General features: G+C 33.4%; 8 protein-coding genes across 9 annotated transcripts; 3 read left to right on the top strand and 5 right to left on the bottom strand.

Moving 5' to 3' along the window:
• The first annotated feature begins 13,837 nt into the window (after positions 1-13,837).
• On the top strand, positions 13,838-16,155 carry LOC130015062 (uncharacterized). Its single transcript, XM_056104528.1, has 6 exons — positions 13,838-14,191; positions 14,278-14,807; positions 14,877-15,194; positions 15,278-15,377; positions 15,452-15,752; positions 15,959-16,155. The coding sequence occupies exons 1-6, from the start codon at positions 13,838-13,840 to the stop codon at positions 16,153-16,155; spliced, it is 1,800 nt and encodes a 599-aa protein (XP_055960503.1).
• A 7,452-nt stretch (positions 16,156-23,607) lies between these two features.
• Positions 23,608-30,063, top strand: LOC126676261 (uncharacterized). The gene is made up of 9 exons (XM_050370458.2): positions 23,608-23,832; positions 24,011-24,148; positions 24,327-24,464; positions 26,837-27,440; positions 27,526-27,841; positions 27,922-28,047; positions 28,131-28,198; positions 28,433-28,566; positions 29,536-30,063. Exons 4-7 carry the CDS (start codon positions 26,839-26,841, stop codon positions 28,140-28,142), a joined length of 1,056 nt encoding a protein of 351 aa, XP_050226415.1. The 5' UTR covers positions 23,608-23,832; positions 24,011-24,148; positions 24,327-24,464; positions 26,837-26,838; the 3' UTR covers positions 28,143-28,198; positions 28,433-28,566; positions 29,536-30,063.
• Positions 30,064-30,524: 461 nt separating this feature from the next.
• Positions 30,525-34,085, bottom strand: LOC126686725 (uncharacterized). Of its 2 annotated transcripts, none has more exons than XM_050380946.2 (8): positions 34,019-34,085; positions 33,200-33,378; positions 33,056-33,118; positions 32,748-32,814; positions 32,488-32,588; positions 32,181-32,225; positions 31,496-31,966; positions 30,525-30,903 (listed from the first exon to the last, which is right to left on the bottom strand). In XM_050380946.2, the coding sequence occupies exons 2-8, from the start codon at positions 33,332-33,334 to the stop codon at positions 30,733-30,735; spliced, it is 1,053 nt and encodes a 350-aa protein (XP_050236903.1). In that variant the 5' UTR covers positions 33,335-33,378; positions 34,019-34,085; the 3' UTR covers positions 30,525-30,732. The 2 variants fall into 2 exon arrangements, with proteins under 2 accessions (XP_050236903.1, XP_050236893.1); XM_050380936.2 differs by lacking the exon at positions 34,019-34,085 and adding an exon at positions 33,856-34,004.
• A 5,360-nt stretch (positions 34,086-39,445) lies between these two features.
• On the bottom strand, positions 39,446-45,504 carry LOC126686720 (argininosuccinate synthase, chloroplastic). The gene is made up of 11 exons (XM_050380925.2): positions 45,265-45,504; positions 45,111-45,176; positions 44,983-45,023; positions 44,832-44,913; positions 43,874-44,015; positions 43,015-43,063; positions 42,702-42,884; positions 42,309-42,383; positions 42,035-42,220; positions 40,270-40,358; positions 39,446-40,166 (listed from the first exon to the last, which is right to left on the bottom strand). The coding sequence occupies exons 2-11, from the start codon at positions 45,172-45,174 to the stop codon at positions 39,614-39,616; spliced, it is 1,464 nt and encodes a 487-aa protein (XP_050236882.1). The 5' UTR covers positions 45,175-45,176; positions 45,265-45,504; the 3' UTR covers positions 39,446-39,613.
• Positions 45,505-51,710: 6,206 nt separating this feature from the next.
• Positions 51,711-53,715, bottom strand: LOC126664736 (uncharacterized). The gene is made up of 2 exons (XM_050357266.2): positions 53,327-53,715; positions 51,711-53,064 (listed from the first exon to the last, which is right to left on the bottom strand). The coding sequence occupies exon 2, from the start codon at positions 53,050-53,052 to the stop codon at positions 51,805-51,807; it is 1,248 nt and encodes a 415-aa protein (XP_050213223.1). The 5' UTR covers positions 53,053-53,064; positions 53,327-53,715; the 3' UTR covers positions 51,711-51,804.
• Positions 53,716-74,747: 21,032 nt separating this feature from the next.
• LOC126670781 (receptor-like protein 6) lies at positions 74,748-94,356 on the bottom strand. The gene is made up of 5 exons (XM_056104527.1): positions 94,333-94,356; positions 94,080-94,101; positions 93,801-93,968; positions 83,489-83,624; positions 74,748-77,568 (listed from the first exon to the last, which is right to left on the bottom strand). The coding sequence occupies exons 1-5, from the start codon at positions 94,354-94,356 to the stop codon at positions 74,748-74,750; spliced, it is 3,171 nt and encodes a 1,056-aa protein (XP_055960502.1).
• A 10,741-nt stretch (positions 94,357-105,097) lies between these two features.
• LOC126687105 (calcium-dependent protein kinase 24-like) lies at positions 105,098-108,826 on the top strand. Its single transcript, XM_050381486.2, has 8 exons — positions 105,098-105,813; positions 106,784-106,907; positions 107,130-107,273; positions 107,361-107,513; positions 107,611-107,726; positions 107,830-107,997; positions 108,084-108,317; positions 108,457-108,826. Exons 1-8 carry the CDS (start codon positions 105,295-105,297, stop codon positions 108,601-108,603), a joined length of 1,605 nt encoding a protein of 534 aa, XP_050237443.1. The 5' UTR covers positions 105,098-105,294; the 3' UTR covers positions 108,604-108,826.
• A 738-nt stretch (positions 108,827-109,564) lies between these two features.
• On the bottom strand, positions 109,565-120,269 carry LOC126687092 (probable E3 ubiquitin-protein ligase ARI7). The gene is made up of 15 exons (XM_050381465.1): positions 120,019-120,269; positions 119,216-119,340; positions 118,863-118,968; positions 118,678-118,768; positions 116,247-116,419; positions 115,920-116,024; positions 114,983-115,071; positions 113,823-113,930; positions 113,627-113,717; positions 113,419-113,508; positions 112,251-112,298; positions 111,798-111,869; positions 111,496-111,595; positions 111,146-111,272; positions 109,565-110,135 (listed from the first exon to the last, which is right to left on the bottom strand). The coding sequence occupies exons 1-15, from the start codon at positions 120,133-120,135 to the stop codon at positions 109,952-109,954; spliced, it is 1,626 nt and encodes a 541-aa protein (XP_050237422.1). The 5' UTR covers positions 120,136-120,269; the 3' UTR covers positions 109,565-109,951.
• Between the last annotated feature and the right edge of the window lie 23,910 nt (positions 120,270-144,179).

Raw genomic sequence — 144,179 nt, 5'->3', positions numbered from 1 at the left:
TACACAATCCAATATATCCATATTCACATTCAGAACGTAAAAATAATAGGTATACGTTCGATCCGATACGGTAACCATTTATAAACGTATATATATTCGAAATATATCGAAATATATTAAAATAAACGTTTAATACGGGATTAATACCTCGATTACTCGAGTAATCGTCGAAGAAACGGAGTTAGAATCGAGAAACGGGCGGATCGGCGCGAGACCTAATTCTCGCCTGCTTCTCAGAGAGCAAGCAGCTCTCTTATTTCTTTCAAATGAAAGAAATGGGCGCTGATGCCCTACTTTGGTGATGAAAGGTTATATATATAATAATGGTTAAAGTGCAGTTTGGTACTAGCTCAATCATGCACTTTAAACCAACTTCTAAACTAGTCGTCCGTAGCCTAAACGGAAACGACTTCCGAATTTCGTGAAAATTTACCCACAAATCTTATAAAACATAACAAAAATAAAAATATAATTTTTATTCTCATCCGACTTATATTTTATTTTTAATAAATCATTTTCGATTTATTAGGTCCGCATTGACCGCGCTTGATAAAATTTATACTTCCAAATTTTATCAAATTTTCACGATAACCTTTTTAAATTATCCCGAGAATATTGACACCAAAAATATTCACACGAGACTTATGAATTATTCTGCACCCAATTCATAAGTTTATATTATCCCCGTTAACTATATAAATATTCAAATTTAAACTTTTAAAATTTAAATTTGATATCCTATTGCCACAATATACTTTTAGGGACATTTGTAAACTAAATTTACCTATTCCCGTCTAATAAAATATTAGACACGTGGCAATATTTTATTCTTTAAAATTCCGGGTTATTACATTCTCTCCTCCTTATATAAATTCGTCCTCGAATTTAATTATACTTCTTCTTTTACTTATACAGTCAAATACTACTCTTTCTATTCCTTGTTCTATGCTTCTCACAGCATAAACACTAATGTCGCCGTCTATGGCATAATTGCTGCCATCTATGGCACAGTTGTTGTCGTCTATGACACAATTGCACATCATAAAAATTATTGCCGTCTATGGCATAGTTGCACAGCTGTGCATTAGTGTCAACCTACTACCTTTCATCTATCAACTTGTCTATCTCTACTTTACTCGTCCTTATGGACCGTATACTTTATCTACTAGTATACGAAGAGTGGGTATCTAAACCTTGCAGTTCTTCCCTAACTGCAGCTCATATTTTTCAATCGGTTTACATCTCATCTCACTGTACTTTCACTTATAGGTTTTTAACCTATAACCTTGACTTCTTTATCAGAAATCTAGGTATTTATTAACCTCGGGTTATTTCCTTATATTTCCTCTCTTCAAGTCTACTTTGGCTACCCGGATCGCTTATCATGAAGCGTCCGTTTACCAAATAAATTTGGTATTCTTATAGTCGGAAATGAGTTCTACAACTTCCGTTTAGACTTCGAGTTGAGATTCTTTCTCGAAGGTATCGGAAATTGACCTCAAAGTTGCCTCTTTGAGCTAATTTTGAAAGACTGTAAAACTGATGTCATGGCTGATATTGAAGCCAATGAACCAAGCATTTAAACCAGTCTTTTTCTAAATATTATTTCATATTCTTATATTTTGACACTCAATCTACAACTTCCGTGAAGAGTCGAACTCAATCCGACCTCTCTTCAGTTTCTGAAATCGTCCTTGAAGTTGGCTACTAGCCAAACTTGTATTCTTAATACATTTTATTACTTTTCCTTTTCGTTATACTTCTTTATAGACAGTACAAACTTTGAAATTTCTGGGATATCAGCTAGTTACTAAGTCTTATGATATCTCCTTTGAATTCACTTTCTTTTTATTCCTTGAACTTTCTAGTTCGCTGTTTATTATTGGCTGTACATTTTATTGTACCTTAATATAACTAAGATTTTTTAATCTTATTATCAAATTTTTCATATCTTTTAATCACTTTAGGGTAATGTTGGTTAAGTATTTTCAATCCCTAACCTTACCCTCTTCATCTGTTGGAACTCCCGTTCCATAAACAGACTATTCACCCATATCATCCTTTACACTTCCTTATGAATTCTATATCTTGTACAGAATGTCTTTTAACTCTTTATCAATCTATAGTAACTTACTGTTACAGATTGAATTAATGGGTTCCTCTCACACTAATGATGTGGTCATCTAGGTGTATGTGTAGGTTATAACCTAACTATCTCACCATAAAACACCTTCTAACTTACTTCATAATCACCATAAAACCATACATCTATTACTAGTTTTCGGTATTTTCAAGGTTATTTAGACTTCTTAACCTCTTTTCCACACGCATCTACTTCCTTGTTCACAGCTAACAGTTATCACAACTGTACTTTAGCTGTTACTATCGTATTTAATTAACTGATTATCAACTTTAGCTCTATTTTCAAAATATTTCACTTTGAAAACAAAATGTTTATTAAACATTTTTCCACTTTTAGTCGGCCGTACTTTACATATTTCTGGCCCGACATTTAAAACACATGTACATCACATGTATATTCCGTTACCAGCTAGCCTAGACCTCATAGTCATAAGGCTCGGTTCTCGGAATTTTCATCCTTTGAAACTACCGTCTCATCACAGTTTTCAAATTCATTTATATACATATATGGAGCTTATGTTGATAATTCCAAGTTAATTAAGGTTTACACTTCTCATCATTGTCACTTGCACTTTGGACTTACTGCCAAAATTCCACACAAGTTTTACAACAATGCCTTCATCGTCGAACATCGTCTAACTCTCCATTCGTCGATCGCAACGGCTAAAACATAGACAACCGTCTTGGGACTATCATATCCCAATATCAAATCGATTTAACGGTTCGATCGCAAGTTATTAGGGTTTTACTTTGCCCTGTTAGTTTCCAGACAACTTCTGAAAACTTACTCCTTCCATTCACTATTTCCATCTCATTTACACCTTGATAACATCTTTATTTTATGTTGGTTCAAGGTTTGATATACCTTTTAAGTGTATTACTTATTCGTTTTATGATTTAATAGTCATTTTCATTAATGAATATCTGTTAACACGACTTAACAACTCCGTTAGTCGTTAACATATTCATTGATCCTCTTTATCCATTTCAGAACTAGTAGCGTACCTACTCAGTTCTGAGAATACTCATACTTTCTTTGACCATCTTTCTTGTAGATGTTTCGTTGTTGTTTATTATTTAACTGCTGAGGTTACTCCTCTCAGACTTATGAATTTTGATTCTATCTAACCACTCGTATGGATTTAAGAGATATGTCCATTACTGACATCTGCTCTGTCTGTAGGACTAATCTCCAATCCGTTTAATTAAACACATGCGTATGACTTTGTTCACATATAGTTACTTGAAGTCAAACTAACCGAGTTGTGTTTAATTAGATCCTACTCTCTTATCTTAATCGCAACAATTTCTATCGTTTACTCTCGAACTTTTACTTACTATAAAAGTTCATCACTAGACTTGTATCAGTCTATTTCTGAGTAAGAATATAGATTCTCACTCTCTCTACTCTTCCCATTCTTTCATTAATCTCTAATGTCTCGGTATGAAACACTAGAATTTAGGTCTTTATTATTTATTCTTATAATACAATTGTTATTCTTTATCCCTTTTTCCCATCTAACTTGTCACTATCACAGAGTTTCTGTTTGAGAAAATACAGTTTTGTCTCGCGTACACTGACGCTTAACAAATACAAATCAATTTGTCAGACAAATACAATTGATCTCGTCTGAGATAATTATTATTCGTCCTGCCTGCGCAGGCCTTTTAAATCCCTCTTTTCAAACAAATTGTGAATTCTCAAATTCACAGTTCAAAACCTTTTTCTTACAATTGTGCTTCAGGGTGATGACATCTCTCATCCCCAAAGAGTTGCTATCTCAATTCACTTTCCTTTGATATACTGATATATCAAAATATATGATGCATGCCCTAATCAAAATCATTTTATGTATATATATGATATATATAAAATTCAGGTATGCTTCTTCTATAGTGATTTTCGCAACATGCACCTTTAATGCATCTGAGCACAATTATACGTTCAAACTGTAAAATAAAACTTTATCAAGTTTCTTTCAAACTACCTCTCTGTGTCATTTCAAGGTTTCCTAATCCTCACATTAGGATTTATTGTTCTTTATTTAACATTTATCTTTTATGTTATTTTTCATCGTCAGGCTATTTATTAACAATTATTGTTCATTTGTATGTGTATTTTTTGTTTAAGGATATTCTCTATCTGTACTTTATGTTTTCTAGTTTTAGTATCTCATACTAAAACACATAAATGTACTTACTTAAACGTAAGACACATATCTAATTGATACCTGAGGATGATTGTTGAGGCGGTAATGCCTCTCGAATCATCGGACTTTTTTTTCCCGTCCGTATCGGCGTATAAGCGTTCCTTTACCTTCCGCGTGAACATTCTCACATAGCGTCTCATTCTATTCAAACTTTGTTCCTCTTTCTCCTCATTAGCATACACATTCTCCCACCTTTGACTTGGGGAATAACTCATCCTTTGTTGAACTATCCTTAGATGGTTTATCTTTTCTAAATCCTCCCCAGCCTAAACCCTATATAGGCTGATATAACAGTAGATTCGGACACTGAATCAATACTGTCGTCAATAACATCTATGTCTCCTATTGATCTATCCAGATCCTCTAATTCGATAACATCATCGTCCGTATCCATCTCATCAACTGAAGCAAAATCTTCAGCCTCTAATGGATTATCAGGCACGATATACGGCTGAGCTCGACTAGGCCCAGACATGCTGAAACACATGTGGCCATAACGCAAGTAGCCGATATAACAGTTATAGAAAAATACATTTTCATATAACAGATAACACCTTATAAACACATATAAAATAAAACACATAGCAATCACACATATAGTTCAGAGAAAATCTAACTATTTTCTCGAACAAACGATTCTTCTGGAATCTTCGCCTTGTTCTGTATTCGAACAGAATCAACTTCCTTGAATACTGGTCAATTGATCTGACCATTGCGTACTACTCTAATAGAGCGTCTCGAACATAGGAACATCTCATATGTTCCCTCGTTAGTATCACGTTTCAAACACAAGAACATCTCATATGTTCCTGATCAAACATCACATATACACTACACAGGTATACGGGCTGCTACTTATAGCTGAATGTTTTCAACAACTGAAAACTGATCAAAGACATGACTCGAATCCTATGTTGCTGCAATAGTCTACTAGGAATTCTCACAATTCTTAACACATCTTACTTAACAGTATCAGCAACAGTACATCGGATGGTCGAGTACTTAAAATGTTGCTCTGATACCACGTTTGTCACGACCCGAATTCCACCCTAATCCAAGTCACGACCGGCGCTAGGGAATGGGAATGGTTGTTCCGAAACCCGTAGCAAGCCTAGAACCTCTAGAAATTTTTCGCAAATATTGTTACTGGAACGTACCTCGCGTACGATCCGTTTTCAGAAAACACCGTTAAAACCTTTCCCGTTTAACGCAAACACATTTCTGAAATATACATATAAGCGAAATATGGTTTCAGAAGTACTGGTTGGATAACCTCGTTATCTCAACCCTCGCTTCCTTCTGAAAACCTGGCGTGGTGATCATTGGAAACCAGGGACTTATCTTTTGCTTGCCTTAACACACAGACAGCCCTGTTCCCAGCCACACGCCACTGTTAATATGTTTAATAAAATAATGCAGACATCTTGCGTCTCGCAGCGGTGGTATTAAACATATTAAAATACACAGCGGACCGGTTACACATAGCCGGCGTATATAAAACATACTGTTTTTGACCCTCACAAAAACACACGAGGCCGACTCGGTAACTAAATACAATATGCCACTAAGCAGCCATCCAGAAGGTATACACATACACTAGATCCTATCAGAGTATCTAAACAGAGGACTAGTGGCACGGCTGCTAGCATATCACACTTATACCATTGCAGCATACTAAGAGTACAAAATCCTATGTACATTACCCAAGAAGAGCTTTCTTGAAGAAAGGATGTGGAAGCTCGACTAACCTCAAAGCTCGTTTCCTGAAAAATGGGATAACAACAACGGGGTCAGAAATATAAATATTTCTGAGTGAGTAAACAGTTTACAGGTAAATACCAAAATCGCATCATATATATAAAACAGTTATATATATAAAATATGTTACCAATATGTCGATCCATATGAAACCCTAGTCCACAATTGTCCTAACAGACATACTCATCTCACGAGCTTATAGACAACAGAATAAGGACCGTGACCCGAGTCACTGCCGTCCACTTCTGTATCTCTGGTACCTGGACCGTAATCATGAAACTGCCATCGCAGTTTTACCCGCGACCGTTACCGTATTACTGTCGTCTCAGGGTTTACCCGTGAAGTCAGGGCATCTACTTTCCCAATGACTTACACGACATGCATACCTCTATACCTCGACAGAAGTACATCTAAAAATCGGTGTTGGTGATCAACAAACCCTATTGTCGCCCAATAGGTAGCTCGTTCCAATGGACCTCTCTTGGCTAGTTTATACTATTGTGATTATGGATTTAAAACAGTTGAATACTGATATTTAAAAGTAAACACGTAAACTCACAGTGCTGCTAAGTTACTACTTAGCACCGTCGTAGGTGTGACAGACTCCCCTGAGTCCTGGTCTGACTGCTGGACAGCTAGTCGGATCAAACATACAAAACACACAAGCCAAACATCAATACTCATTTCTGGTATAAACATCTAGGTCCTGAAACCTAGGTTTGATCAAATCAATCAATTCACATAACACATAGCACGTATGGTCTCTTTCTCTTTAAAAACCATTTAAACCGTTTTCACCTAGAGAAAACGTTTAGACTTCACTCTAGAAGTCATTTTAGGTATAACAATACCTAATTAAAATCATTTACTAGCATCGACTTGATTGCCAAAGCCATTCACAGTCGACTACTAATTATTTAGCAACATCGTTTGCTAAATCTTTTAAACCGGTTAAACGTCGACTTTAACTCTTTTAAAGTCCTTTTTAAACGTTTAATTTTACTTTTAAAATCATATTTTAAAAGTCTTTAGCTTAGGTTTAAAAACTCTTTTCACTTTCTTTTAAAAGAAGTTATCGTTTTTAAACGTTTTAGTTCGACGAAACTACGTCAAACGGATAGGGCAAAAAGCCCCAAAAGAATTTCCCCCTTCGGCATCGGCCTGGTGCACGTCCGTGCACCTTGGGTGCACGTTCGTGCACCCCTGGCTAGTGCACGATCGTGCACCATTGTGCACGGTCGTGCACCCTGGATAGTGCACGTTCGTGCACCTTTGTGCACGTTCGTGCACCTCCAGATTGGTGCACGTTCGTGCACCATATGTGCACGTCCGTGCACCAACGTGCACAGCCCCGGGGAAACTCGATTCCCGGGGCATTCCGACGTGATTCAACCTCATTTTTCCGCTCCTAACACATATACACAATCCAATATATCCATATTCACATTCAGAACGTAAAAATAATAGGTATACGTTCGATCCGATACGGTAACCATTTATAAACGTATATATATTCGAAATATATCGAAATATATTAAAATAAACGTTTAATACGGGATTAATACCTCGATTACTCGAGTAATCGTCGAAGAAACGGAGTTAGAATCGAGAAACGGGCGGATCGGCGCGAGACCTAATTCTCGCCTGCTTCTCAGAGAGCAAGCAGCTCTCTTATTTCTTTCAAATGAAAGAAATGGGCGCTGATGCCCTACTTTGGTGATGAAAGGTTATATATATAATAATGGTTAAAGTGCAGTTTGGTACTAGCTCAATCATGCACTTTAAACCAACTTCTAAACTAGTCGTCCGTAGCCTAAACGGAAACGACTTCCGAATTTCGTGAAAATTTACCCACAAATCTTATAAAACATAACAAAAATAAAAATATAATTTTTATTCTCATCCGACTTATATTTTATTTTTAATAAATCATTTTCGATTTATTAGGTCCGCATTGACCGCGCTTGATAAAATTTATACTTCCAAATTTTATCAAATTTTCACGATAACCTTTTTAAATTATCCCGAGAATATTGACACCAAAAATATTCACACGAGACTTATGAATTATTCTGCACCCAATTCATAAGTTTATATTATCCCCGTTAACTATATAAATATTCAAATTTAAACTTTTAAAATTTAAATTTGATATCCTATTGCCACAATATACTTTTAGGGACATTTGTAAACTAAATTTACCTATTCCCGTCTAATAAAATATTAGACACGTGGCAATATTTTATTCTTTAAAATTCCGGGTTATTACACATTTTTAAAACAAATATGAATATATATATACACACTCATATTATTTATATGTATTAGTAATGTGTCTTTAAGGTGTATGTATAACATATTTTAAATTGAAGATATATGTATCATATACTTTAATTGAAATTAATGCATCAATAACATCTTCATTTGTTACTCAATATAAACATTTTTATATACATGATATATACACACAAAAAAGAACTAAAACAATATTATCCACTTCATCAAATTTATTAATATATATCTGAAAATTCATAATCAAAAATATAAATTTTTATAATTTTTTGTTTTACAAATGAAAATCAATTTCAAAAACAACTCTGATACATATTAGATACATTTCAAAAAAAACTTAATTACACTATTAGCCATCAATTATATAAAAAAATAGAAAAAAATTAGAAAATAATAACATGTTAATAGATATCATGTAATGCATACAAAATACACAAATGATATGTTTGACTCAGTTGGCTAACACTAAAAAATGGTCGGAAAGACTGTTGTTGACGAATTTGTACATCTCAGATACTTATCGATACATATGATACATCTTAAATATACTTGTTTAAAACATTAAATAAAAATTATGTGTATCTTTTATGTATATGGAAGATATTTCTATCATATTTTAAGTATTTCTTTTCATATATCTATCGAAATATATGACGTGTATTTGAAATGTATCTATGGTATATCATCTTAAAAAATATGTGTTAAATGATAGAAAAACATACAAATTATACATTAAGAAAGTATGTATGATGTATTATATATCAAAAATTGTATACATCAGATATCAATGATATATCTGTCAAATACACATTTAACACATCTTACACACGTCTCATAAATTAAATTATATGTGAACGAGAATGCATTTGAGCTATTTCTGATATGTATAAAATATGCATCTTATATGTATAGAATTTATATCTGAGCTGTATATTTAACGTATTGAATATTATATATATAATTTATGGGTACCTGAAATGTATCTATAACATATATTAAAATAACATATGTGTCACATGCTCTAAATGTGCCAATAGATATCATATAATGTATACAATATATATAAATAATATATTTTTGATACACTATTTATACATAATACATCTCAAGATACACAAATAATCTATGCTAAAATGTCGTACGATTCACTAGTATAAAAATCGATCGATGTATCAACGATGTATCTGTAATGTATTGCTGATGTATTAGTGATGTATTTATAATGTACCGGTGGTACATTTATGACATATCAGCCTATCAGGTGATGTTCTGAGTTGAAAAGATAAATGGAATTTGAGATCACCTTTACCCCAAAAGCTTCTTATTTCAATAAAAGTAATTAAAAGCAGTAGACAAAAACAATTATGAAGTAACATCACATTCCACGATTCAAACCCTGGTACAAAATTGTATATATCAATACTAAAAATTCACTATAAAAACCTTCACTACCAAAAAATATTTATAGTTTTAAAAAAATTTAGTCTGCAATGTATCATAAGAGGGGATGCTTTACTAGTGGTCTCATCTTCTAACACTCTCTCGCGTGTAATAATTAAATTGACTTGCGATCGAAGATGAAATCCCGTTAGCATATAACTATCACTTGTATGGGCTAGTTCACTAGTATAAAAATCGATCGATGTATCAACGATGTATCTGTGATGTATTATTAATGTATTTATGATATATCGGTAATGTATCTACAATGTAACAGTGGTACATCTATAATGTATTGCACTACTAGAAAACAATTGATTAGCGACGAAATTTGGCGACGGATGCCAACTCCGTCGCTAATGAGTTGTTTAGCGACGGATTTAGCAAGGGACAGTGTCCGTCGCTAAATCCACCATGTTCAGCGACCGATTAATTCAATTCGATCGCTAATTTTGGAGGGACCATGGCGGGAACAGAGGCGCCAATTTTTTTGGTAAATTTAGCGACCGATTAATTCAATTCGGTCGCTAATTTTGGAGGGAACATGGCGGGAACGGAGGCGCCAATGTTTTTGCTAAATTAGCGACGGATTATTTAAGTCCGTCGCTAATTCTGCAAAAGCAAATTTTTATTTAATACTGATTTTAACGGTTACCGACGGAACTCTATATCCGTCGGTAAATCATCCCTTAATGAAACGATGCGTTTCATTAAGGGTTATGGTTTTACCGATGGAATTACCGACGGACTGTTTCCGTCGGTAAAACCATAACCTAATTTACCCCACTTCCTTTTCTCTCGCACTCAGACTCTCTCTCTCTTTTTTTTCCGCCGCTCTCCCTCTCCTTCTCTCCTTTTCCGGCCTAATCCCTCTCCTTCTCCGGCGAATTCCCTCTCTTTTCCGGCGAAACCCCTCCCTCTCCTTCCCTCTCTTTTTTCTTCACCGACCGCCTCCTCTCCTCCCTCTCTTTTTTATCCGCCACTGCTCCTCTCTGGCGAAAACTGCTCCTCTCCGGCGAAAGCATTCCGACGCCATTTCTCTCCCTCTCTTTCCAGTGAGTTAATTTATATATTTTAATTGTTTTGTTATTTGTTTAATTATATAATAAAGTTGTATTTTTTTTAAGTAACTGCTGCCTGCCGCCCTCCGCTGCTGCCGACCTCCGGTCACCGGTCTTGTCCGCCGCTGCCGACCTCCGGTCACCGGTCTTGTCCGCCGCTGCCGACCTCCGGTACTGTGTAGGTTAGTGAGTTGAAGTTAGCTTTTGTTTTTTATTAATTATAATGTAATATTTAACTTAAAAAAAATAACAGCCGCTGCCTTCGTCCCCCGCTGCCGACGCCGCTGCCATCGTCCGCTGCTGCTGCCAACCTCCGATTACCTCTGCTGTCCGCTGGTGGAAGCTGCCTAGGTTAGTTTTTTGAACTTCAATTTTCAATTTTGATTATTATTAAGTTTAATTAGATTATAAATTAATTAGTTTTATAATTAAATTAGGTTATTCTAATTGTTTTAAATTAAATTACACTAGTTTATTTAGAGTAGTTAATTAAAGTAGAGATTAAATTATGTGTTTATTATAATTAAAAGAGATTAATTGAAATTATTAATATTTAATTTTGTTTAAAAAAATATTAGGTTAGATTTGTGAAAATTAGGTTAGTTTTGTCAAAATTAGGTTAGTTTTAGTAAAGAAGGTTAATTTTTTTAAATGGTTATATATTATTAGGCTAATTAAATTATTGAATGGTGGGTTGAATAAATTATTATTTAGGTTAAATATTTTTTTAGATTAATTAATTTGTTATAAAATTAAGTTAGTTTATAAAACTAGGGAATCTATAATTATTTTAATTTAGGTTAATGAATGATTTGTTGTTTATGTTGGAATCGAATATGTATTGTTTGCTTGCAGGATTTCCCTGAAAAATGGGTGATGCTCATTTTTAGAGGAAATGCTGCCGGATTTTCGTTAAAAATATTATATCACTTAGAAAATTAAAAAAAACGTATCTTGATAAAGTATTAATTTGTATTGTTATGATAATCTGATCCAAAACTATTAATGTAGGTTTGTTTCTGACGATTGCTGATAGCCGCCGATCATAGCCGTTGTTGTTTGTTTACATAGCTTATCTCCTATTTATTGCGGTTCTGCTCTTCAACAAGTAAGTGTTACTGCATTTTTGTATTTCATTTTAGTTTGTTAGAGTAAATTGAATAACTGTTAAATTTAATTAACAAAGATTTTATTCCCACCGAATAAAATCTTACCTAGCCGTAGAAACCCGTCCCGTGTGTTCAAGAGATTGAACGACACGGGATTGTACGTGTGTACAGTTCGTAAAACTACTGTCGTCTGCGTAATTTGATCACGAAAAAACATATATGTATGGATATGGTATAGGAATATTTGGTAGTTTTCTGGCGTATGTTCTCCGGGTGGCTATTTAATATAGGCTGTGTAACGCTTATTCCTTACGCAATATATAATTAGCGTTACACACCCTATATTATGTAATGCACCTGGGGAACGACGCCGGAAGGCTGCCGAATATTTTTTCCGTATTCATGCATATATCGTGATCGAATTATGGGGCGCCAGTTTTGCGAATGGGATAGGACCCTACCCTTTTAGCAGTCAATTACATTGACTTTGCTATGTTGAGCTTATGAACCAGTACCTAATTGTACGTCCTCCAGAAATGAATCCAGACCGAAGTTGGATGTATACGAGGCATGACAGAGGCTTCCTGCCGCCAGATTTTTTCCCTAATCTTGAAGAATTCGTGAATTTTGCTGTACAACATCCCGAGTGTATGAGTGGGGAAGAGATAAAATGCCCATGTTCTAGGACAAAATGTAGAAATACGAATTTTCGAGATGTCGAAGTTGTGAAACTACATGTCTTGCAGTCTGGGTTTGTTCCAGATTACTATGTCTGGATTCACCACGGTGAGGTGAATGTCCCTCTTGTAGTTCAGCAGCCGGCTAATGAATACGATTACCATAATGAGGGAGGGGGAGATTTAAACTCTGGTCAGAGAATGGTTATTGATGCTGCTGGTCCCGAAGTTTTTGAGGAAGAGACCCCGAATGACGAAGCTCAGAAGTTTTTTGATATGATGAGTGCGGCAGAAGATGAAATATGGCCCGGTAATAGCAGACACTCACCCCTGTCCGCATCTGTTGAAATTTTGGATATTAAGTGTCGACATCAGGGGTCCATATCGTTGATTGATGACACCTGCCGTTTATTACAAGAACTACTTCCAGAGAACAACAAAATGCCGAATTTTTTTGCTAATATCAAGAAGCTGGTGAAAGGTCTCGGGTTACCGGTCGAGGTTATTGATTGCTGTTTCCACAACTGTATGATTTACTGGGGGGCGGACGAGGATTTAACTCACTGCAAAGTTTGCACATTTCCTCGGTGGATACCTGTTACGAAAAGCAATTCGGCCAAAAGAAGGGCTAACGTTCCTTATAAAAAAATGTTTTATTTCCCTTTAACTCCGAGGCTGCAAAGGTTGTACGCTTCCAAAGCCACGGCTAAACATATGACATGGCACGCTGAACATGAAATGGAAGACGAGAAGATGTGTCATCCTTCTGACTCTCCAGCGTGGAAACGGTTCAGTGAGTTGCATCAGATTTTGCAGATGAAACAAGAAATATCAGGCTAGGATTATATACTGACGGGTTTCAACCATTTGGTAGTTTTGGGAAAAATTATTCTTCCTGGCCAGTTATTGTGACGCCGTATAATCTGCTTCCTGGCATGTGCATGAAGGATGAATTTATGTTTCTAACAATACTTGTCCCGGGACCCGGAAATCCAAAAAACCATATGGATATTTTCCTGCAGCCATTAATAGTAGAGTTAAATCAGCTGTGGGAATCTGGAATCCGGACGTATGACATTCAAAAACGGAAGAATTTTCAAATGAGGGCGGCGCTTATGTGGACAATTAATGACTTTCCCGCTTATTCAATGTTGTCTGGTTGGAGCACATCAGGAAGATTGGCATGTCCGTATTGTATGAAAAATACTGAGGCTTTCACGTTGCCCGAGAGTGGTAAACAATCCTGGTTTGATTGTCACAGAAAGTTTTTACCTACAGGACACCATTTCCGTCGGAACGTTACCGAATTCCGAAAAGGCAAACAAGTAAGGCATCAATTTGGAGGTGTGAGGACTGGAGATGAAGTGTTAGCAGAGGTGGACGGTCTGGGGTTTAAGAGGGCCTATGAGAATGATGCTAAGGCTACGAATGATGAACTATCTAAAGGCCGTGGTTGGAACCGAAAAAATATATTTTGGGATTTACCGTATTGGAGGACAAATGTGATCAGCATAATCTCGATGTCATGCATATTGAGAAAAATGTATTTGACAACGTTTTCAATACCGTGCTCAATGTACCTGGTAAGACGAAAGATACGGCAAAATCTCGGGCAGAGTTGAATAAAATTTGTGATCGTCCTGACCTGGCACAAGATGAGGAAACTGGTAGATATCCAAAGGCTTTGTATGCTTTGGACAGAGATTTAAAAAAGATTTTGTTAGAATGGATTCAAAAGTTAAAGTTTCCGGATGGTTACGTGTCCAACTTGTCTAGGTGCGTTGATTTAAACAGTTTAAAGATGATGGGCATGAAAAGTCATGATTGTCATGTCTTCATGCAACGACTTTTGCCAATTGCTCTTCGGGAGCTTCTTCCGGCAGAAGTGTGGGAGCCTTTAACAGAGTTGAGTATATTCTTCAGAGAGTTAACTGCCACATCGCTGAAAAAGACGGATCTTCAGAGATTAGAGCTTGATATCCCGAAGATACTGTGCAAGTTGGAACGTATATTTCCGCCGAGTTTTTTTGATTCGATGGAACATCTCCCCGTACACCTTCCGTACGAAGCTATGATGGCAGGACCTGTTCAGTATCGTTGGATGTATCCGTTTGAAAGGTGATATATTTAAAGCTCTATTTCGTCAACCGATAATTAGGTAAATGAACTAATTATATGATTATGCAGATACCTGAGAAAACTCAAAAATAAGGTTTCGAATAAAGGCAGAGTGGAAGGAAGCATTAGCAGCGAATATCTACTGGAGGAAACAGCAAAATTTGCATCTTTTTATTTCAAGGATGGTGATCTGATGGTACCATGTCGGGTGCAAAGAAATGAAGTTTGCGAAATGGACGTTGATGATGATTTCGACAGATTATCTATTTTCAAACCGAAAGGGCGACCTGTAGGTGCTTGTCGGAACAGATATATGGATGATGCTGAATATGTTGCTGCCCGAAGCTACATCTTTTTGAATTGCCCTGAAATCGAACCTTACAGAGAGTAAGTCTTAATATACAAATTTAAGTTCAGTATTGAAGAATTTGATACAAATTGTATTAATTCGCTCGTATTCTTGTAAAAAGAGTTTTTGAAGGCGAGTTGTATGAATTCAACCCCGAAATTACACAGACCGAAATTGTAGTCAAGTTGGAGAGGGAATTCGCCTTTTGGTTCGAGCAATATGTAAGTATTAATGTTGTTTTATCGTCGTAGTTGTATATATTATCGTGTTGATCCGTATAAGAATTGTGCTACAGGTGAAAGACCCAACTGTCTGTACCAATCCCTATATTCTAAGTCTTGCAAAAGGACCGCTTAGATCGGTCAAAACATTCAAGGGGTACTATGTGAACGGGTTTAAATTCAATACTGAAGAATATGTGGAGGATCGGGTTACAATGAATAGCGGAGTCTGTGTAAAAGGATCACTCTACGGCCCAGCTGAAAGCGACTTTTATGGAGTGTTGACTGACATTATTGAGTTAGAGTATCCAGCTCTACCAATAAAGAGGATGGTTTTATTTAAATGTAATTGGTTTGATCCTACAAAAACGGTTGGTATGTTAGTCCATCCTCGGTATAACATAGTCGATGTTAATCACAGAAAAAGATACAACAAATACGAACCTTTCATTTTAGCTGAACAGTCCGATCAAGTACATTACTTACCATATCCTAGCAAAAAGCGGGACAAGAAAGATTGGTGGGCAGTATGCAAGATAAAAGCTCGCTCTGAGCTAGACATGCCTGAACAACTGTTCCAGCTTTCCAAGATGATATTGCAGAACATCCGCTCGATGTCATAACGAATGACGACCCGACAAATTTAGTTGATCCGAATGGCGAGGCGGAGGAGGCTGCATTACACAACCCTCCAATAGTAGAGACAGAAGATGATTATCCACTATCCTCATCAGACGATGATGACATTGGAGCGGAAGATGAAATAGAAATTGTATGATTTGTTTTAATGTTATTTCTGTAGAATTTTGACTTTTATTTAGGTTTGTTGATGTAGTAACTTTATTTTGTTAAAAAATTATGTGTTATGGTTTTTATAATAGATGTGATTATTTTTTTCTTGTCGAATATTGTTTTGTAATTTGTTTTGCAGATATGAGAGGTTCAGGTTCTTCTTCTGCCGGCCGAGGCCGGGGTAGGGATACTGGTCAGGGACGTGGACATGGACGCGGCGACTCAGAGCAGGATCCACTTGAGAGCTCGGATCCAGGGGCTGAGCAGCAGGTGCTGGCGGGTAGACCCGCACCGCGGAGAGCGGCGAGACAGCCGCAGCCACAGGACCAGCCGCCAGCTACGGACGAGACTGGGAGGATTAGAGTTACACCTGATGCTGCAAGGTATGATTGACAACTTTTTTTTAGCAAATATTATTTCAAAAATGTGAAAACTAAGTTTTTTTGTAATGTACAGAGAAAGGTTACTAGATAGCAGGAACGACAGCAGGAACGCATCGAGGGCGATCTTGCCCATTTTCCGATCTAGCTGGTTCCCTGAGGGTTCCTCGTGGAAGAAGCTGACAACAGAGCATAAGGGCTTCTACTTCGAGGAGTTCAAGGTTGTTAAATTAAAATTTTAAATTTATGTTTTATTCTTTTCGATTTCTAATTGTTTTTATTAATTAATGGTTTGCAGAAGGGTTTTTATTGGGACTCCACCTACCCTGAGGACCTGATTAGAGGGGTCTTCTACCGACATGCGGCTAATCGGTACAAAGATACTCTCCACAACATGAAGCCAGATAAAAAAGAGGGAAGTGTTAGTGCTGATACTTGGGCGTCGTGGAAGCGAGACTGAGATACTACGGAGGCTAAGAAGAAGTCTGAGGTAGCACGAGCTAATCGGATGAGTGAGCCGTCCGGAGCTGGCACCGGACCGGTTGGACATACCGCAGGGTCGAGATCGGCTACGAGGCATAAGACAGTTATGGTATGTTTTTAATATTACTAATCATTATATATTCTGTTTATCTACTAATTAACTTTTTCATTTCATATGATAGACTGAGGAGCTCGGTCGAGAGCCCACTTTAGCTGAGTTGCATGTACAATAGCACCTGACCAAAGCTGATCGGACTGTCTTCGTTGACAAGAGATCAAAGGACAAAAATGTAAGTTCATTTTAACCTTAAGTGACTGCTTAATATGATATAAATATAACTTTATATAGTTAGTTGTTTATAGGACGTTTACGTGTTTGTTGTGGATGTTGTGATTGCTGTTTCGTATTGTTGAACAGAGTTGTCTGTAGTTTTTGCAGGATGTCCCTGAAAAATGGGTGATGATCAAATTTTAGAGAAAATGCTGCCGAATTTTAGTTAGAAATGTAGGTTTAAACTAATATTTGTGAAGTATTTTTATAAAGTTTCACTAAACTATAAATTTGTATTTTTAATCTCAGGACCGTTTCCAGGCAGAGCTTGCTGCAGCGACCCAGTCTCAGGCGGCTGGGGAAGGGAGTTCGTCGACTCCAGAGCCGATCGACGAGAACGAGCTGTTTTTGTCTCTCGAGGCAATCAAGAAGCAGCGAGTCTACGGTATTGGTTCGGCTTCAGCATCCTACATCGGCCAGAGCAGCCGATTGCGCCGCGGCGGATCATCCCAGTCACAGCAGCATGCGGTCGTCAGTGAGGAGATCGAGCAGCGCATTGCTAGAGAGGTTGAGGAGTGACTCGAGCAGCGGATGCGTACTGTGGAGGCGGGTTTTGAAGAGCGGGTCGAGCAGCGGATCCGTACTGTGGAGGCGGGTTTCGACGAGCGGATCCGTACTGAGCTTGCGCGACTGATGACTACACTCCCACTGGAGTTACGACCGCAGTTTCCCCCACCTCCACCTCCACCGGCTGACGACACTACTAGTTTGGAGTAGTATAGTATTTGGACTTGGACTTTTATACTACAGTTTGCATATCTTGACTTATTTAGTATTTATCGAATTGTATACTTTTTTACCGTTTATTTATATATATATAACGGTTTCGGTTTATGTTTATTTGTTGTTGTCTATCGTGTATGTCTGTGATTAGTTAACGGGTCTATTAAAAAACAGGGAAATTCAAAAAATGCCGAAAAACGGGAATTTTCTGCCGAAAAAATAAAAAATTAGCGACCACATATGAGCTTTTAGCGACGGATTTTCCGTCGCTATATTCCTCAAAAAAGACAAAATTGGACTAATTAGCGACGGACAGCCGTCGCTAATTAGTCCATTTTAGCGACCACACGTAGCGACGGATTATTCCGTCGCTAATTTAGCGACGGTATAATCCGTCGCTAATGTGTCGGTATTTGGTCGGCTAGCCCGACCAAAATACCGACTGAACCAGGTCATATTACCGACGGAAATTCCGTCGGTAATTTGGCGACAGTTCTCTTTTTTGGGTCGCTAAATGATTAGCGACCCAAAATGTACCGACAGATTTTTTCCGTCGGTAATCCGTCGCTAACCTTATATAGCGACGGATTTTAGCCAATTAGCGACGGAAATTTCCGTCGCTAATTGGCTGATTTCTTGTAGTGTTGGGTGATGTATCTAATATGTATATATATGATATATAAATAAAAAAGATGAACCAATAACAATATAATGCCGTCATAAAATTTATTACAAATTGAAGTTAATCTTTTAGTTTATATAAAAAAAATATAAACATTTACAACTTTGTATTTTACATAATAAATCATTCTCCCTCCGTCCACAAAAGATAAGCTGATTAATATTCTTACAGGATACTATGATACATATTTGATTCAATAAGAAACACAGAAAACTAAATATAATAATAGAAGAAAAATAAAAACAAACTAAGTTACATTTCTCATATATAACATATACAAATAAAAAAATTTATAATAATAAGACTGAAAATAGAAGATACATCTTCTATTCATATCTAATATGTAAAAAAGTTAATCAATTATTTAAAACTATTATAACATTAACATAAATATAAAAAAAACAGATAATTTTTTGAAAAACAAACAATATGACCATTAATTAAAATAAATCCAAAAACATTTACACAACCACTTAAGAAAAATATATTTCCAGTTGGAGCTCCTTCACTTAATGCAATATTATCCAAATCTATTACTAAATAATCAAGAACCATGTCAAATAAAATGAAATTAAAAAAACTAACTTACTCCACTTTTCACTTCACCTGGTTACAATTTTATTTTTTTAACTCGTTAGAATGAAAATTGAAATTTAAAAGAATCCAAAGAAGAAGAAAATTAAGATATGCTCCATACATGATTATTTTTATCCGACACACTTCTTTTTCTTGCCTCCTTTAGTGGTATCGTTTCCATCGTCGTCTTTTCTCTTTTCATTAGATTTTGAAATTTTGATAAAATTTTGAATCTTTTTGAATACCCATTTGGAGATTTTTATATCATACTCACATCCTAACTCACTCGGTAGAAGTAAAGAAACAAGTTTCCGACAATTCAAAAGCCTATCTCTTATGATCTTAAAAAACTAGGTCGACATTGCTCATCTCCACTTTCTGGAACAAGTCTCTCACCAACAACCCCATTGTCAGCTGCTATTGTGGACCACGAGACAGCAACATCAGCTAAAGAGAACATCACAAAACAAAGAAAGGTCATAAAATGAAAAAAAAAACGTTAGCACGTGGTAACGGCGTTCAAAGCAACAATAGGAGTTTCCGTGGTGGCGGCGGCAACGATTTGTTGTTGGTAAAGAAACAACAGATAAGGTATAGGAGCATATATGTGAATTATGGAGAATTTGAGAAAAAAAAATAATTTTAAATGGGTGGGAGGAAGAAGAAGATACAAAATAAGGTTGCCCACATGAAAATGGTGGTGAGCAGGGGCGGATCTACCTTCAGGCTCGGGTAGGCTCGAGCCCGGGCTGCCGCCGGAAATCCAGAGAACCGATGAACACTGGTGTTGATTTTCTAGGTTTCAGCCATGGCTGCCGTTTTGAGAAAATAATAACCTAAGGAAGATGATAGGCTGAGGAAGAAGAAGGCACATCTGTGCCTTCCGTTTCTGTTTTTTACTTTTTAAAAGGACAGAACGTTGTCGTTCTGTCCTTATTTTTTTATTTTAAAATTTTAAGAGGTCGTTTTTGGCCTCTGTCGTTTGGCCCCATATAGTTAGTAAAATAGATGAAAATGGTGTATCAGTCCCAATAAATACAATGACTTAGCAACCTGCCAAGTGCCAACAATCTTCCAAAAATTAAGAATGCTCTCAATTCAACCCTTCATTTTTCTTTGAATTGCTAATTCTTCATCAAACCTTTATTTAATTCCATCAAATTTTTATTTTTTTAAAAACTTCTTCAACCAAATCCTCTAATTTAATTTCCAAAATTTGTAATTTAATTTCTAAATTTTATCACCTAACTTTTTTGATTTCAAAATCTCCTCCAAAATCAATTAATTTCCAATTTTAATTATTTTTTTTTGTTTTTAAATTTTACTTGTATAAATTAATTTTATTTATTTATTTTATTGTGCAATAACTATATTCAATTCTATTTTTTTTTAAGTTTTTAACTTGATTTATTCTTAAAAAAAATCAGAGAAGTGATTAAATTACAATAAATTAGTATTCTAAAGTATTGTCATTTTATTTTGGGTTAATTTCAAATTAATACACAAACTTTACCCTAATTTGCAATTACAACACAAACTTTAAAACTTGGCAAATTGGTACACCGATTTTCATTTTTTGGCGAATTGATACACCGAACTGGAAAAACACTAACGTGGACATTGTCATATAAAGCCACGTGTTGTTGTATGATTGGTCGGTGTACTAATTTGCCAAAAAAATGAAAGTTGGTGTATTAAATTGCCAAGTTTCAAAGTTCGTGTTGTAATTGCAAATTAGGGTAAAATTCGTGTATTAATTTGCAATTAACCCTTTTATTTTATGTTGTTGATAAATAATTAATGAAATTTATTATTTGGATATTTTTGTGAATGTTAAATAAATAATATGATAAAAACTAATCAAAATGGTTTAATTAAAATTATAGATAAATTTGGTGGTAATATTTATTATTTATTTTTTATTAATATAAATTTTTTAAAAATAAATTTATTAATTACACGTTATTTAGCCCGGGCTGGAAAAGATTCCTGGATCCGCCACTGGTGGTGAGTGATTGAATTCATTTTTTTTATTTGGATATTCAATGTGTTCATAAAAAATGGAGATTTTTTTTTTGAAAAATATGTGAGTTGATGAAAGAGAATTAAAAAATTACATGTTTGATATTTTTGTGTTGTTAAATTTTTACAGAGAAAAATGGTGAGAACATTTAATGAGAAAGAAGAAAAATGGTGAGATTTCCAAGAGAAAAGAATATAGTGAGTTACATGTGTTGGTCTCGTACTCTTTTTTTCCAATCAAAGGGACACGTGTACAGCTTACATGAAGTATGTAAAAGGTGTAATAATTTAGCGTGTTTAGCTCTTTCATGTAAACCTTAAATTAGCATTAATGAATAGAAATTGACAACTTAACAATTTTGTAAAAGAAATCCGCATTTAGCCTAATTCTGTAGTTTTTCCATTATTAAAGGGTAAAATATTAATCTAGTACTACTACTTTAATAATACAAGAGAGGTAAATACCAAATTCATTATCACTACAACACAATCACTGTTTGAATTTACAATTAAAATGTATAATTCCTTAAGTTTGTAATTTGATAATGAAAAATACCAAACACAAAATTATTATATTGACGAGTTTAACGAGCTATATGTGTAGCACATACTGCGAGTAAATTGTCAAAATTGTGAATTTAAAGCCTCTCACAAACACTCTTTTCACTCCAATTATCAAAAAACAAAAACAGTTATAATATCATTACTAATCAAGTTTAGAGACAATAGTGAAAATGATTGAAAAAAATGTTGCAAGACTTTCAATAAAAATTATCTTGTTCCGTATGACACCTCATATTATGACGGAGCAGTACGTTCATACTGGTTGAAGATGTAAGTTTTTCTTAAAACAAATTGCATCAATGATGTATGAACTTTATAAAATCTTATATTTAGATGTATGAATTTTTTTTTTATGTTTGAACTTGTTTGTTTTATATCGAACGGGTGTTTATGACCTATTATAACATGCTTTTTGAGTTAAAGTAACAAAAACCAGTTGAAAATTCCATTAAAATTGTTTTAAAAAAAGTACAATTGGTTTCTAATATACATTAATTCGCTTTTTTATTTTTTTTAGAATTCAATTTTAAAAAAATTACAATTGGTTGCTAATATACATTAATTCACTTTTTTTAGAATTATTAATAATAGAATTTAGATTAAAGAAAATTATAATTTCTATTTATATTAAAGTAAAGTAAATATAGATTGTTGTAATTATATTAACTAATAAATAAAAAATAATTCATACATTAAATTGGTGATATAAAAACGTAGCCAGCTCGTTAAATCCGGAACTAAAACAGAAGTTTGTTCTGGTCTGATCATGGGTTGAAATTTAAAATTTTGATTAGACTAATGGTTGACCAATTTTGATAGGTGCTTTCCAGTTTTTTCGATATTTTCACCGGGTTGATTAAAATGAAATATAAATATTAAAAAAATATATTAAATGAGTATTTTTAAGATCTTTCGAATCAAGCGTTTGGTAATTGTATAAGTATGTAATTTATATAATTATTTTGATTTATTTTTAATTTAATTTTTGAGTTTATAAAATTACTACATAGTATCTACTAAAAATAAAAAAAGTTGAATTAAAATATTAAGATTATATTTTTAATATAAAAGTAATCTAATTAATTTTAAAAAAATATTTTGTAAACATTTAAAAATTAATTCACTAATATATTTTTATTTAACCTGCAAATCTTGCTATAACAGGTTACAAATATTAGTTTGAGTTTAAAAACTTAAATGAACATAATAAAAAATATAGTGCAATCTTTCCTTAAAAAGGCATTTTCATTTTTATATTTAATCTTACTTTAATATTAAAAAAATTGACAATTTTTACAATTTGCCACTAATTAATATTTCCCATAAGTCAACGATGAGATGTCATGGGTTTGCCATAGGTCGGAAAAATCCGTCACTAATTTGTGACGGATTTGTATTTTTGTGACGGAATTAGTGACGGAAAATTTTTTTGGGTATGAATTTTTTTAGAAAGATATCAGTGACGGAGTTTTGACGGATTTATTACGGATTTTAATGACGGATTTATTATCCGTCACAAATCCTGTGAAAGATTTGTCCGTTGCAAATATTTGTGATGGACATAGCCGTTACAAATATGAAATTGTGATTGTCCATCACCTCTTTCTCAACAATCGAATGCATTATAATCCCTAACTCCAAACCCTAAATTCTGAACAAATTAGAACATCCCCTAACTCAACAAATCCCTAACTCAACAAATCGTGTTTGAATTGTTCACCGGCACAGAGGTTAAATCATCATCAGTATCAACAACGGTTAAATCAGTATCTTCGAGTTGCTTCAGCCAAGAATCTTCTCCGCCTACCGGTTGTATCTGTGTTGGCACAAACTCCTTCGGCTCCAGTAAGTCAACCCTGAACGGAGAACTCAAGAACCATCCTGTTACCGGCACAGTCATCGGTATGAACACTTTCTCACCATTATTTGGTTTCGTACTTTCTTTTTGCAATTAGTTGGTTTCTTTCGTTTCTTTACCATTATAGGACTCTTCTAATTTGTCATTGTCTTTCCAAATGGAGAACCTGAATTTATAACAAATTTTTTAGTTCATTTTCTGCTTTGATTTTGTTTTCAATAGTTTCTTTTGCAATCAGATTACTCCGTGTTAAGTCTCCGCCTACCGGTTGTATCTGTGTTGGCACAAACTCCTTCGGCTCCAGTAAGTCCACCCTGAACGGAGAACTCAAGAACCATCCTGTTACCAGCACAGTCATCGGTATGAACTCTTTTTCACCATTATTTGGTTTCGTACTTTCTTTTTGCAATTACTTGGTTTCTTTCGTTTCTTTACCATTATAGCACTCTTCTAATTTGTCATTGTCTTTCCAAATGGAGAACCTGAATTTATAACAAATTTTTTAGTTCATTCGCTGCTTTGATTTTGTTTTCAATAGTTTCTTTTGCAATCAGATTACTCCGTGTTAAGTCTCCGCCTACCGGTTGTATCTGTGTTGGCACAAACTCCTTCGGCTCCAGTAAGTCCACCCTGAACGGAGAACTCAAGAACCATCCTGTTACCAGCACAGTCATCGGTATGAACTCTTTTTCACCATTATTTGGTTTCGTACTTTCTTTTTGCAATTACTTGGTTTCTTTCGTTTCTTTACCATTATAGCACTCTTCTAATTTGTCATTGTCTTTCCAAATGGAGAACCTGAATTTATAACAAATTTTTTAGTTCATTCGCTGCTTTGATTTTGTTTTCAATAGGATTATTCTAATTTGTCATTGTCTTTCCAAATGGAGAACCTGAATTTATAACAAATTTTTTAGTTCATTCGCTGCTTTGATTTTGTTTTCAATAGTTTCTTTTGCAATCAGATTACTCCGTGTTAAGTCTTCAAATTCTGATTTCTTTTGTCTTTCTAGAAAAAAATAAACATTCATGTGCTTATTCGAGTGATTTCTGTGAGTAGCGCGAGTCAATATGTTATTTAATATTATTATTATTATTATTATTTTAGCGGAATTGTTGTTGTTTGCTTGCAGATGCAGTGTTCATTAATTATGTTTTTTTTTTTTAATAATGTTTTTTATTTTTTGGTATTAGAAAAACAGCATTTTACTCAATTTTTGGGCTAATCGCCAATGATTTTGATTAACTTGCTCTTGTTTTAGCTTTACCTAACCTATCGTATTTGAGAAACTTCAGAGTGTTAGGCTTTCTAATGGCATCTAACTCAGTTTTTCAATAGAAAAAAAAATGAACTTGTCTCTTAACCTTTTTGCACCAACAGAACCGATAACGTAAGGTGTACTGTTGGACTGAATTGACAGGTAGGTTGTTGTCTGATAATGAGTGGCATCAAATGCTTTGATTTCATTATGACATCTCTCCTAATCTCTGTTCATGTGTCAGTTTCTCTTATATTTGTATGTATATGTTACAACTTGGGGACATCTCACAAACACTGAGGCATATTGCATTGCACCTAGCCTTAAGAGGAAGAAGGTCTCTTTGAAAAGAACCTAGTACAGACCCCTAGTCATATTTGTTCATGGTCTTTAACCCGGTTCGGGTTTAATATTATTAATTATTCAAAGTCCGATTCAGTGAACTAAGTCCGGCAGTAATAAAATAAACAAACCTCGTTGTTTCTGTAATGAGAAAGCTGAGAACAAATTCTGTCCGTAAGCTGAAAAAGTTGTTCAAATCTTGAAGGATCAGACACCAAATTCCCAGCTGCCAGACTTATTGTCTTCACTATCAACTCTCATTCTCCTCGATTCTTCTCATCTTTTTCTTGCCACCTCAAGAGCCATTCTTCCCACTATAAATATATATATTTAATCACAAAACAGAGCTAAGGAATTGATAAGAAATGAAATTATTAGGTAGAAGTTGAAAGAAACTCACAGCATGACGTAAACTGTGGCTAATGTCTTTCCCATGAGCCATTAGTGTATCCAATGAGACATCATTTAGGGTTCCAACCATTATTCTGACAAGCTCCTGCCTTGTCTTTTCTTCCAACTTCCTGCAATTTAATATGATTATTAATTTGCTAAAGTGATAAACACTAACTTCAATTCATATTATCCTTTCGGATTTTTTCTTTAAATTCTCTGTCCTGCATGCATTCGACAAACTGTCTCATTCCATTTTTTAATCATATGATTACGTTGGACAAATTAAGCATCATGAAAGTTCGATAAGTTGGACTATGTCGGACAAATTAAGAATAATGGTTATGTGTGGGAGATAATCAAATGATTACTATTTTAATCTATGTACCTTCCATTGATGTGAGCTCCTGAAACGCCGCCGTTTTTGAAGTCTTGGACAAATTCTGTTCTGTCTTCAATGGAGCTGTTGTTGTCGTCGAAAAAGTTGTTGATTGCCTGGAGAATTACAGTAGTCTTGGCCCATGCAAGTCTCTCAGTTGATCGCTCTGGTTCTAAAATACTTGCTGCTGCTAAGAAATATGATAATAGTAATTCTCTTCTGTTTATTCCAAAATCTTCCAGTTCACATCCTTGAAACCAACTGTTGTATAGTTTAATGTAAATATATGTCAGAAAATAGATAATTTAGAGCTAATCAGTTGTTATAAATTAATTAAGTTAACTCTACCTATGGAATATTTCCCATTCCGATCGATGTAATGCTTGGCAAATGTTGAAGTCAAGCTTTGCCAGTTCTAGATATTCATTATTGTTCACAAATGGCATCCTGTAAGTAAAATCATTGAGATTATTGCGCGTTTGGATTAAATTTAGTTAAAATATTGTAGTAATTGAGTTTAGTTTAATTATTTCTGGGATCATATCCAGAACAGTGAACATTGCAATAATAATTGACTTTATATTTATATTATAAAATCAATTGTTGAATCTGAATTTGATTTACTTGGTTTCTTTCCTTTCTTTACCATCAGTAATTTTTTTTCTTTTATTTTTGTAGAAATGGAAAACCGAGCAGTTGAAATTCGATATGAATACAATTCCGAGAATTTCCGCGGGACTATCTATTCACCTTATAATCCTATGAGAGTCGACCAAGCCTCTACGTCGGAAAGCATGACTGATGATTATCACTATCATTTATTTAGACTAACACATAAAAATTTGTTAAGATGCCAACTAATAAATGTTGCTGGTAAACAAATTATCTATGATGATTTTGACTTGACATTTACTGATTGGGTAGAAAATTTAGATGAAAACAGTCAGCCTGTTATGAAATTTTCATACGGTTCTTCTTTAGAGACTACTTACATTCCCGATAGCTTCAAGTTAGTTATAAGGTCCCTAGTCAAAGTTATTGTTTTCTTTCACCGAAAGGGTTTGTGTACCACTGGATTCGATACTTCTAATTTAGTTTTTCAAGACCTAACCAATCCTGGGTTAAGAATCTGGAGAATCAAATTTATGAATGCTTCACCAAAGGCCATCAGTAACGATTACTTATGCATATATCGTATTATAGAGATTCTCTTAAACAGAGGATTAGAATTGCCTAATGATATGGCGGATCTTCTTCGTATTCTTCATAATGGTCGACAAAGGTATGCATTATTTATAATATATTTATTTAGTTTTTTTAATTGGTAAGCAATTTGATTAACTTTCATATGTTTGATATGGTTACAGCGGGCTAATTACACATCATGTGGCACTTTTAACTCATGACGAGAGAGGACATTTCGTTCGAAAATGTTCTGAATGCAGTGTTGGACATAGGGGATTTATAGGTTTATTTGAGCAGGCTGTTATCAATTTAGGCCCGCAAAATGGTTGGAAGGCTAAAATAACTAGTCAACATGGTCCGGTTTTTTCAATTATCAATTATAATCAAAATTTACAAGGAGGAGCATATGTGGATACTGGCCGCATTTTAACAGTTAACAAGTCAATGTTCAGATGCTGCAGAAACTTATCAGCTCATCTTCATGAACAAAGCGATCTTGTAAGATTCTCTTATCTTAGAAAAGAAGAAGATATAATTCTCTTAATTTTCTAATTTGCTTATAACTATTACTTCTACAGGTTAATTCTCATATTGGAGTTAGGGAAGCTGATCTAATGATCATGCACATATTTGGACGCCAAATTACAAAATTTCAGAAACGCTTATATGACTGCAACATACTGTCTCACTTTTTACTGTTAAAAGTAAGTAGTTTGGTTTATAATTTAGATATTTCTAGTTATAAATATCTCATTTATTTAAATGATTATTATTTATATAACCGTAGGAGGAACTTTAAAGTAATGGAGTCCTTGATGGAGAAGAATGAAGGTGTGACTTTGTTGAAAAATTCAGGTATTCCATTTTTCCTTGTTTCTGGTAAGTTATTTTTAAACTTCGTTGTTGTATGTGTTTCCTTTGATTGGAATCTGGACTTGTGCTAGGACTAATTTAGATTTTACAGTTTATTGATGTGAACTTACCTGAATTGGTAAATATCATTTTAGTCCTAAGCAGTCTACAGGCACTTTATAACCTAAGTTAAAGTATGTTTATCTCACTAGCCATTATTTTTCTTACACATTGCAGCTATGATTGCTCTTGCATTTGTTACAAATTACAATTCATACTTACTCAATGGTCATTGCATTAATGGGTATGCTGAAGGGAATAAAGTGGACCAAAGTTTTGCCACCATAGTTCATCTTGTTGCAGGATTGGTGGTAAAAACAAAAAGCTCTGGTTTTTTTCTTGTTTATGTCATTTCATTTATCTTTTCTTTTCTAAATTTATCCGATATGTGCTCAGAAAGCTGAAATTTGGGAATACTTAACTTGTGAACAGCAAGAATTAAGTGCCAACAGTAGTATATATTCCTTGCTTGGCCATTAGATAACTTCAAAATTTGAGATAGTGGCTTGGTAAATATGCTGCCGAAATGGCACTTATTTCAGGTGCACTTTCACTTTAGAATTTTCATAAAATTGTAGTGTTTTATGGGAATTTGAAAACCTTGACAGCTTTTCAATCAAAGTAAAATCAAAATTCTTAGATTTTTGGTAAATGATTGTTTATCAAATGACATATGGTAGCAGCAAACTGAGGAGACAAAATATTAGATCTGTAAATGATGCAAGACTGATTATAATTTTGTTGATCACAGAATTGAAGTGGCCCCTGATTTAAGCTTAATACTGTAGATTGATGACATTAATAACAAATTCATATTTTTAGACCAGAATCTACATTAATTCAAAGTTTAGATAGGTGGTTGATCCAATTTATCATGTTTGTGCGCATATATATACATAGAAGAAATTTATTGCTTCCTTTAAGTAGACCGACTTTCACTTGAATGAGGGCTGGAATATAGAAAAAGAATAGTTAGATATAAAGGGAATTGTACTTTCAGCACATTACTTAGATGCTTGATATTGGTACTGGTATATGAAAAACTAAGCTCATGTCATGTGTGATATTGACAGAGTGCATATTGGTCATTTGCAGTAAATGTTAATTTTGATTGGGAGGATTGCTTGTGAATTACTCATGCACTTTGATTATAGTTCGTGAGATACTGCTCGTGACTTTTTTATGCTATGGAAAGAACTTGTCTTGATCCATAATTACTTTGAATGTTACTTTGATTTGCTGCTTGAATTAGGCTGACTTGTTGTTGTTCATCTTGATAGACACTGGAGAATTCAGCATCTGGGGGTTGCATTGTTGGCATTCCTCTTCTCTATTTTATCGCAGTCTTGACATTGTTGCATTGTGGGAAAATGGTGCGGAGAAGATTAACAGAAAACAGAAGAGCACAAGGCAGCTCATAGTCGGCTCAATGTTGTAAATGTAAAAACCAGAGGATCAAAGACCGGGAAATACTTTTGCAGATGAAACAGATCATTTGTAACTCTGTACATCTCGTATTTGAGATTTGCATCTAAAATCTTCTCAGGTGTTTCTGTGCAGCTTGCAATCCTACAATGAATATGTTTTGCAGGCAGTAACTACTAAATCCTGAATTGAGCTCAATGATAGTTCTTAGCAAATAAGACATTCAAAGTAGAGAAGCCTTAGGATTTGCTCTCTCATGTTTAGACTCCTAACAGTTTATATAGTTAAGACCTGCAAAAAAACTGCATTTCTCATAATGAACTGATTGCAATCACTAAAAATTTGTTTGTTCCTGTAAAATAGTTTAAGTGATTTTATTTGAATGATTCCACTGCTTAACTTTAATGAACTTAAAGTTACAAATATAAACTCTCAGAGTTGCCTATGGAAATCATATTGGTGAGCTATTTCTTATTACGAGTGTTGATTGACTCTAAAGCTCCCTATATAAATCATATAATGAGTATGTATAACACAATCATCTCTAATTTTATACGTATACGTCACGATCTCTCTTGACGTGTAAATAATTATATCATTTTTTTTTCTATTACCTTATTTGACGAAAATATAATATTATTAATGAAAGATATTCCATTATTATAGTTTGATGAGAGGAAAGATTTAACGTGGAAATTTCTCAAAATTCATGATAAAATTTAAATAACTATGCTCCAGAACTTCAAAATATACAACCAGACAAATGAATAGCAAATAATATGAATCTAAACTCGAGATTTTTGGAACATTGTAATTTACAAGCTAAACTGTAGTGTAAAAAATCTGACAAAGAATTTATATATTTTGTATGTGAAATAAAACAAAAAAGAATTACATAGGTATGACACAAAAATCACTAATTTTAACTCTTAAATTCTGATTTTTCACTGTTATGAAAAGAAAGAAAAAATGAAGGATAATTTTGATACGTAATATACAAGACTAGGATTCTGAACTCGTAGATATTGAGGATCTATATCAGTTAGCAAATTTTACTTGAGAAAGAACTTCCAAATATCTCTTTCAGCCATCTCCTTAACTAAATGAGCTCCAAAAATGCCCTCTTCATCTACCAGACTTTTCAACTGTCGAGCTCCATTGTTGAAACCGACATAATTTCTCTTTGTTGCCAAGTATAATACTCCATATGGAGGCCTCATACACTGCTTTTCCACAAGTAAATATATTACTTAAGAATCAAAATCGATACAAGCAGCAAATCATTTATTAAATTAACCTTGTCAAAAAACCATGTTTGCAGGAAGACATCAATCCAACTATTTAATGCATGTATTTTTCAACTCGGTCTGCCTAATTTGGTAGCATTAAAATCACTCGGAATCAAATTTGTTACATTGTACAACTTCCTTTTAAATTTTACAGACTTTCAGTCAAAACTGTTTAACAAAAATGACAAATTATTTCGTTGTTCATTATCATCACTAAATTTCTGCTATCATCAAAACAGCTCTAATGACTTCTATAAGATTCATGCAAGTTCCAGAATCCACTTGTCAGGTTATTAACAAGCTATGTCTAGCACATCAAAGCCTCATACAAGTCTCAATTTAGTTCACTTATAATGTGCAATTAGGACAAAATCTACCCTATCCCATAATGATCATCCCAAATAAAAAACTGTAAATCCTCTATTATTTTAAATACTGAGCTCTAAATAATCAGTAGACTGGTAACAAAAAATTGCTTTAAGAAAATACAAAATGAAAGTAGGGAACAAGAAGCTGACCAACTAACCTTTTTAATGAGAGCATACAGCTTCTTCAAAGAAATTATAGAGTATGGGATATCTGTCATCAGAATAACATCATAGCCATCTTCTCCATGATCAATCTCACTAGCTCTCTCCCATGCCCGGCTTCCCGAAAGCTTCCTTGATCGCCTTGAGGAAGTTTCGTGCCCTATGATGTTACCGTCCTGGCTACTACATGCATCCATGAAATCCTCCTCAGAGAAGCTAAGGTTCATGCCTGTTGTTGCTTCTAAGGCATCATTTCTCACAATTGACAGCACTGTTGGAAGTTCGTCCCAGTCCCCAGCATAGAAGTGGACTGACGGTGACAGAGAGTTCCTTGATGGAGTAAGAGGGCTCTCTGGTTGTCGACTCTGCCTCTCCCGAACCTGCTCAAGGTTGGCAAGGACATTTGGTATAGTCATGCACCTTAGTGTTTCTGCATTCAGGTCTTGAAAGTGCACAGCAGAAGCCCCCTGTAATTACCACAATTGTCAACATATATAACAATAAAAAGGTTAGTCTTAAAGACTGCAACAAAAGATGAAAAGAGCGAGGGTTAAAGTGCACAAATTCAAGCCCATTTGATTTCTAATACTTAATAGGCTATATTTGACAAGAAACGCACACATGTTTAATGAAATAATATGATACGAGAAGGAAAACATAAAAAAGGTCAATGGAGTTTACCTTCAGGCAAGCAAAGATCCCAGGAAGTCCATAGTTACTACCAAGCTGTAAGAATCACCAAATAGAAAGATCAACCATCAGCTGACATTTTTCGGTACTTCAAATGAGAAAAGAGCGATGACAGCAACATGAATATAAGGGCTGCTTATTGCTCTTAAAAATCCTCAAGAAAGGAACTAATAAGGTTTCTTGACTGTCTAAAACATGTGAGGAGAAATCTACCCTTTTGGGCGCGGGGAGCAATCAGGAAAACTTTTAACAAAAAGCATAGAAGTAGCAAAAGTTTTTCATTAACTTAATTAATTACCTCAAGAATTCTCTTGCCTCTAAAGCTCAGTTGTCCATCGCGGATTTCATGCTTAAGGACATTTACAAGATCAAGAGAGCTGTTCCAAGATTTCATAGACCCTGCGAAACAAGAAGGGTCTAGCTGTCACCACTACTCTCTTCAGAACTTTGAATTCTTTTACAGTGTCATCATATGCTTCTATGAATATATGTCCACTGCCAAATCAGATTCAAAAAAGTTAATTTTAGAAGTGCACAAAAGAAATGTGAGATACTTACCGTCACTTTTTGATGATATCATTTCGGAACCTGTGAACCCAATAATATCAGCAACGCTAACTCTTCCCTGAATAAGATCAAAAAGAGAATCAACCAAGGTCATAAACCTGAACTATTAAATTAAAAAACAGTAAGCTTTACCTAAGGGGAGAAAGAAAGGTTTTCCAGTTTCCAATACAAGCAATCGGAGTTTTTACAAGAAAGGTTCATAGCAACTAAGCTTCATAAATACTAGTAAAGAACTAAATCCCGTCAATACTAAAAATCTTCTGTGCAATGTACAGTCATAAGAGACATGATTTACATACCTTGAAGACGTTTAGCCCTTGCAATTCAACATTCTCTCCTGCATATCTATAAGGGTGAGCGATCTGCACAGCATGAAAATAGAATGCGTAATGAGCATATTTAGGTTGGTAATGAGCAGATTTGGATAAAGACTAGGATGTTACCTTTGAAGGGAGAATCTCAACAGCAGGAGAAGGAAGCTGCACATCCCTATCTGAAACACTGGAAATGCTAACGCTTGCTCGGTCTTGAGGGACCAAGCCAGGTATGCATTGTGCGAGTAATGACGGAGCACGCATTCTTTACGCTTTATTCGGAACGTAGTTCTCGAGAAAGAACACAACTGCAAGCATCAACATTTTCTATCATCAATCAGAAACAATTCGAGGTACCAACAAACACCAAAATTATTAGAATTCCATAACATCAACAATTCCATATTATCTAATAAACTTAGAAAAGCAAATTCAATAAAGAAATCTGATTATCCACATAAAACCAACACAGCATAAAATATTGCACATTTACTTAAATAACTTAAAAACAGAATAAAAATTCTATAACCCTTATAGTTGATAGAAAGGCAACCAGCAATATAATATCACATGAATTCACAGAATCAAATATTCGACAAGATATGAAGAACAAAAAGGAAATTTAGAGCTTATCAATATATAAAAACCCCTACCAAAATCTTGAAAAATAAAAAATAGCCCACATCTTGAATTACTTCAAAACACAAAACCCAGAAACCGGAATCATAAAACATGCAAAAAAGACACAAAATTTAAGAGTTATAAACCCAAAAAAGAAGACTAACCCAGAGAGAAAATCAAGTGATTGATGAGCAAATAGAAGTGTAAGGAATTGGTAGTAATAAAGAAAATATGTTTAATATTATAAGGAAGCGAAATTTGGTGAAATTCAAAGAAAATTGATTAAAGTCAAAAAGAGACTCTCTTTAATAGTAATGCTAGTCATACCCAGCAAGGCTCAAGAAGCTTCTGATTCAGCGACTCAGCTAACTAAACTGTTGATTATTTATTTCCTACAATGCCCTTTTAATTTTTCCTTAATTACCAGATTGCCAACTGTGTAACTAGGGCTGAATAAAAACCGGATCAGATTGAAAAACCGAACCAAATAGAACTGACGTTCGTTGTTTGATCGGTAATTTAGTAGAAACGGTCTGGTTTGATGGCCTGCTAGGAAAATTTTAGAGTTTAATTAGCGGTTCGGTTTGAGAGTTTGTAAAATAAAAAAATAACCGATAAATGAATGAACCGAGCTTTTCAAATTTAAGGACGCTTTTGTTTGATTTTGTATCTAGATAGTGGGATTTTTATTTTATTTTATTTTGTCTAATTTTTTTAAGGATTTTATTTGAATTTGTATCAAAAGTTATGCCAATGGGTTTAACCGAATAAAAAAGCTGAAACTAAAACAATTTCGGTCAATTTTTTTTTGTTTTTGATAAAAAAACTAACACGTCGATTGTAACATTTGGAAAACCTCGGGAGCACCCGTTTTGGTTGGCTCAGAATCGTATCGAATCGAATCGACCCATGCTTATAGCACTACATGTAATTGTGTTTTTGGCTTTTGTGGGTTTCTGGTGGATATTGGAAAGAGGAGAGGGTATTTTGTTCCAAAAAGATACTTTTATTCCGAGTATTCTCTTTTGGTGACTACTTTATTTGTATTTTGGTGATTAGATAATTCTTTTTGGATTTTAGTATTTCTTTCGCTAATAAATTAAATTAAACTTTTTCCATAAGAAAGAAAGAAATTAAATTAAACTTTTTTTAATCTTTTGGGAGGAAAATGATTTTTAGAATTTTCTACTTGATAGTCTAAATTATTTGGCTTTAATCTATGATATAAATGTTTGGAGAAAAAGAAAAAGTGCTTGATTTTATCCTTAAGAAAAATACCTTTGAAAAATAAGGGACAAATTTTTATGAATTTGGCCAAATTTAAATGTTCATATTTCACTTTTTAAAAATTATTTGTTTACTTCGTTATTAATCATAATTATATTATTTTAACCTTTTTTTTTATTATGCTAGCTAGCTAGTTTAGTTAAAGTATTAAATACTAAAAGTAATTTTCTTATCTAAAATTTTATTTTATTTACATAATTTTAGAAACTAAGAAATTATAGAATTTAAATCAGTTTTATAAAAATATAACTTTTTAAATTCAGTAAAAGAACTAATAAGAAGACTAATTGAAAATATTCAATATTTCTTTTAGTAGACTAATAACAATTAAAAAATTAAATATAGACAATTTTATAGAATTTACAAAAATATTCAATTTTATAAAAAAATATTCTGAATTTTTGAAAATAATTTTAATTCTTATCATCCCGACGCCTAATTCTAACGTGCCTCAACAGTGGCAGTGCGTGGGAGCTGCCACCGTTATATATAAGAGATTTTTTAAATATAGTGCTTTCTGGTATTTTCCTCAAGGGCTGAACACGGCGTTTTTGATTTTCATTCCGAAATTAAAGGGGGTTTCTAATATAAAAGACTTTCGTCCAATCAATCTCATTAATGGGATTTTCAAGTTTTTTTTTTCCAAAATTCTTGTGAATAGGCTTGCTCCTTTTCTGCCCTCCATCATCTCAAACAATCAATTCAGATATATCAAAGGTCGAAATATCCATGAGCGCCATTCCATTACTTTGGAAGTCATTCACCTCGTTCAAGGCGTAAGGATTCTGCTTTTATTATTAAGCTGGAATTTCATAAGGCTTTCGATAGTGTTTTTTAGCCTTTCCTGCTTGAGACTATGTGCTTGATGAATTTTAACAGCAGATGGATTAAATGGTTCAAATCTCTTTAATTCTTCTCAGATGTCGGTGTTGGTTAATGGTTCTCCTTTAGAGAATTTCTTTTGAAGGGTGTGCGTCTAGGGGATCCAATATCCCCTGAGCTTTTCTTCATCGCAGTAGAGGGCTTCAAAGCTATTATTGATAAGGCTAAGGATTTGTGTCTTTTTGACGGTATTTTCATAGATGGATTTCGTGACTCTTTTTCTCTACAACAATTTACGGATGATACTCTCAAGTTTCTCCCTAATGACTTGGCTATGGTTAATAACCTTCTTCGAATCCTTTGCAGCTTCAAATTGGTTTCTGGTACGTAGTAATTATCAGCAGAGCTCCATCATTGGTCTGGACGTATCTAACCAAGATATAACTTAGCTGCAAGATTGACACGTTACCTTTCACTTATCTTGGTCTTCCTTTAGCTTGAAAAAATGTGGCTGCCTCCCATTATAATATGTTTTTGCAAAACTTTACATCTCATTTGCCTCTCTGGAAAGGCAATTTGTTGTCTCCAGCAGGTCGTTTAGTTTTAATAAAATCGGTGCTTTGTAGTTTGCATGTTATTCTATATGTTGCTTTGCCATTCCGTCAAGCGTCTTATCAACCATGGACAGTTATATGAGAAACTTTCTTTAGCCGAAATCAGCTTCTGCTCGTGGTATTTGTAAGGTTGCTTGGAAAGATGTTTGTGTTTCGATTTGCTTTCGTGGTCTAAATATTCCTTCTCTTCGGGTTAGAAACCAAAACTTACTTCTTAAATGGGTTTGGAAGCTTTTAACTTATGATAATTTTCATTGTGATTTTCTGTAATTAGAGCTGGTTCTAATTTGAATTCTTGGCACGATGTGACTAATACTACAAATCGTGCCTTGTCTTCTCTTTGGAAGAGCCTAAGGAAGATGTGCATTTCAAATGTAGATACTTGGAATGTCTTTCTTCTCATATCATCTTTAAGGTCGGGAATGGTTCAGATATTATTTTCTGGCGGGATATTTGGCTTAAGGATCAGTCCAATCCTCTCAGTTCAAATTATCAAACTTTATTCAAACTAGATATGCATGAAGTAGCAACTGTTTCTGATCGGCTTCTTCCTCCACCAGCGATGGTATTTGGAATTTTAAGTGGAGAAGACAGCTTCGGCTAGGTGAGGCGGAGTCCTTCGTCTTATCAGTGCTCAACTGCATGTTGTCATTTTATCCAGCCATCGTGATACTGCTCTCCGGTGTGGCAGAAATGCATTTTCAGGAGCGAGCTTCGTCAAGCTCTGCATAGGTCCGAATCTACAACGGGACAAGTTTTTGTTGACTGTGTGGAAGCATAAACTTCCTCCAAGACTTCAGCTCTTCAACTGGCTTTTGCATAGGGGTCGTATTACGTCCAAAGACTTTCTCGTTCGGCGTCAAATCCTAGATAATGAGCAGCGTTTTTGTGGGCATTGTGATGAAATAGAATCTGGTTTTCATATTGTATTATTTTGTATAGTGTTATGGAAGTTTTGGTCTGAATTACTTAACAAGATTGGTGTTTTGGCATGGACGATTTTGGGTGAAGCTTTTATTTTCAATGGATGGAATTGGCAAATCCGTGCTATAAGAATCTTTGGGCAACGATATGGTTTTTCAACAATTGAGAGATATGGAAGGCTCGAAACAAGATCGTTTTTTCGCAACGAAGTCACTAGCATTAAGGATTTGATTTTTAATTGTATTAATAAGGAGGTGATTCCCTTTAAATATTATAACCCTCATTTTATTTTTGGTAGTAATGATGTATTCCGATGTTTGGGTATGTATTTTTTTGTGATATTAAAAACTTGATTTTCCATTATAAATTTCAACAAATCAATAGCAAAGTAAAGAAAAATAACAAAAGAGAGGAAATCATTAATAGATGTTTTGGATCATCTTTTTCTTTTTTTAAGTTTAAAATATCAATGTTATTGTAGGTGATGATATTGATTTGAGATTGAGCTTTGAAAAATCCATTCATGGAACATTCTAGCACATTTAAAATATGCAAAATCTATATTTCTTTTTGACATTTTATTAAAGATGGTCCCACAAAACCCATTTTTCTTTCAATGTGAAATAACAAATTTTCTATGGGATATCAAAAAAAGTTGGAAGTGTAACAAGTGTTCATGCTTTTATTGACTTTTAGTTTGATATATTTGGATTTGTCATAAATGATCATTTGTTTAGGCAAGATGTGTTACATAAGTTTCTTCAATTTTCTATTTCTTCCTAAGCCAGATTGTTAAAATCGAATAATTGTAGAGATTAGCAATTGCAAACAAGAAAAACACTTCCACAAACTAAAATATGCACTAAATCAGGACAAAAACAAACAAATTAAATATGCATTTCAAAATAAAACATGCATGCATTCAACTCTAAATAAGAAATGAATTCAGTGAACATAGTGCAATTTTGTTTTCAGATCATATAAAAATCAACATTGCATTTCAAACGAATTAATAATTTGACGTTTGGAGTAAGGATCAAATTTTTAAATTAAGTGTTGAATATAAATATTGCTAATTTTATAATATAAAACAAATAGAACTTTTAAATAATTTAAACATAGCGATAATTATTATGCAAAGGCCAAACTTTTTATAAAAGTTTCACAAAAGTTCTGACCTTTCAATTTTGTCGATTTTGGCCAAAAACAAATTATTTGGTTTCATTTGTGGCCAACTCTCAATTTGATTTCAATTTGCCTATGTGACGCCTATGTGGCATGCCAAATATTGAAAGGTCATGACTTTTGTGAAACCAAATAATCCATTTTTGGCCAAAATTGAAAGTTCAGGACTTTTGTGAAACCAAATAATCAGTTTTTGGCCAAAATCGACAAAATTGAAAGGTCAGGACTTTTGTGAAATTTTTGTGAAAGGTTTGGCCTTTTTACAACATTTGGCCTTATGCAAAAATATTTTAAAAATAGTATTTACATTTCTTGTAAAAATAAAAAGTACCTACTTGCAAAGGAAAACCAAATCAAGAGCAATTCTGATGTTTGGATAGATGTGACATCCAAGTGCATGTATCAAGATAAGCACTTTTATTTGTTTCATAATTAAACCATAATTGATTTGATTTTGATTTTTGCCTTCTCTTACGGTATTGCAAGAACATCCCACTTATGCAACCACAAGAATTTGCTCTGCATTCAAGCCTTGTAATAAAAAAAAAACGACTATTTATTCTACGCATAATATGATAATATTTAAATTTTAGCATTGAATGTTCGAACAATAAAAAATATGTTACTCGTAAATGGTTAATTAGCATAGAAATTTATTTTATTATCAAAATAATAATAGAACATAGTACTAATTTATTTCTGATCAATTTGATAATAAAATCAATTTCTATAAATATCGACTCAAACAAAAGTTCAAGGATCAAATAAAATTTTAATTCAAAATTTATCCTACTTAAAACAAATTGTCCACTATAAAAATAATTATATTGGTTGAATTTTGACAAAAACCATGTAGCGGGTTGATATTAAAACAGGCAGAGAAATTTGTGGCAGTGAAGCAATAAAACTGCTCAACAAACTATTTGGAGCCTTGTGAAAGTTGCTTGAAATAATTAAAATTTAGCAAAATAAATCCAAAATTATTTTGTTCCAACTATAACTAGAACCTCATCCCACAAGACATGATAGATTGTACACCAAATTCCAATACTCAATGGAACATAAACATGCGGTAGAGAGACTACTATCATCAGATACCATTGTCGAGCATTGCTCTAACCTTCATTGGAAGACCGTAAAGTCGTATGAAGCCAGCAGCATCAGCTTGATCATATATCTTCCCGCTCTCAAACGATGAGATGTCTTGCCTGTACAGGCTGTAGGGGCTTGTCCGACTGGTTACTGACACAGATCCCTTATACAGCTTGAGAGTCACAGAGCCTGTAGTTTTTTCCGTGATTTTCTCCATGAATGCATCCATGGACTCGCGTAATGGGTCAAACCACCTACCTGCATACACTAGCTCTGCATATTTGAGAGCAATTGAATCTTTAACTTGCATTGTTTCTCGATCAAGTGTTAAAGATTCCAGCTCACGCGCAGCAGCAAAGAGAATGGTTCCCCCTGGAGTTTCATAGACTCCACGGCTCTTCATACCAACCAGACGGTTTTCAACCATGTCAATTCGGCCAATGCCATGTTTTCCACCAATCTCGTTGAGTTGAGAAAGAAGCGAAGCCGGGGAAAGATACTTTCCATTTACTGATACAGGAATTCCTGACACTATCCCAATGTCTACATACCTAAAGCAAATATGTGCATGGAAAACGGAAGGCATATTAGCATCCCAATTAACAGAAGATAAGATTAGATTAGTTGATGTGAAAAAGTAGCAATGAAACTAACTCAGGTTTATCAGGTGCATCTTCTGGATCAACACTCATCATGTACATGTCTTTCTTGGGCTCCATGGCCGGGTCTTCCAAAATATCACCCTTGAGAAAAAGAGAAGGAAAATATTACAAAAAGTTAACGAAAAGCCAATTCATCTCTAACTCTAATAAAGGGATTTTAACAATGTCATTAGAAGAAAACTCAACCCACTTCAACATAAATCCATTGCAAGAGGTTAAAATTCATTAAAATTTGAAAAAAGTGGAATTTGCTTAGAACATCCGTAATACATTTATGGCATCCAAGGTTGCTTATGGGAGCTAGAGTTCCAGTATTCAGTAACTTCAAAACCAAAATGACATGAGAAGTGAAAAATAGGTCCTAGAAGTTCAAAAAAATTCAAGAGAATTATCAATAGAAAAAAATATCCCAAAATTAGATGACAATTAAAGCGTTAAACAGGTTCAATGCTGAAATTGGTTATGCAAATAACGGTTGGAACTTCTTAATGTTATGTTAGATCGTAATGCTAAGAGGAATCTCAAACACATGTGCAGCATTTCTAACTGCCAACCCTAAAGCCTGATGAGAAAGAGAAATGCTAAATGATAACTGCAAAGCCTTTGGCATACATAAAAATACACAGTTGCATTTTGTTAAAGCAGATTTTGCTAGGAGATCATGTCTGAAACTTATCTAATTCTAGGATCTTGTATTCATTTCATGATTATGCAAGTGCATGTCCACAAATTTAACATGCCTGTCAGAATAACTTGACAGTTTGTCCTGGACATCCTCAAGCCATTTTATTGACAAAACACATCAGTAATGGACTAAAACATCTATTTATTAAAACACATGAAATCTCGAGGCAGCAGTTTTGAGAGTCATTCTTACCCTTTATTTGGTCCAATTCTACTCTAAAATTCATTTTTTTATTATTTTCGAATAAATTCATTTAGTTATTCATTTAACATAGATATGATAATTCTATAAAACTCACTACATAAATTTTTAAGTAAATCAAACACAACTACATTCATTTACAAACGAGTTCCACAAAATTTTGAGTAATTCAATTAAATCAAACACACCAATTATGTATAACTACAAAATCAATATATATCAAAAAGTGTGACTAAAAAGTTAGTTTTACTGTTAACATACAAAATAAGCTACCTATTACGCACTAATTAATTTAAGGCTTGATAAAGATTTAAAAACATCTAATCTGTTACATGTCATTGTTTTTCAAATTTCATTTCATAAGAAAGTAAGGATCTATAAATTAAAACTTGAAGACAGATCATATATCTCAGACTTGATTGATAATTATGCTTAACGTGCAGATAATTATACTGTTTATCATGTCAAATGTTAAATTAATACCCAGTATCCTGGAAACTATTACTTCTACGAGGTGCTTTAAATGAGATCACGAAGGAAAAAAATGAGCCAGTTCAGAACCGGGGAGGAAAAAGATGACCCAGTTGGCAATCATTGCCGATGAGGCCTTGGTACTAAAATCTCACTTAATGATGATTGGGCTCGAGCATCAAGCAACTGGATAGTATTCATCCTAATACAAGAAAGATCTTTCTGAAAAATTTTAACTTTATTTTATTACTACAAAAGTATGACTAAACCTATTTTACTAATGTCTAATATCGAATTGCATTCTTTTTCCCTTTGGAAAGTTTATAAACAATATAAAACATAGATACAACAGTGAAAACTATGATTTTGATACATGAATTTAATAGATAAGATTACTCACCTCGTGGCTGAGGTGCCATAAATTCCTATCTCTGCTGTATATGGATTTTTTGGTCACAGGGACAGGCACATTATGCTTCTTTGCGTATTCAATCGCATCTTCTCTTCCCGTAATATCCCATTCTCTCCAAGGAGCCACAACTTGAAGTTCAGGATTTAGAGCAAAGAAGGTGAGCTCAAAGCGGACCTGCATGAATTAGAAAGTCATACAAATTCTCTTCAAAGGAAATTCACATAGTGTCATGGTATAATCAGCATTGACTAGTAATGCATGCCTGATCATTTCCTTTGCCTGTGCATCCATGAGCAACTGCATCAGCTCCAACTTCTCTGGCAACATCCACCATGGCCTGTCATTCAATCACAATAAAAATTCAGAAAAATATTTTCAAGCAAGATGGCTTAGAAGGACATGATGCAAAAAATAATCGTAACTTTTAAATTAAAAAAAGAAGCACAAAGGTCTATTTATTTCTATTTCAAGACTTAGCAATGGTACTAACTGAAACCACAATCTCATTTTGGAATAAAAAGGAACACCATAAAATAAAGAAATGGCATATGTTGCAAAAAGAGTTAGTTCAGTACACTCCACATACAAAAAAAAAAAAAATATTGTAACTGTTAAACATTTACATTAATGGTTGGTAGAATTTAAAATCAGCAACCTTTGCAATAACCGGGCGTGCCATTGAGGTCCCAAGCAAGTACTTCCTTTCATAGATCGCACCAGCTCGTAAGCAAGGGAAAATGTAATCTCTTACAAATTCCTCCTGTAAGTCCTTTACCACCAACTGACAAGCGCCACTTGCCTTGGCTTTTGCTTCCAAACCTTCCAGTTCCATTACTCCCTGCAATTTGGGATTTTAAACATGCATACAAGTATAAACGTGGTTGGTACTCTAACAAACAACCCATAATAAACAGGTACAAAGGGGTATACAAACCAAGTCTAAGTATTATTTAACATCAACAATATACCTGGCCAACATCAGCAGTGAAGCAAACAACCTCACAACCATAATTCTCCCTGCAAGAATTGTGAAATGTAATAAGAATATATTTTCAAAGCAAATCCATGTCTGTAGATCATAAAAAGACTAAAAATATAGACCGATAATATTTGAATCCTAGTTACGAGGGTAAAAAGAAAAGCCATCATTTGTTAGTACTTGCCAATGCCAACAAGATTCAAGTTCAACTACATTAACATCACATAATAATGAGGGAAAACATGCTACAACACTTTATCCGAAAATTTGTTCTGAAGTGAATCAGTCGCAGATGACAAAAAGTTTAAAAAACGATAAGAGCGTCCTCTTTGGACTTATATAGTGATATTTAGCATTATCTACATGGTAAAGGTGACTTACTTTGTGCATCAATAATGATGAAATGCAATTGAAAAATATACTATTTCATAGACTAGGACTATATAAAATGAACATGTCATGCTTTTTGATTACTCAAAAAATCTCCTGCTACGAATCCAGAATTTTTATGATTATTTAAGCAAGTCAAGACAAACTTAAAATCTCTTCATCAAACCTATGAAAATTATCAAAACTACCTAGACGCAGGCTTCTACAGCAACAGAACATAGTATTATGAGCATTTCTCTTCTTTTTCGCTCTTCTAGACTCTTCATTGCTGTGAATAACTATATAAAGAACTCAACAATAAGACTTCAGTTATGACATGATAGAAGAGGCAAATTTATCTCACTATCAAGCCTCCACATTCCATATTAACCTAAGCAGAGGAATAAAAAGCATTCAACTAACAGCCGTTAATAAGGCCTAAATCTTTTGATTAAAGCTATATAACACAGAGAACATACCTTAGCCATGGAACAATGACAGAGGTGTCTAAGCCCCCACTATAGGCTAAAACAACCTTGTTTAACTGGCCTCGTAGACCTTTCCCGTATGTAGCTTTGGAAATTTCCACTTCTCTATCGTTGGATAAAACTGCTTGAATTACTAAAAAAAAGGTACAAAAAATGTCAGTGTGTGGATTATGAATGAAACTGTGTAGCATTAGTATCCTCCCAAATCGGTCTGCTTTGATACATACAAAGAAAAGAGAATCTCAAACAATTAACACAACTAAGGACAGAAGAAGCAGGAAAAGAAAACGAATTATATTTCCACTATCAATCACTTGAGGGGATAAATAAAAGCAGCTTGAAATTAACTGAGTAAATGAGCATATTCTATTTGAAAAACATAACAAGTTAATAAAATAGAAGAATTATAACAAGTAAATGAATGCATTGTTTGTCATAAGGAATTGAGTCAATTTTTATTTGAAAAACTTAGATATGAACAGCTAAGAGCGCTAATAAATTTAAAATGGAAAAAGGAAATCTGTATACACTTGATGAGATAAAGGCAAAAAGAACGCATTGTAAAACAAACATCGATTTTCAATTCAATATCATTACAAAATAAGATGACCACCGGAATTTTGATAGACCTCCAAAAGCATAATAGTATTTGACAAGATGAAATACATTAAAATTTTCATGCACTCACATCATTTAAAAATCATTCCGTTAACATTATTCATTTTTTCTTCTTCTATTAAATACATATATCATTGAGAAAAGAGACATAACGATTCCCATATTCCCCTTTAGGAAAACTAATATTTTCTTTCACTACCCACCGACAAACTTGAGGAATAGAAAACCTCTTGTACATTCCAAAATGCCATTCATACAAAAATCCGTCGCAAGCAAAAACGACAATCACTTGCAAACTAAGAAAGAACAAAAGCAAGAGTAGAATAATAACCTTTATTAGAAGGAACGCGAGTAACATTGAATTTACTACCGAGAAGAGCATCGCCATGAAGCTCACTCCTTTTTGCCTCTAGCTGTATCAAAATAAAGTTGAGAACAAAAAATTGCACCAATTTACTCAGATAATTGAGGAATTGACTTACTGGGCGGAACCGAAGTGTGGAATTCTTGGGTGAGGATATATCTAAGAACCCACATTTCAAAAATACCCAATCAATCAATGAACAGTGAACTAGAAGATTAAAGAAGTGAAAAATGGTGGGATAATCACCTCTATTACAGCTGAGAATCGTGAGATTAAGCGAAGGTGATGATATTGCTTTCAGCTGACCCATATCTAAAGCAGTGTGCAGTTCAAATTAATAATCTAAATGATTATGACATAAAATTTGCAAATTCAAGAAAATATAACAAAATGTATTTACCTTATTAGAATTGTTTTCTGAAATAGTTTAGGGTTTATTCTCTCAGTTTTCAGTTCTTTTTCTCTCCACTTCTGCTGCTGCTAAACAGGCGGCGCTGCCAAACTACATAACATAAATTGCAAGCGGCAAAACCTACTGATAAGCCCCTGTAATTATAGCTCACAAATATTTTAACTCTTTTTTCACCATTTTCCCACATTACCAGGCTTACAAGTTTAACAACCTAAATTATTTTAGGCTGAATTGTTCAACAAATATATTTGTTTGACTTTTTATATGTCTGTCTAATTTTTTAAAAAAAATTTGCGTATCTATTCAAATTCTACTATAAATTTTTCCAATATTTTTCAATCAATTTAGCCGTCTCATTTTTTCCATCCCAGTTAATACCCATTTATCTTTTTATTTTTTATTTTTGAAATTCAAATTGGTTTTATTTTATTTATTTATTTATTTCAATATATTTAATTTGTATTCTTTTTTATTGATGTAGTTTATTTTGGATTTTCTTTCTATATCTTTCTATATTCATCTTTATAAAAATCAAGCTCCGTTTGTAATTTTTGCAAAATATAAAATTCAATTTATACCTTTATATCATTTTTTATTAATGATGTAATATTTACTTTTAACTAATTTAATAATTTTAATTAAAATATGTTATTTATTTTGTGATTATATTTAGGCTTTAGTGTAAAATTGACATTCTAATTTTATACATGTTATTTTATGATATATTCAATCTTAATTTATTTATCCATCGCGCACAATAATACCACACTTTTATTTTTCAATTATACTTTTTTCAACTAATGCAAAATATATTATTATTTTGAAATGCTAAATTATTTATTTAAATAAAATAAAAATGTCTAATTTTATCACCATCCTATATTATGAAATAATTTATTTATGTCCTGTTTAAATAAAAAAAATTGAACATTTTAATATGTAATAAATTTAATAGAAAATAACAAGAAAAGTCATAAATCACAATTCTTTTTCACCAATTACCATTTTAACTAGAGTTATTTCTCTATTACCATTAATATCAATTAATACCACAAAACTCATTTAGTTTTCAGCTAATACCATCTTCTAGAAGCTGACACCTGTTCAAGTCGTTTACTTCTTTTTTGCAGCAGTTTCTTCCTACGAAGCCGCTGCCCACAAGTTTTTTGTTGCTGATGAAGTACCCATTGGCGAAGAGCTGCAGCCGGTGAAGAAGTCGTCGCCGCGAGAAGACCATTGCCTTGCTGTTGTTAGCGAAGCCGATGCCGATGAGAACACTGTTACTGTTGGAATTAATTAATAAAGTGATTAATTATTCCATTATTGTTCTTTAATGATTAAGCCAATGTGTTGAGAATAGAAGAGTCGTGACTTTTGGTCAAGGGTCGCAACTTTTGAGAAAAGCTGTGACTTTTGATCAAAGGGTGTGTGTTTAATCAAGGATCGCAACCTTAAAGAAACAACACCAATTGTTCTTTAAATAGAGGATCAACATCATTAATTCATTTAATTAATTTTTTGATTGATTTCTCATATTCTCTACACTTTTCTAAAAACATATTCTTACCTATTGTTGGATTTTCATTTTGTCTTGTGCAAATTCAAGTAGACTTGTCTTATCTTGGGTATTCTTGCATGTAGACTCTAAGACATTTAAAAGTGCTCGAAATACTATTAGGAAAGCGAATGAGCGATTCAAGCCTTGATACTTTTAACTTACAAGAATTATCTAACAGTTACTGTTGTTGACGAAGCCTCGCTATTTCTACTACGGAGACGTTGCCATCATTGCTGGGGAGGAGACGCAGTCGTCAAAATCAAATAACAATGGGACATGTTGAATCGTTGGGTTTATGCTTGTTTTGATTGAAATGAAAATTTCAGGTTAGAAGCTGAAATTTATTAGTTTTATTGGGACATGAATCAGTTTATCATTATATATTGGGACATGTTTAATTAGTTAAAAGAAGCTTTAAGTTTGATGGGTTTCATCTTATTGTGATTTCAATTGTTTGATTTATGGTTATGTGATGTGATCAATAATAAGCTGAATGGGTGGCCTACATAATAAATAAGGCTGAATTCTTAATTGTTATTGCTGCAATTTTGTTTTTCAACAGGGTGGTTTTTAAGGTACTAAAGAATGATGTTGAGATTGAGCTGCGAAGGGACATGGGGTTTTAGTGGATAGAAATATTCATGGATTTGTTTTCTGGATTTTGATTTTTAATGGAGAAAAGTGTGTGTATGTGCAATGTGGAGTAGTTTATATGAAGAAATGGAGCTAATTAAGTTTACTAATTCCATAATTAGTGGATAAATAAGTGACTATTTCAATCATTTTTTTTATCAATTTGTAATTTAAATTATGAATAGATGATTGTCAAAATTCTATATTATGGATATATTTTTGATACATATTTGATACATCTCCGATATATAATTTATACATAACTTTTAATAAAAAAAAAACAAAATTACACATGATAGAAATATTTTCTTAATTGTACTCAATAAATATATCGTTGATACATAATTTTTTACAACATTTTTTTTAGTTCTATTATATATTTTTTATACATATTTGATACATCTTCGATACATAATTAATACATGATTTTTTACCAACATCATTTTTAGTTATATTACCTAATTTATAGGTATTTTTTTTGCCTAAATCTATACACGATAGATAAATCTCTGATACATATTTAATACATCTCGGATGCATAATTTATACATAAAAGATACATTTTAAATGTAATTAATAGATACATATTCAATACATAATTTATACATGATAAATACATTTCAAATGTAATTAATGTATACATGGTTGATACATGGTTGATACATAATTTATACACGATAGTAATATTTGCTACCATATAATTTATACATGATAAAAAAAGAATAATGCTCTTAATAGATACATTACTGATACACATGATAGGTAAATTTTTTAAAATTAAATGGATATATCGTTTATAAATAATTTATACATAATATTATATATATTTAAATATATTGAATAAATAAATTTCTGATATATAATATACATGGTAGATATATTATGGGATTATTTTCCAAATACATGTTTTGGGTAAAGTATTTACATCATTTTGGCCCATCTTTTTCTCTTATCCTACATTACCTAATAAGCTAATTTATTTACTAAAAATACCCACTATATAAAGAATTCTTATCCTAGGTAGCACGGAAACGGAAAACGGAAACGATACGAAACGGACACGGGGAAACGAAAGTTTTTCAAAATGAAGGACACGAAACGTGGGAGAAACGTGCAAATAACAAAAATATAGGGATATATTTGTAAAAATATTATCTAAATATTTATAATAATTAACAAAATAATTCATTTTAATATACTAATATTTATAAATTTATAAATATATAAAAAAAGTATAATATAATTCAACACAAATAATTATATTTGATGTACTGTGGCCAATGCGAATGTAAAATTTATAGGTAACTAGTTAGATTATTTTATTTGTGGGTAATGATTTTAATTTTTTTTACAAATTTTTAATTTTTATTATTTACGGAAACGGCCCGAAACGTTTCCGAAACGGGAAACGCAACTTTCTCGAAGTTTCCGTGCTTTTTAAGTCTTGTCTCATTTTAGGTTAAACTTTTACATAGCCACCTTTTTTTCCCTCTCTTCTCTCTCTTCTTCTCTCTTCTTTTCTTCTTTTTTTCTTCTTCTTTTTCATTTGATTTTCAGTTTATCTCCTCCGATTACTTTTCGGTTCGTCTTTTCGGTTCGTCTTTCTGGTCGCGCTTCCGTTCGTCTGCTTTCGATGGATTTCTCGTCGTTTCCGGTCGTTTCTCCGTTCGTCTTTTCCGTTCGCTCTAGTCCGTTCGTCTTTTCCGTTCGCGCTATGGATTTCTCGACTCGTTTTTAGATTTATGTTATTTTTTTAGATTTTTTTTAATGATTTAAATATTTTGTAAATAAATTATTATAGATCTATAATTTGTTGTTTATAAAATTGTTCTATTGTTCATATAATTATTTATTTTGTCTTCTCTTATTCATAGATTTGTTTATTTGCTACTGATTTTGTAAAGAAAATATTGATTTATGGTGCATTTGTAATAATTTTATAATATCTTTACGTTTTAGTATATTAATGGTGTATTTCTGCCGTTTTTAGTATATTTATGGTGCATTTACAGTGTTTATGGTGCATTTACAGTGTTTCATGGTTAAACCACAAAAAACACTACAAAAATGCTATAAATACACTACTTATACACTGCTTATACACCACTTATACACTACTTATACACTACTTATACACTATATATATATACACTAATTTTACACTATATAAACACCATAAAAACACTATATATACACTACTGTTACACTATAAAAAATAAAATAAAAAATTCCAGGAAAAAAATCTATAAAAAATAAAAATTAACACTATATATACACTAATCTTACACTATAAAAAAAAACTGCCGGTCGGTTCGGTTGACCGAACCGAAAACACCGAAAACCGAAATTGAAAAATCAAAAAAGGTATTTTGTTAAATAAAAAAACAAAACAGGTAAATAAAGTTAGGGCAAAAGTCAAAAAATAAAATTCAAAACTTGCAATGTAAAGTTATAAATATTTTGGCGAAACATGTATTTAGGGAAATTAGCATATATATTATCCATACATTGGATCCGTGTTTGATTTGTATTAACAATATATCTGATGCATAATTTATAAAAGTATACTTATTTTTTTAAATTGTATCATTTATATATTTTAAAATTGTATCTTTTAATATATTTTAATATTTTAAGGATTAATATTTAAAAATTTAAATAATTACATAAATAAGTGTTTGTTTTATAAAAAAATAAAAAAAATATAAAAAAAATATCCAATTCAGCATGCTGAATTGGGTGTTCGAATTGGGTACAAAATGAATTGGACCTAATTCAGCATGCTGAATTGGGCCAATTCATACTGACCTGCGCGTCATGTGCAGGTCAGTGTCATTTAATCTGGTGCACCAGCACAAATAACGCGTCAGCTGGCCTATCATCAAAAAAATAGGATTGTTGCAATTTTTTTTTGAAAAATGGCAGAGATGAATTTTTTTTATAATGACATGACATTGTGTAAAAATAGAAGCTATTTTATGATAATTTTATTATTTTCTCTAAATTTAACATAAATAATTATAATGAAAGCTGTCTTTGATGATTCTTCAATGGTAAATTTTTAACTGTTAATACTGTACTCTTATGATTAATAGTTATATGTTGATACATTTATTACCAAATTAATTTCATTAAAAAATTTAAGTTTAATTCCTTAAAAAAACACCACTTTGTATTTTTTTATACCGTGATCTTATAAAAACACCATTTGTACCCAATTTTGAGTTTTTATGCTTCATCTCTACCCAAAAGTATTAAATTGTACTCTTTTTATTTGAAAAAGAGTTTAAAACAATCCTTCATTTTTAACTTATATACTAATTAGATATTAAAGTTATTAATAGTACAAAAATACCATCTTCTTTAAAAATTAAAAATAATAATATTTTTTTTAATTTTTTTAAAAATGTTTCCGATTTTTGTTAAATTTTTTTATTTTTTATAAAAAAATTTTAAAAATATTTCCGACAAAAAATTAAAAATAATAATAATATTTTTTAATTTTTTATTATTTTATAAAATTAAAAAAATTAATTAATTATTTGGATGTATTGATTATTTTTTTAAGTTTAATAATTTATTTGTATTTTTAGAAATAGAAAAAAGTATGTTTTAAAGTCTTTTTCAAATGAAAAGAGTACAATTTAATACCTTTGGGTAGGGATGAAATATAAAAATACAAAATTGGGTACAAATGGTATTTTTATAAGGTCAGGGTATAAAAGAAGAAAAAGTACAAGGTGTGGATTTTTTAATGAATTAAGCCCAAAACTTTATTACATTAAATTTGAGTACATTTTATTTCATTTCATCACTAATTTATTTTCCAACCATAATTTATTCATTTGAATATCATAAAACAAAGACTTATCCCCTTAAAATCCCCCCACCTTTTACCCCCAATTCGTTTGCACCCTCACGTTGTAAAACCACCAAATATACCCAAATTACGACCTTTCACTTTCAATTGTACCCTCAAACATTAAATTGACCTCTTTTGACTTGAAAAATGTTCAAATCAATATTTTAAATTTTAGCATATATTTTAAAATAGGACTTAATATTTTATTTAAAACAAAAATAAACCTATTTTTTCAAATGAAAAGAGATCAATTTAATGCTTGAGGGTGCAATTGAAAGTGAAAGGTCGTAATTTGGGTATATTTGGTGGTTTTGCAATGTGAGGGTGCAAACGAATTGGGGGTAAAAGGTGAGGGGGTTTTAAGGGGATAAGCCTAAAACAAAATTAAATGGTCATTTACTTGTTTTGTGCTGATCATAATCACCTATATCTATCAACATGTGAGCAATTGTACAATATAAAAACATAATTTGGATTAATCCAAGCAGAAAACATCTTCATTGAAATCAGATTCTACTCCTTCATGCCCATCAAACTCTTCAAGTCCTATTACACTCTCAATTGCTAATTCAAATGCAACTTCTTCACTATGTTTGCCTTCCTTTGTATCATCTTCCATTTCTAATTTCACTCTTGTTTTTCTCAATCTTGAAGGGGTAGTAGCATTAGCAGGTTTTATTTTCGTGTTGCCTCTTCGTTTACGCTCCAAAATCTTCGATGCTGCTGTCGGAGCTGGCCCAAAATCCAGTCTTCTCCTGCAACCCTTTCTCGAATCGAGACTCGGAACACGAAGTTTTGATTTGGTTGGTTTAGAAATAGTGCTCTGAGCTGGTTTTACAAGTGCTGTATCGTATTTACGAGGTGACATGGAAAAGCATTTCCAGGTTTCTTCAGGATTCCAATCATGTTTCCATTCTGAAGGCCAGAAAATAGGTTCATCCGTGTCGAAATTTTCCAAGTCTACAGAGTCTGAAGAAGTATAAGCAGAACTCCTACATGATGGACTTGGAAAATCTGGTGAGAGACAATCTATCTCTGGTTCCGTATCAGAAATCAGCTCGGAATCTTCAGAATCAAGATTTACTAACGAGACCAAGAAACTTGTTCTGTCGAGATCTGTCAAGAAACTAGTACTACTGGTAGTACTAGTACTCCTGTCGAAATCAAAGATTGTGCTGCAAGGCGTCAAAGATTTGTCAGAGCTTGACAAGACTTCACCACACTGACTTAAGGAAAACCTGACACTATCAGAATTGGTGATACTGAAATCTGATGCATCCTTATCGTTCGTTACTAAAGCTGATCTGTTTTCTTCCTCAGGATTTATTACTTGATCGAGATAAAGATAAGAGTCGGCCAATGTCGATAACCATTGATCGACAGAGAGATGTAACGATGAAGATAATTGATAATCTCGGAAAAACAATGAAGGGGATGGACCTGCTGAAGATAGCCACATACACTCATTTTGATCGGAACATATTTCCTGAACAAGCCGTTTATCGAGATCAATATCTTCTTCCATTGATGACTTATTGCAAATATCAACAACAAATATCTTTCTGATTTTACAGATTGGACCCATCTTTTTAATTCGTAATTGAATCGACTCATTGCCTGTACAACAAGTGGCTGATGCTGATCCTGGAAGATCCTGATCAATACTGTTTTTGTTGATCATCTTTAAATCATCACAAGAACTATCTCTTCCATTCTTTCTCATTCTTGAAATTTTCTGCAACTTCCATTAGATGAACAGATTGAGTTCAAGAATAAATATGAGTATTTGAACAAAAAAAATGAAGTAAACAATGCTTGGAAAGGTCAAAGAAGCTCATCAAGACCGGCAACTTGAATTTTTCCAAGACATTAAACAAAAGTAACACATGGAAGTCCAACAAGAACAGACAAAATAAGTACCAAAACCAAGCATTTACAAGCATGATAGAATTAGAAAAATATTAAAAAATTAAAATAGAAAAATAAGAGAGAATTACCGGGCGGAATAATATAATTAAAAATAATAATACCGAAAGGGTAATCGGAGACAATTGGGGACTGACAATCTTAACCGATCCGGTTCCGCCCCGCTATAATTCTTAGAGCAAATTAGATGATTACATATTAATTATGAGGGAATGAAAAGATTATGAGGAGATAACAAACTTAAAATTAACAGATAAGCTAATTTATGATCATGTTTATACCAAGTCAAATACTAGAAGAATGTGACACTGATATTTAAAAGGTGAGTTAGTCAAGCTTTCATTCTATATAGAAAGGCATTGTTAATGGCCAATGCAAACAAACCAAATATATGATTTTAGGTTGGAAAGTTCAACAGCTTTCATGGTGTCTTTTTCTTCAAAGGTCATTTAAATAATTTAATTATAAAATTTAGGTCAAATCATCCAAAAATACTATATATTTTTAACTTTTTTATATCTCAAACTTTCAAAATTATTAATTTTATTCCATTTTTCAATTTTCAGATTTAAATGTACCAATTTTCTTAAACTGATATTTTTTACTTTCAAACTAAAAACTCATAATTCAAAAATAAAATAGTAGATACAACTAAAACTTAAAATTAAAAAATGGATAAAATTGATGAAGGTAAAACCGAGTGAGTGGATCACATTAGCTCAACAAAATAAGTTGAGAATCCGAAAAAATTCAAAAATTGTAAACAGATAAAATAGAACTCAAATTCAACACAATCTGGAATTGCATTAGTGAAAAAGTAGCACTTCAATTATAAATAAGAACTGGATAAAAAATAATGAAAAAAATAAAAATAATAAAATAATGAAGATGAAGTTACCTTTTGACTGGGTAAAAAAAATTTAGCTGCCAGAAAGATATTTGAGACTCAGGGAACCCTAATTTCGAGGGCAGACAGTGATATAGAAATCAGAGAATGTTTGATTTTAAAATATTATACAACTTCCCAAATAGGCTATTGTAATTAATTTTTTACCAAAATTTCCCTAGAACAATTCGTGTAAATACAACTAGCCAGTTTCTTCATATTAATTAAATAAGGAAAAACATTAATTGAGTGGTTAATAGTATGCAACATTAATACACAAATTTATCACAAAACAATAACGTTTCTGGGTAAGGACTCGAGGGGATTAATTGATAGTCCTATTAAGACTCCACCTCTCTAAACGAAACCATAGGCTTCAGTCCTTTAATATATTCATACTAGATTTTAGATTAACCTAATCGATGGCTGAATTAGTGAGCTCATCGAGTAAATTACATATAAAAATAGGCTTAATTTTTCAAAAAAAAATCCAACTTGTACTTTTTTTCGTTTATATTCTGATTTAGTCAAAAGTTCAATTGTAGTCTATTTTTCTTTTTTATGTTTCACCTTTACCCCGAAGGGTATAATTGAACTCTTTTCATTTGGAAAAATGTTCAAAATAATCTTTCATTTTTAACCTATATTCTATTTAAATGTTAATGTTATTAATAGTACAAAAACACCATCTTCTTTAAAAAAATTATTTAAATTTTATTTATAAAAAAACCCCAGAATTGCCACTGCTCCTTCTCCACCGAGATGGAGCAGCTGCTCCTTCTTCGATGAGAAGGAGTGGCGACTCCTCAATTTGTTTCGGGGAGAAATTTTTTTATTTTTTATAAAATTAAAAAAATTAATTAATTATTAGAAAATATTTGAACATTTTTAAAGTTAAAGGACTTTTTTGTATTTTTTTCAAAATAGAAAAATATATGATGCTACCCTTTTATTTAGTTGGTTTTAATGATTTTATTCTTAAATTAATTACATTGTTAATTATACCCTTGATCCGGGTAGAGGTGAAACATAAAAACTCAAAATCGGGTACAATTGAACTTTTTTCTAGGTCAGGGTATGAACAAAAAAAAAAAGTATAAGGTGAGGGTTTTCTTGAGTAATTAAGCCTATAAAAATATATTTTTTAACGTGGTTTAGAGTTCGACTTTTATTTCAACCATCAGCTTAGCATGTTCCATCATAGGTTAAACCGCCAATTCAATCCGGTTCAACAGACCTAATTTGATCTCAAATTTCGGTTTTGGTTATTAAGGTCAGCCATACCTGATAAAAGGTTATTTTTAAAAATTAAATTAAAAAAACTCTAACCGTCTCTATGATTTGAAAAACCTCTAAAATCCTAGTAAGTTTTTCCTTCTTATTTATTTGGGAGGTGGTTTTTTTGTCATTTTTGGCTAAAAATCACCCCTTATCCTTTAAATTCAGTATTTTTAGATTTTTACATAGTTTCTGTCTTTTGTCTTAAATAAAGTTTCTCTCGTAGTCAATTTTTGGTTTAGATTTAGAATTGTTTTATCCTAATGTCTTAATTAGATTAGATCCGATCTTAAGATTTTTTTTTTATCTTTAGAGAAGAAAAATTGATTTTTACGGTGCAAGCGAATTGGATTTCTAAATAATTAAAGCTACCATCTTACAACGGATTTCACTAAATATAGGTATAATATGCGTCAATATCGATGATGTCTTTGTGAGCGGAGCGGGGTTCGAGGGCCGCTCGCACATGCTTATGACCGACTTCTTGATCTAGCAATGGTTTGAAAAATGGAGTCGACTCCTAATTCAACTATGAAATGCCTCTTTTACCGACTGGATAACCTTACTCGCCTCCGGTAAGATTATCGTGTATTGGACCTAAAGACCGGGTTCGTGGACCTTCTTGAGACTCGTATGCTTGGTTTATTAGCTACCAACTTTATTTATTGGACATATTCATTTTATTATCATCTCAACATTCAGTAACAGTCCATAGGATATATTGCTGGAAATAAACAAGTTTGAAAGCAGAAAACACGTTTGACGCTGTGAGCGGAGCGGGGTTCGGGGTCCACTCGCCCAAGGCTTATGGCTGACTTCTCGATCTGGAAATGGATTTTGAAATGGAATCGCCATCTAGTTCAACTAGGAAATGCATTTTAACCGACTAGGTAAACTTACTCGCTTATGGGTAAGATTACCGTACATCGGACCAAAAGACCAAGTTCGTGGACCTCCCCGAGGCTCGTGTGCTTGACTTATCGGTTATCGGTTTTATTTGTCGGATATATTTGCATTAATCTCATCTCAACAATATATACAGTTCACAGGATATGATAGCTAGAAATAAACAAGTATGAAAGCGTGTAAACAGGTTTGACCTGTATATGACTCGATCTGGACTGGAATTTGAGGCAAGTAGCACGTACTCCTAAACATACATCTAACCGTAGAGGTTTCTAACACATAGCAAAGTCTGACTGGTCTGGATATTTTACATGCAGAAAGCCTAAATCCGAATGTAAGGGTTTGATTGATTGATTTTATTAATGATTCTTAAAAATCCTATACAACTATTACTACTCATTTCATGATAGTCCTATAATGTCTAGGTGATGGGATGTAATTGCATTATTTGGCTAATTTATGTGATTAGTTCTTTAACCGGTTAATTGAGATGCTTTTGCAAAGCGACAAACAATGTTGGCATGCCCAAGTGCAGTTGGTATATATATAAGGTTAGAAATACTTTTTAACCTCGTTGAATGAGTGCCTGGCACTCGCGCGGGTTTTGACCATTCGTCTGATCGGAACCGGCTCTAGGTCAGATCACGAGAGTTGTGCGTCTCATCGATATGGTTCTATTGGTTTAAACTGCAGTTGATACTGAGTTCTGGTGAACCCAAAATCTGCTCTGGATGTTGCTCTAAGCCTCGGGCTCGGGGCCCGATTTACACTTTATGTTACATCATTGGACTTATAGGTCCGTTTTACATCGGACTTGTCCCGTTACAGTGTGGATAATTAAAGTGCATAAAAATCCCTATTTCTAGGTCTAATCTGGGCCAGATTCCGAGCCCGAACAAGCCCGAAAACACGCCTAGAAGTTTGGATCGGGTCTGGATGAATCTGGAAAGCAGGGACGAAGAACTGGGCTCCGGTGTGACTTCCGAGCCGGAAATATACAACCGGCAGCACCGCCGGTTGTGGTTGACGGCGGCGGTTCTGGGTAGCAGGTCGACAACTTGTTTTTCAGCAGTTTTCTGGTTCGTTTTTAGCTCAATTCTCACTCGTTTCAGCTCCGTCTTTCGTGCAAAAATAGTCAAAAGCGTATAAAATCAAACAAGGAATTCAAAAATAATAATCTGGAAGTCTTTTAAGGTGATTTGAACAAAAAAATAAAATTATTGCAACTCTATTTAGGTATTTTTCATGGCAAAAAGAGCTAAAAACACATAGAAACATGCATCCTAGGAGTTTTAATCAATTGGGTTTTCTGGATTTGAGCATAAAAGCAGCTAATTACAGCTAATTGACACACCTATCAACGATTTCATGGCAATTTGATAATTTAATTATTGAACCTAACATGATAATTTTATGGCTAAAATTGGCAACTAAGCTAACATACACCCTAAATCATGTAATTATAGTAAATATGATGATTATGGCATACATATTAATGGAAAATCGAAAAGACTACATAGAGGGTCCTCAAAACTACCGGTCTGAGTCCTTGGTTCGTTTGCTGGCGAAGTGGTTGCGGAATCCAGCTTCAAATTTGATGCTTGTGTTGCGTTCCTGGAGAATTAACACGTATTTTAGTGTTTTAGGACTGAAAATTGATTTGATATGGTGTGTGTGTGGTCTGGAATATTCGGCTATAGCTAGTCTAGAGGAGGGGTCGAATTTTTTTGTCTGATTGTTAGGGTTTGAGTGCCACCTTTTGCTAAACTGACTTAAGGTTGAATATATAGTGGTCAATTAGATTTAGGGTTTACTTTAATCTATTTACAGTCTTGTCTTTTTAGAGTTTGGATTAGGTTTAAAAAAGTATTAAATGATAAGGTTTAGAGATTAGGATTATCTTTTAATTAATTAATTAGAATTTTGTTTTTAATTTTCGGATTTTGGCTTGCTAGCTAAGTAAAAAGATGCTAAAAGTCAATTTTAGTGCCTAAAAGTGTCAAAAATGCTACTAAGACCTTATGTGTTTGGTTATGGTCAATTTTGGTTCGTAAAACTTGCAAATTGACCCATAAACTTCTAAGACATTGTAATTAGTCCAATTTTCTGAACTTAGACTACAATCTCTTTGGATTTTTATAGGCTATTTGCGGCTAATTATGTTTTAATCCTTCAAATTAGCAGTTATGCACAGATTGCGCATGCTTGAACTCCAGCAAGCAAATCTGTAGCTTGTCACACGGACGGATTTCTCTGAAAATCATCATTGGATGCTTTAACCCCTTGTCACTTTATAATACCCTGAAAATTTGACGTTGTAAAAGTAAGCAACGTATTTCATTTTGAATCGTCAAAATGATAAAAATAAAGAATTTATCGGAGAAATTAAATAAAAGAGTACCTGAATAGGTCGATATTGAAGTTTTAATAAGAGAATTTCAATATTTATAATCCATAAATGGAAACGGGATTAAAGATGATTGTATGGAAAATTAAAATAATATAAATTTAAGTCCCAAAATTTGAAAATAATATTTTAATTCCCGAAAAATATAATTTAAATGGATTATTGACGGGAATTAGTATTTAAAAATAATATCGATTATTTGGATATCGATATTTATCAAAGTAAAATATAGACGGAAAAAGTAAGAAAATAGGTATTTTAGCTCAAATTGGAAATTGGCCGTTTTTAGCCGAAATTTATTAAAATAAATTATTGGAAAATAAAATAATAAGATATTGGAATAGTATTATTTATTTGGATAGAATATGAAATTTATCAAGTTTAAATATTTAAGCGATTGGAGGGCGAAATTGGGTAGAATAGAAGCTAAAAATTAAAGCGGTTTGAGTCGATATCTTAAAAGACTCTTAGCCAAACCTATATAAACATTTTACATTTAATTTTAGTTCAGCAACACTAATACTCTCAGTTAAAGCAAAAATCTGTCATCTTCTTCCTTGAAGATTCAACATGCAGTAAATCTTCATTTGGCCATAACTTGCTCGTTTTTAATCCGATCTTAGCGATTTTTGCGGAAACAGAAAGAGGAGAACGACCTCTACTGACCAGGACCATTAAATCAAGATGTGTTAATATTGTGATTATTGGATAGCAAGTCGTGAGTTATATTTTATTTACGCGTATTATCATATTAAAATTATTTGATATATTATATGACTGCTATTAAATGCATCACATAAGTATTCGATTTTGATTGGATTAGATTGTTTGTATATGATTGGATTGGATTGGATTGATTTGTATACAACTTGATGGTATTACTTTGCATGTGAATTGGATTGATTATTTGTGAATATGATGATTTGTATACTATCCGAAGAAACATACTAGTTATATGATCACAGTGTCGAGTCAATCATAGACAATAGAAAGTAGAAGTAGACGAACTCTTCTACGACAGACACGAGCTCTTTTGTAATAGACATGAGGTTGAACTCGGTGGAACTATCTCAGGACATGTGTCTAGGGAGTTTAACTCGGTGGAACTATCCCGGGACTCACCTCGATTCGTATGGATTTGAGTGTGATACAAGTTGAACTCGATGGAACTATTCCGGGACTGTATCACTTTGTAAAGGTTGAACTCGGTCGAACTATCTTGGGACCTTATGTAATACCCCGTACGTTTGACGTTGCAAAAGTAGGCCACATGTCTGATTTAAAATAATGAAGCGGCTAGAAAAGAAGTTATCAGAAGGATTTAATAAGGAAATATTTAAAAAAAGGACGAGAATAGGTTGATATTTAAGTTTAAAGAAGAAATTTCAATATTTATAATGCCTAAAATAATTGACGGGACTAAAGAGAATCATAAGAAAAGTTGGAATTTGAAATAGGTTAAAATCCCTAAGAAATTGGAAAATAGAATTTTATTGCCCGAAAAATATAATTTAAATAAATTATTGACAGGAATTGGTATTTAAGATAATAATATCGATTACTTGGATATCGATATTTGTCAAATCAAAATAAGGATGGAAACTGGACGAAAATAGTCATTTTTGTTCAAATTGGAAAATTGAGCGTTGTAGCCGAAATTTATTGAAAAAAATTATCGGAATTAGGTATAGGAATAATATTATTTATTTAGATATAAATAATATAAAATTTATCGAGTTCGAACAATTAAGCGATCGACGGACTAAATTGGACGAAAGAAAAGTTAGTAATCGAAGCGTGAGGAGGTGGCAAACTTAAGAATTAAATGAGACTCTTTTACCATAAATATAAAAGGCTAATTATTTGGGTTTTAGCTCAGCAAATCATTTATGCTCAGCTGAACCAAAATTGATCATCTTCTTCACATAAGCTTCGTATGCAACTCAAACTTCCAATCACCATATCTCATTCGTTTTAGCTCCGATTGAGGCGATTTTTGCGGCCACAGAATGTGTGTGAGGTCTTCTATCAATCAATCCCATAAAATCAAGTTATAAATCACGTTTTCCATTCGGGGTTTCAGCATGTATATTTCGGAATTTTTGAGATATGATGGTGATGATGATTTTAATGCTTAAATTGATATTTATGGTTAGTAACTAGATGAGTTAAGCTAAGTTTGATGCTTGTTATGGTGAGAAGTTATAGTTGGATAAAGTGTGATGTGTTGCCTTAGGGTTTGGTATATTTGATTAGAGGTTGAAAAAAATGGAGTTTAGGCGTTGTAATTGATTGGTTTTGATAGGTTTAATGTTTAATTGTTGTGAGCTATAAGGGCTGGCCATGAGAAGCCCTTCCCCTTGTCAATATAGGGATGGCCATGTGGAGGAGAAAGGGGGCTGATTTCACCCTTGGTTGGTGGTTAATCGTATTGAATTTGACGTAAAACGTTAAGCGTTGCGTAACTAGTTTCGAGCGTAATGTAAAAACTGTTTTGAATAAAACTTTGAACTAAGACTTTAATGAGTTTAAGTTAATGATAATGACATGATTAGAGGCTGAAGTAAATGGTATAATGATGAGTATATAGGCTGTTTCAATCGACCAAAACGTTAAAGAGATAACTTGAGAATTTGACGATGTTACTGGAATTATTGCGCTGCGGTACAGCCATATTGCGAGGGCAATATCTCGAGTTATATAGCTCCGAATTAAGTTCCGTTTGTTGGTACAGAAACATAAGGATGTTGTCTATAAATGTATAAGTATATGTTTATGCTAGTTCAGCCAAGTTACTCAAATAAATCAGAACATTATGTCGCGCATAACAGTTCTGAAATTTAGGACAGCCCCAAATTATTAACTTCCGAGCTAAATTCTGACACCTTCGGGTGCTAATCTCAGTCCGAGACCTAAAAGAAAGTTGTAGGCGACGTTCTAAAATTTGAGAATGTCAATTTTGTTTAGGGGTCGGACTATTTTAAGTAAATGGTTTCAATAGCCGAAGTTGGCTAGAAACCTAGTTTTGGATTAATTAATTATAGTTAGATTGTAATTAATTCGAGCTATTATCGAATTTGTGCAGACTTGACGAGGCGACTACCAATGGAACCCGAAACTTACAGAACGCGACATCGCTTACCTATCATCGAAGATTATGAATAACAAGCGGTGAGTATATTTTACTCACTCTTATTATCTTATTAAAAACTATTTTATATATATTATTATTGTTAAATGCATCACATAAAATATACGATATACGATTGAATTGAATTGTTGTATTTGTTTGCTTTGGATTGGATTGATTTGATTCTATTGTATTGAATTACTTTGTATCAGATTAACTTGTTTGATGTATGAATTGTATTACTTTGCTTAAGACTTGTCGATTATTTGCCAATGTGAATTTGTTTGCTATCCGAAGAAACAAGCTACCTATTGGGCGTCAATAGGCCGTGTGATCACCGGTGTTTATAAGAGTCTAGATACTTGTATATAGAAACATTTTATATGAGCTCATTAAATGTTGATCATGTTTGTGATTATGAAATGGAAGGAGGATTATGTTTGGCAGATACGAGGTTAACTCGGTCGGACTATCTCGGGACCCGTATCTGGTTGGTTAACTCGGTTGAACTATCTCGGGACCCACAACTTGGGATTAAGCAGTGGCATGAGTTAACTCGCTTGAACTATCTCGGGACTATGCCATGTGGTAGCGGTTAACTCGGTCGAACTATCTCGGGACTGTACCACTTGGACTGAAATGATTTGATACGAATACGATACATATAGGAAAGGTTAGGAGTTTAAGATTAAAGTTTCAATCGGATCAAATGTTTGTCTTAAGTGAATTGTTTGCAATCGCTGTGATTGTATGTGTTGGAATTGTTTGAAAATATAATTGTATATATATATTTCAAAATGTTTTAAATGCTTATTTTGATAATATGGTAAGTAAAGTATAACTCACTTAGCTTAATAGCTGACCCCCAATTGTGTGTTTTTCAGGTACCTAGAGTTTGGACTTGGCTAGAAGTCCGTCTTTGACCGGATGTCCATTTGGCTATGTACAGTCCCGACTTCTGTAGTTGCTGCAGTAGTATAACGTCTGACTAGTGTTGTGACCTAGTACAACAGTAAAATTTCATATTGTTTATAGTTGCTGTATGTTAGTTTGGCTACGATAGTTATGCTTTGTACCACGAAGGTAGATTCCCGTGATGTAACTTTGATACTAGTAGTATATGCCGGGTTAGTACGTACAAGGTACGGATACGATAGGCCCGAGCAAGTTGTATGATTTTACCAGTGTATATAAGTGTATCTTTGTTTAAATGCTTCTGTTTGTAAGGTCATTTTGTGATTAATGTTTGAAAAAAAAAATTATAGTGATTTTAGGCTTGCTACGGGTTTCGGAGCTACCACTCCCATTTCCTAGTGCCGGTCGCGGCCCTCAAATTTGGGTCGTGACACCTTTATTAAAAAGGACATGAGAAAGCAGTACTCTCGATAAACCTAAGAAGATACCTAGGTTAAGATTTGGTCCAGGATTAAGGTTTAGAACAGATCAAATACTTGTGGTCATAATTGGTTCTCGGTCAAAATATGGAAGTTGTCCGTCTTGTCGATACAACTCTATTGGTTTGAAATGCGGTTGATTCTGAGTTCTGGTGGGTTTGCGGGCCTCGGGCTCGTGGGTTCGGTTTATACTTTATGTTACATATATGGGCTTATGGGACCGATTTATAGTGTGCCTGACCCATTACAGTGCATAAGATTAAACTCCTTTAAATTCTCTACGTCTGGGTTCAAACCGGGCCTAATTCCGAGCCTGGAAACACGTCTAGAAGTCTGAATCGAGTTTGGAAGAATCTAGGAGTCTGGTGCTGGGGATTTGGGTGTGATGAGCACGGCACTGGTGTGACTGTCGGTGCCAGCAGGATGGGGTGGCGACGCCGCCACTTTGTTTTGGAGGCACTGCTAGTTACTGCAGCGGCTGCAGTATTGTGGGCAGCAGGTTCAACAGGTCATTTCAGCTTTTGTGCAAAAATAGTCAAAAATGCATAAAAACGAACAAGGAAAAGTAATATAATGGTCTGGAAGTGTTTAAAAGCGAATGAAACACTAAAATCATAGAATTAAAATAGCTTTAAAGGTTTATTATTCATGGCAAAAAGCTTAAAGACATCCTAAATATGCATTCTAGGTGTTTTAAACTATTGGGTTTCTGGATTTAAGCATACAAAACATCTTAATTCAGTATTAACATGCGCATTCATCGAATTCATGGCAATTTGATAACACATTGAATCTAGCTAAATATGGCAATTTCATGGAAAACATAGCAAAATAAGCTAAACATACAACCTAAACATTCAAATTCAACAAGCATGAATATGATATTGAAGTGATTAAAGAGGGTCCTCAGAAGTACCGTTCTTAATCCTTGGCTCGTTTTCAGCGAAGTGGATGCGAAATCAAGCTTCGAGTCAGTGTAGGGATGTGTTCTTGGAGAATCAAAGCGTATACTAGAGGTTTTAAAGACTAGGATTGACTAATTTTGTGTGTGTGGTGTGTGTGTATTCGGCCAACTTAGAGTATTTTAGGGGGAGGGATCAAATTCTGTGTGCTAGGGTTTTTCCTTTCTGGTCCAAACTCTTACTCAGATGTCCTTAGGCTGTTTATATATAGGTGAATTAGGGTTTAATGACTACATTGATTCTCTAATGTTCATGACCTCCCGTCTTTGTTTCTTTCTAATGGAAAAGTTGTTTGGATCTCCTCCGTTGATCATGTGAATTGTTCCCATGAATTTAATGGGCCTCTCTTCGTCTTGCTTCTTTTCTTTTGGTTTTTCTTCTCTGTACCTTTTTTCTCCTTGGTCGCTATTTCCACCTTTTTTAAAGACAAACTTCTTGAGCGTGCCTGTTTTGATCATTCTTTCGATTTCCACTTTGAGGTCTTGATATTCCTTGGTGTCGCGGCCATGTCCATCATGGAATTTGCAGAATCTTTTGGTGTCTCGTACTTTGGTTCTTAGTTTCGGTGGTCACTTTACATTTCATACCTTCATTTTTTATCCACATCAGGACGTATGTTCTTTTTGTGTTGAGCGGTGTATAGTTTTGTTCATCATCTCTGGAATCGCAACTTGCTTTGTACATGTTTCAGGGGGTGAACCGCCCACTTTCTTCTTGTCGATGGATTTTCTCCTCCAGCCTCGATCTTTGCTTTTCTTTTAATTTTTCTTGTTTGGGTTCCTTCGCTTTTGCTTCTTTTCCTCTTATATCCCTTTGCCCCTCATCGAGCTCAAAGTATTTCTGTGCTATTTCCATCAGGCTTGTGAAAGTTGTAGGTTTATTTATCCACAGTTTATTTACTAACTTCCCAAATCTGGTCCTGATAGGAGTATTTTACTCCTATTTAGAGTGTCGTTTCCGCATGCTTTTATTATGTTTTATCACGGTTTTATGGTATTCCGAATGCCTTATTACGTGTTTTAGTATTTCAGGTACTTAGAAGTATTGCGGAAGCATTTTGGAGCAAAAGTTGGAAAAGTCGACAAAAGAGATGCGAAAGCTCATTTACAAGTCTGAAAAGCCGACCCTGCTGCACTAATTGGAAAATTGGAACCAGCTAGAAGCTTCAAATGAATTTGTGTTCTTCATGAAAGTTGAAATAGACGTCCTAAGCTTTCTAACGGTTCAAGAATCGACTCAATCGGACATTTCTACACCGAGTTACAAAGGTTTGAAGATCGCGATCCAGAGCAGAAAAAGGCAGCTCGAATCGAGCTCCTCATTTAACCAAGGGAGCTCGATTCGAGCATGGGCTTGCTGGAAGGGGGATTTATGATTTCAAAATGCAACAAGGCTTGATTCTAATTGCTTTTTTGGGCCCAACACATTTGTAATGGATGTTTTCCTTTTCTCTTTTGTGGGTACTATAAAAACAACATTATCTCCAAGTTAGGTATAGAATTCATAGACAAGATTTTACATCATTTAGTTCTCTTTGTAGTTGTCTCTTTTAGTTAGGAGTAGAATAGTTTAGGGTTTTGTGCCTCCATATTTTCCACCATTGTTGTGGTGTTGGAGCTTTATGATTTGTGTTGAACAAGAGTTATCTATTAATACAAGTCTTTATTGTTGATTCAATTCTTCCAAGTAAGTTTTTATTCAATATAATTTCCATTTGCTTAGTAGTTATTAGTGATGTTTAGCATGTTTGGCTAAACCCCCATATTTGGGGGTTGATATGAACTCTTAATTGTTGCTTTGAATGGATTTGTATGTATGGCTTGAATAACATGTTTTAATCATTGTTCTTAATGCTTGTTTTAGATTGATCTCCTAAAGCATGATTAGTGTTTGTTTAATGCATTGAGAGATGGTTAAATAGATAGACATATGTGATTAGAAGTCTAAGTCATAACACTGTGAGAGCGGGTTAGGGAATAGGTAGCCGTTGAGTTGGATTAATCATTGCTTGTTGTTTAATTGATTAGGTTTAGTATCACGAGAGTGAGTTAAGCTTTAATTGGTTGCTCGATAGGTGGTTTTGTTGTTCTTTGAGGCTCGAGAGAGCGGGAACGATGCTTTAGAAACAACTCGGTTCTTGTTGAATGCCATGATGTTCATTTTCATTTGTTGCAATGTTAATTAGCTAGTATCAACCCTCAAACACTTTAATCTTATTGTCTTTAATCCTTTTATCATTTAGTTGTTGATTGTTGTTTGCTGTTATAGTTGAATAGTTGATTGCTTAAGTTTAAATTCCGTAGTTGTTAATCGAGAAACAAATCACTCGTTTGCTATCCGAATTGGAGTTCAAAATCATATTTCATTCTCATTAAACCTCTCATCCCTGTGGGTTCGACAACCCGGACTTATAGTCCACTCTATTACAAGTTGGGTTTATTGCCAACAAGTTTTTGGCGCCGTTGCCGGGGATGAGGTTACGTTTAATTGATTGAAAGTATTTTGAAATTCGGTCGAGTTAGCCTTATTTTCTGTTTTTACTTTTTTTTGTTAGTTTGTGTTTTCGTGAATTACGCTTGGTGTTCTTGTTTGTGGTTGCTTAGGAAATCTTGGACTTCATTGGTTTACCCTCAAATTTTCTTTTTTGATGGAAATTATGGTCGGAAATGAGTATTGGCTTGGAATCAAAGTTATTTGCCGTATCAAAACATTAAGTACGATTGTGATATTTGTGGGAATTTTAGTTATACCGGAGCCGAGTGTCCTACACTCTATAATTGGAATGACCATGTCAATTATGTGGGTGATCAATGACAAGTTAATGACCCGTATTCCGACATGTATGATCCCGGGTGGGACAACCCTACAAACTATGGTTGGGACAACAATTGGGAGAACCTCAATGAAAACTTTAACTTCAATTCAAGTTATCACCCATATCAAAACCAATGGGACCTCAATTCCAATTTTGGCAATGAACCACAACAATCACATGGTTTTCAACAAGATGAAATGTTTGATGAATCTAGTAAAATCGATAAGATCATGGAGTTGTTAGATAGAATGGAGGTACATCATGAAATTCAATCTACACATCTTCATAACCTAGAGATACAAGTTGCTCGGGTAGCTAGTGATTTGCAAGGGACAAACCAAGAAGGATTACTAGCCGCAATTGAAGCTACTCCAACACAACATGCTATGGCCATAGATTTGAAAGATGATGGTGCTTTAGTAGAACATCCTCACATAATGGTTCACATAGAGATCGAAAGAGAAAAGTGTGAGGATGTTGAACTTGAATCTCCAATTTCCAAGCCACTTACTTGTCCCAAGAGAGTAAATGATAAAAGTGAGGAGAAATTTGGTATTACGGTACTCTACGAGGAATTCAACAAATCCTTTGATTATAAAGATCCATTCTTAGAGGGGTTTGATTCCGAGTATGACATAAATAATACCAAGTATATGAAGATGCTCCATACTCCTCATGTTCATTATTTTAGAGTACAAGCATACTTCATATCACACGAGCTTTATTTGAAAGAGCCAACACGAAAAAAAGGGAGAAGATGCTACCAAGACGGCTTCCACATGTTAGGTTGTATTTTTAACAACCTTACGCGAAGAATCTAGCTTTGGACTCCAACTAAAGCGCATTCGGGAGGCAATCCCGAGAGGTTTTGATTTCTTTTCATGTCATTTATCTTTTGTTATTTATTTTTAGTGTTTCATTTAGGTTATTTTGCGTTGATTGAAAAAGATTTGATTCTCTAACCCAAACTCATACAATTTTCATATATGTTTAATTTCTTAGCATTGAGGACATTGCATCGAAACGTGTGAGGAGGGTTGGAAAATTGAACGTAGTTGCGTAGGATTGTTTGTTTTTAATGTTGTTTTCCTTTGTTTATTTGTAGTTTGTTTGTATGCTTTTGATGTTTTCTTAGGAGAATTTTGGTCAAATCTTTGAGCATACCCCTTAGCTTAATTTTGTAGCATGTTAGCTAAGTTGATCAAGTACTTGTATTATATCAAATGTCATGTTCTAATTAATGAATAGTTGAATGGTGCTTCTTGTTTTAACAATTGTTGTTGATGTTTGCTTAGTGAAATGCCAATAATATGACATAGGTTGATAAGATTAGGATGAAGTCACTTGTTAGCAACTTTTGACCCTAAATGTATGATCAATGAGCTTGATGCGAAAATATGATGTGTATGTAGTAAAATTGTTGAATCCTAGGAAATTGGGCATACGTGGCATGATTGTTGTAGTTCTAGCATTAGTAAAAACACACCTAATTCTTGAATTTTCGAGCCTATATTTTTTGTTGTGTTTTGCATGTTTTAGTCCTAGAATTTGCTCCTATGTCCGGGTAAGATTGCATTGTTGAGTTTTTTTTGGCAATTAGGTGATAATGGCAATTAGGATTACACACTTCTTCAACCCACTCAAAAAGCCTACCCTTTTACCTTTAGATAACACAATTTGAGCCTTCACCAAAGTTTTTGTTTTAAACCACAATTTTCACACAAAGCAACCTTTTTAAAATTTACCACATACCTATCATGATCGTCAGACCATCTTCCCCTTCTTCTTGCTCCTCTCTTCTTATGTTTAGTCCACTTCTGGCTTCTTTTTGGTCCTCGCCATTCCTAATATTTTTTCCTCCATTTTCTTCGTTTCTCTCGTTGTTTTTTGGGGTGTTACGCATGTCTTCTATATTTCTTCATGCTCCGTTAATTCCAGCTACGTTTTCTTGATCTTCAGTATTTCTTCCTTCAATCTCCTCTCGTCTTCTAGGGCGATTATGAGGTGGGGGTCATAAACTAACCTCTCTCTAAGTTTATGCTTCCTACATGTGCATTTGCAAAATTTCTGACTTCTTCCGCAATTTTATCTAGGTTGGCCTGGAACATTTCTAGCATCTTCTTTAACATACAATGGTAGATTTTTGGAAAAACTACCGTTGGAGTTGGTTCATCAGTTCCGTCTAAATTAGGGGTAACAATAGGATTGGATCCTCAAATCTGTAGTGTTTTGGTATTGAGGTGTTGAACTTAGGGGGTTCACGCCTGAACTCCCTACTACGGTTGAACTCAAATGACATCAGTGGCGTCAACCCCGGTGACGTTGGAGGTGATAGAGGTGTTAACTTCGGTATTCAGAACCTAAGAGGCATAATATCCATTTTTATGGATCCATCGGTTGTTTGTTCTTCAGGTCTGATTCGTTAGAATTTATTCCGTTAAAAGATTTATTTGAGTTTAGAAAATCTCCTTCAATCTTTAAAGTTTTCAAGCTTTCCCACATACAACGCCAATTGATGGAGTCTGTCTTCTCAATTGAGTTTGACCTACAAAAGAGAGTAAACGGCTTATCAGACGGTAGTGGTCCGATTAGCGCTCCGATGCCTAAGTAAGTGTTGAGCTAAAGGGAGTATCGTATTGGATGTCCTGCGTATAGGCATACCTAAGGTCCTTTACATAGTGAGCATAATAAGTACCTCTTAGAATTGGAACAGGAAAAGGATTCATATTCAAGCGTACTAATCTAAATAGGAAAAGAATTCTAATTCAATAAGAGTCCTATTTATGAATGTCTTCATAAATAGGATTAGTCTTTTAAATAGGAATATGTTTCCAAGCAGGAAAGTAATTCCGCGAGATCTGGGTCTTCTAAAATCATTATGGCATTTGAATTAATCGCGTAATCAGATCTACGCGTTTTAGACACGGTTTACTGAGATTTACCTAATCCTATGGGATTTGGTCTTTTTTGGGATTTCAGGTGAATATTATTGGATTGTCTCTAGTCAGTGTGAGTCCTTCATGACTCGGACACAACTGGTTTGGGCGAGTCCTTGGGTTCGCTCTAGCGAGCGGATCCTATGCAACTCGGTCAATTATATTACGTCGTAGTTCAGTTTCCATCGATTTTTAAAAAGATTATTATATTCTTCAATGTATTTAAACTTTTTTAGATTCAGAATCCAACAAATTAAAATAATATTTATTTAAATTTAAAAATACAATAAATTTATATAATATGAAAATAGATATTATGCGTATAAGAGGGTCGTTTAGACTTATTTTGAAATTGTTTTACAATTATTTTTGAATAAATTACGAATAGCTCTAATTCACATACATTATTTTTCTCTATAAGTGAAATCACCTGGAAATGCAAAATTATAAATTAAGAGACAATATATTCATATAAAAAAAATTATATTTAGTGTTTTTGGCCCCATATATAAAATTAATATATAATATATTTTTATTTTATTAAAGATATATTCGTACATTAGGGAGCAGATAAATAAATATTGTATTATACAAGGATTCAAAAGATGTTTAACATATCACTCGTTAATTTTAAAGCGTGTATCACGCTTTTGACGGACATTCAAAGAAGAACTTAAAATAATATTTTTTTGTTAGTTGAAGGATAAAAAGAGTAAAAATAAAATTTGTGGACAGGACCATCAAAACACGTATAATTAAAGATCTAATTACAAACTTAGCTTTTTTTGTGTTGTTAAGATAATGGTAAAGGACTAAGTCCTAGTATAATTGGATTATTCACATTTATACTCTTTCATCCATCAGATCTTCCATTTTTTTCGTTTAACCTATCTAATTTTTCTAATTTTTAATTTTACCTCTTTATCCTTTGAAATAGAGAGTGTGATAAAAAATGATGAGTAGACTGTCATCTAATTTGACGCATCATCAAAACTTAAACATACGATTTAATTAAACTTGAATATGAGGGATAAAGTGTGAGTGAAAGTGTATATAAAATAAAATATAATAAAAATATTTTAATAAAAATATTATAAAAAAAATCAAATCAAATCCAAAACTGAAAAAAAAAATTAGTCTAGAAATTTTAGATTAAATATTTTTCTATTTAGAGTGGAATTTATTTTTTCATACATAAAATAAATGTAAAATTTAGATTTCATAGATTTTTTATTTCTTATTTTTTTCACATTTTTTTTGCTTTTTATTTTTGAAAAAGGTTAAAAAATCAATTTCTTGAAATTTTAATAATTTATATTGAAAATTGAAAATTTACTAATTAGATATAAAATAGAAACTTTGAAAGTTGGAAAGGGGGGGGACGAGACACATCTACGTTAATGTCCTGTTTACTTTATGAAATACAATTATTGATTTAAATTCTATTGAGATAATTATTTGAGTTATTTAGAGTTAGAGTACTATCTAAAATAAACTAGTTATAATGCCATGTGAAATTAATTGTTTAGAGTACTAATTAAAATAGACTATTTTAATATTTAATAATTGTTATTTAATAATTTAAAATTTTAATTAAAATAAATTATTTTTAATAAATTATTAATTTAATTATTATTTGACATATTCTATTTATATTCTCTATAAATAAGATATACTACTCCTAATTAACCACTATTCAATAATTATTTAATATTTTACATTTAAATACAATTTATAATTATAAAAATAATTATTAACTAAATATAAATATAGTATTTTGACGAATCACATAACGAGTCACGTGTGAAACACGTAAAGCGACACTAGTCATATTTAAACTTTGAAAGTTGGTTCGTTAGAGAGGTTTAAGTGGGAGATGGAGATAGGTAAAAGAGTACATGTTTACAAATTCAAATATACAATAAACATTTGTTCATGTTTTTTTTATTTGTAATTAAACATTATTCCAACGGGACAAGAACGAGTTGAACAATTATAAAAATAATAATTTTATAGGTAAAAAGATAAATCTAAAAGTTGGAATGTACGAGAAATTAAAGTGAAAGATGATCAAATGAGCAATATAAATTGGGATTATTTACAAAATATCCTATTTTTTAAATTTATTTACATCATTTTTGCCCATTTTTTTTAATTTCCATCGCTACCTATTTTACTAACTTATTTACAAAAGTATCCATTATACATAGAAGTCTTATCTCATTAAATTTTTACATAGCCACTCCCTTCTCTCTTAAAATTCTCTTTTATTTTCTTTTTATTTTTCGTTTGTTCAGTTTATGTCTTCCGGTTGATTTTTCGTTCGTCTTTTCCCTTCGTGTTCCGTTTATCTACTTCCGATGGATTTCTCGTCGTTTCCGGTCGTTTTTCGGTTCGTCTCTTCCGTTCGCGCTAGTCCGTTCGTCTCTTCCGTTCGCGATATGGATTTTTCGACACCGTTTTTATATTTGTGTAACTTTTTAGGTTTTTTGTGATGATTTAAACATTTTATAAATAAATTATTGTAGATCTACAATTTTTTTATTTCCAAAATTGTTCTATCATTCATATAATTATTATTTCTTTCTCTTATTCATATATTTGTTTATTGCTACTGATTTTGTAAAGAACAAATTAATTTATGGTGTGTTTGTAGTGATTTTATAATATATTTACGTTATAATATATTTTTGGTGTATTTCTGGTGTTTTTCAGGATATCTATGTTTTTGGTGTATTTCTGCCGTTTTTAGTATATCTATAGTGCATTTACAGTGTTTATGGTATATTTGCAGTGTTATTATAGTATACACCATAAAAACACTACAAAAATGCCATAAATACATTATATGTACACTATTGTTACACTATAAAAATACAAAAAATACACTATATATTCACTATTGTTACAATATAAAAACACCAAAAATACACCAAATATGCACTATTGTTATACTATAAAAACACGATAAGAAAATAAAAAAAATTCCAGAAAAAAAATCTATAAAAAAAGAGAATAAATTATTAAAAAGTGAAAAAGGTATTTGTGAAATTAAAAAAAAAAGTATTTTTCGTAAATAAAAAAAGTCAGAAAAAAGTCAAAAACTGATAGGTAAAGTTGTAAATAAGTTAGCGAATAGTGTATTGCAGGAAATTACTATTTATAAATTCAGGGATCAAATAGTACAATATTACTTTGGCCTAATGTCTTAAAAAATCTCGACCTTTCATCTTCTTTTCAATCCTACCCTGACATTTTAAATCAGTCAATTTTATCCTATTTTACATTTTTTTCATTTCAATTGTACCCTAAAGCATAAAATTGACTTTTTTTTATTTGACAAAAATTCTCTAAATTGATTCTTTTTTGCATTAGATTAACTTTTTATATTAAAATGACTATTTTAAAACAATTTTGTTGAATTTTTATCAAATAAAGGTCAATTTTATACTTCAGGTACAATTAAAATGAAAAAAATGCAAAACGGGGTAAAATTGGCAAATTTTCAACGTGAGGGTAGGATTGAAAAATGGATGAAAGGTCGGAGTTTTTTTAAAGATATTAACCTATTATTTTTCCAGTAACTTTGTCATATTGAACCTCTTTTAGCCGTAATTTTTCCAGCAAGTTTCTCATATTGAAACTCTTTTTCCTAATTTAAGCTTGCAACAGAATTAACCAATCAAAACCAAATTCTTCTTTAGCAACTCGATCAAAGGAATGTAAATTCTACTTATATTTCTATTATTTTGAATATCCAACTTGCCGTTTGACAGATTTTATATATTTTCTGTCAAGGAAGTTACAAATAAATATAATACACGTATTTGATCAGAAATTGTGTGGAGTACTGAATAATGTAACTTGCACTTCTGTTTGCAAACTACCTAAGAATTATTCACAACGTTTTAAGACCAGAGATCGAAGAAGATGGCATAAAGAACAAGAAATTCAAGACTATGACACCATGGAAAAAAGTCGTAATGTAGAAGCATGGAAGAAAAAGCTTTCTGAATAGTGAAATATAGCAAGTTCAAAGTCTTGAAGAACTGAAAAGTTAAATTATGAAACAAAAGAAAAAGCTAATGAAAGCTTATCCAAGTTGGCAAAATTAGAACTAAAGATGTGCAGTCCATCCAAAAAAGGCTCGAAAGCTGGACAAACATGACGGTCTAATTGCTTAGGAGATATGGACGAGTGGTCCTCATCGTTGTCACCATCGTTTTTGATTTCTTCATCTCCATAGGTAAATTTATTTAGTAGCAGCAGGAGCATTACCGTCACGGCTTGATGACTTGAGGAACAGAGGAGGCAAAGTCACACCAAACTCACCTCCGAAAAAGTCAGGAGTAACTACGATTTTTAACGAACTCAAAAGAGACATGATGATTTTGCTTTTCTGTATATTGAGAATCTGTAATGCAATATGGCATTGGCCTTATATATATGGATGTTCACATCATTAGAATTGGAAAATAACTTCATTCAAAATGTATTTGCTTATATGATTGAATAAATAAGAAGCAGAATGCACTACTATAGATCAGTAAAAGCTGGATATGCCAATTTATTCCAGTTTTACATGTTATAGTTAGAATCAATTTCTATTTCTTATTCGTCTGGTTCGCTGCCTCCTAGATTTCCTTCCAATTTTTTTGGCAAACCAATGCCGTTTTCTTCTAGTGAACACATTCCCACCAATAACTCCAACTATAATCCCACTCCCATACCCCATTGAAACTACAAACCAATTTATTTTCTCTACAGATTCAGAATCTTCATCTTCCATAACTGCTGGAGGTAACACTGGCATTTCCGCATTGCTTTGTCCAAGTTTCCACCCACAATCCTGGATTTCCATCATATGTGTTGGCTTCGAAAGTACAAAATTGATTTCCTTGCGGTATAGGCCCTGAAAGTTGGTTGAACGACACAGAAAATGACGAAAGGGTAGTGATTTCTGTCAGCATCGTCGGAATCTGTCCGGAGAGCTGGTTTTGTGAAAGATCCAAACATTCTAATGCTTTCAAATTTGCCAAAGAAGATGGTATTGGACCTTGAAGAATGTTTCTGGAAAGGTTTAGCAACTGAAGGCCTTTAAGATTTCCGATCATATCTGGAATCTCTCCTTGGAATTTGTTGTTGGAGAAATCAATGCCGAGCAGTATATCAGGGATCTTCATATAATTCATTTCCAAGCCTTTGTTGTACAATGTCATGGAGTAATCATAGTACCCAAAATAAGAATCTGCATAGGAATGATTGGGCATCATATAATCCTGCATGTATGTCATGTAGCTTGTGTTTCTGACTTTCATGGCATTCCAAATGTGAAGCAATTTGGATGGAAGCTTTCCACTGAGATGATTATAGGACAAGTCGATGACTCGAAGGTCGGAGAATCCAGTGGCAACTAAATTCTCCATTGTCCCGTAAAATTGATTAGACCTTAAAATCAGAATTTTCAAGTTGGGAAGAGAGCCAAACCAAGAAGGAAAAGCATCAACAATTTGATTGCTTCCAAAATCAACCATCTCCAACAATGAACAATTCTGTAAGGATCTTGGCAGTGGACCTTGTAATTGATTGTGGCTCATACTGATCATTTTCAGCTTACATTCATTTCTCCACATTGACGGAATGGTTCCGTGAAAGCTATTTCTTTTGAGATCCAATAGTGATAAGAAATCACTAAAGTTTCCTAGACATTGGGGAAGCTTGCCACTAAAATTGTTAAAGGACAGATCAAACATTTCAAGGGAATTTAAATTGCAAATGGAAGGTGAGAGTTCACCTGACATTCTGTTGTGGGATACTAGGTAGAATGAAGTTGATGATGGTGGCATTAGAAGAGATCCTTTCAGCATATTATACCTAAGGTCTAGAGTACGTAATTTAGCCCATCGAAGAATGCTTGAATCGTTATCAAAACCAGTTAAATGGTTATGTGAAAGGTTCAAATTTTGCAAGGATTTGAGACCTGCCCAAGATGGAATTTGGCCGTGAATATTGTTGGAGGAAAGGTCTAGAAATGCCAACCAATCTAATTTGTTATGTAAGAAGCTAGGAAACTCAAATAAATTGCAGGATCCCAATCCTAAGATAACCATATTTTTAAAGGTGACATTTGATTCAGTTGTGGTGATCAATGATAAATTATAATTATTTGATAAAGACAAAGAATATAAGTAATTAAGTTGAGAGAATACAGTGAAGTCGAATGTGCCAATCAACTTATTTAAACTAAGGTCAAGCATCCTAAGACCGTTGAGGTCAAATAAACTGGTAGGAATTTGCCCTTCCAATTTGTTAGATGAAAGGTCCAAGTGAGACAGGAAGGTAAGATGGCCAATGTGTAATGGAATTTGACCAGATAATTGGTTGGATGATAAATCTATACTTGTAAGATGGGTGAGGTTCATAAGGCTTGATGGGATTGGACCAATGAGTTTATTATTATACATATGGAGATGAGAAAGTTGAGTGAGGTTCATGAGCCAATTAAATGGGATCTCACCCTTCATATTGATTCTGTTCAAAAACAGTTGAGTGAGCTTGGGGAGCTTACCGATCCAGGTAAATGAAGAAGTCGTTGGAGGGTGAATGTTGAAGTGATTTTGTGAGAAGTACAAATAAACAAGCTTGGTAAAATTACTGAATGTGGGCGAAATCTGATCGGTGAAGATACAATAGGTGATGCGGAGTGATTTCAAGTGGACAAGGTTTTCAATGGAGGAAGGGATGAAACTGCAGTCAGATAAGGCAAGCTCTTCCATGTAGATAAGATTTCCAATTGAAGTAGGCACATGTGCAGTTGAATTTCTTACAGAACGGGAATTTGTTCCAGTGAGCTTCAATGACTTAAGGGGACTCCCAAACTGGAAACTCGGGAAGTCAACTTTAAGATAAAAGTTGTGAGAGAGATCAAGAACTTTCAGATTCGGGAGTTGGAAAATAGCAACAGGAAATTCACCTGTCAAACCACACAAGTCAAGTCGGAGAGATTCTAAAGACGAAAAATTCGACAGGAGGTCTGGAACACTTGAAGAAATGCGCACAATTGAGAGATGAAGTTCCTTCAAATTGGTCAACTGTCGAACCATATCACTAAAACTAGGCTTGTGGAGGTTCAGGCCATAGTTGTTAGATAGATCGAGGGAAACCAAGTTGGATAGATTCAGGAGCTGCGATGGGATTTGGCCAGAAAAATCTGAATAAGAGAGGTTCAGATAAGTCAGACTCGAGAGATTACCGATAGATGATGGTATTTGAGACGGACCGAAGCTATTGTATGCTAGATTAAGGCTTCGAAGGTGAACAAGGGCGAAGAGGGTGGAGTTGAAGTTGATAGAAGCATTAATACAACTGTTACTGAGATCCAAGCTTATGACATGATTACTTTCATTCTCACACCCTACGCCTTCCCATAAACAGCAATCACCTGATCTTGATGAATTCCATGATTCAACTTTGGAATAATCAGAACGAAAATAGCAGCTGTTGGTTCTCAAAAAACTATCTTTGAAATGCAATAACGCAGACCTCTCATCATCGTGGCAGCTTGCTTCATAGAAGAAGAAGAAAAAGATGATATAAATGCTGCCAAATTATATAGTATGAAAAGGAAGATGGTGTAATTAGAAGAGAATTCCATAGCTGAAAAAGATAATTTTCTCTCTTTACAAATATTGCTACTATAAAGTTCAACAGGGACAATTTTAATGTCATGTTTATACTTAGCACTTTGAATTCCATATAATGCGTGTATAGTTTATTAGTAGAATTCATAATCAATTTTATATTCTAATTCCATAGAAATTAATGGAATTTGCAAATGAATGTCAAGACGAAATCTAATTAACAATTATATTTAAAAAGAAGTCCAAGTTATAATTTAAAATTTAAAATTTATGAAATGATGAATAAATGCTTTATTTAATTTAAAAGACTTATGAAAATTATCTATTGCTAGTAATTTTAAAAATTAAAATAAGTGATTTATTTATATTTAAATTTTATAAAAATACTTATTTGGTATGTATTTTATTCCAGTTGAAAAACTATAAAAGTTACCTATTAATAATAACTTTTAAAAATAACTCCAAGTTGGAAAACTTCATTGGTAACTCATGAGAATTCTTCTCAATTATATAACTTTTTTTTAAATAAATTATATAATTACTAATCGCAAACCCTGCGCATTTACACGGAATCATATTAATATTTATTTAGATAATAATTTTATTAAAAGAAATAAACACAATAATAATAATAATAATAATAATAAACAAAATTTATAGTTTGTGAACTAACAAAATATAAATTTATTATAATAACTCTACTAACTAATTATTTTAATGTCTCAAACATTTACGAGCGGAATTTATTCTACTTAATATTTTTAAAATCACCTCGTTTTGCTAATTTTGCTATTGGTTGTGTCAGTTATAACTTATTGCTATTTTTAAAAGCAGTTTGAATTTTTATCATATTCCGTAGCCATATCACAAATGAAGACGTGTGATTTTAATATCAAATGTGTGAACATGTCACTTTTGTTTTGACAATTGAATAATCTTTCGTTAAAAAAATGAGCAGCTACAGGTATAAGAATTTAAAAAGGGTATATAACCGTTTCTAATGACCTGACGAGAAATAAGATGTAAACCTTAATTTGCAGATTGCCTTAAAAAATAAAATTAAAATTATATAAATGCTCTACCACAATAAGATCCAATCATTCTCTGTCTAACATAAAACTCACAAACTTTTCATAAAAAAAACAAATAATCTTTCATAGAGAAAGAATAGCAAACAAACAATCTTTCATAAAAGAAACAAACAATATTTAAATAGGGATTGTATTTTTAATTTATAAACGTTGATTATATAATTTTAATTTAATAACTATTATTATTGAGATAAAATAATCATTATTTTTACTCATATATAGTAATTAATCTATGTATTCTTAAATATTGATCATTAATAATTTTATTGGGTTAAATGCAAATTTCTACACCATCTTTAACCTAATTTGCAATTACAACATAAACTTTAAAACTTAGCAATGTCAGTAACCAACTTTACACTTTTAGCAAATCGATACACCAAACTCGAAAAACACTAACGTGGACATTGTAATAAACCGCCATTTGTCGTTTTATGATTGGTCGGTGTACCAATTTGCCAAGAAATGAAAGTTGGTTACCGATATTGCCAAGTTTAAAAGTTTATGTTGTAATTGCAAATTAGGTCAAAGTTGGTGTATGAATTTGCATTTAACCCAATTTTATTTTATATAATATAAAATAAAAATGATTTATTTAAAAAATATCATATTTTTATTTAGAATATTATGTATTTTTAATTTAAATAATTTATATTTATAAAAATTAAAAAATCCAATTGAACCCACTGGTCCGCTTTTAAAAACATTGCACTTAAGTAAACAATGTTTGATTAAAATATGTTTAGTCCTATATGACATGACATATTTGTGTTGAAAAATTAAAATATTTCTAAGAATAACTAAAATTGACATAATAAATAACAAAAGTAGGTAAATCAGATTATTTTAAAAATAGTAATCAGAATTGATCTCATTTACAAAAGTTTGACTATTTTAAGACATTGAATTTTTCAAGTATTGAATATTTATGGTATATGTTTCTCATTTTATATCTTTATTAATTTGTTTCTCGGAATTTACTCTTTATCATAAAGTCTTTATATTATTGTTTTTGCCAAAAAATACATTGAGAAGTTTCAATATTAGCTCTTTATATTTTAACATTATAAATATTAATTTTTAAAGAAGGTTGAAATTTTATTCTTTTGGGAAAAGTGTCATTTATGCCTCTATAGTTTGACTCCAGGATCAATTAAGTCCTCAATGTCCAGAAAGGTTCAAATATACCCATAAAGTCTTAAAATGTTGACAACCAGACCCCTAATTTTGACGCATAAATGAGACGTTAGGGGCTTGGTTATCCAAATCGGGGGCCTGATTGTTCATTTTCTAAGACATTAAAGGCATATTTGAATCTTTCTATACATTGAGGCTTAGTTGATCTTAAAGTCAAACTTTAAGGGCATAAATGACTCTTTTTTCTATTTTTTTTATACAATTTTAATTGTGTGTAGAGACATAAATTTGAATGATCTGTAAAAAAAATATAACTGATTTGATTGTAATTTTTTCATAGTTATTTATGACTTTTATTAAATTGATTAAAATTCTATACTATAGTCATGTTACATTTTTCTACTTTTATGATTACAAATCTAGTATATACGGTAAATTCCAGAAAAAGGTTGTGGTTGTGGGTTATAATTGTTATAAATTCTAAGCGAAGGTTGTTGTTTGTATTTGTTATGAATTTCAGGTGAAAGGGAAGATTTATATTTGACAATCGTTCCCAGTGAAATGAAACATATATAACAATTTAACCAACAATTAATAAAAATCAAAAAAAATGAAATTCGATATAAAATTATTCTAAAAATAAAAAGGAGGAAGTATATTTTTATAAAAAAAATAAAAAAAGAATAATTTATTTGTGCCATTGTTGTATATAAAAATAATATTTAAATAACCATTTCTTTTGGTTAATAGACATCCCCCCAAAAAAATATTGTAAAGTAATGCTGAAATATTATTCTAGTATACTTTTAGTTTATTTAATAAAATCTGTCAGTTTAACAATTAATCAGTTTATTTTAGAGTTTAGGGATTCAAGAAGATATTAAGAATTATTTTGATAACTAAAGGCGATATAAGCATATTTGGGATATGTTGAATAAATGATTGATTGAACTTGTATGATTTTAAAATGGATATATGTCATAAAAATTCATTAATTTTATATGTTTTTTCATTTTAATCACGTCCTTTAAAAATCGGCATTTTCATATGCCAACTACCAATTTTTTTCTAATCCACTCACCGTTCAAATATCCGTTGAAAATCGCTGAATTGGCAACCAAATAGTGAAATGTCAGAACGAATCGGATAGTGACACGTCAACAATTTTTACTAGATTTTTACTCGGTATATGGATTTGAATAAAAAATATGGTAGTTAGTGTATTTTATTTAACGATTTTAAAACGGCGTGGTTAAAATGAGAAAACGTGTAAAGTTTATGAATTTTATAACATTACCCACTTTAAAATTACGGTATATTTGACAAACATATTATAGCTGTGAGTATATAAAAATAGAGTTAATGTATAAAATTACATCTTTACACGTTTTTTCATTTTAATCACGTCCTTTAAAAAATAGGCATAATGTCTTAAAAAATCCCGACCTTTTATCCTCTTTTCAATCTTATTCTGATGTTGAAATCTGGTCAATTTTACCCTATTTCACATTTTTTTGCTTCAATTGTTTTCTGAAATATTAAATTGACGTCTTTTTCATTTGAAACAAAATAAAAAACGTTCCCATGTCTAGCATAGAATAAATGTTTATGTTTATAGATTTAATTAAATTAATTAAAAATTTAAAACATTTTTAATTTGATTTAGTTACATATAAAATCACCACTTTTACACGAAATCTCAAAAATAACACCTTTAAAATGTGTCAAACCTTTCATTTCTTTTCAAAAACAACATCGGCACATTTTTTGGTAAAATTTGCTGACTTGAACACCATATGAGAGTGCCACGTGTCATGCCACGTCAGTAAAAATGACAATAAAAATTGCTGATATTGTTTTTGAAACGAAACGAAAGGTGGTGCCTTGAATTGACACGTTTTAAAGGTCGTGTTATTTTTAATATTTTATGTAAAGATGGTGATTTTATATGTAATTAACCCTTTTAATTTTAATTTGATTTGATTGTGCACTACTAAAAATCGGTGATTTAGCGATGGAAATTAGCGACGAATTCAATTTTCGTCGCGAAATCACTTTTTAGCGACGGATTTAACGACGGATTCAAAATCTGTCGCTAAATCGTCATTAAATTGGCTAGCGACGTATTTTAAATCTGTCGCTAAATCCAACTATGAATAGCGACAGATCTAAATCTGTCGCCAAAGTCCGTCTTAGAGACGGAATTTAGCGACACATTTAAATCCGTCGCTAAAATATGTCATTAGCGACAGACTTTGGCGATAGATTTTAAATCCGTCGCCAAAGGCAACTTTTAGCGACGGATGTTTAATCCGTTGCGAAATTCCATCTTCGGCTATAGATTTTAGCGACGGATTCAAAATCTGTCGCAAAAAGTCCGTTGAAAAAAAATTAAATAAATATTTTATAAAACTTTATAATTATTAAGAAAAAATAATAATTATTTTTAATTAATATAATATTATTTAATTATAATATTATTTGAATTTAATATAATTATTTATGAAATATATTAAAATAATTGTTATTTATTTATTTATAAAATAATTATTTAAAATTACTATTAATTATAAAAAATAATTATCTTAAAATATGGGAACAAGTATTTGTTATTTTTAGTTACATTTAAATATAATATACATAGATATACAACAAGAATCTGAGTTGGTATAAGTGGAGCTGCGCGCGAGAGAACTTCAAAGTTAAAGAACATTTAGTGGGCGCAATGAGAAGAATGGGTGACCTACTGGGAAGTTTGTAAAAATTGTGAGTGGGCAACGGAGGGCGAGGGGTGGGTAATGGAGGGCGACGGGCGAGGGGTGGGTGACGGAGTGCGAGGGGGTGGGTGACCGATTAAATAATAATTTATTTTTACGATTTTTTTTTAATTTTTTTAATTTAGCGACGGATTTTAATCCGTCGCTAAAATCCGTCGGTAATTAGCGACGGATTCAAAAATCCGTCGCTAAAATCCGTTGGGAATGCTTTAAAATTCCGTCGGTGAATTTTTTGGTCCGTCGCCAAACAATTTGCGACGAGGTTTTTACCGTCGGCAAATTCGTCGGGAAACATTTTCCCGACAAATTTCCTGCTTTCAGCGACGGAAAAATCTGTCGCTAAAAACAGGCTTATTTATACTTTTTTAAATTGAAATGAATCTAATTTTATCTTTAGACTTAGTTAGTTGAATGATTTCATCCTTTAAGTTAACAAATTGTCAAAAATTGAAAAACTAGGGTACAGTTAAAACGAAAAAAAGCGAAATAGGTTAAAGTAATCTAATAATTCTCGAGTCTTTCCTGCACAAAGAACAAAGTAAGCTCAAAAGACCTCAGGCTGGTGTTGCCTGAAAGTTGCTCTGATGCTTAAGTTAGTAAGAGTTTTCTGGTAGATAATGTTGGTAATAAGTGTTTAGGGCCAAAACAATGAATACATCCTTAAGCATCGTTAGACTTCTATTTATTGGGCCTCCTGTGTCCAGTTACTTTGCTTTAGATCGTGGTTTGTGCCCATGATCTTCCATCGATTCAGGGCCACGTTTCCTGATAATTCCGCTTAGTGCGTGAGATGGATTAGTGCGCCTTTCTACTTCAACAGGATGGCGAACTATAACTGTCAAAGGGCGAAGCCTCTATTTTAACTCGGGAGAACCTTAACACAGGCGTTCTTGAAGGGTCTCCATGCGAATCAAGATTAGGAGGCGTAGCCAGGGGTTCAAATTTTTCTAGGTCAGTATCAGATGTTCCCTCCTCCCCAAGGTCATCCGAGTCAAAGACTTTGGGCAGTTCTTTCGTCGTTTCAAATTTCAAACATTTTGACGGTTACTCAAATTATAAAGAGTCGTGTCTCTTCATTCCTTGTAATAAATGCCTAATCTAGGAAGTTGCGCCACGTTGTCACGCACTCAAGTGCTTAACTACTCTATGTTCATATAAAAGGAGGTAAATAAATTCTTCCTTTTTTATCATCATTTTGCCAATTTCGATCCTTTCTTCTCATCTGTTTCTGCTCTGTTTGTTGCCTTCTTAGGGTTCTTTTTCAACAAAGCTTTCGTCCTTCATTTACAATAAGTAAATATGCTTCCTTACTATTTGTTTATCGTGCTTATTTCTTGTTTTTTCCTTGCTTTTATATCTCTCTCCCTCTCTTCTTTTTTTTTATATATATAAACTTGTCACGACCCATTTTCATGAATCGCGACCGGCGCTAGGGTATGGGTATGGTTGTACCAAAACCCGTAGCTAGCCTTGCGGATAACCAATTTATAACATTTAAAACAATGTAACTGCATAAAACCACATGCTCGGGGGCAACCGAGACTTCAGCCTAGTCTAGCAGTACGTAAAGCAATATATATATTTAAAGTACGCTTATCTCAGAATAATCTCCAACAGTATGACAATATAATATAAATACCATAAACACTGTAATCATGCCAAAAGCGATAAAGTAATAGTTGGACCAATACAACAAACAATAGCCAATACTATAAACGTAAGACTAAGACAAGAATAATATGAAACTACTACTGCGGTCTAAGAGTTTAAAATAGTTCGACTCTTTTATTCTGAAAATAAAATAAAAACCTCTGAGAATGAAGAAATGAAGATCGACCAAACGCTCAAATCATAAACCTAGAAAATTTGGGAAAACAACAGGGTCAGATTTACTGAGTAGAGTTTATATAACCATTTACATTTATTAAGTTAAAAACCTTTAAAACGTTTAATAAAACATTTTCATTATGGATTATCAATGAAATCCTAATCCACAAATCTAAATCCATTGTCGTGTCGGTGAGACGTATCTCAATAACCGATCCCCGACTATCACTTAATAAATAGTGAGCCCAGGAGACGTATCTTCCACCGGTGCCCTCACTAAGGTGAGACGTATCTCAAACCTACCTCAATACCATAATCATTACCGGTGCACACGCAGTCCCGATGATGCCCATCGAGTAGCATGTTCCAAATCAAATCCACAATGCCGAAAACAGTTCAAAAGCTACTTATACACACACACACATATATATATATACAAAATAATACATTTGCTTAATAAAGAGGTAAATAGAGATATAAACTCACTGCTTGCTAAATCCACGTGATCTTGACAAGCAATCTAACTCTGGTTCGCCTCTGAAGTACGAACAGTCGACGGGTCTAAATAAAATATTAAAATCATAATTAAAATCAGACCCTAACTCTAAAGAGTACTAGACACCACGTAGGACTAGCACAACGCAAAACCAAGTCACATTTAATAAACACTTATATTAAATGCATTCCAAATATAACCCAAGTTATAAAATACAAATCATGTAAACATATTTAAAATGGTACACAAAATAATTAAATAAATCCGAGTTAAAATCCATATTAGTGAGTCAGCCGAGTTATTAAAAACTACCAAGCTTCTTCCTACTTGTTGGGCGACCACAGTCTAACCCAAATCAAAACTTTATTAAATTTACAAACCCGAGTTTATAATTTAGATACTTGATAAATAATTATCTATATTAAAATAGAATTTAATATCTTATAATTCAAGTAACCCAAGTTACAACCGAAACTTAATTATTTTAAGTCTATAAAAGTTTAGGGACTAAACTGTACTTTAGCCAAATAGGGACTAAACTGTACTTTAGCCAACTAAGGACTAAAAGGTACTTTAGTCAAATATAAAATCAAATAAATTTCTCATTCTTAATTTATTAATTAGAAAATCAAATTAGAAGTCCAAGAGTTATAACTTTGCTAAAAAGAATAGCTTTAGAAACTTTTAGGGACTAAATCGCCAATTACCAAAATAGACATTTCAACTAAAATTACCTATTATTACCCGAGTAATTATATTAATCTAAGTTATAACAATTACGTATATAAATTTTCTAATTAAAATCAAGTTATTATCGAAACCAAAAGAAATTAACTTAAGGGATTCATTTGATTTAAGCAAAACAATTGAGTGATCAAATAAGCCTTTTCACCATCTTCTCCCTTTCAAACAAAAGAAACCCGCCATACATAACCCTTTCAAACAACCTCCATTATTAAGCTACTGCCAAGCTTTAACATCAAGAATTCAACTCTAAAAACTTAATCAAAAACTCAAGACTACAAATTAATCCATATCATTAATCATAATCTAACAATAACTCATAAACCGTATCAATTCCTATGCTAAAAACAAACAAGAACCAAAAACATTACGGAAACTTCGGTGTATCACAACGACAATAGAATTGTTTAATCCGAGGTCCAAATCGTGTCAAGTTTAAGCAAGGATTAACTACCAAAACCTTAAAATCGAAATCATGTAAAATCAAAAGGAAGAAGTGATCGGCAGAAAACATGTAAATCAAGAACAGTGAATAAAAAACCCAAAACGATAAACTTGCGGCGATTGAAACGGGATTGATTACGTACCTTTTTGCAAAACCGAGATAGGGAAACGTAGGTACGTGAGTCTAGAATGTCTGGAATCAAACGGTTCTGATTTCGATTAAGAAACGAGTAAGAACGAATCAGAAAACCGAAAGACGTTTCAAAGGAAAACTGAAATTGAAAACAACATACCACAGAATTTTCTGTCAACTTCGGGAGAGATTACGGCTAGCGATTTCTCAGCGAAATTGAAAGGGAAAGACGGCTAGGGTTTGTTTGCAGCGTGATCTAGTTTTTTCATTTAGAAAACAACTTTAAATAACGAGTGGAAATAGGCCGTAAATGAGTTCGAAGTGGGCCAGACGAGAGGGTCCAAAGGGTTAATGTGAACGGGAATCCAAAACTTTCTTTCTTTATTTTTAATTAAAAAAATAAATGGCTGAACCAATAAAATCAACCCCAATTCAAACCAACTCGAATCAAACCGCTATCATCGATGTTACTTCGAAACGACCAGAAAATTATCGGAAATTATCGAAAAAATAAATGTAAAATTTTACGGGATACTACATTCTCCCCAAGTAAATAAAAATTCGTCCTCGAATTTAACACGATAAGCAATTACCACCAGAACAACACGTAACACAAGTAGAAATCATAAAAGTCACAGAATCAAGATATCGTACCTCATGGGAAAAGAAAAGGATAGCGATTCCGCATATCCAACTCGGTCTCCCAAGTAAACTCCTCTACAGAATGATTGCGCCAGAGAACTTTGACCATTGGAATCTCCTTGTTCCGCAATTTACGCACCTGCGTATCAACAATCTCAACTGGCTGTTCCTCATAGGACAACTCCTGGTCAATCTCAACACTCTGAGGCACAATCACATGCGAAGGATCGGAAATACACTTTCTCAACATAGAAACATGAAACACAGGATGTATTAACGACATGTCTGGCGGCAGAACCAAACGATATGCCACAGCTCCAATCCTCTCTGAAATCTCATAAGGACCAACGTACCTCGGTGCCAACTTTCCCTTGACACCAAAACGAACCACGCCTTTCATAGGCGAAACCCGAAGAAACACAAAGTCTCCCACCAGAAACTCGATGTCTTTTCTCTTCGGATCAGCATAACTCTTATGCCGACTAAAAGCTGTCTCCAACCTCCGTTTTATCAACGGTACCTTCTCTGAGGTAATCTGAATAATCTCAGCACCAGACAACTTCCGCTCGCCGACCTCTTCCCAGCAGATAGGAGATCGACACTTGCGTCCGTACAGAGCCTCATAAGGTGCCATCTCAATGCTCGCATGGTAACTGTTGTTGTAGGAAAACTCAATCAACGGCAAATGAGTATCCCAGCTATCCTGAAAATCAAGAATGCACATCCTGAGCATATCCTCCAATGTCTGAATTGTCCTCTCAGACTGACCGTCAGTCTGAGGATGAAAAGCTGTACTGAAATCCAAACGAGAACCCAAGGACTCCTGTAACGCTTTTCAGAACCTCAAAGTGAAGACAGAACCTCTGTCAGAAACAATCAAAACCGGTACACCATGCAAACTGACAATCCTGTCGATGTACAACTGAGCCAACTTCGAAGCGGGATACGGAACTTTGATCGGAAGGAAATGAGCTGACTTGGTCATACGGTCAACTATCACCCAGATGGAATCGTACCCCTATCGAGTACGTGGTAAACCAACAACAAAGTCCATGGAAATCCGCTCCCACTTCGACTCTGGAATAGGTAATGGCTGCAGATAGCCAAAAGGTCTCTGATGTTCCAGCCTCACCTGCTGGCAAGTCAGACACTTGGAAACGTACTCTGCAACATCCTTCTTCATTCCGCTCCACCAATACGTACCCTTGAGGTCATGGTACATCTTGGTAGATCCCGGATGAACACTGTAAGCTGATCTATGCGCTTCCTCCAAAATCTGATCTCTCAAACCATCCAAATCCAGAACGCACAGTCTAGAACCAAACCTGAGAACTCCATCAACAAAAACAAACTCGGAATTCCCATCCAGATGGATCTCATCCATTATTCGTTTCAATTGTGGATCCTCAGCTTGTAAAGCTTTAATCCTATCAATCAAAACTGGCTGCACCTGTAGCTGTGCCAACAAACTACCATTCTGAGAAACCTGAAAACCGTAGCCCGAAGCTATCAAACCATGCCACTCTCTAACCATGGGTCTACGTCCAACCTCAGAAATATAGGCCAAACTGCCCGAAGACTTGCGACTCAACGCATCGGCTACCACATTAGCCTTACCAGGATGGTACTGAATAGTACAGTCGTAGTCTTTCAGCAACTCTAGCCACCTCCTCTGTCTTAGATTCAACTCTCGCTGATCAAAGATGTACTTCAGACTCTTGTGATCAGTGAAAATCTCGCAAGTCGCACCATACAAGTAGTGCCTCCAGATCTTCAGAGCAAAAACCACAGCAGCTAACTCCAAGTCATGTGTAGGATAATTCACCTCATGCTTCTTCAACTGACGAGAAGCATAGGCGATCACCTGTCCATGTTGCATCAACACGCAACCCAAGCCAATCCGAGAAGCATCGCAGTACACAGTAAAACCCTCAATGCCAGAAGGTAACGCCAAAACAGGAGCTGTAGTCAGAATCTCCTTGAGCTTCTCGAAACTTGCCTCGCACTTGTCGGTCCACTCAAACTTAACACCCTTCTGTGTCAGTTTAGTCAAAGGTGCAGATATCCGAGAGAAATCCTACACGAACCTACGGTAGTAGCCAGCTAACCCAAGAAAACTCCTGATCTCGGTAACTGACCTCGGTCTCTGCCAATCCATAACCGCCTCTATCTTCTTCGGATCAAACTTGATCCCATCCTTCGACACCACGTGTCCTAAGAAGGTAACATGTTCTAGCCAAAACTCGCACTTTGAGAACTTAGCATACAACTGATGCTCTCGCAAGGTCTGTAGTATAGTCCTCAAGTGATAAACATGCTCTTCCTCACTCCGAGAATAAATCAGAATGTCGTCAATGAAGACGATGACGAACTGATCTAAAAACGGCTTGAAAACCCGATTCATCATGTCCATAAACGCTGCTGGTGCGTTAGTCAACCCAAACGACATGACCAAAAACTCAAAATGCCCATAACGCGTTCTGAAAGCAGTCTTAGGCACATCGACGTCCCGAATCCGAAGTTGATGGTACCCGGATCTCAAGTCAATCTTGGAAAAGCATTTCGCACCCTGCAACTGATCAAACAAGTCATCGATGCGAGGAAGGGGATATCTGTTCTTGATGGTAGCCTTATTCAACTGCCTGTAGTCGATACAAAGCCGAAAGGAACCATCTTTCTTCTTAACAAACAGAACTGGAGAACCCCACGGAGAAGTACTCGATCTGATGAAGCCACTGTCCAGTAGTTCTTGTAACTGCTCCTTCAACTCCTTCAGCTCAGCAGGAGCCATCCGATACGGCGGTATCGAAATAGGACCAGTTCCAGGAACAACGTCAATGCAGAACTCGATATCCCGATTAGGTGGTAATCCAGGCAACTCCTCTGGAAAAACGTCAGTGAACTCATTCACTATAGGGACAGTGTTGATACTGCCCACCTCAGCATCCATGTCTCGAACCACAGCTAAGAAAGCTTGACAACCCTTACTCATCATCCGCTTTGCCTTGATCGCAGAAATCAGATTCTTCGGTGTCTCCGCCTTTTCCCCTTGAAAAGAAAAGGGTAGATCACCTGGAATCCGAAACTCAACCGACTTCCCTCGACAGTCGATCGAAGCATAATGGCGCGCCAGCCAATCCATCCCCAAAATCACGTCAAATGAAAGTACATCCAAAACAACTAAGTCAGCACGTAATTCTCTTCCATGGATCACCACGGAACACGATGGATACACAACGTCCACAACCATACAGTCAGACAAGGGAGTAGAAACAGATAAAGGTTCACACAGACTTGTTGGTGTTACACCCAACTTAGCAGCAAAACACGTAGACACAAAAGAATGGGTTGCACCCGCATCAAATAAAACAAGAGCATCTACGAATGAAATCTGAAGAGTACCTTGCACCACTGCGTTAGATGCATGAGCATCCTGAGGAGTCAAGGCGAAAACTCTGGCCTAACCCTGACTCTGCTGCTGAGAGCTCTGCCCAGTACCATAGCTGCTAGAACCTCTACCACCGTTGCCACGGCCTCCAAAACCACGCCCTCCAGAACCTCGGCCCCGCTGGCCACCAAAAGAAGCAGCAGGTTGGGAAAACCCTGCTGGTGCAGAGAACGCTGGTCTCCGACTCTGATAGGATGGCTGAGCGACGCTAGCTACCGACATCTGCTGCCCAGATGCCTGACACTCTCTAGCAAAGTGACCCGGCTGGCCACAAGTAAAACAACCTCCTGGTGCTAAACGACACTCGCCCGGATGTCGACGTCTGCAATTCTGGCAGAAAGGAAAACTAGCACCTCCACCGTTACCACGCCCAAAACTGTGGCTGCTACCGTTGTTGCCTGAACTATAGGTGTATGGCTGATAACTCTTCTTGACACCCCTCTTCTTGTTCTTGTACTGAGAAGGTGCCGATTGGTAGCTACCACCACCACTCTGCTGTCCAGGGCCAGAAGACTTCTTGGTCTGAGAAGGACCAGAAATATCCCCAAACTGCAATAACGAGCTCTCCATACGCCGAGCACTGTCTACTACGTCTGTAAAGTCTCTGCGTGTCTCGGTCAGCAAACTCACAAAATCGCGCCCTAAGCCTTTTATGTATCTGTTGTTCACCCTTTGCTGATCTGTCTGCAAGTCCGGAGCGAACCGACCCAACCTCACGAACTCTGTCGTGTACTCGGATACCGACCTATCATCCCTAGTAAGTGAGAGAAACCTGTCTCTATGACCCTCTGTCACTGAAAACGGCAAGAAGAAAGCTCTGAATCTCGCCACAAACTGAGCCCAAGAGATGGTAGCCATGTCAGCATGGACATAGCCACGAAACCAGTCACCTTTACTTTGTTTTCTTTCAATAGCACCATGACATTATAATTTGTCAATTGCAGCATATTTCGTATTTTTACGTCTCAATAGCACCCTAATGTTTAAAAAATAGATGATTTTATTATAATAAGGATTACATTTTATAAAACAACCAAATTTAAGGGTCATTTTGTATCTTTTTCTACTTGGCTAAATTCAAACAAGCCCCTTAACTTAAAATACACTCAAACAAGCCCTCTTCTCCACTAATTTAAAAAAATAAAGAAAAATTTTGTATCTCTCAGACATCTTTTCCGGAAACTTCCCCGACCCACTGCCACTTTATGTCACTGCCGCTTCCTATCATCGTCATGGAAGATCAACAGATGCTGGTTTTCTATTGGGGAAGACGAGCAAGGAAGACCAACAGATCCAGTCTTCCATTGGGGAAGACGAGCTGCTCTTCCCCAAGGAAGACTATATTTGTTGGTCTTCCTTAGGAAAGACGAGATTGTCTTCCCCAATGGAAAACTAGCACTGGTTTTTCATGGAAGACGACCAACTCGTCTCCGGAAGCGGGTGGTGATACTGAGCGGTTTAATTTATTTATATTATTTTAATTTATGGAGAAAATGGTTTGTATGTATAATTTAAAACATCATATGATATTTAGAACTTTTGAAAAATATGAAGGATTTATTTTGAACTTATCCAAATGAAAAGAGTTCAATTTCATGTTTAGGGTGCTATTGAAACGTAAAAATACGAAATGAGCTGCAATTGGCGAAATTACAAAGTCATGGTGCTATTGAAAAAAAGAGAGTAAAGGTGAGTAGTTTTTGAGTGTATTAGCCAAAAATTTAATATGTTTAGAAAATCAAAACCCTAAACACTCATTAATGGTAGTATATGAATGAAACTTTTCATGGCGAATCAAAAGTGTTATAACCGCTTTGATATCAACTGTAAGCGAAATACTTTTGTAAACACAATAATTGCAAGATCTATAACGCAATTTATGTCACGACCCAAAATCTCGAGTCAAGACCGGCGCTAGGGAATGGGAAAATTTGTTCCAAAACCCTTAATAAGCCTAAAAGAAAACAATGCAAACTTCTTTATATATTTTCTTTCCACAAATTTTAAGTTTTCCATGATTAGATCAAAGCTTGTAAACATACTTTACATAAAATGTTCAACGTTTACAAAACATCAAACATCGTCTATAAACGACGTAAGGAAACTAGGGTCTTACTGTGTAATCTCACATGCCACATAGCCCTGCCATAATCACATCAAAAACAAACGGTTTTGTAAATGCATATTCAAAACTTATACATATCAGAGTTTTGCAACAACATAAAACCATTTCATGATACCACATAAACAAGTCACTGGGCAACTAGGTTTTGACACTATTATATTAGGTCTTGACACCCCTACTACAGCTCTAGCGATCAACATTGTCTTCTATACATACTGCCAAAAGGACGGACTTCTGAACTAGGATAGAAGTCCTACATGCCAAAAGATTGTTACCTTAAAGGAAACACTGTGGGTGAATCAATCGAGACTGAGTGAGTTCATAATTTACAAATGAGTATGCAAAAAAAAAAACAATGCATAAACAATTTTACACATGCATCCAAATACAAGTCTCCGGATGAAACCCTAATCCTCAAGTTAAATCCTCATGATTCCAAATTGATTTTGAGCATGTACTTGATACCTATATCATAGTCCGTATGGTTCAGTCCCGAGATAATTCAACCGAGTTATCTGACCATATAGTATAGTCCCGAGATAGTTCACGGAGTTACTTGTACTATTTCTTATATCCCACATATCATGCAAACAAACAAACAAACCCGAGATAGTTCTACCGAGTTACCTTCTAGCATGAGTCCCGAGATAGTTTAACCGAGTTATCTCATACTAGATAAAACCACACAACATCAAACTCTTGCACTGATGAAGTAATTCAAATTTTTTAAACTTAACTGGTGATCACGCAGTTCCTATTGCTGCTCAATAGGAAAGCTTGTTTAATCGAGTCTATATTGGTTTTAAACCAATGATGTATGCATTTTACATAAGACATTTTGGCACTGAATAATTCTTATGCGATTCATATAAATAGTTTGCATTTAAAAGTAATACACATTTAATACGTCAAATGTAAATTTTTATAAACTCACCACTTGTTAATCCTACTTTTCTCGATCAACTTTCTGTCGAACTTGTGGAGCGCCTTTCGTTTGTCGATTGCCTTGTTGGATCTAAGTAAGATACAAACAACGTAGGTAAGAGTCTAACTTAAAAAAACTTATAGACTCGAGATAGAACACATACTTAACTTATCACGTTAGTCGCTTCTAACTTCTATATCAAACTGACTTGATATGACGTATCGTTATAGCAATCTCATATTGCTATTAAAATGTATTCTTGATACATTTTCCATCTCACAAAACCATATTTTAAAACATTTCAAAACTTAGTTTAAAACGTTATAAACTTTCATCGCAAAACCTTTTAACAAACTTTTTTAATCTCGAGATAAACTCACACTGTCAAGCTATCGTTTTAACCGTCAAAACCCCTCCCCCTCTTCCCCATAGGGACTGCCCTTGCAGCCCCTAGGGGCTGCCATAGCTTCCTTGAGCTCTGCTCACGGCGGTAATTCTTCCATGGAGGGCATAATTCATTGCCCACCAAGGCAAGGGGCATGGCTGCCCGAAGCTTAGGGTCTCTCACACCTGAAATTGATCTCAAAAATTACACTAAACATGCCAAAGATTCATCCTAAACCTTAAACAATCCGTAGAAAATCAAAATCATAAACATCAATACAAAACCTAGCTTCTTACAATCATCACAACTCCATAAAATCTTAAGCAAACTTCAAATTAATAGAGGTAAGTCCTTTACTTTGGCTTTGAGATTGTTTTTCTCCAAAAAAATGAACTTTGGTGAGCTATTCCTATGATGATGGTGATGGTGGTGTGTTCGGCTAGGAGAAGAGAAATGGTAAGGGTTTTCTCTTTTTCCTTCTTTCTTATTTTCTTATTTCTTTATGCTATCTTATATAACAATATTAGATTGAAAACATTACCCTTATACCTTATGCCTAAGCCACATCACCATTACTTATTGGTTACATGTCCAATTTAACTCAATCATAAAACTGTCATGTTTAACTCTTAAACTTTTATCGAAATTTTTTATTTCCGGACACCCGTACTTATTCTAATTAATAATAGCCCTTACCTCAGACTATTACTAAATCCAACATATTTACTAATTAAACTCTTATTTACGAACCTAAATTGCTCAATTTGAATACAAAATACGCTCAAACTAACCAAAGACTTTTCAAGATTATTACAATTTAATTCACTCATAACTACATACCTTAATTCATGCTTTCAAACCTTAATGAATAGATTCAATATAATGTTTAATGCAGAAACCTTCCTTCTTCGATCAATAGACGAAATTCTCGCCTTTCTTTCTTCAACTGTTCTTATTTTCTTGATGATAATAAAACTACTGTAACTTTTGTGTTGTACATGTATATTATCTTTATTCTTTTAGTGACTTTTATAAAAGGAGAAGTGAAAGGATTAAAACTCTAATTATAACTCTTAAATCCAACAACCATCACATTAGGCCAAGATTGTTATAATTAAAAGAAAATTACATAAAATACTGGAAAGGGCCAACTTAATTTCAATATTACAGTAGAATGTTTCTTTTTTGACAAATACAATGTTAACCTTTTTTTTTTCACTTGTAAGATTTCCATTTTACAAAAAAGCAAAGAAAAATAATAGCCCAGCCAATTATTAATTTGTGTGTTCTCATGTCCCAACACCTAATCTAATTTCCTATTTTTATTTCGCACTCTTTTCTTTAGATCAGATTAAATTTTATTTTAAATAAATACTCTTTAAGTGACTGGAGGGTATTAGTTAATTTAATCAAATGTTAGGAATAAATAACTTTTTAAAAGTCATGTAGTAAGTAATACTAGGGAGGAAATAGTAATTATCTCTATATTCATTTGAAAGTTTGAGATTGTAGTAAAGAAAATAAGTGGATTATGAGGATGTAGCAATAAAACATTTTAAGAAAATTTAGGGATTGTTTGGTTCAACGTTTAAAAATCAGAATAAAAATGGAAATGACAATGAGAAGAAATGGGAATGAGAATGATTGTTTTTATATCTTGTTTGGTTCAAGAAATTAGTATAGGAATAAAAAGAGGTATTGGCGAAATAAATCTCAACGTTTCACCTTTTTAGCGATTTAAGTCTGACGTTTAAAATTTTACGAAACAAATCCTAACCTTTTCAATTTTTGTAAATTGTAGCCCAAGTTCTAATTTCAGCCATTTTGTCATCTTTTTCAAGCTACAATTTGCAAATATATGAAACGTTAAGATGTTATTTGCAAAATTTTAAAACATTGGAATTTAATATACCAATAATATGTCTGCCACATCAGCAAATTATGGGCTTGGGCTACAAAATGCAAAAATTGAAGGGCTTTTTATATAAAATACAGGATTTGGGCTAGACTTTACTTTTATACGGCCCAATTCATATCTTTACTTTTCACACCACAATTTTATGAAACCTAACCCTTTTTTTTGGATTTCTTTTTTTTTTTACCGTTTTCTTATTTTCCTTCTCAATTGGCGGTTTCTTCATTCTTCTCCGCCATTTTCGCTTCTCTTCTCCACGATTTTGTTGTGCGTTATCTCCATTACTGCACGACTCCTCTTACTTCTCTCATTTTCATCTCTATTTCATCATTATCTCAACCGTTCTTGCTTATATAACAGTAAATTCTTTTGAGTTGTGAAAAAAAATTCACGATTTCTTCTCCTTCGCTTCCGCCGTTCCGCCTCCGCTGTTGCGCCTCCGCCGTTTCGCCTCCATCGTTCCGCCTTTGTCTCGCCGCGCCATCTTTCTTTTATCTTTTTAATTTTAGATCTGAATTTTTTTTTCAGATCTGTAATTTGTTTATCTTTTACTGTTGATTCACCATTAAACATGTATAAAGAGTATCTTTAAAGAATCTAATACTTATTTCATGTTATATAGAATAATTTTGTGATTTTATATAATAAAATTCTGTTATTTCTGCATTTTTTTGTGTTTTGTTGTATTTCTGCGTTTTTTCATTCTGCAGAACGATTTGTTGATGATGATTGATTGCTGAATTATTGTAATGTTACAGTGTTGTTGATTTTATGTTGATATCATGTTGATATCTACTGATTTTTTTTTATTTTAACATTGACAAATAAGATAATATTGTCTGTGAAATAAACTTTCGTTGGATGAAATGAAACTGTATCATAGCCGTCTTTGTCGAAATTTAGTTAGGGATTAGAGGTGGAACGCAAAACAATTATACAAGTGATTTTGAAGAAACTGTGCAGCTGTAAAGAGAATTGAGGAAAAAAATATATTTTGAAATAGATTTCTTTAATTTGTGAACTGTTGTGTTGGTGTATATTTAATATATTATTATTTTTATATGTAAGAATAATTTTATTTTTTCATTTGAATTATTTGTTTTTTTATATTGTTTTGATTACTTACTCTGCTAACATATTTATCTGATTCATTTATTTTAAACATTTTGTACCTTTATTGTTCTTTAGTAGAATTACTATTATCATATTAACTAGTTATCAACATAATGTCAACATGATATCAACAATTAGTGCTAATTTAGTCAAGATGTTTGTAAAATGAGAGCATCGATTGATTTAAGCCAAAAACAATCACCATATTATCAAAAACATGTCAACAGCTCATCAATACAACAATTTAAGACTAATTTTACTTTTCTTTAGTATATCAACAACATGTCAGCATAAAATTAAAAATCAAAAAAAGTTAAAATACTTATCAACATAATGTCAACAATAAATCAACAACGAATCAACAATTAATGCTAATTTAGTCAAGATGTTTGTAAAATGAGAACATTGATTGATTTAAGTAAAAAACAATCAACATATTATCAAAAACATATTAATAGTTCATTAATACATCAATTTAAGACTAACTTTATTTTTCTTTCAATGATTGAAAAATCAACATGTTATCAACAGTATATCAACAACATTTCAACATAAAAATTGAAAATTAAAAAAAGTTGAAATACATATCAACATAATGTCAACAATAAATCAACAACGAATCAACATAAGGAATAAAATATAATATAATTTTTTGAAAAATTGTGACAATCGATAAAAAAATCAACAAGAAATCAACAACTTGTCAACATGATAATGCTAACATATTCTTATCTAATCTCATTTAAATTTTGTTTTTTTTTTAGTTTATTTCACGCACAAAATTATCTAATTTGCTAATGTATTTTTTAGAATAAATTTTTTCAATGTTAAAATTAAGGAAATACCAATTGATTATCAACACAAAATCAACATAAAATCAACAACACTGTAATATTATAATATTTCAGCAATCAACCATCATCAATAAATCGAACTGCAGAATAAAAAAACACAGAAATACAACCAAACACAAAAAAATGCAGAAAGAACAAAAATTTATTTCATATAACCATAAATTTATATTACATAACATGAAATTAGCATTATATTTTTAAAATATAATCTCTATACATGTTTAATGGTGAAAAAACAGTAAAAAAATTATAGATCTGAAAATAAAGAAGAAGAAGAAGAAGAAGAAAAACAATGAATAAATTATAGATCTGAAATCAAATAGATGACGGCGATGAGTAGAGGAGATGATGGCGTTGACGAAGATGACAACGGAAACGATGATGAGAACGATGACGGAAGAGCGGAGAAATAGAGGACGGCTCAGCGGAAGATGGCGAACGGTAAAAAAAAGAGAGGAAGATGAACTGAGAGAAAGAGATAATTGAATGATGAAGAGAGAGAAAATAATTGAAATTATGATTTGTATGCTGTTAGGGTTTAATATATGGAGTCCGTATAAAAGTTATAATTCAGTCCGCACATGGTAGTTTAGAAAACCCAAATCTGCACCCGTATAAAAGTTAAAAATTTGGCAAAGTAGGTTGTTTGTGTAAAAAGCCCAAAATTGAAAAGGTTAAGATTTGTTTCATAAATCTTTAAACGTTGGGCTTAAATTGTAGAAAAAGTGAAATGTTAGGATTTATTTTGCCAATACTCCGAATAAAAATATGTAATAATGTGTAACTTTTTTTAAAAAAATTAATATTATTATTTTTAAATAAAAAATATTTTTCTTATTTTTAAAAATTATATTATTAAATTTTTTTTTCTTAAAGTAATATTTTATTTTTTAGAAAATAATTTTATTTTTTTCAAAAATAATAATTTTACTATTAAAACATTAGTTAAATTTTGATTTTCATGGGAATGAAAAGTTCATTTTCATGGGTAGGGACATGGTTTGTTTGAGAAAATTACAGATACATCATAAACACGCTGTATTTATTTTTTCAAATGGTTACTCTTTGAAATGCTTACATTTTTTTTATCACTTTTTGGTTTACAATTAATGACACATTTGGTTTATTCATTTCACAAAATATTTTCTACTTCTAAACCTATGATAGGTGTCCCACTTGAACATTGAAAAAAGAAACAAATATAGGTATTGAACATTGAAAAAAGAAAGAAATTTAGGTAATCCAACTGTTAATAAATGTTTTAATTTCCCCCATCTTCATCTTTCCTATTTATTATTTTCATCAAAATTGATATTGGTTTTCGTTTATTATTTTCATCCAAATAATTCGGAATCAGATCTAAAGGGTTTTTTTTTTTGAAAGGTTTAATTGGCTATTGTTTATTGGTGAATTGTGGACCTATTTTGAAAGCAACAGTGAGAATGGGAGTAAAAACAAAATTTTGATTTTTTTGGGAAATTAAAAATGATAGAAGATATATAAAAAATATATTCCTTGTTAAAATACTTCTTCTTCTCCATTCCACAATTCATCTTCCTCTCTTTTTGTAAGTATTCTTTTTTTAATTATAATTGTAAGAATTGAATTGGGTAAAATATGTTTAATTATGTGTCACGACCCAAATTATTGAGCCGAGACCGGCGCTAGGGAATGGGAGTGGTAGCTCCAAAACCCGTAGCAAGCCTAAAACCACTAATAATTTTTCGCATTTAAAAAAATATAATATTGTACAGAAAACGTTTTCAGAAAACTCTTTTAAATAATCTAATGTTAGATATTAAAATATCACATTGGAGTTTACATTCAAAACTAATTATTTGAAATCAATTCATCCATCTTATATAGACACCTACTGACTACTGCAGCTCTAGGAACTCATACTTGTGCAAGTCTAATGACTTCTGGCACAATGGAGATGGTTTGTCTGATCCGACTCTGCTTACCTGCAAACATCAGAGTGAGGGGTCAGTATTTGGGAAAATACTGAGTGAGTTTGCAAGTTACTTATAGTATTATTAAAATATAGCGTTACACGCTGAATACATATATAAATTTATGATATAAGCAAACATTATTAATTTCAAAAGTGTGAGTCCAACTCACTAGATACGGGGACTTCCAGACTACACCGTAGCCGAGTGCTCACTCGTATCGAAATCATAAAGTGTGAGTCCAAATCACTGGTGGCCCAGCCACTGGTGGGCCCAGCCCACTAGATACGGGGACTTCCAGACTACACCGTAGCCGAGTTCACTCTCGTATCGAAATCATAACATATTATACATAGACATATTTTAATTCTTAATTATAAAGTCAGATACTCTAGACTGACTCACCAATGATCATGCAGCCTATTGACACCCAATAGGTAGTTGGTCTCTTTGGACCGCACATTAGACACTTATCTCCAAAACAACGAGTACAACAACATTCATATAATCAAATCTATCAAACAAAACAGCTCATACGAGCAAATCATATAGATACGAGATATTTAATAACATTACTCATAATATAAGAAAATAACTTTCATAACAATAATACGCGAAAGTAAATTGCCACTCACAGTGACCGCTATTCCTTATATCCGAACGTAAACTCCAGGAGACTGGTCCGTCAATCCTCGTCGAGCTTCTTGGTTCGTCATACTCGTAGCTCGATAGTCCTTCACATCTATCATAGGATTCTATCGTTAAAGCATATACTTAGAGAATCATATTCTTAAAACCTGCACTAGATACTTAACACGACAAAAGCACGAAACATAACCGCAGTGCTCCAAACGTATCTTTCTCTGTAGATATCTATTCATATCTTGATTACTTATCATGCTAATGTTCATTGCTATAATGTCTTATTGATATTCATTTTAAGACATTAGTCAGAGTTCTACACCCGTATCATGTCATCGGAAGCCAATTTTCGTTCCCGGAAGTCCCCCGGAGGTTCCGGTCAAGGTGGGGCACGTCGTGCTAGCTTGGCACGTCGTGCCCTTCAATTTTCATGAAGGGCACGTCGTGACCTTCCTTGTGCACGTCGTGCACCCCTGGTGGTGCACGTCGTGCACCCTTGTGGTGCACGTCGTGCACTTCTGGTAGTGCACGTCGTGCCCACTTCGGGTACGATGTTTCCGACGTGCTCTAGACCATTTCTGAGGCCCCAAATCATCCAAAACTCATACCAAGTCGCATCTAACTCATATAAACACTTAACTTATCACTTTACACCTCAAACGTATCAAGAGTAACTCGATTTATATCCGAACGATTCAAACGTAACTTTTCAAACGAAACAGCCACTAACTCAGCAAATTTCACCATCAAAACGAAACTCTTACCTTGATTTGAGGATGTAAAATGATAGAGGATCCTTTCCTCGTTCCGTGGCCGCGAGAATCGCTCAATTCCGAGTCCGAACGAAGGAGTTATGTCGATTTTAAGTTTGATCGCGTCGCGAAACTATGTCGCACGTCGTGAGACATAGTCGCACGTCGTGCGACACCCCTAAACAGGTCCAAACATCATCTCGACATGCTCCTGACATCCCTAACTCATTCCGACATAGTTCTACATCAATATAACACAATATTCAACTCAATAATCATCAAAAACGTCAAAAACTACATGATTACGATAGATTCGATCCGTATATAACAAAACAGCCCATTAACTTCCAATTTCAGAAAACCAAACCTCAATTTTACCTTGATTTGTAGTTCATAGTTGATTGAGGATCGAATTCTTGATCTAACGGTGCGAGAATCACTCGATTCGGACGAGAAACGGCGAAACGGCGGCGGATCGAATCGATCGTCACTTTTCTTCATTTCCTTCATCTGATTCTTCTTTTCTTCTTCTGGACTCTTCATTTCTCTTCTCAATTCTTATATACATATTGGTAAAAAGGTCATTTTGATCCCTCACTTCTTTAACTCAAACCATTTCTCTTTTAAACTTCCTAATTTAACCAAATGGTTAAATTATCCTTTTAACTCAACTTTATACGTATTATTTATATCCAAATAAATAATACTATCCCAAAATTATTATTTCCGTCAATAGTCTTTTAACTACTATACCCGAGGCTTAATTGGCTAATTTACACTTTAGCCCTTGAAACTTTTCAAAAGTTACAATTTAGCCCAAACGCATCCGCGTCCAAATTTTAAAAGGTCTCCGATTGACCCGAAACTTTTACCACATATACTATAAAACATTTCGCGGATCTTGGCGAAATAATTTCCATTTTAAGTCGTAGTGGCTAAATTACCACTTTAGTCCCTGTACCTTATTTCGAGCTTTTCTTGACATTTTCCTTCTAATTCCAATTCTAACTTTAGAATTGAAATATAGTATTAAGTTTCTCGAAAATTATTTCCAATATCGCCACCCTGGCGAAACAGGACTGGACACATAGTCCAATTAAATGCTTCAATATTTTGGGGTATTACATTATGAATGTGTTACTTTAATAAGATTAGTTATGAATGGAATACAAGGTGCTGAATCATCTCTTATCGCTATCCAAAAGATATATGTTGTTTTTGTTCCTCGCCAGCTACTTTTTGCCCATGGAATCGCTCTTCTAGTAATGATTTTTGTATCTATACTTTTTTGAGATGTATTTTATCTGTTAATTAGATGTATCTGAAAGGTATTATTTTTAAATTTTTGTATGTATTATGTAATATTTATTAATCTGTTTTTGTTTACTGTTTTTTGTCTTTTGTTTTGCAGTTTATGGTTTCACCAATATATTTTGCAAGAAGTTTAGTCTACTTTCTTTATTTTGAAAAATGTAGTTGAGCTAGTTCTGAGACATATCGGTGCTTTTTTTAGATGTATTTGAAATGTTTTTTAAATGTACATGATTTATTTCTGAGATGTATCTGAATTATATTTGAAATTTATTTGTTACGTAAATTAGAAATATATAAATATTTCCATTTTTGATATAAACTCATATGTGCAAGATTAACTTAAACCGATGATAAACTTAATGAAAGCATATAGTTATTTGTTCAGTTTATTATGTATATACATATTGGATTCATCGATGATTTATATACACCACTAATACATTCTAGATAAATCGCCGATACAGATACACAACTGATACATCATAGATATATATTTTTATCTTTTTTTATTATTTTAACGAAATAAATTTTTTAGATACACCATAGATTATAATTTTCAAAATCATATGCTCTTATAACAACATATTGCTTAATTTGTCTTAAACTTTTAGCTATCTCTAACTAAAATTTAAGTTTGTTCAGTTTTTATGTATATGCTATTATGTATACATATTAGATACATCAACAAAACATTATATATATAACATTGATATATCGCTGATACATCATTATTATAACTTCTAGAATCAGTCTCCAACTCATAATAATTATTTTTAACGAATAAATTTTGGAGAGGCTGATACATTATAGATATATCGTCGATACATTATTTTCAATGAACAAAAGTAATTCAAATATCGCTATTTAAATAATCCATTATGACAAAACCACATCCTCAACTAATCTAAGTTTCTGGATTTTTGGAGACTTCAAAAAAATTCATGCAATAATAAAAATTTAGTACAATTGCCTAATTAATGAAATTGGTTGATTAATTAATCAAATAAAATCATAAAAATTGAAATTGAGTTGCAAATATATTTTGATACATTAATAATACATAATAGATACATAAATTACACCTGTTTAAATAATTCTGACACGCTGACGCTGATGTGTGACTCGCACGCTTTTCTGACACGCGTGTCAGACGCGTTACTATCACATTTTGTGCGTTTTTACAGCTGTTTGACAGCTGTTAACATGTTTTCTTGACTTTTTTTCACTTTAAGTGTGCCATGTGTCTATTATATAGTGGTTGACTAGAAAACGTAAACTTTCTCCTTCTTTTGTCATGAATGTAAAGAATTTGGTTTTGGCTATTTGAGTAATATTTGATTTATTTTGGAATTTTTTTTCGGTTTGATTTGACTAGTTTATCATCAATATTTTAATTCAAACCAATTAACTGGTTTGGCAATTTCCAAACCAAAATCAAACTGGATAGATTATAAACCAGCAAAATTAATTTGGTTTGATTTGATAATTTTTCCTTTGAAACCAGTTTAAACCATCATCAAACAATTATTTATTTATCATCTAAGATATAAAAAAATTAATAATCTTAAATTATTTATTTTATCATAAAAATAAATATAATATTTATGTAACAAATTATAATAATGACTAAGAAATAAAAAAATATAAAAATTTTATATTATAAATTTTTACATTTTATTAATATAATATTTTAATATTATAGAATTATAATATTTAAAGATCGATAATAAATAGTTATTTCAGCTAATGATATTTAAATATATTATCTTATCACGTATAATTTTAAAAAATAGTGATATAAATTTTATTTTTAAGTTATAATATATAATTTTAATAAAATATGTATTTATGTATATATATATATATATATATATATATATATTGGTTTGGTTTGGTTTATGTTGGTTTTTAATTTTTAAAACCGTAAACCAGACCAATAATTTTTTTTTCTATTTTGCAAACCAAAATCAAACCAACAATTTTTTAAACCGTAATATTTAATTTGGTTTGGTTGAATTGATTTGGTTTGATTGGTTTGAATTTTTTCTGTACAGTCCTAGCCATGGGGATAGAAGGGAATGAGTGATTTCCATTGAAGAGGTAATCCCATTCTTATTATCTAGTGATTTTAGATAAAACAAACACAGACAATAAGAATCGTTCATTCCCATTTCCATTCCCCCCTTTTCTTTGACGAACCAAACGACCCCTTATTATTTCAACTATTTTTTATCTGAAACTCGTTATTTTTTATATATATTTAATGTCTAATAATGAATTGCAAGCTACACAACAAATAATAATAAAAAGTGTATCATTTGCTTACATCTATTAAATTATAACCCTAGATGAACCTAGTCGTGCATAAATTCAAATTTGAAATACACATAATTATTTACAAACGTTTGCAATTTCAACTAGAGTTCTAACTCATTTGGCACATGCGCTGGGCAGAACTCTCCTAAAATCTTGCATGTACTTTTTTTTTTGAAGATAGCTAAGCATGTACTTAAATTTTGGGAGAGAGATTTTTAATTTTATGCTAATATATTAATGAAGTTCAACTTATCACCATTTCATTGTTTGGCCTTGAATTAAGGAAACAAAGGGGGATATACCATCACTACCTAAGATTAAACTCAAACACACTAAACATTGGCCATTAATATTTAGTAATCTAAACAAAAACAGCAAATAAATTGCATTAATACAACAACCCTAATTACAAGGAAAAACAATCCAAAACATACTTTTTCTAACTACCAATGCTTTCATATTTAGTTTCTTACCTCCTCTCTTATCCTCTCTGTTAGGGTTTCCATTTTCTCTCTCACAAGAAATTAAAATTCATAAAATTTATTTCTCAATGTCTCCTTGTGCCATGAAATGCATTTAACACATTTCTTAGAGGGAGAAACAAGGAACATAAAAGGAGATAAAAGAAAAACCCTAATCACATATATCATACAATGGGAGGCTGCATTTCGGCCCCCGTTAAGGCGGGTCGTATTATATCCCGGAGGTTGCACCACGACAGCCGACCAAAACCCTTGCCCGAGAACAGCGTGGCGTCCACTCGGCCTTCGACGGTTTTCCAAGTCGCAAATGTACTTAAAAATCCTAGTGGAAACAACATAAAAGAAAAATATGAATTCGGGAAGGAGTTAGGTAGAGGAGAATTTGGCGTGACGTACCGATGTGTCGATAAAGAAACGGGCGAAACGTACGCGTGTAAGACGATTTCGAAGGCGAAATTGAAAACGGAGATTGATGTTGAAGATGTTAGAAGAGAGGTTGATATAATGGGACATTTGCCTAAACATGCAAATATTGTTAGCTTTAAGGAAGCTTATGAAGATAGAGAAGCTATTTATCTTGTAATGGAAGTTTGTGAAGGTGGTGAACTTTTTGATAGAATTGTGGCTAAGGGCCATTACACCGAACGTGCTGCTTCAATGGTTACTAAGACCATTTTGGAGATTGTTAAGGTAATTTTGTTTCTTTTTATGATTTAGATATATCAGTTCTTGAACATGGAAATAATTAATTATAGGTTTATTCAGTGAGAAATTCTTAGGTAGACTCGGTCTAACACGTCATCCGTAGACCAAACCTATCACATTATGACACGTCATTAAAATGATGGCAATCTTGTAATATTACTATTCAAAGGTGTAAATAAATAAAAAACGAATTTACAAGATTGCCATCATTTTAATGACGTGTCATAATGTGATAGGTTAGTCTACGGATGACGTGGTAGACCGAGTCTACATAAGAATTTCTCTCATTCAGTTATATATGCTCATTTATTAGGCACCAGAAAATAATTCCTCTGATATCTTAACATAAGATAGTATTAATTTACAATGAAATGAGATATTCTTTTGTTTCATTTTATTTTCTCTATTAAAAGATTATTTTCCTTGTTTATTAATGTGGTCTTAGTTGAATTGAACATATTGGTCGTCCATGCATGATCAAAAGATTAATGAGACTGAAGAAGAAATAAAAATTTGGAAAATAATAAACGCAAAATATGCTACTTCTCAAATTTTATCTAATGTCTAAAATTGATATTCGAACTTTGATTTATGTTCATTTAGTTTCTTGAATTCCATTTGCTTATAAGTAGAGATTTTCAAAACTTTTATATTAAATTTTAGTGGTGTGGCTATCAAATTTATCATTTCAATTGTCATATTAGTAATAGATCCATTTAATAACATTCCAGCTTGTGATGTAGCATTTCAGGTCTCATATCAGAAAATTTCATCTGAATTTTATAAGTCTTCATCACTTGAAATATAAAATAGAATTCATGGTACCCAAAAAGTTAAAAATTAAAGTTCAGACGGTCAATTTGATACATTAGATAAAGTTTTGGATACTAGAAATATATCCTACATGATTCAAAGCAATTAGCTATAATTTTATGATATACTACTATGATTGCAGGTATGCCATGATCATGGGGTAATACACAGGGACTTAAAACCTGAAAATTTCCTGTATGCAGATACCCGCGAAAATTCACAATTAAAAGCTATTGATTTTGGTCTCTCCATTTTCTTCCAACCTGGTATGCAAACATTCTCCTTTATATAATCAAAACTGTACTTCTATATAGCACGGAAGCGGAAACGCCATGCGAAACAACATTTTTTACAAGAACAAGTTGTTATAAATATAGAGTTTGAAAGTTTCAGAAGCACTTGTGAAAATATAAACAAATTGACGAATTGTATAACTTGAGAAGTTTCCGTGCAACATAATTAAATTAAGTCCTCGTCTTATGATTCAGGTCAGAGATTCAGTGAAATAGTAGGAAGTCCATATTATATGGCTCCAGAGGTGCTTAGAAGAAATTATGGAGCAGAAGTTGATGTGTGGAGTGCTGGTATCATCCTCTATATTCTCCTTTGTGGAGTTCCTCCTTTTTGGGCTGGTAATTCCATTTCTTTTATACATTATACACAAGATTTTCTGAGTTTTTTTTTCTTGCGAGGTTAATTTTTTAAATGCAATTTTACAGAAACTGAGGAAGGTATTGCACATGCAATTGTGGGAGGCAAAATAGATTTTACAAGGGATCCATGGCCTAGGGTTTCTGAAGATGCAAAAGACCTTGTCAAGAGCATGCTTGATCAGAATCCTTACAGCCGCTTGACAGTTCAAGAAGTACTTGGTTAGTTCATAATGTCGATCAAAATGTAAATATCAGTTAGCCTAATTATTGGTTTATTTACTAATTAGCTTCACATTATTTATATGCATGTATGAAGAACATCCTTGGATACACAATGCATGTGATGTTCCTAATGTGAATCTTGGCGAAAATGTCAGATCAAAGATTAAGCAGTTTTCCTTAATGAACAAGTTCAAGAAGAGAGTTCTTAGAGTAAGTTCTCAACCACTATCATCATTGGCCACGACTACGATTCGAATTCGAGACATTATAGGTTTTAAAACGTGCATTTAATCTTATGTTATTTGATATTCAGGTGGTAGCGGACAATTTGAGTGATGACCAAATAGACGGGATCAAACAGATGTTCTTTATGATGGATACTGACAATACTGGAGATTTAACATTTGAAGAACTCAAACATGGTCTCCAAAAAATTGGACATCCAGTTCCTGATCCTGATGTCCAAATGTTAATGGATGCTGTAAGCCCTAGAATTTAGGATAACCATTTCTGCTTTTAATCTCCGCGCTATCGACTACTAGTAACAGCTGATCATGTGTTTAACAGGCGGATGTTGACGGGAATGGAACACTAAGCATTGAGGAGTTTGTGGCAATGTCTATTCATCTTGTCAAAATTGGCAATGACGAGCACCTTTTTCAGGCTTTCAGATTCTTTGATAAAAACCAAACGGGATTTATCGAGTTCGATGAATTGAGAGATGCAATGATACATGACAATTTAGGTCCTAACTTTGAGCAGGTCATCAACGACATCATATCCGATGTTGATCTCGACAAGGTAAATCAATCTCTAGTTCATTCTACTTTTTCTATAAACCCTATTCATATGTTCCGTTCTAGCACCGCAATCCCACTTTGGTTATTGCTAAACTTTAATAACTTTAATAAGGCCTATGTTGATCCCGCTTGCTACACAGGACGGTCGAATAAGTTATGATGAATTTAGGGCAATGATGAAGAATGGGATGGACTGGAAAATGGCATCCAGACAATATTCAAGAGCAATGCTAAACGCATTGAGCATGAAACTGCTAAAAGACAAATCTATGCAGCTGAAAACATAAAAGTTTCACCTGAGGTAAACCCTAAGTAAATGTAATTACATAATGTTTTGTTGCCTTTGCCTCAGGAAAACAATCAACAAAGATAACTGATTCATCTATGGCAAAATGCTACAACTGTTTAGCTTGTGTATGGTAGGCAATTTTTTTTTGATACAAAAGGAAAGCTATAATATTTGATATTATCAATCAACAGCAGCAAGTATTAGATTATCCTTTTCAAATCCTTTTAATGAGTAAATAGGGAATGTTTTTGACAAAATCACGTGTTTTTTTAATGTATTTTAGACTTGAGAGAGAGTACACTGTAGCGACTCCTACTGTCCACAATTCCATGCTATCGGGATTTTATGATTTCAGAAGGCAGTTCCAGGCCGGTTTCATTTCTCTTGGAACCGTGAACCAATGATCCCAAACAGGAACCGCTGGTTCATGAACCATGGCCGTCTCTAGTCCAGGACTATCAATACCAGCATATTTAATATATTCAAATGAGGCTTTGGATCATGCATCTTCCACAATGCATTATCATACGTAACAATAATGAGAGAAAAAGTTCAAGTACTTACGGAAAAAAATTAAACAGCAATGTAACATTTGAAGAATTGACATCAGATTTTACAGTAAACATAAAAGAAAATGAACATCGCTACAAAGTATCCGATAAACATAAAATTAGGAGAGACGATTCTACAAATAATGAAAATTCACAAGAAAGTGTCCAACAAACACAATAGTCAAAGAAGATACAAGCCTCCAAATAGTAAAAAAACTATTTCAATATATATCACAATGATTAACATGAACCCCAAATTGTTCAAACCCAACAGTTTAAACTAAACACAGGCAAGTTTGTCCCATCAATTTACCGGCTGTAGATAGCATACTCCAGTAAGAAAGGACGAAACACAACTTAAACAGTCTATTGATTAGTATAATTACTTTTCACAAATGAGTTTGACAATAGATGTAAAATAATATTTGCATTTGAATATTATAGTCGACAAAAGCAAGTTGTAGAAGCCTTATGATCATAATAGTTAGAAAATTATATACAAGTTGGTGCCCCCCTCCATACACACAAGTAATCAAAAAATTCTCTTTACCCCCCTCCCAATAATCCATTGACATCTACATACCATGACGCAGTGAGCAGAATAGCAAAAAGAACTTGCCCAAAAATACCTCAAGTACAAAGTACTTTCCAGCATTAGCCTATTTGGACTTCAACTTGCTTGGAAAAGTATGTTCCAACTACGAACCATCAACGGAAGTGTACCAAAGTTCAAACAGATGTCAAAGCATACCTGCCACGTAACGTAATGGAACATTACCATCTGGAATAATGAATTTAATCATCTGCAGTTCTGCTCGAGTCACCAGATATAGCGTTTCCTTTTCCCCTGCCACCTCTCCCCTTGCCGAGACCTGCATTTTTTGAGATTGTTGTCTTGCTACAACCACCAAGAGAGTCCACATCTGCTAGACCATTCTCCAGTGCTCTAACTAAATTCTCGAAGTAATTCTTTGTGACGCTGTTGCAGTAAGAAATACAGGATACCTGAGTCAGTTAAGCTTACCACCCAGCACAAACCTCACCATATGCTTATCAGTTATCAAAAAACCATCCCATAAAAACATTTTGTGAAAAATTTAAACTTAATAATTGGAGCAGTTTTCAATAACTTATATCGAAAATGATTACTGTCAACCTGATAGAGGGGCGATGGCACAAATGCTATAGATGCCTAAAAAAACATACAGAATTGGAGAAAAAAATACTTGAAATGGAATTGTGAAACAGTTTTTGATTTACAACTTCAAACTAGATGAGGTACAAAGACTCTTAAACTTATGATATGCAGGATCTGAAAATTGTGACCAACTATTTCAAACTGTCTTGTGATGTTACTAATGCAAACTATACAATTTGTTTGCAATATGCAAAAGGAAATGGAATGCTTTTTAACGACCTTATTTACCTAACCTAAACACACTTATTTATAATTATGATAGGTTCTAAACCCCACGGGTTGAAAATAAAAAAAGGTAGAGTTACTATAAGAGTCTCATTCAACAAAGCAATTCTCACTACAGAAATGCCATTAATAGCAAATAGATCTTAGCAGATTTAAATTGAAGTAGTTAGTTGCTGACTTGCGATTTAAATATTCACTTAATAAATTTGCAATATATTATTTGCTAGCATCATGGCCACTTCTAAATTGCTATAGATATGGTAAGGGAAGATCCGACTCATGATACCAATACTTTAATGTCTTTGATTACTATGACTCGTATGCATAAGTAAATCTCCTAATAAATATATAAATACATAGTACATAAAGACAATTCATGTAAATTAATAGAATTGAGGAATCTCATAAAAACAAGTAAATATTTTCTACTATATAATTAACTGCACAAAACTATCCACCTTGTTTGACAGACTTGAGCCAGAGAAGAGTTCAACTCAATAACCATAAATAAATACACCTCACCAAAACTGTTAATGAAACATCAATGAATAATCCCAATCAAATACCTCGTCAACCCAGCTAACTTTGTTCGGAACTCGTTAAATTCCTCAGAGGGGCCATCAGCAGCAAGGAATTGCTGTAGATCTTTCTCTGCACATTGATGAAGCCTTTCTAGGCCAGACTCGGCCTCACCTGAAGAAACACATAGATTCTAATGTAAATGGTCACTACAGCCGAGAATAGAAATAAATCAAATGTAAATCTTTTTCTCCAATAAATATTCCTTCTTCTTTTATAAAATTTGACACAAACATGGACATCTAAGTGGCTTGAACCAATACCCAGATATATATTACAAACACTGCAAGACAGATGGTGCTTTTGCAATCCCTTCTAACTGTTTAATGATATATACCTTGCAAGTACTCAAAAAATTGTCTCTTTGCATGCTCATGCTCAGGTAAGTAATACCCATATGAATAAGTCCATTTCAATACTCGTCTGCATTCAACTATCTGTGAACAAGTAACAGGAACGCAAATAATATTAAAAAAACTAGACACATGGCTTTTTTAATATTTTCCTTTTTCTTTCATTTCCAAGTTGTTTAAAGGGAATGACATAGTCCCCACATTTCCTCTTTTATTACTCTCTTGGAATAGAAAACAGTAGTACATCAATTTGCATCACAAAAACAAACTTTAAAATTAGATTCACCTGAAGCAAGGCATCTGTAATGAACTTGAGTTGGGTTTCGGGTGTGCATTGTATGTCACTGAGTTTCCCAAGCTAGAAAAAAAAATCAGGAAATCTATGTGGTTATATGAGCTTCAACAGCATAGAAATAGAGCCCTATTAGTAAAACAGAAAAATAGAAAAAATATATTGCATAAGTAAAGAAGCACAATTGACAGTATTATTAGGGGGATACAGGAATTGAACAATAAAGAATCTTAAACAGTTTTCATTTAATATTGTGCATGTTTAATCATGAAAGTTCGCACACGTAGTATAGTTATTAGGTCGCTCCTCCCTAAATAGGTGACTAGGTGACCGACAAAAAAAAAAGTCCCTCCATTAGAAGCAACCTCAGCTCTTCTAATACCAATGGCATAAAATTTAGCATATCATTGACCAAGTATGAGCGTCCAAATCAATAAAGTTACTTACAAGCACATTTTGCATTTGATTCAAATCTGCCAGCGCTTTTTGCCTTGACTGCCACATCAAAAAGATAAGATTTCAGATCAATTAATTATATACCACGCTATACTTTGCACGCAAAAACATTTAAAGTTCTAGAAGAGAAACAGAGATGAATGAAAATAACTGAGGCAGATTGTGCTCCAGAGAAGTATAAGTCTCTCCATAGATTGGTGTAAAAGGTAAACTTAAGTGCAATCAAAGATTTAGAGGTTGGTGGCTTAGCAAATCCTACTAAAGACAATGATAGCAACTAATCAATACTTTTAGTAATATGTTGTACATTTTAACTTGGAAAACGTAAAAGTTGATTTAAAAAGGTAAACTAGTTATATAACTATAAGTATCCAGTTGATCACATACAATAGCTGAGAACAATCCTCAACATGTTAACACAGTACTCCAACTATTACCTCAATGATGAATTATTAAAACTCTTCTATACACACCTATGACATTCACACGCTATAAATATCCTTCCCACATCTATTCCTTCTACTATCTCTCTATGTTCACCTACAGTATATCTGATTACCCTGTTATTTGTATTAAACATAGCCATTTTTCCATGCACAAGCAAGGCCATGTCATCATAAAGAACCAAATACCATAATTTCAGTATCATGGCAAACCTGTGTCAAGCATACAGCACCCAGCTCAAGCCAACAAGCAATAGCAGGCAACTGAGTTAAAACCAGGCTTCATTACCTAATAAAAGACAAACATGCACTAGGCAGGCCAAACAAGCTAATGCAAACGATCAGCTCTCAAGAAAATATTAGGATAGAGCCCCTCAAACAAGCTAATGCAAATCACAAATCAATTCAACACTAAACTGAAATGATGTCAGACCACAAATAATTGCCTCCAATTGAATTAGAGGTGTTAGATCAGGTAATAAAACTAAAGAGTACTTCCATGCTAAATGGTTATAATAGTCATTATACTACAGCCTATACAGAAAAAGAAAGTGCATCTTTTTTTCCTTTTTTGCCCATTTGGTTAGAAAAAACCACTGGAGAAATGGGCCATACAGGTTCCTTGCATTTTGTTTGCCCGCTGAGAATAAGTAACTATGAAACCATGCCATAGAATATCATAAAAACAGCAATAGATCATCAAGATAACGGCATACCGATTGATTGCTTGCCCATCGTTCGTAATAATGAGTATACCGCTCCAAAGAATTTTTTGCCATTTCACACCTCCTCTCTGCTTCATCATACTATAACCAATAACATCAATTTCGCAAGTCATACAGAGAGATGTATCTGTCCTACTATGGTATCAAAAACAAGATATTTTACCCAAAAAAAATAAAATGAAACTCTCCATGCCCTTACCTGACCCTCTTGTTTTGCTGCTTCATATCTGTTACAAGCATAGAAACCACCTGTCCTCTCACCATGATCAGACCAAGCACCAAGGCATAACCTGCATTTACAAATTCACACAAAATAAGTAAATTTTGCTGCATTTGAGCATAAAGGCGACAAAAGACTAATTAATCAAGATCCAATAGAAAACACAAAACTTTACCAGCAAAAATCAAATTTACAAGGTGGTGTGCACGTCATGTGCATACACCCTTGGTTCTTTTCAATTGGTCGCTTGCACTTAGGACAAGGCTTGGAATTGGCAAGGATCCTGACAGTCATAAGATCCAACGTTAATATAGGAAAAGGACAAAAAATAAAACTAACCAAAAAAAGTTACAGCTCATTGTCTTACAGCAACATGAATGCAAAAGTGAGTATTTCATGCCATTAGAAATAATAATAAGAGGGAATAGGCAACAACATCATTATAATGAATTTGAGGCTTGCTTTCTCATTGAAAAACTATTTGTCCTGCAGTACACTATAATATCTTGTGTTGAAAACAGGTGACCATTTGTGTAAACAGATACATGTATCCAGATGGTACGTACTTTCATCCTCTGCTAACTTTTATTAGCCCAACTGCGGCTCAACCCCATCCCCTGGGATCACTTAATACCATGCAACTTACTTGAAGAAATTTAACGCTAATGACATGATGTCACAAACATTTCCAACTCAATTGGAATAATACTTTACCTGTATTTGCTTCCTCTTTAAATAATTATGACACTTTCCCAGGCCCAATTTCAATAATCATACTATTGAATTACTACTACAAAAAGCTCATCCAAATAGTTGCATAATTTCCAACAAAATGATGATTAACCAGTGATTCACTTTAGTATAGATTGACGGGATATTAATCTCTCTTGAAACTATAAACAGATCACACATGGCATATCCTAACATTTTAGAATTTTGATAAAGAAGCTAGGAGGAGAGAGACATAAGATGCAATATATGAAGACAGTGTACTTTTTGCAAATAATATATACTATAAGAACTACATCCATCAAACATATGGATAAACCATAACGTAGACCCACTGGATTTGTGTATGCGCCTGCATATGTTCCTGCCACAGTCACTGATTTCTCACAGACAATTACATCTATCAATCAAAAAATTCTTCCACAATACAACCAGGGTCACATAGCAAGAAACTGTAAACTCATGAAAAAACAAAGCAAGACCACTTGAAAGGGAAAACATCAGTGTTGCATGCCGATAAAATCTTACAGGGGAGCCTTAAGGGTTTTAAGTACATCATGGAAGCTATAATCATAAAAAGTAGCATCAGATGAATATATTCTCTACCAGTTCATGTTTTCAGACTCTGCACCGTTCTTCAAAATCCACTTTGCTACAGTTCCACAATCCACAGGACGATGAGCTTCCTCTGTGCACTGCAATAATCAATGTACTTACTAATTCATGTCCACGGTAATTTTAAAACATGCACTTTTACATCAATATCAACACTATAAGGTTCCAAGAAGATCTTGGAAAATTACATATTAATAGAAATACATAAAAATTCTAAAAATTAACTTGTAGCTTTTTCCAACTTTATTGACTCTTTAATTTTATCAAATTAAAGCTTAGAATAGGACACTGATGACACAATTGTTATTAATGTACATAATAGACTAGAACTAGACTTCTTAGGTTATGTTTGAAATTTTGCACATAACAGAGAAATTATTCAAGTTGTGTCAGTTTATAATGTTAACTTTTCTTTTTAAGTTCCAAAATTGTTAATTTAATGCATAAACTGTTTCTGAATCAGAAAAAACGAGGAAGCTGTAGCATATTTGGACTCCTATATATCCACTCATGTAGTACTTAATTTCATTTTACAATAAACAAAAAATTAAACTGAAACTTCATGAAGAAACAGATGTACCCATATTTAAGTCGATGTAATATTTCTAACATTACAAAAAGGGAAGCAAGTGCCTGCTCTTAATTGTTAGTTATTAGGACTTCCTAAATTCATTAAATGGTCTTTCTGCATCTATTAGTTGCAGCATTTGTGAGCTTATAACAAATACGGTCAGACGTCAAAGCCCTCAGTAAGGAAAAGATTCTTTTTCTGGCATCCTATGGAGAATAACTGAAAATTTCAAGATCAATATCAACTACTGTATGTTAATATATAAAGTTTCATATATAAAATTGCTCATATACTTTTGCATTTAGCAAACTATGACAACAAAAAGATCCATGCTTACATGCATTAAAGGAAACTCACATTCCAGCAAAAGCAATAAGAACAGAGGCATGACACGTCAAAGCTTCCATCACCAGCTGCAAAGCCAACAGCATACTCACACCCAGGTGCAGGACACCACTTGGTCTAAAAAAACATGAATTGCCAGTAACAACAAAGGTCAGAAGCAGATATCATAAGAACTTAATCCTTCAATCACAAGAAGAGACGACTATCAATGTAAACTGAGTTCAGCTGCCTACCAGAAGGGAAATGAACCCAACTTTTAATTTCAAAAACGCATAAAATTGAAATTTAAAAAGACAGTAATCAACAAAGGAATAAAATATAAGACATTTTGAGGCTCACCTTTCTATTGTCTTCAATGTAGGACCGAAGAAGATAACGAGAATACTTCTCCTTATCCTCATCAGATGCCAAAGAATTTATCATATCCTGACCAATAGCAGCTTGACAAGATGGTATGGGACATCTCAGCATCAAACATCCAGGACCATCCTTAACAGTTGTACTAATGTAACCTAGGGTAACAGCATACAACACAAATGTATTAAAAACCAAAATAGAAAGGTGAACAAGAAATTAAGCTAAAGGAAAACCAGCAATGATGTCAATCAACTGCATGGTTTCAACTAATTGGAACTGTAAATTACTACTGGACGAAAGCGTGGCATACTTGCTCCAAGTTAAAGCCCTTGATTCTAGTAAGGAACAAGTATCTGTAAATAGGGCTGTACATACTTCATATAACCCACCCAAACCAAAAAAGTAAATCCAACCCAAACTGATATTTACATTTTATTGATAAACCAATGGTTTATTTGACTGTTATTACCCAAACAGAATATGTGGTCAGTTTATACGGGTTACACATTTCTGTTTCATATGGCCACTCCTTTAGACTTCAGCAAATTTTTTAACCATCAATACTTCTTTATGGCCTAGTTTATTTAGTTCCTATGAGCTGTTCAAATAAATTATGTTTGAATATATTAGGTGAGTATTAGTTTATATTGAGTTGAAATACAGTAGGGTGTTCAATATTGAATTTAGAATAAAATTAAAATTATAAATTTGAAAATTTATGCTTGAAAAGGATGGTTCCAAAATATACTTTTTCTTATATTTTTTATTTTTATTTTCTTTTTTAAGTATAATTTAACAGACCTATTTTTAAAAATCGAATAAATTTTAAATTTGTTTCATTATTCATAGTAAGAATATATTATTGTTTTAATGCAGTATATATACATATAATAGTTTACTAATCAAAATAAGTTGAACAGGTATAGTTGATTCAGTCACATTCTATTTTGACATAGTTTCAGATGGTATATTTTCATTGTTTTGATGCATTTGGAATGCTTTAATTTTTTTCTTAATATAATATGTTAAATATTTTAAATTAAATTTAAATACTAAAAAAGATTAAAGAAAGAAATTAAATATAAAAAAAAAATTAAAATGATCAGTTGAATAAGGTTGGGTATGTATGCACAGCTCTAACTCTATCAGATGCCACAAGATATGGTCGGGGTGATGCACCTAACCGTTCTCCAGAAACCTCATGCCTAGAGGAATATGATTATGTGAAACCTCAAATCCAAAGAAAATAAAATTACATAACCCATATAAACCACTTAACTGAGAATAATTAAATCGGTATAACCCAAATAAATTGTGTCGTAACCCAGTTTAATATTAAAATTCAGTTTGGGTCCAAAAATTCTCATAACCGCCCCAAACTGAATTTGAACACCCCTATCTGTAAAGGGTATACCAATAAATGTTCCCAAGTACATTGGAGTCTAGAAAACGGGAAAACCAAGAAATTGGAAAGATGATGACCAAACTTCTTCATTTACTACATTGATTTGCCACAGGAGGTACAGTTAACAGGTTGCCCTCACAAGAAAACATACTTCAACTAATCTATCCAATGCCATTAAACTAGCATGATGCTCAATTCACCAACTCCTAGTACACATAAACTACAGCAAACACTTCTCTCCAATATCATGACATTACTTTACTTGTTTTAACCATAATAAGTTAATAACTGAGAATAATAATAACATTAACAATCAAGAAGCAGGTGATCAACATACTGGCCGAGTGATTTACACATTAACAGCAGCCCACAACAAATTTCCTAATAATTAACAAATCAACGAGCATGAATATTTAGACAATGTTTAAAAGATACATTTTCCGTTTTATTTTACCTAAAAAAAAGACCCATCTTTTTGTTGAACTCATTACACCACCCTTTAACTTACATTTCTAATAGCATTAATGTGGATATCCAGTTACACGCCTTAAACTGTTTTTTCCCACAGTTAGACACTTCTTAGTCATATTCATTATATCACTTTTCTCTTATCTTTTTTCCGTCTCTCTTTCGCTTTGGAGTTTGAATGCTCTCAACTAACTGTTAAAAACAAGCTAAATTCCTAATATGAAACCCTTTACAAATGAGAAGTAAAAGTTGAATTAATTTGATGGGTTCACATAATAGTTCAGGGTACAGCAACTTTCACAATTTGTATAGGATCAAATTTATAAATTAAGCCTTTAGAATTAAAAAAAAATAAGGATATAGTATAGACCAATTGGAAACCAAGATAAACCTTCGGAAATATGTTCCAAAATTCAGACTATTTAATATAATAGAACCACAAATAAAAAGGAGTATGGATGGAAAACTTAAAAGAATATATATAATAACTACAATAACAGAATTTAAGGTAGATGCTTCAACAAAAAATATCAGAACAACCTGACCAGCATGCTCTACAGAATGGATGGCCGCAAGCAGCTGAAGTAATTTTATTGTGGTGGAAATATTCAAAACAGATACCACAACTAAGCTGCCAAACAAAATCAACCACACAAACAATAGTATCATAATTAGACATATTCAACAAAATCGGCCTAAATATGCATTAAAACTGAAGCACTTACTTCTCTAGCATTGGAATGTTGAACAACTGGTTTGTTCAGCACACCAACAGATCTCCGGACAGCTTCTTCATCAGCAAACCATTCATCATGCACCTTACTAACACTCCTGTAAGACCAATTTTTTTCAGAAACCACAACTCCAAAAAACAATCAGCAGTTTCGCAGCATATTGCTAATGAAATAAGGAAACAAACAGAAATTTTCCCACATAAATCCCTTGTAAAATACTCAAATAGTATCTTCCCCAAGACAAAAAAATTTACTCAATAATCTATTTGCTGTGCAATGCTCTGACAAACTAGGAATTGTAAAAGCAAACAAAAAAGAGGACATATGACATCAAAAAGAAATACCAATTATATTGACGGAGCAAGATGATTGCTTCAGATTTTGATATGGAAAGGACAGTGGACACTCTGGTGATATCATCTTCCTGGCGTTGTCTTATATCTGATTCCGTCAAGGTAATATAATTTTGCTGGAATGATAAAACAATTTAGAATTTAGAAAATAAGTTAATACCAATACCATTTGAAATAAGTTAAAAGACCTACTCAGTTGTCACATATTACCCTTTCTTATCATTTGTTCCCAAGATCTAAAAGTGATGCTAAACTTACAGCCTAAAGGAAAAGGCGAAGAATATTTGTAGAATGTGAAGCCTCACACGTCTGTGATAGATTAATCCTCAAAAATGTATAACTTAAACTCGACAAGTAATTCATAAACAACAAAAAGACTCACTTCCGATGGTTTGGAGACCATAAAGTAAAAAGCTTATCTGGCATTAAACAATCACACATAACAAATCCATAGAACGTATTGTTTACCTTCAGTACATGCATATGAATTTCTTTCAAGACCATTCTAATCAAATATCTTGTAGTACAATCAAGTTACCCTTTTCCAGTAAATACATATTAAATTAATACCATGTAAATTCACAATCAACATGAACATGATCAAAATAACTCCAAGCTTAAACCCTTGTTTGATTCAACTCTAATCTAGAATTCATTATAAAACTCATTTGGAATAGGCATAATCAATTTTATATGAATAGACATAATCAAAATAACTCCAAGCTAAAACATAATCAATTTTATACGTTTTCCACTAATAACAAAACTAATTTTGAGAAAATTAGAAAAAAAACCTGAGAACGAGCCGCCACGGACTCATCGAGATCATCATCGGAAGCTTCAGCCATATAATCATCATCGCAGTCGCCGTCGTCGCTATAACCATAATCTTCACCCTCGTCTGAATCCATATGCTCCTCGATTACAATGATTAAATTCCCAAAACCCTAACTTTTCCAATGTTCGAAATTGGAGTTAGGTGTGATCAGATAATTTGAGGAACCCAATTAATTTGTTTTTAACTTTTGTGTCTCTGTCAAACTATTTAATTATATTAATGAGAAAGAGAAAGTGGAAGGTATAGTGAAAATACAGTGGGAAGAGTGTGACGGTAAATAATGACAAGGTAGGTAAAAATCTTTTGGTAAATCTAATACTCCCTCCATCCCATTTAAAAAGTTCCATATTTTATTTTAGAATGTCCTATTTAAAAAGTTTTATTACTATTTTTAATATTTTTTAATAAATATCCTAGTTTACCCTTCATTTAGTCATCTTAAAGACATCCTATGGCAAATTCCACTACCATTAATAGGGATAAAACATAAAAAAATATGAAAAAATAAAGATAATAAATATTTTTTTAATCTGTGTGTAAAATCAAATGGACTTCTCAAACAGGACGGAGAAAATAATATATTTTCATTGTTTGTAGAGAGTCTTATTTTTACTTAAACAGTTCAAATCAATACTTCAACTTATTGAACCATAAATTGATGACCCGTATCAATCTCAACTTTTTTAAAAAGTGTAAGGGATTCAATTGTAATAAAGGAAAAAGAAGAAAAGACGCATATTATTGAATTAAGAATTTTTTTTAGTTTAAAAAAGAAAATTGTAATCAAATTTATAAAACCCGACCACTTTTTACGGTTTAACCGGTTTATATGGATTTTCTCGATTCAACCGTTTGAACCGAAAATTAAATTCTCAAAAAAATCGAACCGAGACATTCTAGTTTAATTTTTAAAATACAGTTTCAATAATTTCTAAAAATAGCTCATCTACCATTTAATAAGTATATTAACATTATCAGTGCAAAATCAAAAGAGCTACTTTGGAAACTCTGAGATTATTTGAATATAATTTTTTAAAAATTAGATTTTAATAATTTGTCATACTTAGATGTGGTCATAAGCGGGTTTGGCCCGTTAATCCAATCAGATGTCACGACCCGAATTTCATCCTAATCCAAGTCACGGCCGGTACTAGGAAATGGGAATGGTTGTTTCGAAACCCGTAGCAAGCCTAGAACCTATAGAAATTTTTCACAAATATTGTTACTGGAACGTACCTCGCGTACGATTCGTTTTCAGAAAACACCATTAAAACTTTTTCCATTTAACGCAAACACATTTCTGAAATTATATATACCAGGGACTTAAGTCTCGCTTGCCTTAACACATAGGCAGCCCTGTTTCAGACCACATGCCACTGTTAATATGTTTAAGAAAATAATGCAGACATCTATGCGTCTCGCAACGGTGTTATTAAACATATTAAAATACACAACGGACCGGTTACACGTAGCCGGCGTATATAAAACATACTGTTTTTGACCTTCACAAAAACACACGAGGCTGACCCGGTAACTAGATACATATGCCACTATGCAGCCACCCAGAAGGTAACACACACGCACTAGATCCTATCAGAGTATCTAAACAAAGGATTAGTGGCACGGCTGCTGGCATATTACACTTATAGTATTGCATCACATTGAGAGTACAAAATCCTATGTAGAATACCAAAGGAGAGCTCCCCTGATGTAGGAATGTGGAAGCTCGACTGACCTCAAAGCTCGTTTCCTGAAAATGGGAAACAACAACGGGGTCATAAATATAAATATTTCTGATTGAGTAAACAGTTTACAGATAAATACCAAAATCGCATAATATATATAAAAGATTACATATATAAAATGTTACCAATTTATCAATCCATCTGAAACCCTAGTCCACAACTGTCCTAACGGACACACTCTCATTACGAGCTTATAGACTATAGACTAAGGATCGTGACCTGAGTCACTGCCGTCCACTTCTGTATCTCTGGTACCTGGACCGTAATCATGAAACTGTCATCGCAGTTTGACCCGCGACCGTAAATGTATTACTGTCGTCTCAGGGTTTACCCGTGAAGTTAGGGCATTTACTTTCCCAATGACTTAACACGACAAACATACCTCTACACCTCGACAGAAGTACATTTAGAATCAGTGTCGGTGATCACGCAAGCCTATTGCCTCCCAATAGGTAGCTCGTTCCAATGGATCTCTCTTGGCTAGTTTATACTACTGCGATTATGGATTTAAAACAGTTGAATATTGATATTCAAAAGTAAACACGTAAACCCACAGTACTACTAATTTGCTACTTAGCACTATCGTATGAGTGACAGACTCCCCTGAGTCCTGGTCTGACTGCTAGACAGCTAGTCGGATCAAACATACAAAACACACAAGCCAAACATCAATACTTATTTCTGGTATAAACATCTAGGTCCGGAAACCTGGGTTTAGTCAAAGCATTCAATTCACATAACACATAGCACTTATAGTCTCTTTATTATTTTTAAAAACCATATAAACCGTTTTCACCTTGATTTAGTGTTTAGACTTCACTCTATAAGTCATTTTAGGTATAGCAATACCTAATTAAAATCATTTACTAGTATCGACTTTATTGCCCAAACAATTCATCGTCGTATACTAATTATTTAGCAACATCAATTGCTAAATCTTTTAAACAGGTTAAACGTTAACTTTAACTCTTTTAAATTCCTTTTTAAACGTTTAACTTTACTTTTAAAATCTCTTTTTAAAAGTCTTTTAGATTTAGGTTAAAACCCTTTTCATTTCACTTTAAACATTTATTGTTTAAACGTTTTCGGGTCAAAGAAATCACGTCGGACCCTTAAGGCAAAAGCCCCGTCAAAGTCCCCCTCTCGTTCAGCGTCAGACCTGCTGTGCAAGGCATAGCAGGTAGCTGCACGACTGCGCAGCTTCAGCTACACGCTCGTGCAGCAACAACGTTGTACATTTGTGCAGCATTGCTGCACGTTCGTGCAGCAACCTTGCTGCACGTTCGTGTAGCTGGGTCTTCCAGCCCTGGAAAATCATTTTCCGGGGCATTGCGACGTGCTCGAAACGCCCAGAATGCTGCAAACGTGTATTTAAACGTCCTAGTTCACAAAAACACAATCCAAACGCAATTCGGACGTATAATTCAATCGTTCGATTCGGTAATCATTTATAAAAGAATATATATTCAAAATATATCAAAGTATATCAAAATGAAGTTTAATCCGGGTTTAATACCCGGATTACTTGAGTAATCGTCGAAAAAACGGAGTTAGAATCGAGAAACGGACGAAGCGGAATCGAACCCTAATCTCCGTCACTGTTGAGAGCTCAAGTAGCTCTATTTCTCTTAGCTAAATGAAAGAATGAGTTTCTGTACTCATTTTAATTCATCTCATAAAATATATACTATTTGATCAATTTACCACTTTAACTCAAATTCTTAAATAATCGTTCCGTAACTTAAACAGAAACGACTTTCGAATTTCATGAAAATTTACCCAAAAATCTAATAAAATATAATGAGAATAAAAATATACATCCGACTTATATTTTATTTTTAATAAATTATTTTTGATTTATTAGGTCCACATTGACTGCGATTGATAAAATTTCTACTCCCAAATTTTATCAAATTTTCATGATAACCTTTTTTAATTATCCCGAGAATATTGACACCAAAAATATTCGCACGGGACTTATGAATTATTCTGCACCCAATTCATAAATTTATATTATTCTTGTTAATTATATTAATATCCAAATTTAAGTGTAATATCCCGTATTTTTCTTTCTATTATCTTTAAAAAAAATTATTATTTTTATTTTCCGTCGAGGTTTAGGTAATTTTTTTTTTATTATTATTAAATATTTTCCATGAATCTTTTTAGCCTATGAGGCATTGTTAAGTTGGCCCATAATTATGTGTAATCTTGGGCCATGCTTTTATTAAAATTATAAGCCCATGCAACTTAGCCCAATTTGATAGCATGAGTTATGTTATTTAGCGTGGACATCTTCTTCTTCCTATTTATGCTTATGTTTCATCTTTTTTTTGTAAACCTAAATTTCCTCCTTTTATTTTCTGCAATAAGCCTAGCCGTCATTATACGTTTGAATTCCCTGAGAAAAGCGTTGTCAATCTCCCTTTAAACCTTGCTGTTTCACGTTATTTTTGGATCCGTCTCATCCTAGTTGAAATAGACTCTCGCCTCTACGATTTTCGACTTTGTTTTTTGCCAAACGGTACGTAAATAATTCCGTTTCATTCGCCGTCGTTTTTATCGTTTTTGATATTTTGGCTCCACTTTTCATGTTAGTTGATGTTGTTGTTGTTTTTAATTGTTAATCATTCATTAAGATTTTGAGATGTTATTATTATAATCATGGTGTTAATGATTCATAATCGGAATTTTTTGTGTCTGTGATTAAACTTCATCGATTCGTTTCTCTCGTTGTTGGCCGCCATGTTATGATGTTGTTCCTTGCTCTGTTCGCTGCTCTTGCCTCGTTTTCAGTTGGTTGATTCTTGCATATTGATCTTATATATCTATTTGGCTAAGCTTAACCTGGTTTGTTCATGTTTGTTATTTTTGGTGCTTTAGTAAGGATCATACGGGTTTTGTGATGTTAGTATGAGATTAGAGAGTTGAGAATTGTTTACTGTAAATTTTGATTTCGCGTTGGCTCGTAAGTCACAACTGTTGGTTGATTTCTCTTATGGGTATTGGTTTGTTTTGTTGTGGCCTTGAATGGTAGGCGGTAGTGCAGTAATTTCAAATTGATTTGGGCCATGCTTAACTTATATTCAAATTGATTGGACAATGCTTAAATCCTTATTTGCTATTGGTTGATTTTTTTAATTATGAGTAACTAAAGAGTTTTTATTTAATTGAATTATCGATTTGAAACCGGACATTTGTTTATCGTTTAGACTTCTTTATTACTAATCGATAATATAATTATTTTTAAAATATGAAAAATAATATTAATGTCGAATTTAATTTAATTTGTTTTTTTTATCCGAAAACGATATTTAATTTATAAAATATAATTATAATTGCTTGGCTAATTATGTCACGGCCCATTTTCATGAATCGTGACCGGCGCTAGGGTATGGGTATGGTTGTACCAAAACCCGTAGCTAGCCTTGCGGATAACCAATTTATAACATTTAAAACAATGTACCTGCAGAAAACCACTTGCTCAGGGGAAACCGAGACTCCAACCTAGTCTAGCAGTACATTTAAGCAACATATATTCAAAGTATGCTTAATTTCAAATTAAACTCCAACAACATGGCAAATCAATAAATAATACCAAAGTTACTGTAATCATGCCAAAGCTGATAAAATCATAGTTGAACTAAATCAACAAACAATAGTCTAAAACAATAAGTATATGACTAAAACATAAATAATCCAACACTACTACTGCAGTCTAAGAGTTTAAAACAACTCGACTCTTTTATTCTGAAAATAAGTAAAGAACCTCCGAGAATGAAGAAACGGAGATCGACAAATGCTCAAATCACAAACCTGGAAAATTGGGAAAACAACGGGGTCAGATTTACTGAGTAGAGTTTATATAACCATTTACATTTATTAAGTTTAAAACCTTTAAAACGTTTAATAAAACATTTTCATTATGGATTATCAAAGAAACCCTAATCCACAAATCTAAATCCATTGTCGTCCCGGTGAGACGTATCTCAATAACCGATCCCCGACTATCACTTAATAGATAGTGAGCCCAGGAGACGTATCTTCCACCGGTGCCCTCACTAAGGTGAGACGTATCTCAAACCTACCTCAATACCATAATCTTTACCGGTGCGCACGCAGTCCTGATGATGCTCATCGAGTAGCACGTTCCAAATCAAATCCACAATGCCGAAAACAGTTTAAAAGCTGTTTATACATATATATATACAAAATATAATAATTGCTTAATAAAGAAGTAAATAGAGATATAAACTCACTGCTTGCTAAATCCACGTGATCCTGACAAGCAATCTAACTCTGGTTCGCCTCTGAAGTACGAATCGTCGACGGGTCTAAATAAAATATTAAAATCATAATTAAAATCAGACCCTAACTCTAAAGAGTACTAGACACCACGTAGGACTAGCACAACGCAAAACCAAGTCACATTTAATAAACACGTATATTAAATGCATTCCAAATATAACCCAAATTATAAAGTACAAATCATATAAACATATTTAAAATGATACATAAAATAATTAAATAAATCCGAGTTAAAATCCATATTAGTGAGTCAGCCGAGTTATTTAAAGCTACCAAACTTCTTCCCACTTGTTGGGCGACCACAGTCTAACCCAAAGCAAAATATTATAAACCCGAGTTTATAAATTAAAATACTTGATAAAATAACTAATTCAAAAAAAATGGGACTCAAAATAAATTACCCATTATTATAATTAGTCACTAAACTTATTAAGTTAAGAAAATATTTTAAACTAATTTCATAACTTAACCAAAATAAAAACCTTAAGCCAATGTTATACTGGACCCAAAACCAAACACTGCCATTTAATAAATCAAAACAAATTCAAGATCATGACCATTTAAAAAAAAACTTCATCGCCAATTCAAAGTTCAAAAACATGAACTATTTTTATAGCCACTGAATCATTTATAGTTTGTTGCAAAAACACCTAATCTCAATTAACAACAAATCCTAGAAGCAAATCTCCAAAGCCATAGGGTAATCAAAGAAACATAAAGCTTCAGCAACCTAGAAACTTAGGCTAAAACGGCAGAGCTCAACGACGGTGATGGTCACGACAAAAACCAAATCTCAGAATCATAACCAAACGAATTGATCTTAGCATAACTTATAACTCAGTTAACAAGCAACATGTATACAATTAAAGCCTTAGGAACAACACAACATCAGAATATCTATCCTAGAATTCGGAAGCCAAGAATTCAACAAAACGGCCAAACGTAATCGCAATGAACGGAGGGATTTCTTTTTTTTACGTACCGTAATTGATTCCAACACGTAGGGATATATGAGGACGATGAGATAGATGAATCGTCGAAGGAAAACTCAGATCGATGCTAGAATAGTAAAGAACTTGCGTTATAAACCGGTATCACGATATCGAATCGAAACAAAGAAAAAGAGACGGGAGGCTTACCGGATTGAAACGATTGAATGAGACGATGAAGGTTATGCAGTCTCGGAGAAGTTTATAAGATATAGCGGCTAGGGTTTTCAGAAACGAAATAGGATTTTTAAAATAAAGAAAAAAGAGTGAATAGAAAAAAGAAAACGCAGAAGAAAAAAAATCCCTTCTGTTACACAATTTTGTTTCTGCTTCTTATATTACAAAAGGTGGGCTTTCATATATGCTTCATATATGCTATGGCCAATTATAAAAATATTGATGGGCTTATCATATGCAACATTTACGTGGGAAGGATTAAGTAGGTGTATGCATGCATGACAAAAATAAGGCTTTTCTTTTCTTTTCTTTTTTTCTTTTAAAAGTTAATAATACAAATCAAATACGAATTGAATCACGATCAAATCAACGAACGACTCTAATAAAATTAAATAAAAATATATAATAATAAATTACTTAAAATTTGACGGAATGTAAAAATTATAATTAAAATAATAATAATAAAAATATATAATTTAAAAATACGAGATATTACAAATTATATTTCTCTAAATTATTGAATTTCGTGCCAATTTGGCTAAATTATAATATAGCTTTTAAATTATTCTTTTTTTTTTAATTTTATTGGTTAAGTATTTGTCGGTAACTAATGATTACTTGATTTATAAGTTATTGAGTTCCGTTTTAAATATTGATTTATTATTTTATCAAAGTGGATTCTATAATTATAAACTATGGTTTATAATTGGATATGATCATATTTATTTTATCAAGTTATTTTTGGAAATTATAAATTTTGGTTTATATTTTGATAAAATATTTGGGTCGGGTTAGACTTGGGTCACCCGACATGTGAGGTAACTTAGTAGTTATTGGTAACTCGGCTAACCCAGTATTTGAGGAAATGGATTTAAGTTATTATTTAAATATTATTTAAGTAATATTTTCCGGAACGGATTTTAAAGCGGGAACTCAATAAACTTGACTTATTAATTTTGAGTATGTCTACTCAAGGTGGTTCGCATTTTGACTCGAGTCATTATGTAATTAATTGTTCTTTTTGCTTTAGCTATGCTTGTGCGAGACTTGGTATTGTGCTAGTCTTATGTGGTGTCTAGTACTCTTTAGAGTTAGGGGTTGATTTTAATATTTGTTTTATCATGTCTTAGACTCGTCGACTACTGGTGCTTCGGAGTCAAAGCAGGTTTTGTCGCTTGCCAAGTTTTTCACGTGGATTAGCAAGCAGTGAGTTTGTAGTGCTATTTACCGCTTTATTAAGTACCGCAATTTATTTTATTATTATAAATGTTTTTGAAATGTTTTAAGCGATTATGGATCTGGATTGAAACGAGCTACTCGATAGGTTTGTATCGAGACTGTGTGCACCGGTAAGTACTCTGGGATCGGCAGACTAAGGTCTTGCTTACGCTGGTATATGACGAGGATTTGTTCCCGTCCACTTTAGGTTTTCAGTATGCTGTGTCATACTTACGCTGGGATCATTTCAATACTGCTATTTCATAATCATATATTATATTAGTATAAAAAGGGTTTTGATTTAAGGGTTTTAAACTTAATAAATGTGAATAGTATTGCGAACTCATCTCAGTATATCTGACCCCGTTGTTTCCTCATTTTTCCAGGTTTATTATTTTGAGCGAGTCTTCTGATCTCCGATTCTTTATTCCTCGGAGGTTTATTTCATTTTAACAAATTAATAAACTAATTTTTATTCTTAGACCGCAGTAATAAAATAGAAGTCTATATTATTATAGTTATTGTCGAATTGGGTCTGACTTGCTTATTTTATGCTTTGACATATTAAATTGTTTAACTCTAGTTATTTATTATTTAATGGAAATATTATTATTTAAACTGTTTGTTTAAGTTGGAGTCTCGGTTTCCCCCGAGCATTGGATTTTCTGCAGGTTTTTATGATTGGTTGTTTTCGCAAGGCTTGCTACGGGTTTTGGTACAACCATACCCATACCCTAGCGCCGGTCGCGATCCATGAAATTGGGTTGTGACATTAAGTTTCCAACATTTAAATTTGAAATCCTATTATCACAATATACTTTTAGGGACACTTATAAATTAAATTATCTTTAAATTTAATTTACCTACTCCCGTCTAATAAAATATTAGACACGTGACAATATTTTATCCCTTAAAATTCCGGGTTATTACATCAGAATCATTCCGATCAAATTCCGCTTAAAACTTGAATAAAACCTGCCCAGAACTATGGGGAGATCGATTTCGGGCTAGTTACTATTTTTTAGAACTAGATCTGATTTCGGTCCTAAATCTATGGTTTCAGTTCAAACCTTTTTTTATTTGTTTTTAAATACATACTATATATATAATTAATAATTATATACCTACTTGGATGTGGCATATCAACTAGTTTTGCTAAGTTGATAGTGTGTCACGACCCGATTTCCCCCTCGAAACTCGAGCCGAGACCGGCGCTAGAGAATGGGAATGGTTGTTCCGAAACCCGTAGCAAGCCTAAAACCTCTATAAATTTTTCGCCTCCTAAATATAAATATAGATCGTACCTCGCGTACGACCCGTTTTCAGAAAACACCGTTAAAATATTTTTTTCCGTATAACGTGGGAAACACATTCTGAAAATATTCATATAAGCGAAATCGTGTTTTCAGAAATGCTGGTTGAATAACCCTAGTTATTCTGACCCACGCGCATTTCTGAAAAACCGGTGCGGTGGTACAGGGACTTAGCTCACGTGTCTTGCCTCGCAGGCAGCCCTGTCTCAAACCACGCATCCGAACAATATGTTTAATAAAATATATCGAATACTTTTCTTTTCAAAGCGTTATATCAAACATATTTAAAAACATGCACAGCAGGCACACAAACGTAAGGCCAGCTAATACTACACACAGTGTCTTTACAGACCAAAGACACGAAGTTTGGCCCACCCGTAGGGGACACCATAAAACACCATATGCCTATTAAGTAGCCACTTATTAGAGCTAGACAAAGTCAGGTTCCTATCAGAGTATATAGACAGAGGAACCATGACGTGGCCACAGGCATATCAAACTTATATACACTATTGCAGCATCCAAGAGTTTAAAGTGTTATTTACATAACAACATAATAAGCTTCCCCGATAGAAAAGGGTGGAAGCTCGACCAGACCCGGTAGCTAGGTACTTGAAAATGATAAACAACAACGGGGTCAGAAATATAAATATTTCTGAGTGAGTAGATAGGTTTACAGTTAAATACCAAAATCGCGTATAGACAAAATATCGGTATATAAAAATATTACCAGTCCTCGATCCAAATGAAACCCTAGTCCTGTTTACGTTATAGTGCTATCATATATAATGCATATGCACAACTCTTGTTTAATACAGGATGTGCTGTATACATATGTATCACAACCATCTTGACTCTGTATAGGGTTGCTGGGCCGGAACTTATATCACTGCCACCTCAGGACTACCCATTAGGTTTAAGCCGCTTAGCAAGCATCTGGCTTAAAACCTAATCTCAACATGTATGCTTATAATATTTACCTCTCATCTAGTTCATTAACACCGGTGATCACACAGTCCTATTGTTGCCCAATAGATAGCTCGTTTCAGTGATCTTCCTTGGGTAAGTTTCATACTTAGTGCGATTTGTGGTTTTAAAAACAATTGAATACTAATATTCAAAAGTAAACAAATGAACTCACAAACACCGCTAGGTCTGGAACTTAATCCTGTGGTTGTGGTCAGACTGCTCGCTAGCTGGTCGGACTAAACACACAAAGCAAACAAGATAAAACACATCAATATATGTTTCCTATAAAATTTCTAGGTCCTTAAACCCAAATCTAGGTCAAACATATAATCATATAAACATATAGCACTTATGGTCTGTTTTCTTTTAAAACCATATTATAGATTCTCGTTTTGAGAAAACGTTCTAACTTCTCTCTGGAAGTTATTTTAGGTATTGCAATACCTAAAGAAAACCATTTATAGTATAGACCTAATTGTCAAAACAATTCCCGGTCATATACTAATTATTTAGCAAAACTGATTGCTAAATCTTTAAAACCGTTTAAACGTTGACTTTAACTCTTTTAAAGTCCATTATAAACGTTTAACTTTACTTTTAAATTCTTCTTTTAAAAGTCTTTAGGTTTAGGTTATAAAACCTTTTCACTTTCTTCTAACACAAGTTATCATTTTAAAATATCTAACTTTAGTTTAAAAACATTTATTAAAAATGTTTTAGCTTCGGTTGGAAAACACCTCGGGTTATTAGGCGAAAGCACGTCGGAATCGCCCCCGGAAAGTCCCCCAAAAAGCCCGAAAGAAACGAACCCCGACTGCCCGTCGGGGCAGCTGTGCGCCCGCACACTGTGCTGTGCGGTCGCACAGTGGGCTGTGCTTCCGCACAGCCCCGGAATTGAAATTCCGGGACTTCTCGTCCTGCTTAAAATGTCCAAAAACACAATTCTAACGTCCACAATCACGTATACACAATTCAAAATCAATACGGACGTTTAAAACGATAATTCGATACGGTAACCGTTTATAAACGAGTTTATATTCGAAATAAATCGAAATAAACGTTTAATACGGATATAATAACTCGATTACGTGAGTAATAGTTGAAGAAATTGAGTTAGAATCGAGAAACGGACGAAGCGGCGCGAAATCGTGTAAAACTCTAACTGTCGCCTATTCCAGAGAGCAAGCAGCTCTTTTTGGTTTTGAAAACCAAATAAATGAGCATCTGATGCTCAAATCATTCCTATTTGCACATATAAATAGTATTGGCCAAATATCCACTTTAGTACTAGCTTCTTAATTAGTCGTCCGTAGTTCAAACGTAAACGATTTTCAAATTTCGTGAAAATTTTACCAAAAATAAAATAAAATATAGAAAGAATAAAAATATTATTTTATTCCCATCCGACTTATATTTTATTCTTAATAAATCATTTTTGATTTATTAAGCCCGCATTGACTATGCTTGATAAAAGTTCTGCTTCCAAATTTTATCAAATTTTCACGATAACCTTTTTAAAATATTTCGCGAATATTGGCACCAAAAATATTCGCTAAGGACTTATGAATTATTCTGCACCCAATTCATAAATCCATATTATTCTCGTTAATTATATAGTTAATCAGATTTAAATTCTAATAATTTAAATTTGTAATTCTATAGCCATATTAAAAATTTAGGGACACTTGGAAATCAAATTTATCTTTAAATTTAATTTACCTACTCCCGTCTAATAAAATATTAGACACGTGGCTATATTTTATTCCTTAAATTTCCGGGTTATTACATAGTGACATGGATGACATGTAGGTAAAATATCCGGTTCGATTCAAAAATGACTTAAAAAAACACAACATATAAGATTTGGCTAAATATGGTGGTTTTTAAAGGTTTGGCCAAAATTGACCTAAACCGCAAAGGTTTGGCATTTTTTGGTAATAAGCCTTTTATATATTAACCAAATATTTTTATTTCTATTCTAATACTTGATTAGATCTAACTCAGTAATAATATCGATCATATCTATAATTAATTTAATAATTTTTTTATAATTAGAGAAGAGGGAGCGTTTTGGGGAAGATTTAAACCCACGACCTAATTGTTTGTTGTCCAATGCTTAGTCTAATATTTATCTTTTTGTTTCTTTAACTTGATTAGCTCTAAATAATTAAATATATCAACTATATCCAGTGACGGATCCATAAATTGTGTATGGTGGGATCCATATATATATATTAAAAATTTAAATTTTAAAAAATATACATTTTTAATTGAATAATATTAAAATACTAAATTTTTATATAATTTTCAATAGTGATTTTAATAATATAAAATTATTATATAATAATATTGTTACTCGCACTACTAAACACGTTAATTATAACGTACGTTATTAAATAATTGTTTAAATACAAATAACTTGTTTTATTTTGTAAACTATTTTTTTATCAATTTTATTATAGAGAATCTCACTCCATTGTTTTTGAACTACATATAAACTTGACGTCAATTCTAATAATAAATATACCAATGAATAAATTATGATTCCATTATATATATGAATTTATCTTCAGACAGTGGGCTAGGGGGTATCCTCCGCTTGCTTTTCTTCCAAAAATTTTCTTTCTTAAAAGCAATCTCCTTCCAAACGCACTCTATTCTATTATCGGGCGAGAAGGACTCATTTATTCTATTGGGCAATATCAATAATTCAGAAGTTGACATGTCTCGAATGGCTATTGTTGTTCTCTTTCTTGCTTGAAACTACATATATATATATATATATATATATATATGAAATTTAATAAGATTAAACAAATAGAAAATATTTATAGATACTTATAACTTTAATTTGTATAAAATAACTTTAGGTTTCATATTTGCAATACACTACGAAAAGGTCGGTTTATCTATGTATCTATCTATCTATCTACCTATCTATCAACTATCTTGGATTGGGATTCCCTCAAGTTCATTTTAAACTTGAGGGGGTCATGTTCAGATCTACACCGTTCATTATAAAATGAACGGCGTAGATCAAAAAAATACAATTTTAATTAAATTAATCTACGCCGCTCATTTTATAATGAACGGTGTAGATTTGAACATGACCCCCTCAAGTTTAAAATGAACTTGAGGGAATCCCAATCCAACTATCTTATATGTGGGAAGAGGGGACAGACAAAATTACGATATTAGAGTCAATGATTAAAAAATTTACAAAGTTAAATAGTTAAATATAAATTCAATTCTAATAATAAAAAGAATAAATATATAATTAAAATGTGAAGTTAAATGAGAGTGTATTTAGGATTTTGATATTAATGATAAACGATACTTTGAGATAAAAAATATAAAATTTAATAGGACTCCAATTCAAGAGATTAATTTTAATAAGGATACAATTCAATTAAAATATATAAGTTATATAAATGCTCCTAAAGCATATAACCAGTTCTTGAATAAGTACATGCAGTGCACAAAGATAGTTCCTTCTTCCGATTTTCTTCAAGAGGAGCTTCCCTCAACAATTGATTTATCTCCCAAATTTCTTTTATTGACCCAAGAGATTCACCATACATATCAATATAATTAGTTAGTTTGATATTTGATGTAATTTTATAGTAATTGTATGATTGTATCCTTTATAATTATGCAGTCGATTGGAAAGTCTAGAGATTCACCATACATACCCAGTTTGATTCTCCTTGAAAAATCTAGAATGTAAATTTTTATCACATGTATGTTATATTTTGTTTCTTCCATTTCAGTTTCATGATGTTCTATTTTTAAAGTCGTCGTTACTTTCATTGATATGATGGTGTCTCCTCCATCCGATACTAGGGTTGCAGATTTTAAGCGCTTTCGATTCCTCCAGTGGTGATGCACAAAACGTGTAAAGGCAATGGTAGTTTTTCTCTGAATTGAAATTAAGTTAAGTGTGAACTGCAGTTTCAAAGATCTTCCTACGTTTATCAGTAATTTTAAAAAGAGAGAGAGAAAGATATAGGTAAAGATGATTTGCCTTGATGTCACGACCCGAATTTATGAGCTGAGACCAGTGCTAGAGAATGAAAATGGTAATCTGAAAACCGTAGCAAGCCCAAAAATGCTTATAAATTTTTCGCGCTTTATAAAGCATATTTTATATATCAACATAATAAATATTAGAGTTAAAACGCTATATACAAAATATCTAGTCAACAACCTCTAGACTACTAAGAACCGCTAGAATGAAAGTCTTCTTTCATGCCTCGTACAACTGATGTAATACCCTGAAAGTATGGTATTTTAAAAATAAGCGGTGCATCTCATTTTAAATGATTAAAATGAGAGAAATAAGAAATTGAGCGGAATAATTAAATAAAGGAATACCCGAGTAGGTCGACATTGAAATTTTAATGAGAAAATTTCAACAATAATATTTCATAAAAGAAATGGAATTTAATTTTAAAAGGGAAAAATTGAGAAAGTGGCTAAAAATACACTTTAGCTCAAAATTGGAAAACAAGCTTTTAATTCCCAGAAAATATAAAATAAATAGATAATTGAAAATAATTAGTATTTATAAAAATAATATCGATAAATTAGTTATCAATAATTATTGAAACAAAATTTGGACGAAAAAGTTGGAAAAAGTGAATTTTGACTCAAATTGAAAATTGAGCATTTTCCCAAAAAATTGCCAAAATAAATTATCAGAAAATGAAGTTATAAGATATGAAAAGGATATTATTTATTTAAAAATAAATAATACGGAATTTATCGGATCTCAAAGATTTATCTCAAAGATTTAACGTTCGATAAGTGAAATTATGCGAAATAGAAGCTATAAATCGAAGCGGTTGGAGAAGTTCAAGGGACTAAAAAGGACTCTTAGCCATTAATATATAAGCCCATTTCAATTAATTCAAATTCAGCAATTCATTTCCTTCAGCTAAGAACAAAACCATCGTCATCTTCATCCTTAAGAATAATACATGCAAAAATTTCAAAACTTGATATCTTCATCGATTCTCATCCGTTTTGTACGATTCTTGCGGCCACGGAACGGGGAAGGCAAGCCTAATATATCCATGTAGCCTAATATATCTAGATAAGAAGCTCAATATGAAGTTAGGATTTTCAGATTAAAATTCTGTTTTGGCTTAGTTTGATGGAGTTAATGATCCTAAACTTTAAAATGATGGTTTTATGTTGTAACTGGTTGGAAAAGCTGAGTTAAATTGATTGTTATAGTGAGATGTGAGAGTTTTGTATTGATATGTTTATGAGGGTGTAAAGGTGGCTGGCCGGAGGTGGCTGTGATAGCCGGACCTGCTAAACATGGCAGTCCAGCAGGTGCACCACCGTGTTGGATGCACGGTGGCGTTGAGCTGCCATAAGCAGTAGCTCTGGTGCGTTGCAGCAGAGCATGAACAGCCCTCCCCCGTGCAAAAATAGGGGAGGGAAATGGTGAGGGGAAAGATCCAAAGGCCAACCCTTTCCCGAGGTCCTATCGCCATCAAAAGTTGACGTAAACGCAACGTTACGCAACTAGTTTGAGATTGGACGTAAAATACGTTTGAAACAAATAAATGATTTAAGATTTTGATGAATTGTAATGGATGAATATGGGGTATGTAGGGCTGTTTTTAAATGTTTAAAACAATAAGAGATTGAGTTATAAAGTAAACGTTTTAAGTTTAAAACGCTAAGCGTTATAAGCTAATTTCGTTGATTCCGAATATGAAGCTAAGGCTTTGATGAATGAAAATGGATAGGTATATTGATGTATAGGGCTATTTTTAAACATTTAAAATGCTAAGAAATCAAGTTAAGAGTTGAGCGTTTTAAGTTTAAAACGTAAACGATAAATTGACGCAAAGTGCAAAATTGATGTAAAAAGGGTTATAAGTCGTGTTAAACATATAAGTTGGTTATGAATGATATAACCATTAAGAATATATGTTTCATATAGGTTTTGAAAGTGAAATTAGGGTAATACGTATTTAAAACAATTAAATACATTATCGGTTTTAAATAAAACAGTTAAAGCTTAAGAGCTAAAGTTGATATTAAAGGATATTAAACTTAAACATTAAATTGAAATTAAAAGGATATCGACCTAAAACAATAATTTAGGTCTATGATTCTTAATTATACATTTATTAGATTTAAACGTATTTGAAATGTAATAGTGAAATAGGTATCGACGAGCTACGGATTTGACGATTGTGGCTAAGGGGTTCGGACAATATAAAAATCGTGAAAAGAATTGGATAGCAAGGCGTGAGTATAATTTACTCATTCGTATTATCGTATCAAAATAATATTTAATATCTATATTGTATAAATAGAGTGAAATGCACTCGCATAATTGTATTGTATTGATTTGATTGTATTGATTGATTAAAATTGTTATATGGAATTGATTGTATTGGTTGATCTATACTTGAATTAAAATGGATTGTATTTGTTTTGCTGATTTGATGATTATTTGCAAAACGTGTATTGTGTACGATGCGAATGTCACGACCCGAAATCTAGAGTCGAGACCAGCGCTAGGGAATGGGAGTGGTAGCTCCGAAACCCGTAGAAGGCCTAAAACCACTCTAAACGTTTCACGATCTAATCAAATAAGCAACCACGCAAAACGTTTTCAGAAAAGCTTTTAAAGCGATTCGGTTATAAACATCTATTCACATTCTGAAAACTATACATAGAAACTTGGGTCTTACAGTGCGATGCCACATCAACCATTGCCTGTTTTGCACACCAAAAACAAACGGTTTAAGCGCAGAAACAACTATACGAGTTTACAAAATATCATAGTATAGATAATACATAAAACCGTTTGACAAAAGCACATAAACATCTAGGACTAGACTACTGCAGCACTAACGATCGAGACTTTCGTTGTACAAACTTCAAAACACAGAATTCTGAAGCAAGGATAGAAGTCTGTCATGTCAAAAGACTATTTACCTGAAAGTGGTAAAAACAACGGGGTGAGTCAAAACTGAGTGAGTTCATAGTTTACAAGTGAGTATTCTATAAAACAAAACAATGTTGCAATTCATTCATTTATATGCATCCTAATATAACTTCCGATTGAAACCCTAATCCTTGATTCATCGAATCTTTTGAACTGAATTCTTCTTTGCAATCAAACGCTTACTCAATCCTGATGGTTAGGTTACGGGATAGTTCAACCAATTCAACCAATACCATCTGGTACAATCCCGGGATAGTTCAACCAAGGTGACGCATACCATCACTCAAATCCAACGATCGATATGAGTCACAGGATAGTTCAACTAGGTGAACCATTAGATACAGGTCGCGGGATAGTTCCACCGAGATGACAGTGTATCTAAACACACGAGAGACGTCTTCAAAAATAATCAAAGAATCATATAGCTTGAACTTAACTAGTGATCACATAGTTCCTATTGTCGCACAATAGGAAAGCATGTTTCATCGGATCTATACTGGTTTCAAGATAATGATGCGTGCATTTCATACAAAGCATCTTCGATAATGAATCATGCTATGCAATTCATATAAATCATTATGCATTTAGAAAGCAATGCATTTTCAATACATCAAATGTAAACACATATAAACTCACTGCTTGCTATTCTAAAAACTTTGGTCACGCGACACCCGTCAAGTTTCACGAGCTCCTTGTCTGGTAGCTGGTTGCCTCGCCGGATCTAGGAAATAGACAAACAAAACTCGAGTAAGAATCTAACTCTATATACATTCTAGACTCGAGAAATAAACATATACGTAAGTCGTCGAGTTCTAATCGCGTCTAATCTCATTTCGTTCTATCTTTACTTATCGATCTTCGATACTAACTCTATACGGCTTCATGTTTACGAATTAAACCTTAAACCTAAACTCTAACTCTGTATATCAAAACCCTAATCATATACTTCATTTTCTATGTTCAAATTTCACGTTTTCGGAGTTCAAAGGTCAATATCAAGCTGAAATACATCGTACGGGTCTCAGGATATCATTCCCCTGATGAAACAAGCTTGGCAAGGAGTGCCAAGCCTTCCTCACGTCGTGAGGGGTCCCCTCACGACGTGAGGCACTCCCACTCGTTGTGACGGAGCTCCTCACGCCGTGAGGGAGCTCCTCATGTCGTGAGGAGCATCATCACGTTGTGAAGACGTGATTTCCGGCCCCAAACATGATTCCGACATGTTTCCAACACTTCCGCACCTACCCATCATCAAAACAACACTCCAAACCATCACAAACACAGGAAAAACGCTTAAAACAAATCAAATACGTAACTTCGATATGGTTTTACCGTAACCCTAACTATTCTTTCAAAAAACCATAAAAAACAATCAAATGAATGGCAAAACAACCTACTCACCTTGATAGCCCTTTGAGTTATGATCATTTTGCAACGAAAACCGTCTAATTCGGGCGAGAAATAGTAAACCTAGGTGGATGCAAAGTTTGGCATGAATTATTGAGGTTTTGGTTTTGTATCTTCATTTCAAAATAAAGAAGATGAAGATTTAACACATGTGTTGGCCAAAGTACAACTAGGCTCAAGCAGCTCAGTGTCACGACCCGAATTCCACCCTAATCCAAGTCACGACCGGCGCTAGGGAATGGGAATGGTTGTTCCGAAACCCGTAGCAAGCCTAGAACCTCTAGAAATTTTTCGCAAATATTATTAAAAGATCGCACCTCGCGTACGATCCATTTTCAGAAAATACCGTTAAAACTTTTCTTTTTTAGCATAACACGATTTCTGAAAATACACATATATGCGAAATCTGGTTTCAGAAGTACTGGTTGGATAACCTCGTTATCCCAACCCTTGCTTCCTTCTGAAAACCTGGCGTGGTAGGTATTGGAAACCAGTCACTTATCTTTCGCTTGCCTTAACACATTGGCAGCCCCGTTCCAAACCACACACCACAGTTAATATGTTTAATAAAAAATAAGCGGACACCTCTGCGTCTCGCAACGGTGGTATTAAACATATTAAAATACACAGCGGGCCGGTTACGCGTAGCCGGCGTATATAAAGCATAATGTTTTTGACCCTCAAAAAAACACACGAGGCCGACTCGGTAACTAGATACAATATGCCACTAAGCAGCCACCCAGAAGGTGCACACACGTGCACTAGATCCTATCAGAGTATCTAAACAAAGGACTAGTAGCACGGCTGCTGGCACATTACACTTATACTATTGCAGCATACTAAGAGTACAAAATTCTATGTACGTTACCAAAGAAGAGCTTTCGTGAAGAAGGGATGTGGAAGCTCGACTGACCTTAAAGCTCGTTTCCTGTAAAATGGGATAACAACAACGGGGTCAGAAATATAAATATTTCTGAGTGAGTAAACAGTTTACAGGTAAATACCAAAATCGCATCATATATATAAAACAGTTATATATATAAAATTTGTTACCAATATGTCGATCCATATGAAATCCTAGTCCACAATTGTCCTAACAGACACACTCATCTCACGAGCTTATAGACAACAGAATAAGGACCGTGACCCGAGTCACTGCCGTCCACTTCTGTATCTCTGGTACCTGCACCGTAATCATGAAACTTCCATCACAGTTTTACCCGCGACCGTTACTGTATTACTGTCGTCTCAGGGTTTACCCGTGAAGTCAGGGCATCTACTTTCCCAATGACTTACACGACATGCATACCTCTATACCTCGACAGAAGTACATCTAAAAATTGGTGTTGGTGATCACGCAACCCTATTGCTGCCCAATAGGTAGCTCGTTCCAATGGACCTTTCTTGGCTAGTTTATACTACTGCGATTTATGGATTTAAAATAATTGAATACTGATATTCAAAAGTAAACACGTAAACTCACAGTACTGCTAAGTTACTACTTAGCACCGTCGTAGGTGTGACAGATTCCCCTGATTCCTGGTCTGATTGCTGGACAGCTAGTCGGATCAAACATACAAAACACACAAGACAACACATCAATACTTGTTTCCAATATAAATATCTAGGTTCCGAAACCTAGGTTTAGGCTAACATGTAACACTTAACACGTATGGTCTCGTTCTTTTTAAAATTATTTAAACTGTTTTCATCTCAAGAAAACATTTAGACTTCACTCTAGAAGTCACTTTAGGTATAACAATACCTATTTAAAATCATTTAATAGTATAGACTTGATTGGTAGAACAATTCATAGTCGTATACTAATTATTTAGCAACATCGTTTGCTAAATCTTTTAAACTGGTTAAACGTCGACTTTAACTCTTTTAAAGTCCTTTTTAAACGTTTAACTTTACTTTTAAAATCTCATTTTAAAAGTCTTTGACTTAGGATTTAAAACATTTCACTTTCTTCTAACACAAGTTATTGTTTTAAAATATCTAACTTTGATTAAAAACATTTATTAAAAATGTTTTAGGTTCGGTTGGAAAACACCTCGGGTTATTAGGCGAAAGCACGTCGGAATCGCCCCCAGAAAATCCCCCTAGAAGCCCGAAAGAAACGAACCCCGACAACCCGTCGGGGTTGCCGTGCGCCCGCACAGTTTAGTGTGCGCCCGCACACTATGCTGTGCGGCCGCGCGGCACAGTGTGCGCCCGCACACTGTGCGGCCGCGCGGCACAGTGTGCGCCCGCACACTGTGCTGTGCGGTCGCACAGCTCACTGTGCATGCGCACAATGGGCTGTGCTTCCGCACAGCCCCGGAATTGAAATTCCGGGACTTCCCGTCCTGCTTAAAACATCCAAAAACGCTATTCTCATGTCCTATTTCACATATACACCATTCAATTACAATTTGGACGTTTAAATCGATCGTTCGATACGGTAACCGTTTATAAACGAATATATATTCGAAATATATCAAAATATATTAAAATAAATGTTTAATATGGATTTAGTACCTCCATTACTCGAGTAATCATCGAAGAAACGGAGTTAAAATCGAGAAATCGGACGAACGGATCGAAACCCTAGAATCGCCGTTCTCTGAAGCTAAGGAGCTGCTCCTTTTCTTTCAAATGAAAGAATGGGAGCTGATGCCCTAATTTACATATGAAATGTTATATATATAATGTTGGCTAAAGTACTCTTTAGTACTAGCTCAATCATGCACTTTAAATCAACTTCTAAATTAGTGGTCCGTAGCCCAAACGGAAACGACTTTCAAATTTCGTAAAACTTTACCCAAAAATCTAATAAAATATAAAAAGAATCATCCGACTTATATTTTATTCATAATAATTCTCGGAAGATTTATTAGGTCCAAATCAGTCCCGCTTAATTAAACTTTCTACTTTCAAATTTTACGAAACTTTGACGATAGCTTCGTCAAATTATTTCGCGAATAATAACACCAAAATTATTCGCTCGGGACTTATAAATTATTTTATTTCAATTTGAACTAACGAATAATACTTAATTAGTTTATAACTATAACTAAAACTAATTAAAGTAAAGAATTCAAGGGCTAAATCATACCCTTTTCCTTTCTTGCTCTCCACTTCCAACCGTTAACTCATTTCTTATTCTCTTTTTATCATTTTCTTTTTCATTTACTTTTATTATTATTATTATATATATATATTAACTTATATTCATTAATTTCACGTCGAGACTTCCGAGTTTCGACATTTTAATTTCAGGGTTTTGTCCGAAATATTAAACTCTCCAATTAGAGTGGTATATTGATATATTAATTATCAATATATTTTTATCTTACGACTCCAGTCGTATTTCTTATTCGATTAGTCCCGTTGTATCCCTTTATTAAAATTTAAATTTACGTTTTAAATTTTAAATTTTTATTATTACGATATATTTTTAGGAATACTTATAAATTAAATTTACGCTTAAATTTAAATTACGTATTCCCGGCTAATAAAATTCTTACACGTGGCTTATAAGAATACGGGGTATTACATTCTCTCCCCCTTATATAAATTCGTCCTCGAATTTACATACACTTCTTCTTTTACTTATACAGTCTAGGAATACTTAATTCCATGTTCTATGCTTCTCGCAACATAACACTACTGCTGCAGTCTATGGCATAAGTGCTGTCATCTATGGCATAGTTGATGTCGTCTATGGCACAATTGCACAGCTGTGCACTATTGTCAACTCACTACCTTTCATCTATCAACTTTTCTATCTCTACTCCATTTGTCTTTATAGACCGTATACTTTTCTTTATTATTATACAAATGCTATATTAACATCTTGCAGTTCTCCTCTAACTGCATCTTATGCCTCTCAATCTCTTTTTTTTTTCTCATCTCACTGTACTTTCACTTATAGATTCTCAACCTATAACCTTGACTTCTGTTATCAGAAATCTAGGTATCCATTAACCTCGAGTTATTCGCTTATGTTTCCTCTTTTCGAGCCTACTTTGGCTATCTGAATCGCTTATTCTGAAGCGTACGTTTACCAAATAAATTTGGTATTCCTATAGTCGGCATTGCATTCTACAACTTCCGTTTGGACTTCGAGTTTAGATTCTTTCTCGAATGTCTCGGAAATCGACCTCAAAGTTGCCTCTTCGATCAAATTTTGAAAGACTGTAAAACTGCCGTCATGGCTATTATTGAAGCCAATGAACCAAGCATATAAACCAGTCTTTTTCCAAATATTATTGCATATTCATATAATTTGACATTTAATCTACAACTTTCGTGAGGAGTCGAACTTAATCCGACCTCTTTTCGGTTTCCGAAATCATCCTTGAAGTTGGCTACTAGCCAAACTTATATTTTTAATACATCTTATTACTTTTCTTTTTCGTTGTACTTCTTTACAGACAGTACAAACTTTGAACTCACTTCTGGGATATCAACTTATTATTAAGTCTTATGATATCACCTTTGAATTCACTTTATTTTTTACTCCTTGAACTCTCTAGTTCATTTTTATTATTGATTGTACATTTTATTGTACCTTTTATAACTAAGATTTTTAATCTTATTATTAATTGTTCCTATCTTTTAGTCACTTTAGGGTAATGTTGGTTGAGTATTTTTAATCTCTAACCTTACCCTTTGTATCTGTTTGAACTCTTTGTTCCATAACAGACTACTAATTATATACTTCTCTCAAGATTCTATATCTTGTATAGAATGTCTTCTAACTCTTTATCAATCTATAGTAACTTCCTGTTACAGATTGAATTACTTGGTTCCTCTCACACTAATGATGTGGTTGTATGGGTGTAAGTGTAGGTTATAACCTAACTGTCTCCCGTGAAGCATCTTCCCAACTCGTTCACAGTCGCTGCAAAACTATACTTCAGCCACTAATTTTTGGTATTTCCAAGGTTAATTGTAATCCTTATTCTCTTTCCCACATATATATTATCCTTGTTCACAACTGACAGTTATTATAACTGTAATATAAC

This window comes from Mercurialis annua, linkage group LG1-X, assembly GCF_937616625.2.
Source record: "Mercurialis annua linkage group LG1-X, ddMerAnnu1.2, whole genome shotgun sequence".
Lineage (NCBI taxonomy): Eukaryota > Viridiplantae > Streptophyta > Magnoliopsida > Malpighiales > Euphorbiaceae > Mercurialis > Mercurialis annua.
Note: the sequence above shows the minus strand (reverse complement) of the source record. Positions and strands in the feature narration are given on the sequence as shown.

What these genes read in the sequence shown, in the direction of transcription:
- LOC126686725 (XM_050380946.2), bottom strand. Translation starts at nt 33,334, where the DNA reads ATGCGTGCTCCGTCATTACTCGCACAATGCATACCTGGCTTGGTCCCT. An exon ending in TTGAGATTCTCCCTTCAAAG is followed by an intron (nt 33,119 to 33,199) that starts GTAACATCCTAG and finishes CATGCTGTGCAG; the next exon opens with ATCGCTCACCCTTATAGATA. An exon ending in GAGGCAAGAGAATTCTTGAG is followed by an intron (nt 32,226 to 32,487) that starts GTAATTAATTAA and finishes TGATTCTTACAG; the next exon opens with CTTGGTAGTAACTATGGACT.
- LOC126687105 (XM_050381486.2), top strand. Translation starts at nt 105,295, where the DNA reads ATGGGAGGCTGCATTTCGGCCCCCGTTAAGGCGGGTCGTATTATATCC. An exon ending in CTCCATTTTCTTCCAACCTG is followed by an intron (nt 106,908 to 107,129) that starts GTATGCAAACAT and finishes CTTATGATTCAG; the next exon opens with GTCAGAGATTCAGTGAAATA. An exon ending in TCCAAATGTTAATGGATGCT is followed by an intron (nt 107,998 to 108,083) that starts GTAAGCCCTAGA and finishes TGTGTTTAACAG; the next exon opens with GCGGATGTTGACGGGAATGG.
- LOC126664736 (XM_050357266.2), bottom strand. Translation starts at nt 53,052, where the DNA reads ATGAGAAAGAATGGAAGAGATAGTTCTTGTGATGATTTAAAGATGATC.
- LOC126686720 (XM_050380925.2), bottom strand. Translation starts at nt 45,174, where the DNA reads ATGGGTCAGCTGAAAGCAATATCATCACCTTCGCTTAATCTCACGATT. An exon ending in TCGCGTTCCTTCTAATAAAG is followed by an intron (nt 44,016 to 44,831) that starts GTTATTATTCTA and finishes CCTTTTTTTTAG; the next exon opens with TAATTCAAGCAGTTTTATCC. An exon ending in GATGCACCTGATAAACCTGA is followed by an intron (nt 40,167 to 40,269) that starts GTTAGTTTCATT and finishes TATTTGCTTTAG; the next exon opens with GTATGTAGACATTGGGATAG.
- LOC126670781 (XM_056104527.1), bottom strand. Translation starts at nt 94,356, where the DNA reads ATGGTGATGTGGCTTAGGCATAAG. An exon ending in TTTATGGAGTTGTGATGATT is followed by an intron (nt 93,969 to 94,079) that starts GTAAGAAGCTAG and finishes GATCAATTTCAG; the next exon opens with GTGTGAGAGACCCTAAGCTT. An exon ending in TCAAGAACGCCTGTGTTAAG is followed by an intron (nt 77,569 to 83,488) that starts GTTCTCCCGAGT and finishes ATAATTTGGCAG; the next exon opens with CATTTATATCATCTTTTTCT.
- LOC130015062 (XM_056104528.1), top strand. Translation starts at nt 13,838, where the DNA reads ATGTTGTCTGGTTGGAGCACATCAGGAAGATTGGCATGTCCGTATTGT. An exon ending in TACCGTATTGGAGGACAAAT is followed by an intron (nt 14,192 to 14,277) that starts GTGATCAGCATA and finishes GTACCTGGTAAG; the next exon opens with ACGAAAGATACGGCAAAATC. An exon ending in TGATCCTACAAAAACGGTTG is followed by an intron (nt 15,753 to 15,958) that starts GTATGTTAGTCC and finishes CAACTGTTCCAG; the next exon opens with CTTTCCAAGATGATATTGCA.
- LOC126676261 (XM_050370458.2), top strand. Translation starts at nt 26,839, where the DNA reads ATGGAAAACCGAGCAGTTGAAATTCGATATGAATACAATTCCGAGAAT. An exon ending in CTTCATAATGGTCGACAAAG is followed by an intron (nt 27,441 to 27,525) that starts GTATGCATTATT and finishes ATATGGTTACAG; the next exon opens with CGGGCTAATTACACATCATG. An exon ending in TTCATGAACAAAGCGATCTT is followed by an intron (nt 27,842 to 27,921) that starts GTAAGATTCTCT and finishes TTACTTCTACAG; the next exon opens with GTTAATTCTCATATTGGAGT.
- LOC126687092 (XM_050381465.1), bottom strand. Translation starts at nt 120,135, where the DNA reads ATGGATTCAGACGAGGGTGAAGATTATGGTTATAGCGACGACGGCGAC. An exon ending in GAGTCTGAAAACATGAACTG is followed by an intron (nt 113,931 to 114,982) that starts GTAGAGAATATA and finishes TATGACTGTCAG; the next exon opens with GATCCTTGCCAATTCCAAGC. An exon ending in CAGCAAAACAAGAGGGTCAG is followed by an intron (nt 113,509 to 113,626) that starts GTAAGGGCATGG and finishes TATTGGTTATAG; the next exon opens with TATGATGAAGCAGAGAGGAG.